Source organism: Muscardinus avellanarius, assembly GCF_963383645.1.
Source record: "Muscardinus avellanarius genome assembly, chromosome: 11".
NCBI classification, from domain to species: Eukaryota; Metazoa; Chordata; class Mammalia; order Rodentia; family Gliridae; genus Muscardinus; species Muscardinus avellanarius.
Window position 1 is genome coordinate 8139437 of NC_137797.1, and position 144179 is coordinate 8283615.

The window sequence follows — 144179 nt, forward strand, 5'->3', positions numbered from 1 at the left end:
CTACACTCCCAGACCTACCTTATACTTATTTGGAAACAGGGTCTCACTAAGTTGCTGAGAGCCTCACTAAGTAGCTGAGGCTGGCTTCGAACCTGTGTGATCCTCCTGTCTCAGCCTCCCAAGCGCAGGGATTACAAATGTGCAGTACCATGCCCGGCTTATCATTTATTTTGAAACTGGGTCTCACTGAGTTACAAAGGGCCTCACTAAGTGGCTGAGTCTGCTGGTGAATTGCAATCCTCCTGTTTTAGCCTCCCAAATGCTGGGATTAAATTAGCAATTTAGTGAGACCCTGTTTCCAAATAAAGTATAAAATAGAGAGTATAGCCTGGAGGTAGAAAAGCCCCTTGGTCCCACCCCCAGTACCACACACAAAAAAGCATGTATTATCACACTCGGCTTACTTTTTAATTAATTAATTAATTTATTTATTTTGTGGTACTGGGGATAGGACCCAGGGGCATTCTACCTCTAAGCTACACCCCCCCAGCCCTATTTTTTTATTCTTTATTTTGAAACAGGGTCTCATTGCGTTGCAAAGAACCTCACTAAGTAGCTGAGGATGGCCGGGAACCCTGATTCTCCTGTTTCAGCTTTCCAAATTACAAGCATGTGCCACTACATTGAACGAACGTAGGGACATTCTACTCCTGAGCTATACCCCCAGACATTTTTATTTCTATATTTCTATATTTATTTATTTATTGAAGTACTGGGGACTGAACCCAGGGGCATTCTACCTCCAAGCTACACCCTCGGCCCTATTTTTTATTCGTGTGTGTGTGTGTGTGTGTGTGTGTGTGTGTGTGTGTGTGATACTGGGCATGAAACCCAGGGGCTTTCTACCTATGGGCTACATTCCCAGACCTATTTTATATTTTATTTGGAAACAGGGTTTCACTAAGTTGCTGAGGCTGGTTTCAAAACTGTTTGATCCTCCTGTCTCAGCCTCCCAAGGACTGGGATTACAAGTGTGCGCCACCACGCCCGGCTTTTTATTCTTATCCGAGAGTCAGGCATGGTGACACTTGCTTGTAAACCCAGTACTTGGGAGGCTGAGACAGGAGGATCACAGGTTCAAAGCCAGCTTCATCTTCTTACTGAGGCCCTCTGCAACTTAGTGAGACTCTATTTTCAAATCAAGAATAAAAAATAGGGCTGGGTCTTAGCTCAGAGGTAGAATGCCCCTAGGTTCCATTTCCAGTACCTAAAAATAAATAAATAAATAAATAAATAAATAAATAAATAAATAAATAAATAAATAAATGTATAAATGTCATCCATATTTTGTTTATCTAAGACTGTGTAGTAACCTTACATGATTGTGTCTCTGCCTCAGCCTTCTTCATAGGTTTTCTCTGTCCTTCAGTTGATTTGAAAGTCATAGGAAATTTAGAGAACACTCAAGAAAGAACAGATTTAATAATAAGATTGAATAATAGAAGCCAGGCGTGGTGGCGCACGCTTGTAATCCCAGCATTCGGGAGGCTGAGACCAGAGTATCGCAGTTCGCGGACAGCCTCAGCTCCTTAGTGAGGCCCTCTGCAACTCAGTGAGACCCAGTTTCAAAATAAAGAATAAAAGGATAGGGGAGGGGGTGAAGCTCAGAGGTCTTATGCTCCTGGGTTCCATCTCCAGACCCAAAGAAAAGGGCGGAGGATGCTGGGCACTGTGGTACACAACTGTAACCCCAGTGCTTGAGAGGCTGGGACAGATAGATTACAAGTTCAAGGCCAGCCTCACCAATTTGGTGAGAGAGTCCCAGTTTCTTTTCTTTTTTCTATTGTTACTGGGGATCAAGTCCAGTATTTAGGAGCCTGAGACAGAAAACTCAGAGGTTCTAGGTCAGCCTAAGACCCCCCGGGGCTCAATCCCCAGTACCATAAATAAGTACACAGGGCTGGGAATGTAGCTCAGGGTAGAGTGTCCCTGGATTTAACAGCAGTACAAAAGTGACCCCCCAAAAAAACAATTTTATTTTATTTATTTTTATTTTTTGCGGGTCTGGGAATGGAACCCAGGGGCATTCTACCTCCAAGCTACAGCCCCTGCCCTATTTTTTATTCTTTTTATTTTGAAACCAGGTCTCACTGAGTTGCAGAGGGCCTCACTAAGTAGCTGAGGCTGTCCGCAAACTGAGATCCTCCGATCTCAGCCTCTCAAATCCTGGGATTACAAGTGTGCGCCAACACGCCAGGCTCCAAAAAAAAAAAAACCAATTAAAAAACCCCAAAGTATACTGGGCGTGGTGGTGCACACTTGTAATCCCTGCGCTTGGGAGGCTGAGACAGGAGGATCGCATAGGTTCGAAGCCAGCCTCAGCTACTTAGTGAGGTTCTCAGCAACTTAGTGAGACCCTGTTTCCAAATAAAGTATAGAATAGGTCTGAGAGTATACCTGGAGGTAGAAAGCCCCTGGGTTCCACCCCCAGTGCCACACACACACACACACACACACACACACACACACACACACACACACTCCCAAGTGCTGATCCCCTTGGATACAAGAATGATTAAGACATGACACTAAGCCGGGTATAGTACACGCCTGAGATCCCAGTACTTGGGAGGCTAAGACAGGAGGATGTAGGTTCAAGGACAGTCTCAGCAATGCAAGGAGACTTTATCAGCAATTTAGTGAGGCCCTCAGCAACTTAGTCAAACTCTGTTTCAAAATAAGTAAATAAAATGGGTTAGGGGTGTAACTCAGAGGTAGGATGCTCCTGGGTTCCTATTAGTAGTAGTAGTAGTTTAATAATAATCTCCCCATGCTTCATACATATGGGGAGATAAGTATTTATAAATCCACGGCATCATCGGGCGTGGTGGGCCACGCTTGTAATCCCCGCGCTTGGGAGGCTGAGACAGGAGGATCGCGCAGGTTCGAAGCCAGCCTCAGCTACTTAGTGAGGCTCTCAGCAACTCGGTGAGACCCTGTTTCCAAATAAAGTATAAAATAGGTCTGGGAATATAGCCCAGAGGTAGAAAGCCCCTGGGTTCCACCTTCAGTAGCGAGCGCGCGCGCACACACACACACACACACACACACCCATGGCATTCTAAGGATTCTCTCCCTAAATAATACTGGGTGCCAAGTGATGTATATTTTTTGTTGTTGTATAGGGGATTCTACCTCTGGTCTACACCTCCTATTTATTTATTTTGGGTTAAGCCCAGGAGTGTTCTGTCTCTGAGCCACTTCCTAGCCTATTTATTCTTTATTTTGAAACAGGGTCTCGCTAAATTGCGGACAGTGTCACCAAGTAGCTGAGACTGTCCTGGAACTGCATATATATATATATATATATATATATATATATATATATATATACATACATACATACATATATATATATTGTGTGTGTGTGTGTGTGTGCGTGTGTGTGGTACTGGGGGTGGAATCCAGGGGCTTTTCTACCTCCGAGCTATACTCCCAAACCTATTTTATATTTTATTTGGAAATGGACTCACTAAGTTGCTGAGAGCCTCACTAAGTAGCTGAGGCTGGCTTCCAACCTATGCGATCCTCCTGTCTCAGCCTCCCAAGAGTGGGGATTAAAGGTGTGTGTCACCACGCCCAGGTTTTTTATATTTTTTGAACTAGGGTCTCACTGAGTTGCAAAGGGCATCCTTAAGTAGCTGAGGCTGTCAGTGAACCGTGATCCTCAGGTCTCCACCTCCCGAATGCTGGGATTACAAACCTGTGCTACTACACCTGGCCTCCAACCCTATTTAATGTAATGAATTAATTAGTTTTGTTTTGGAACTGAGGACTGAACCCATTCTACTTCAGTTACACCCTGAGTTCTTTTTATTTTTTATAATGTTTTTGTGGTACTTGAGATTGAACCCAGAGGCATTCTATCTTTGAGCTACATCCCCAGCCCAATTTTATTTTATTTTATTTTTTTTTGTGGAAATAGGGTTTAAGTTGCTGAGAGCCTAAGTAGCTGAGGCTGGCTTTGAACCTCTGCCGTCCTCCTGTCTCAGCCTCCCAAGCAGGGGGATTACAGGCATGTGCCACCACACCTGGTTTATTTTTCATTTTGATACACGTTGTCCTGGGTTGATGAGAGTCTTGCTTAAAAAAAAAAAATCACTGAAATTGAAATTGAAAAGGTAGGGGGACAAGAGGCCAACTGACCAGAAAGGGTTGCTGTGACTCCAGGGACAAGGTGGTGGTGAGTTTTTGAGTTTTCTTTCTTTTTGGGGGAGGGGGCACTGGGGATTGAACTAAGTATATTCTACCTCCAAGCTACACTCCCAGCCTTATTTATCTATTTATTTTTGTGTTGCTGGGGACTGAATCCAGAGGCATTCTGCCTTTGAGCTACACCCCTAGCCCAATTTTATTTATTTGGAAACAGGGTCTCACTAAGTTTAAGATACTCCTAACTACTTGCTGAGGCTATCCTTGAACCTGTGATCCCCGTCTCAGCCTCCCTAATACTGAGATTACAGGCATGCACCACCACACCTGCCTATATCCTATACGTATTTATTTGTTCATTCATTCACTTGTTTTTGTTCCTAGGCACTGAACCCAGGGGTGGCCCCAGTTTCCTTTTTGCCTCGTGTTTCCCAGATGAGATTTGCAGAAGCCAGGCATCTGGATGCTGGAAAAACCAGCCTGGCACACTGGGGAAAGCTTCAACCTCAGGACCAGCAAAGACAGGGTGAAGAGGAAACAAGACAGCCTCAAACGACACAACACTGGAAACTTGTGGCCAGCAGATTCATACTAAAAGAAGGTGTAAATAAAATGGTCCTAAACAGAAAGGAAATCATAAACCATGGGGTCTTGGAACATCACTAAGGAAGGAACAGCAGGAGCAGAAATGTGGGTGAGTAAATAGACTCCCTTCTCTTTTTGAAATTTCTAAGTTATGTTTGACAATTAAAGGAAAAGTGCAGTGCAGCATTACCTAACATAGTGCAAAGGGCCTAAGTAGCTGAGGCTGTCAGCAAACCACGATCCTCCTGTCTCAGCCTCCGGAATACTGGGATTACAGGCATGGATCACTACACTGGGCTTTATTTTCTGCAGTACTGAGGATGAAACCCAGGGGGCATTCGGCCTCCAAGCTACACCCCCAGCCCTATTTCTTAGTCTCCTCTTTTTAAAAAACAGGGTCTCACTGAGTTGCTAAGGGCCTAAGTAGCCAAGACTGTCTGCAAACTGGGATCCACGATCCTCCGGTCACTGCCTCCCAAATGCTGGGATTACAAACATGTGCCCCACACCTGGCTTTATTCTTTATTTTGAATCAAGGTCTGAGTTGCAAAAGGCCTAAGTAGCTGAGGTTGTTTGAGACTGTGAAATAGTATAAAGAAATGGAAGCCAGGGGTGGTGGCTCATGCCTGTAATCCTAGCATTCACGAGGCTGAGAAAGAAGGGTTGCAATTGGTGGACAGCCTCAGCTACTTAGTGAAGCCCTGTGCAACTTAGTGAGACCTTGTTTCAAAATGAAGAATACAAAATTAGGGCAAAGGGTGTAGCTCGGAGGTCAAATGCTCCTGGGTTCCATCCCCACACGTGGGGGCTGGGGGAAGCCAGGCGCACAACTGTAATCCCGGCATTTGGGAGGCTGAGACAAGAGGATTGTGGTTGGAGGACAGCCTCATCTACTTAGTGAGTCCCGTTGCAACTCAGTGAGACCCTATTTCAAAATAAAGTAGGGCTAGGGGCATAGTTCAGAGGAAGAATGCTCCTGGCCTAATCTCCAGGACCACCACCACAAAAAATCCAAATAACACAAAATTCAGGGGGCGGTGTGTTTGAATCAAGACCTGACACATAAGTCACATATCATGTATTGGTTAAAGTCCTAAAACAAAAACAGGGAAGACCTGCCTACAGATGTAAAGCAGCTCGGCGACAGCACTCTACTGCTGGACTGCACAGCCAGTGGGACGCAGCTTCGCCGCCGCCGCTGCTGCGGGAGCTGGACTCCCTGTGCTCTCGGCCTCTAGGGCTGGCTTTCACCCATTTCCCTTCAACCTGACTCCCCCAACCAACGTCTGGGAAAATTTACAATGTTCTGTAACAGAGGAAAGAAATGTACCGTCATCCCCGCCAAAGCTTTTCAAGAGGCAGGTATGACCTTGTAAGTCATCTCTAGAGGACCACAGAAAGCTGTATCAAGGGAGTAAATGGCTATATCAGTTTGACCTGCATGGAGGTACCCCATTAAGTTCAAGTCATGGACACCTACCTGGGAAGTTACGTAACAGCCGAGGCTGCCAGGCTGGTGGGGGGCTTGTAATCCCAGCATTTGGGAGGCTGAGACAGGAGGATTGCAGTTCCAGGAGAGCCTCAGCTACTCAGACCCTTTGCAACCGTGTCCCTGTTTCAAATAAAAAAAATAATAGGGCTGGAGATGTAGCTGAGGTAGAATGCCCCTGGGTGCCATCCCCAGCACTTCAAAAACAAACAATAGCTGAGGCTATAGGCTAATGGTGCCACATACCCCGCATCCTAGGCATCAGGCATTTAAACTGTGGTGGTACTGGGAACAGAACCCAACGCCATTCTACCACTGAGCTACATTCCCAGCCTGTGTTTTTTTTTTTTTTTTTAATTTGGAAACAGGGTCTAAGTTTCAGAGGGCCTAAGTAGCTGAGGCTGGCCATGATCCTGCGGTCCTCCTGTCTCTGACTCCAAAGTACTAGGATCTAGGATCACAGGCCCATGCCCCCATGCTCAACTTACACTGGTGTTTTCGAAAGAAGTGAATCAAAGCCAGGCCGTCTGTCTCACACAGTTTATTTAACAATAGGTAATAAGAAATCAAATTTAACAGTCTATACAGTGATCCAAAGTCCATATTTATAAGTAATCAACTTTAATTGCATGATTTACAACAGTTGAGGGTTTTTGCTTTCTATTTTCAAGTTTTACAGAAAGTGTGTGTGTGTGTGTGTGTGTGTGTGTGTGTGTGTGTGTGTGTGTGTGTGTGTAGGGCAGGGTAAGGAGGAAGAAAGCAAGCCAAGAAGAAACCCCAGGGACACTTTGCATGTTAAAATCATCCCACCGGAATCGTTTCTTACCCTCTTTTTAATTTTTTTCCTGTTAGATGTAAAAATAACGAAAAAAATTCTTTCAAGAAACAGAAACCACAATATATAATACATCAATTTGGCAGCTGCCCCTGTATATTTTGAAAAAGTCATTTTTCTCTCTACATGTACAAATTATTTTAATACTTGAAGTTTTACGCTCAGACTTACGGAATAGAAAATTTTCTGGAGCACAAAAGTTGACTTGAGGGGAGGAGAGAGGGAATTTTCTTAAACCTTTTTAAAAGAATGAACATCTTTGCACCCAGAGAAAAAAAATTGGTATTTTAATATATATTTATATATATTTATATATATATATATAGAATGTAATTTTAAAGTAACATTAACCCCTTTTGTCCTCTGGTTTTAAGAAATGTTCTTTTTAACTCTTCCATAAAGTGAGGAAAATAGGGAAAAATGTCAACCATCTGCACCAGTAAATAATAACTATTAATATTACATATTTTCATTAATTTAAAAAAAATAATAAAACCTATTGGAGGTGCAAGGCAGGAGCATATGGCTGGCTTCAGGCCTCAGCCTCCTCCCAGTGCACACTGGAACCACACACACAAGGGAACAGGGCCGGGCGGCACCAGCCATAACAAAAATATACTCTTTGTACTCTATCATCCCTCAGGTTCATCCTGCATGTTTGCTTTAAATCACAAACGGCTACTGCACAGTTCTTATGTGTTCCAAGGAAAATTGTCTTTTAGGCTAAGAAAGATTCAAAAAAATTGTTTTCAGTACAAAAAGTCTTGTTAAGAGAAAATAATTTTTTTGCTCCCAAAATACTACAAGGTGTCTCTAGTGTATGTCTAGTGTACTCTGTGAGAGGTTTGCGTTCAAGTCTGAGTTATCGGTGCTGAGTCCCAGGTCTGTGGCGCTTGCACCATGGAGGTTTGCCATGCCTGGGTTGCTAGCGAGCTGAGAAAGCATCGAATTCTGGTCCGGGCTGGCAAAATGCCCTTGTTCCATGGGGTTGGCGGCCTGAGCAGCCACCAGTCCAGGATGTGGGGAACTGGTCTGTGGGGATACGTGGTGTGGAGAAGGCTGAGGCTGCATCCTCGGGGACGGGCTGGAGTGGGGGGGCTGGGACTGTGGCCGTGGAGAAGGGACCGGCTGGGGAGAGCGCACTTGATTGGAGAGAGAATTCGGAATCTGCTGGCCTTGGAGGTGTGGGGACTGGGCCTGATTTGGGAGTATATGTTGCTGGGGGCTCATGGGGTTCGGCTGAGCAGGGGACCCCATCTGTTGCTGAAGGAGTCGCTGCTGATAGGCCTGCAGACTGGCTCCTGCGTCTGCGCCCAAGGCCTGGGGGAGCTGGCCCATCTGTCCCATATTCCCTTGTTGCATCTGTTGCATATGGTGCTGCATCCGCTGCTGTTGCTGCTGTTGTTGCTGCTGCTGCTGCTGCTGCGGGTAACCGACCCCTTGCGGTTGCTGGAACTGGCTGTGGTTGGCCATTCCGGGGCCCATGCCGGGCCCTCCCTGCTGCTGCTGCTGCTGCATCATCTGCTGTCGTCTCAAGATGTCTCGGAACTGTGAAGGCATCGCGTTGTGATTCATGTTCATTTGCTGCGCCTGGGGGCTCACCCCTCCCATGGGCGGCTGCAGTTGCTGCTGGGGCTGTTGCTGGGGCAGGCCAGCCCTCTGGACGCCGGCCTGCATAGGATTCATGTTCTGCATGGCTGGACTGGAATGGACGCCCTGCTGACCTGGCATAGGTGGCTGCAGCCCTGGTTGCCCCTGGGGCATGCCAGGCTGCCCAGGAAGAGGTTGTGGATTCGAACTGGCATACTTGGCAGCACGCTGCTTGATGAACGCAGCCAACAGCTGAGGGTTGGCATGAAGGATACTAAGCACCTGTTGCTGCTGGAGGGGAGAGCTGGGAGACCTGAGAGTCCGCAAGAGGTTTTGTAAGGCTTGTTGAGACACAGTGCCTGGCTTGAGTGGGCTCACACCCACCTGGCCCAGCCCTGGTTGGGGAGCCATGTTCAAGGGCTGACCGTGCTGGGACACTGACATCATGGCTGGCCTTGGCATCCCAGACGGGAGTTGCTGGGGCTGAGGCAGTCCTCCTTGGGCCCAGGGCGGCTGCTGCTGCATTCCTGTGGGTCCCATCCCGGGCTCCAGATGCCCACTGGGCCCTCTGGCCATGGGAGGCGGATTCATTCCCATGGGGGCCATGGGATTCATCTGGGGCATCTGGTGCTGGATGGGCCTTTGAAAAATTTGCACGTGGGCCATCTGCCGCTGCGTCTCGGCTGCCCTCTGGATCTGCATCGCCATTTCTACTGCTGCGGGTGGGGGCCCTGGAAGGGGTGGCTGGGCAGTCTGAGGGGGGGTCGGAGGGGTCACCTGGCCTGCTGCCTTGCCCTGGGACACAGGCCCAGCAGCTTGAGTCCTGGGCAAGTAGGGGGGCATGCTGTTGGGCGGGGTGGGCTGGGGCTGAGAGGTGGGCTGGGGCTGGGGCGTCTGTGGTGTGGTTGGCTGCTGGCCAGTCGGCGTCGTTGGAGTGGCAGGAGTCGGGGACGGCAGGCCCTGCTGCTGCCCCACCACACCAGTCCGCTGCATGCTGGCCATCCTCCTGCGCAGCATCTGTGCCTGCTGGAGCCGGTGCTGCAGCTGCTGCTGCCGGAGCTTCTGCTTGATGTTGAGGCAGAAGGGCACGGGGCACTTGTTCTCCTGGCAGTGCTTGGCGTGGTAACAGCAGAGGGCGATGAGCTGCTTGCAGATGGGGCACCCGCCATTGGTTTTCCGCTTGCAGCCCTTGGTGTGCTGCACGACCCGCTTCATCTTCTGGCAAGAGGGCAGCGAGCAGTTGGCGTTGCGGCACTGGCAGGCGTGGACCAGAGACTGGATGCAGCGCTGGATGCTCAGGCGGCGAGAGTCTCCCGGGCTCTGGGTGGCTGCAGCCTGTTGGTTGTTGCTCTCGTCGTCTAAGCCCAGACCTAGTTTCTCCATTTTGTGGTCATGGTTTTTAGTGTTATAGCAGGTGATGCACAAGTCATAATCCTAAGAGGAAAACATAGACGGTGTAGGTCAACTCTCTGAGGCTTAAGTCATTTTAAAGCATTTTATTTTCTTTATTTTGAAACAGGGTCTCACTAAGTTGCAAAGGGCCTCACTAAGTAGCTGAGGCTGTCTGCGAACCACGATCCTCCAGTCTCAGCCTCCCGAATGCTGGGATTACAATCGTGCACTACCACACACGGCTCATTCTTTATTCTGAAACATGGACTCACTAAATTGCTGGGGCTGGTTGCAAACCCAAGATCCTCTGGTCTCAGAGTCCCTAGTATTGAGATTATAAGGGGTGTGCCACCACCCCTGGCTCAAAAAGCATTTTATCATTATTATTTTTTTGCGGTACTGGTGATGAAACCCAGGGCCATTCTACGTTTGAGCTACACCCCCAGTCTTAATTCTTTATTTTGAAACTGGGTCTCACTGAGTTGCAAAGAGCCGCACTAAGTAACTGAGACTGTCCACGAACCGCGATCCTCCTGTCTCAGCCTCCGAAATGCTGGAATTACAAGCGTGCGCCACCATGCCTGGCTCAAAAGCATTTTTGATACTATGCCCCTATTTATAGACCAAAAGCCAGTGGCTGGCCAGAGCCCTCCCCGCCATGGGCCTCTGCAACATCACGTATGCAGGTAGCAGCACCCTAACCATGTCAGGGACTCACAGCACCCCGAGCCTACCTCGCAGACGGTGCAGTGCCAGCGCGTCTCCACGTGGTGCTTGCACTCGTTGCAGGTATAGACAAAGCGGTCCTGGCTCTGCGTGTGCAGCTCCACCAGCATGCACATGGTGGACCACTGGGCTCGGCGGAGGGAGGAGAACTCCAGGTGCTTGTCCCTCGCGAGGGTGAGGAATGCGTCCCGGCCATCCATCAGATCACAAGGGATGAGAGGATCCGGATCCACGATGGGAGGCAGGGAATTGGCAGCAGGGCCAGCGATGAGGCGGATCACAAAGAAGACCTGCCATACAGAAGATACATGCTGACTCTGGAGCTAGAGCGCCGCCATAGCAGAGGGGAGTCAGGGCACAGCAGAGGGACACGTGGATGCAGGGTCAGCTTTAAGCGAGCCCTCTTCCTCCTGCTTCCCCTATCTCTGATCCCTTTGAGACTCGGCCTCCTCCAAGTGTACGCCACCACGCCTGGCTGGGGTCCTTTTAATTTTTACGACTCCTCTTATTATTTATTATTATTTTTTTTTTTGCGGGTCTGGGAATGGAACCCAGGGGCATTTGACTTCCGAGCTACACCCCCTGCCCTATTTTTTATTCATTATTTTGAAACCGGGTCTCACTGAGTTGCAGAGGGCCTCACTAAGTAGCTGAGGCTGTCTGCGAACCGCGATCCTCCAGGTCTCAGCCTCCCGAATGCTGGGATTACAAGCGTGCGCCACCACGCCCGGCTTCTCTTAGTTACTGAAGTGGACTAATAGGTTATAATACAGAAGGTGAAAAGCCCCCACACAGTTATATTCTCAAACTACCTATAACAATTAACAAAATAAAACATTAATATGTAACAAGTGCATATGTTAATGTTTAACATTTCTACAGTTCTTCCTATTCACTTTTTTCTTTGTGGTACTGGGGATGGAACCCAGGGGCATTCTACCTCCGAGCTACACCCCCAGCCTTATTTATTATTCTTTATTTTGAAACAAGGTCTCACTGAGTTGCAAAGGGCCTAAGTAGTAGATGAGGCTGCTGAGGCTGTCCTTGAACCGCCATCCTCTTGTCTCAGCCTCCCAAATACTGGGATTACAAGAGTGCACCATGCCCACTTATAATTTTTATTTTATTTTTTGCGGTACTGGGGATGGACACCAGAAATATTCTATCTCTGAGCTCCACCCCAGTCCTATTTTTTATTCTTTATTTTGAAACAGGATCTCACTGAGTAGCAAAGAACCTCACTAAGTAGCTGAGGCTGTATGTGCCACCATGCCCGGCTCTTTTTTTTTTTTTTTTCCCATGGTACTGGGAGTAGAACCCAGGGTTATTCTACCCCTGAGCTACACGACCAGCCCTATTTTTTACTTTTATTTTGAAACAGGGTCTCATTGAGATGCAAAGGACCTCACTAAGTAGCTGAGGCTGTCCTCGAACTCCGAACTCCGATCCTCCTGTTTTGGCCTCCCAAATGCTGGGATTACAATAATGCGCCACCACATCCTGCTTTTTTTTGTTTGTTTGTTTGTTTTGAAACAGTCTTACTAGGTTGCTGATACTGGCTTGAAATCTGTGATTCTCTTGTCTCTGCCTCCCAAATACTGTGGTCTTTGGGGGTATTCTACGTCAGGTACATCCTCAGACCCCCTACCCTTCTTGTGGAGTTGCAAAAGGCCTAAGTAGATGAGACTAGCTGCAAAACTGCAATTCTTTTGTCTCGGCCTCACAAATTACAAGCACGCGCCACTACACCTGGCTCACGAGACTTGTAACACACTCCCGTAGCCAGAGAAAAGAGAACACTGGCCCTCTTACAAGCCACTCAAAGCATGTTCTTTTCTCCCGTTACTCTCCCCCCATATCCCGCGGTCTGGGGCGGACCCGGCAGGAGCCCTGGAAGCGCCGCCTACCTCTTTGTGCTTCTCCATGGTGGCATATAGCTTCTGGGAGAGGTCATTGGAAACATTGGGCATGCCGGGCTTCTTCTTGTTGCCCCGGCTCAGGCTGCTCTTGTTTTTGCTGGTTTTCTTATTATTCTTCTTTTTAGCATTTTTGCTGTCTCCCTTTGTCACCTGCGGGACAGCAAAATAAACCAATAAGCTTTTACTGAAAAGGCACTTGGAAACACACTGAAGACACTCCTCTCACTGAAACTAGGCATTATACTCTTGCATTTGTATTTTACTTCACGAGCTGCTCTTCATGTACACTTTCTCTCTCTTCTATTATTTATAGAAAAATAATGTTCACTAATGTGTTTGCCTTCATTTTCCTCCAGAAGAGCCAAACCTGTGTCAAGGTGACACCTGAGTTTCCGCCTACAGCCCAAAGCTGGCAGACACTGCTGATGAAACAGGTCCCGCCTGGGGACATGAGACAAGAAGTGAGTACCAGTGAGGCGCGTGCAGGGGACAGGAAGCCAGCACACCCTGTTTTTGTCTCCTACTTACATTCTGAGCCTACAAGGGGTGGGGGGTGACACATGAGAACAAAACCCACCACCCATTCTGAAAAGCATCCAATGAGTCTGAATGACAAGGCTGTGAAGAGTGCTTTTTGGTGCTGCGGGGGATCTAAGCCTAGAGCTGTGTGCGTGCTAGCTCAACTACCACAACTGAGCTATAACCCAACCTCAGGTTTCTTGTGGTACTGGGGACTGAACCCTGGGGCATTCTACCTCTAAACGACACCTCTAATCCTATTTTTTTTGGTACTTATGTAACAGGGTCTCCCTAAATTGTCGAGCATCACTAAATTGCTGAGACTGGAGGCAAATCTGCAATCGTCTTCCTGTCTCAGCCTAAGTACTGGGATTTTAAGTGTGAGAACCACCTCTGGACACCTTTTTAAGTTATCAAACAGTAGATTGCTAAGTGGCCCATACTGGCCTCAAATTTTCCATACTGTTCCCTCAACCTTCAAAGAAGCTGGGATGACAAATGTGTACCACAACACTGGGCTGCTTTTTTTTTTTTTTTTTTTTTTGGTGGTACTCGGGATTAAACCCAGGGGTATTCAAACCTCCCAGCTATACCCCAATCCCTATTTAATTTTTAAAAATTTATTTTTATTTATTTATTAGTACTGGAGTGGAACCTAGGGGGCATTCTACTTCCCAGCTATACCCCAGTTTTTTTTTCAGGGGGCGGGTCTGGGGATGGAACCCAGGGGCATTCGACCTCCGAGCCACAACCCCTGCTCTAATTTTTTTTTTCTTTATTTTGAAATGATCTCACAAAGTTGTGGAGGGCCTCACTGAGTAGCTGAGGCTGGCCACGAACTGCAATACTCCTGGTCTCAGCCTCCTGAATGCTGGGATTACAAGCATGCGCCACCATGCCTGGCTATACCCCTAGCATTATTTTTTATTCTTTATTTTGAAACAGGATCTCACCAAGTTGCAAAGGGATTAAGTAGCTGAGGATGTTCGTGAATCTGCAATCCTTCTATCTCAGCATCTTAAGTACTGGGATTACAAGTGTGTGCCAACACACTCGGCTAATTTTTATTTTGAAACAGGGTCATACTAAGTTGCCAAGGGACTGGTCATGTTGCTGGGGGGGGGGGGCAGGGAGGGGAGGAAGCCGGGTTGGTGACGCACACTTGTAATCCCAGCATTTGGGAGGCTGAGACAGGAGGATTGCAGTTCCCAGACAGCCTCAGCTACTCAGTGAGGTCCTTTGCAACTCAGTGAGACCCTGTTTCTAAATATACAATAAAAGTAGGGCTGGGAGTGTCACTCGGAGGTAGAATACCCCTGGGGTTCATCCCCAGTATGGGGGGGGGGAAAAAAAAAGAGTATGGTTCTTAGACTTAAAAATGGTTAAGCAGGTTGTGATGGGGGAAAAAAAAAAAAAAGAATTGTTCTTAGATTTAAAACTGGTTGTGGTGGCAGAGGATTGTAATTCCAGCAGTTGGGAGGTTGATATAGGAATATCACAGGTTCAAGGCTAGCCTCAGACACTTTCTGAGGCACTCTGCAATGTAGTAAGACCCTGTTTCAAAACAAAAAGCCAAGCATGATGGCACATGCATGTAATTCTTGTACGTGGGAAGCTGAAACAAGAGGTTCATAGGTTTGTTGTCAGCCTTAGCTCCAACAAACCTAGGTCTTCCACAACTTAGTGACATCCTGTTTCAAAATAAAGAATAAAAAATAGGGCTGGAGGTATAGCTCAGAGGTAGAATGTCCCTGGGTTCAACCCCCAGTACTGAAAGAAAAAAAAAAAAAAAACTGTGAGTATAGCCCAGAGATAGAAAACCCAGTGTACACACACACACACACACACACACACACACACACATACACACACACACACACAAAAAAAAAGCCAGCCTTGCTGGCTTAGGAGACCCCGTTTCCAAATAAAAATATAAAATATATATAAAAAATAGGTCTGGGAGTGTAGCCTGGAGGTAGAAGGGTTTCCAGGAATCCCAGTACCAACAACAACAACAAAAAAATAGGGCTAGGAGTATGGTCTGGAGGTATATGTTCACAAAAGGGGGAGGTGTGCTAGCGATGCCAGACCATGGTTCAGTGTTGCCTAGTATGTGTTAGGCCCTGGATTTGAACCTTCAATACTGGAAGGAAAAGGGGAAAAGAAAATGTCAGAAATGACATATGGCCCACAAACTTTGTAACATACTATTTTATTAGTGTTCCAGAATCAACTACTGTTTCTTTTGTCAGTTCTTATTATATCATATTGTGTGTGTGTGTGTGTGTGTGTGTGTGTGTGTGTGTGTGTGTGTGTGTGTGACCAAAGGCTAAAATGGCTGAAAACTACTGAAACAGAATAACAACTTTTTTTGGGAAAGAATGGGGATTGAGCTCAGGGGTGCTCTACCACTGAGCCACACCCTCAGTCCTTTTCATTTTCAAAGGGCTCATGACCGCTCTCAAGCCTGTGATTCTCCTGTCTCATCTTCCCATTTGGCCAAAGCTATGATCTGTGATGCTAGGATGGCACCAGGGCTTGGTGAATGCTAGGGAGCCACTGGTCCCGCCCCCAATTTAAAGAGCTCCTTCCCACACTTTAGGTTATCCATCAGGTTCAAGGTAGACAATGGAGAGATATCTACACTTACATCAGTGCTTTCGTTACTGGTATTCTCCTCTCGCTTTCTCTCTTCTTCCTCCTGTTCCAGTTCCTTAATGCTCTCTTCTAGAACATTGGGCCAGAAATCACCCTCGAAATATGGCAATTCCTTTGCACTTGTTAATCGATCTTCAGTAGCTTGTTTAAAAATATCCTGTAAAAATATCCAAGTATAAATAGAGGTTTCTATGCAATCTCTTTCTGAAAGCACTGATTATGACAGAAGAAAACGATAAATTAAAATGTTTTCAAGCTGGGTGTGGTGGCACACGCTTATAATCCCAGCAACTGGGAGGCTGAGACCGGAGGAGCATGGTTCATGGACAGCCTCAGCTACTTAGTGAGACCCTGTTTCAAAATAAAGAATTTAAAAAAAAAAAGGGGGGTAAGGGGTGTAGTTCAGAGGTCGAATGCCCGTAGGTTCCATCCCCAGACCCACACACACAAAAAGTTTTCTAAAACCTGGCAGAAAGCCACTTGTGGTGGGACACGTTTGTATCCCAGCATTCAGGAGGTGAAGACCAGAGCATCACAGTTCACAGACAGCCTCAGCTACTTAGCCAGGCACTTTGCAACTCAGTGAGACCCAGTTTCAAAAATAAAAAGACTAAGCCAGGGTTTGTGGCACACTCTTGTAATCCCAGTACCTGGAGGCTGAGACAAGAGGATCCAGGTTTGAAGCCAGCCTCAGCTACTTAGTGAGGCCCTTTGCAACTCAGTGAGACCCTGTTTCAAAATAAATAATATAAAATGGGGCTGGGGCATAGCTAGGAGGTAAGATGCCCCTGGGTCTAAACCCCAGTACTGCAGGAAAAAAAAAAAAAAAAAAAAAAAAAGACTTAAAAAAAAAAAAGGGTTGGGGGTGTATCTCAGAAGTCCAATGCCCTTGGGTTCCACACCCGGTACTGCAAAAATAAGAATATAAAAATAAAGCGTGGCAGAGCTTTTGTACCTAAGCCATATGCCGGGGGAGATTTTTGGCATCATGAACGGAAAGGCTGAAGTCCAAAGTCAGTGTGTGTGTACTGGGATGGAACCCAGGGCATTCTACCTCCAAGCTAAACCCCTGGTCCTATTTTTTATTCTTTGTTTTGGTGGGTCTGGGGATGGAACCCAGGGGCATTCAACCTCTGAGCTACACCCCCTGCCTTATTTTTTATTCTTTATTTTGAAACTAGGTCTCATTGAGTTGCAAAGGGCCTCACTAAGTAGCCGAGGCTGTCTGTGAACCACGATCCTCCTGTCTCAGCCTCCCTAATACTGGAATTACAAGCGTGCGCCACCACGCCCGACAGCCTCTCCCACTCTTCACAGAAGATTGAGAGAAGGCAGCCAGTCCACCTGCCAAACTGCTGCTCCCAAGAACCAACCTACAAGTGTCAAAAACTTGTTTATATAGAATGATTTTTTGGGCTGTTTGAAAAATATCCAGTCAGCCAGGTGTGGTAGTGCACATCTTTAATCCCATTACTCTGGGAGGCTGAGATGGGAAAAAAGAATGTTTAAGGGCAGTCTCAGTTACTTAGTGAGGCCCTCTGCAACTCAGCAAGATCCTGTTTCGAAGACAAAAAAAAAAAAAAAAAAAAAAAAAAAAAAAGCTGGGTGTGGTGACACTCTTGTAATCTCAGCATTCGGAGGCTGAGTCCAAAGGATCACGGTTAATAGCCAGCCTTAGCTACTTAGGCTAGCCAGCAACTTAGTGAGACCCTGTTTCAAAATAAAGAATAAAAATAGGGCAAGGGGTGTATCTCAGAGGTAGAATGCCCCTGGGTTCCATTCGCAAACCCGCCAAAAAAAAAAAAAAAAAAAAACATGGCTAAGAATATATTTTTAATTGGCTATGGCAGATTTATTTACTTATTTTTTTTATGTGTGTGTAATGCGGATAAAACCCAGGGGCATTCTGTCTCCAATCTATAAGCCCAGCCCTATTTTTATCTTTATTTTTGAAACATTGAGTTGCAAAGTGCCTCACTAAGTAGTAACTGAAGCTGTCTTTGAACTGCAATCTTCCTGTCTCAGCTTTGCAAATGCTGGGATTATAGCACACGCCACCACTTCCAGCTTCTTTTTTCTTGATATTACTGGGGGTTATACCTAGGGTCGGTCTACCTCTGAACTACTGAGGGTGTAGCTCAGATGTAGAGTGTCCCTGGTTTCCATTCCCAGTACTGCAAAAAAAGAAAACAAAGAAAAAGAAAAGAAAAAGAAAAAGGGATGTAGTTTGGAGGTAGAATGCCCTGGGCTCAATCTTCACAAAGGGTCTTGCTAAATTACTGTATCCTGGCCTCAAACCTGTGATCCTCCTGGTCTCAGCCTCCCAAGTACAGGGATTACAGAAGTGTGCCATCGTACCTGGCTACAACAGATTTCTTGAACTATAAGTCTTTAACATCTCTTGCGCCCGCGTGTGTGTGTGTTTTGGTATTGGGGATTAAGCCCAAGGGTCTTCTACCACCAAGCTACAGTCTCAGTTCAATTTTATAACTTATTTGGTTGGAAACAGTGTCTCACTAGGTTGCCAAGAGCCTTGCTAAATTGCCAAGGCTGGTATTGAACCTGAGTTCCTCCTGTCTCAGCTTTCAGCTTTCCAAATACTGAGACCACACCCACTTCAACACCTCGTTTTTTTTTTTTTAAATCCTTTGAGAAATGGTCTAATTTGCAGAGGGCCTCACTAAGTAGCTGAGGCTGGACACAGACCTGAATCCTCCTGTCTCAGCTACCCAAGTACTGGGATTTCAAGCTTGTGCCACACCACACCTGGCTCCCGCCCTATTTTTTATTCTTTACTTTGAAACAGGGTCTCACTGAGTTGCAGAGGGCCTCACCAAGTAGCTGAGGCTGTCTGCGAACCGCGATCTTCCTGTCTCAGTCTCCAGAATCCTGGGATTACAAGCGTGTGCCACCATGCCTGGCTAACACCTCGCTTTCGATTGAAAAATTGCCTAATATAACAATGTAAAATGTATATGTAAATATACTATATACATCTGGTGTATATAGTATAGCCCAGAGGTAAAAAGCCACTGGATTCTACCCCCAGTACCACCAAAAAAAAAAAAAAAAGAAGTATAATATAAAAAATACTTTATCAAATAACCACAATTGTGCCGGGAGTGGTGGCACACACTTGTAATCCCCGTGCTTGGAAGGCTGAGACAGGAGGATCTCACGGGTTCGAAGCCAGCCTCAGCTACTTAGTGAGGTTCTCAGCAACTTAGTGAGACCCTGTTTCCAAATAGAATATTTAAAAAAAATAGGTCTGGGAGTACAGCCTGGAGGTAGAACACCTCTGGGTTTCACCCTCAGTACCACCAAAAAACAAACAAAAAAACCCCCACAATTGTGCTAATTATATGGAAGAGGTAGAGCAAACAAAACTTGTAAAATAATAAAATGGAATAGCGAAATGGGCACATTTCCATGCTCCAACTGACCTTGTAGTCATGGACGATGCGCTCGGACACAGCCTTGTCAAGCATCTTTTTGTACCACTCCTGCAATCGCTTGGGTTTCGGGATCTTCTGGTCAGGAGGGTGGCAGTGGAAGATATAGTCATCTCCTTCGCTTGGCGGACATGCCCAAATGTGCCCCGTTGTGTACCTAACAATACAAAGAGAAGGAACGTCAACAGAAAAGATCATCGATTCTAGAAGAGTGCAACTTGATGTGTGTTGAACAAGGGACTGAAACTGAGGGCATTCTTCCCCTGGATGCACCCACGACATCCCTAGGTTGGTGAGTGTCTCACTACTTGCAGAGGCTATCCTCAAACCTGTAATCCTCCTGCCTCCAAAGTACTGGGATTATAGGCATACACCACCAGGCCAAGTGTTTCATTTTATTTACTTGGTACTGGGAATTGAACGCAGGGCATTCTACCTCTTAAGCTACACCCCAGCTTATTTCTTCAAAATAAGAAAAGGAAAGCCAGGCGTGGTGGCACACGCTTGTAATCCCAGCATTTGGGAGGCTGAGACAGGAGGATTGCAGTTCGCAGACAGCCTTAGCTATTAGTGAGACCCGGTTTCAAAATAAAGAACAATAAATAGGGCTGGGGGTGTAGCTCGGATGTCGAATGCCCCCGGTTTCCATCCCCAGATCAGGAAAAAAAAAAAAAAAAAAAAAAATCTGGGCATGGTGGCAGACACCCCTGGGTCCAACCACAGTGCCATACACAAAAAAGGAGTCCTTGCTAGTAAGTTACTGAGGCTGGTCTCAGTGATCCTCCTGTCACAGCTTCCCAAGTACTGAAATTTCAGGTGAGTACCATCGCATATGGCTTATACATGTATTGATCGATGGATTCATTGTAGTACCAGGGAATGAACCCAAGGGTAGTCTACCACTCAACTCTATCAAACTGTATCCCCAGCTTGCTCACTCACTCATTCATCGTGATACTGAAGGTGGAACCCAGGGGCTTTTCTACCTCCGGGCTGTCCTTCCAGACCTATTTTATATTTTATTTAGAAACAGGGTCTCACTAAGTTGCCAAGAGCCTCACTAAGTAGCTGAGGCTGGCTTCAAACGTGTGTGATCCTCCTGTCTCGGCCTCCTGAGTGCTGGAATTACAAGTATGCGTCAACATGCCTGGCTTCTTTTTGAGATAGGGTCTTACTATATTGCTCAGCTGGACTAGAACATGTAATCATTTTGTCTTAGCCTCCCAGATGTGTACCTCACACCTGAGAAAATATCTTATTTTCAGATGGGTATAATTATATTGCCTAGGCTGCACTTGAACCTCTGGCCTCTCCAGTTCCTGGACCACAGGTACCTAGGTAGAATACTATATTTGAAACGACAAAGTGGAGCAAATACAGAAACCAATGATTTCTCTCATGGTAATGGGAAGTGTACATTCCAGTATCAGATCAAAATTCTTAGGCCAGAACTATGAATAGCCAAGAATGCTTAATATGGAACTCACACTGCCTAATTCTTTTCGGGGGCCATAAAGGCATGTTGTGAATTTCATTCATAAAGGCCATGAGTCATTCTGGATCAAAATCCCAAGTTTGCATGTGAAGCATCAATGCAAAGGATTATGGACTCTTTTTTTTTTTTTTTTTTGTGGTGCTGGAATGGAACCTTTGGGCTACACTCTCAGACCTATTTTGCATTTTATTTGGAAACAGGGTCGCACTAAGTTGCTGAGAGCGTCACTGAAGTAGCTGAGGCTGGTTTCGAACCTTCACAATCCTCCTGTCTCAGCCTCCCAAGCACTGGGATTACAAGCGTGTGCCACCACGCCCGGCAATGTGGACTCATTTTAACAAGAGAGGGTAAATGAAAAACAAACTGATAAGAGCAAAAATTTGCGCCAGACATGGTGGCGCACGCTTGTAATCCCAGCATCCGGGAGGCTGAGACAGGAGGATCATGGGTCACAGAGAGCCTCAGCTACTTCGTGAGGCCCTCCGCATCTTAGTGAGACTCTGTTTCTAAATAAAGAATAAAAAACAGGGCTGGGGGTGTCACTCCTAAGTAGATGCCCCTGGATTCTATCCCCCCCCCAAAAAAGGCCAGTTGCCAAATATTCTCCATGATATATACACTTTATTAAAGGTAAGAAATAGCCGGGCGTGGTGGCGCACACTTGTAATCCCTGCGCTTGGGAGGCAGAAACAGGAGGATCGCGCAGGTTCAAAGCCAGCCGCGCGCGCTGGCCTAGGAGACCCTGTTTCCAAATATAAAATGTAAAAATAGGGTCTGGGAGTGTAGCCCAGAGGTAGAAGGGCTTCCAGGAACCCCAGTACCACCAAAAAAAAAAAAAAAAAAAGGTAAGAAATACCTCCTGAATTGTGTTGTCTTGATACCTATATAAAAGGATCAAATGCTTAAGATTTGGTTTAAGACCAGCCTCAGTAACGAAGTGAGACCAGCAACCAAGCAAAACCCTACATTAAGGCCCCAGTACTCCCCCACCCCACACATAGAGAGAGATCTGTCCCTGCCAGGCATTGTGGCCCACACCTGTAAACACATTGCTTAGGGGGCTGAGACAGGAGAATTGTAACTTCAAGGCCAGCCCCTGCAACTTAGTGAGGTTCTCAGCAATTCAGTGAGACACTGTTAAAAGACTTGGGGTGTATCTTGCAGGTACAATGCACTTGGGGTTCAATATCCAGCCCCCCCATTCACAAACACAAAGATTTGCCCCTCGAATAATAAATCAACTATGAATTCAAACCAACCTTCAATTCCAACTGGCTAACTGTAGAAAGGAAAAGAAAATTAAAAGCCGGGCGTGGTGGTGCACGCTGGTAATCCCAGTACTTGGGAGGCTGAGACAGGAGGATCACACAGGTTCAAAGCCAGCCTCAGCTATTTAGTGAGGCTCTCAGCAACTTAGTGAAACCCTGTTTCCAAATAAAATACAAAAAATAGGTCTGGAAGTATAGCCCACAGGTAGAAGACCCCTGGGATCCAACCACAGTAACTAACACACACACACACACACACACCAAAAAGAAAAGTAAACATGCTTACCCTAATTTCTTGACATATTCTAAATATCCAATTAGAATTTCGTGATAGACTGCAGTCCTCAAGCATTTAGGACGGAAGAAATGAACACTATCGAGGTAAGATATATATACTCTCCTGTATCAAATGGTTGGAAGAAAAAGTCATATCACATAATGAGTTATTTTATGTTGAAAAAAGCATTCCTCTCAAGCACTTTACTCATGGTAAATCTGCGACGCTGTTCCCATCAGCCCAAGGGTTAAGACTGTGAAGCTCTTGGCAAAGTTCAAGGAGCCTCGGGCTCCACTGAGTTTTGTTTTGAATACCCAACAGCTTTTGGCATGCACGGTACCAATCAGTGTTGGCTGATCTGAATACATTCTGGTAGTATTTCTATTCTGGCTTTCATACTGTTTTTGTTTCTAAGCCATCTGTATGACATCCTTTCAGGTAACTTCTATTAACAATCTAGACGTTAAGTATATTTTTTGGAAACTTGGTAAATTTGTTTCCCATTTCCAATTTCAGACTGCAGTTCATATCTTTTTTTAACAACAACAAAAAAAAAATAGTAGCGAACAGTTCTTTTCTGTTTTGGGGCTATTCTATTAACAGTTTCATTTTACCACGACTGGTCACTTGAGAATCTCCATTTCCAAACTAAACACATCAAACGTTTCCTGTCTCATAATGCTTTTTCATCTGTCATAACTTGAAACCCCCACAAAAATTAGAAGCGTAAGTCCTACCTCTGGTTGGGTGGTGGGCAGTCAGAGCCATACTCTTGAACATGCATGCCAAAGAAGCATAAGTCAACACCATCAATCTCTTCGAAGGCAAAGAGGGCTTTGGTTCGGTATGGAAAGGATTCTGCCATCTCTCCACTATCCACAAACCTACCCAATTAAGATGGGTGGGTCAAAACACATCATTTAGATTACAGTTATCAATAAGAACTAGGCATGAACAATTGTGGATCTGAAAGAGGAGAAAACCACTACATACCTTGCTTTCATGCCTGGTTTGACTTCCACGGTTTTGTCAGAAGCATGAACCACTCTAACAGTGACCTCTCCTGATTCAGGGTGATTCTGTCGCCTTAGAAAGTCATTCACCCGATTCTCCAGAAAGGTGCCAAGCCTAGTAGATGGCAACCCTAAAAATGTAAAAATTTAAAACGACTAAGTGATGGCTTTCTGGGACAAAGTACAAAGGAAAAATTTTCAAAAATTTAATGAGTTTCTTTCCTTATATATGTAGCACTGAAGATGAGACCTAGGATCTTTCTCCAAGCTATACCTCCAGCCCAATTACATTTTTATTTTGAAATAGAGTCTTATGGCCAGGTGTGGTGGCGCATACTTGTAATCCCTGAGCTTGGGAGGCCGAGACAGGAGGATCGCACAGGTTTGAAGCCAGCCTCAGCTACTTAGTGAGATCCTGTTTCCAAATAAAATATAAAATAGGCCTGGGAGTATAGCCCAGAGGTAGGAAGTCTCTGGGTTACACCCCCAGTAAAACACACACACACACACACACACACACACACACACACACACACACACACACACACACACAGTTTAAATTGCTGACATTGTCCTCAAACCTGTGATCCTTCTGTCTCAGCCTCCCAAATACCAGTATTAGAGGTGTGCACCACAAGGACCAGCATTTCAAATCTCACCTGTGCTTCCTGTACAAGAAATGCAGACAATATGCCAGATTTTTAAAAACAGGCCCATTCTGTGGACTTGAGTCGTGCCATGTGCTCGCCTGTATCACCCAGTTCCCCACGTGCTGCTATAGCAAGCACAGGGTCAACAGCTCCTATATTTTAGACCCAACTATTTGTCTTGAAAAATTCTCAATTTCAGAGTTAAACCATATAGAACATGCTGGGTGTAGAGGCCTATACCTGCAATCACAATACTTGGGAGGCTGAGACAGAAGAATGGCAGGTTTGAGAACAGTTTTCAATAACTTAGTGAAACCCTGTTTCAAAATAAAATAGAAGCCAGGCATGTTGGTGCACACTTATAATCCCAGTGCTTGGGAGGCTGAGACGGGAGGATCTCAGGTTCTCTGCCAGCCTCAGTTATTTACTGAGGCCCATCACAACTTAGTGAGACCCAATTTCAAAATAAAGAATAAAAGACAGGGCTTGGGGTATAGTGTTGCTCAGAGGTAGAATGCCCCTGCGTTCAATCCAAAGTACAAAAAACTGATTTAGAGCAGTCTGTAGTGGCCCATGACTGTAATCTCTGCACCTGGGAGGCTGGAACAAGAATACAGGTTCAGGGACGTCCTATGAAATTAGTACTGAGACTCTCATGAGCCCAGTAAGACCCTGTTTCCAAATCAAAAAGGGTTAAAAGTACTGCTCAGAGGTAGAATGCTCCTGAGTTTCAACCCCATTACCAATACAAAGAAAAAAAAAGAATAATGAAGAGCCATGTCGACTTTGCCTAGATTATAGGGTTTTTTTTCCAGGTCTTGGGATGGAACCCAGGGGCATTCAACCTCTGAGCTACACCCCCTGCCCTCTTTTTTATTCTTTATTTTGAAACTGGGTCTCACTGAGTTGCAGAGGACCTCACTTAAATAGCTGAAGCTGTCTGCGAATTGTGACCCTCCGGTCTCAGCCTCCCGAATGCTGGGATTACAGGCGTGTGCCACCACGCCTGGCTTGTTTATAGGTTGTTTTTGTTTTTGTTTTGCGGTACTGGGATGAAACCCAAAGGTGTTCTACCTTCGAGCCACCTCCACAGCCCTATTTTTTATTCTTTATTTTAAAACGGGGTCTCACTGAGTTGCAAAGGGCCTCACTAAGTAGCTGAGGCTGGCTGTGAATCCAGATCCTCCAGTCTCAGCCTTCCAAATGCTGGGAATACAAGTATGCATCACCACGCCTGGCTTATAGTATTTTAAAATATGGTTTAGCATTCTCAAAGAGTATAGTTGTCAAGCCAGGCATGGCGGTGCAAACTTGTAATCCCAGCATTTGAGAGGCCGAGAAAGGAGAATCTGGGTTTGTGACCAGCCTCAGCTATTTAGTGAGGCCCTCTGTAACTTAGAGAGATCCTGTTTCAAAGTAAAGACTGAAAAATAGGGCTGGGGTGGAGCTTGAGAGTAGAATACCTTTGGGTCTCATCTCCAATACCGCCAAAAAAAAAAGAAAAAAAAAAAAAAAAAAAAAAGAGTTTAGGAGTCAAAGCAATGTGTAGACCAGCAAAATACTACAAAACCATATGTAAAACTAAATCAAATACTACAAAGAGATTGTTGGTGTCAATTACTCGAATAAAATTTTTGACATTCTCTTCCCCTGTGGAAATTATCATGTGAGGCCTAAAGTTAGCCCTGTAAGTGGTAGAGAATAAACATAAAGAATAATGCAGAAGATAAAAAATATATATATAGTGCTGTACTAGGGATTAAATTCAGGACATGTGGCCCATGTTATAAAATGCTCGGAATGAGAAAAAACAGAAAAGCCCATCATTTTAAATTTCATAACTTCCTTCTATTAGGGTACAATCAACTACATATTAAAAAGCCCATTATGAGCCAGGTGTGGAATAAAATAAAGAATAGGGCTGGAGGCTGAAGGTGTAGCTCGGAGGTACAATGCCCCTGGGTTCCAACCCCAAACCCCCCCCCCCCCACACACACCCATTAAGCCAGGCTGAAAAGAGGATCACACATTAGCAAACAGTCTCAGCTACTTAGTGAAACTCTTTCAAAATAAACAATAAAGCCGGGTGTGGTGGCGCATGCTTGTAATCCCAGCATTCGGGAGGCTGAGACCTGGAGGATCATGGTTCGCGGACAGCCTCAGCTACTTAGTGAGGCCCTCTGCAACTCAGTGAGACCCGGTTTCAAAATAAAGAATAAAAACTAGGGCAGGGGGTGTAGCTTAGAGGTCAAATGCCCCTGGGTTCCATCCCCAGACCTGCAAAAAAATAAAAAAAAAAATAAAAAAAAAAATAAAAAAAAATAAAAAAATAAAAAAAATAAAAATTAGGGCTGGGGGTATAGCTTAAAGTTAGACTGCTCAGCCAGCCACCAGTTTCACCAAAAAAAAAAAAAAATAATAATAATAATAATAATAATTAAAAAAAAAAGGTTAAAAATGGAGGAATTCGCTAGGCGTGGTGGCACACATTTGGAAGGCGGAGACAGGAAGATCACACAGGTTCAAAGCCAGCCTCGCTGGCTTAAGAGACACTGTTTCCATATAAAAATATTAAAAGATAGGTCTGGGAATGTAGCCCGGTGGTAGAAGGATTTCCAGGAACCCCAGTACCACCATTAAAAAAAAAAAAAAAAAAAAAAAAGAGTAATTTAGTAAGGTGTGGTGGCGTACATGTGTAATCCCCGAGCCTGGGAGGCTGAGACAGGAGGATCGCACAGGTTCGAAGACAACCTCAGCTACTTAGTGAGACCCTGTTTCTAATAAAATATAAAAGTAAGTCTGAGAGTATAGCCCTGAGGTAGAAAGCGCCAGGGTTCCATCCCAAAAAATAAAAAAATAAAAAGGAGGAATGCATCATTTTGTTTGGTTACCTTTTTCAACTAGGTTTCAGAGAATTCACCAAAATTTATGTAAGAATGAAACTTACTTTTAGCAGAAAACTTGTTTTCTTTCCTAGTTCTTGCAGTTTTCTTTAAACAGCCATCACAGACAAATCTAAAATATAAATCAAGACTTTGCTTACAGAGAACCATTTAACGTTACATAGATAACAAAACCCGTGTTCTGCAACAAATTAAAATTCAAAAGACAGGAAAGAAGCCGGGCATGGTAGCCCTCCTCTGTGTCCCCTGTACTTGGGAGGCTGAGACAGGAGGATCACAGGTTTGTGGCCAGCCTTGACTACTTAGGCCCTCTGCAACTTAGTGAGACCCTGTTTCAAAATAAATAATAAAATAGGGCTTAAAGGTGTAGCTTGGAGGTAGAATGCTCCTGGGTTCCATCATTCCATATGTGTACACACACACACGACAAATTGGCACAAGTATTTCTTCATATACAACAGAGATAAATACAACCAATGCACATTTAGACATCAGTAAGAAAGCCAGCCAGCAAACGGGAAGGAAACACAACTGGGCTACATATGAAAAGATGACCAGAGATGACACAGAACTAGAAGCTGCAGACAAAGGTGGGAATCTGAGAAAGGAGTAAATTAAGGTTTGAGGATAGTCAAACTATCAAAACTATCAAAATAACAAGGGTTGGGAGTGTAGCTAAGGTTAAATGTCCCTACACTCCATCATCCCCAGTCTGTCCTTTTCCCTCCCCCCAAAACTAACAAAACACAGTATTTCCCTGCAGTTATATTGGAAGTGTTGACAATCACTAAATAGTATTGGAGGAATGTACATTTTCAAAGTACAATGTAGTGTGTGTGTGTGTGTGTGTGTGTGTGTGTGTGTGTATACTAGGAATGAATCCCAGGGGCTTCCTACCTCTGATCTACAGCCCCAGCCCTCTTTTATTCTTTATTTTGAAACAGGGTCTCACGGATTTGCAAAAAGTCGCTGAGGTTGTCTGGGATACAAGCATTCACAAACCACATCCGGCTTCAAAGCACAGCGGATTTGAAATGTACATTCTCTTTATTTCTGAAGCTGCCTCTAAGATGTGTATACATGCAAAATTTCCTTTTTTTGTTTGTTCTTTTTGTGGTAGTGGGGATTGAACCCAGAAGTTTTCTACCTTCAAGCAATACCCTATAGCCTTTTGCTTAAAAACAAAACATGGATAGGGATATAGCTCAGTAATAGAATGACCCTGGGTTCACTTCCTAATACCATACCAAAACAAAAGAAAAAACAATAACATCTAGAGACCACATAAGTATACTTATGTGGTCTAGGTACTAGGTATTAAACTCAGGACATTTTACCTCTGAGCTACACCCCAAGCCCAATTTTTTATTGTTTATTTAGAAGGTCTAAGTATTTGAGGCTGGCCACAAACCTACAATTCTCCTGTCTCAGGCTCCCAAGTACACACATGCACCACCACTCTGCCTTGTCAATAATATTTAGATAAGCTGGGCGTGGTGGCGCAGGCTTGTAATCCCAGCATTCGGGAGGCTGAGACCGGAGGATCTCAGTTCGCGGACAGCCTCAGTTACTTACTGAGGTCCTCTGCAACTCAGTGAGACAGGGTTTCAAAATAAAGAATAATAAAAATAAAATTAAATTAAAAAATTAGATGGACAAAAGTGCATTACAGAAAAGTATGTATCTCTTAAAAACACAGATGTGGTGCGCCGTGGTGGCGCACACTCGTAATCCCCGCGTTTGGGAGGCGGAGACAGGAGGATCGTGCAAGTTCGAGGCCAGCCTTGCTGGCTTAAGAGACCCTGTTTCCAAATAAAATATAAAATAGGTCTGGGAGTGTAACCTAGAGGTAGAGGGGGCCCTGGGTTCCATCCCCAGTACCACCCAGAAAACAACAAACAAACCAAATTAAAGCCTTAGAAAAATCAACACTTAGAGCACTAAAAGCATATGTTCTAAAGAATAGGTATGGTATTCTCTTGCCCCACCAATATCTGTATTTTATTTTTCTACTGGGAATAGTAACAATCAAAATTTGCAAATGTAATTACATGTAACATTGTTTTATGACAGCACTTAACATTTTGTATGTTGAAACAGTCTCTGGTCTCTCAAGCTGGCCTCAAACTTGTGATCCTCCTTGTGTCCGCCCTCCAGTGTTAGGTTTACAGATGTGTGACAGCAGACCCATCTAGCATTTACTTTTCACGTAACTACAATTGTTTTTCTTTTCTTTTTTGGGCGGTATTAGGGATAGAAACCATGGATATTCTAATAGCGATCTATAGCCCTACCCTTATTTTTTCTTATTTTGAAATAGGCCCTAAGTTGTGGAGGGCCTTACTAAGTAGTTTAGGTTGGCCTCAAACTGCGATCCTCCTTTTTCAGCCTCCCAAGTACTAGGATTACAAGAGTGTTCCACCATGTCTGGCTTAACTGTAATACATAGCAAAATATACGTATAAAATAAAAAAGAGCTGGGCGTGGTGGCGCACAGTTGTAATCCCTGCGCTTGGGAGGCTGAGAAAGGAGGATTTCACAGGTTCAAAGACAGCCTCAGCTACTTGGTGAGGCTCTCAGCAACTTAGTGAGACCCTGTCTCCAAATAAAAATAGGTCTGGGAGTATAGCCCGGAGGTAGAAAGCCTCTGGGTTCCACCCCCAGTACCACCAAAAAATAAATAAATAAATAAATAAATAAATAAATAAATAAATAAATAAATAAAATAAAATAAATAAAATAAAAAAGAATGCATGCAACCAGAGGGTTTTTTTGTGGGGGTGGGGGTGGGGAGGTGATACTAGGGATTGAACACAGGGCCTTTCTACCTCTGAGCTATGCTAACTTTTTTTTTTTTTTTTTTTTGCGGGCCTGGAGATGGAACCCAGGGGCATTCAACCTCTGAGCTACACCCCCTGCCCTATTTTTTATTCTTTATTTTGAAATAGGGTCTCACTGAGTTGGAAAGGTTCTCACCAAATAACTGAGGCTGTCCTCGAATTGCTACCCTCCTGTCTCAGCTTCCCAAATGCAGAGATTACAAGCGTGCAAGCCACCATACTCAGCAGAAAGATTTATTGTTATTTTTAAGTTTCAAAACTGGATCATACAGGTATCTTCTCAATCCAAAGAAAGCATGTTTTTTGTGTGTGGTACTGGGTTTTGGACTCAGAGGTACTCTGCTGCAAAGCAACACCCACTGCCCATTTTATTTTTTGTTTGTAAACAATCTTGCTAAATCGCTGAGGACAGTCAGCAGACAATACTAAGTTACTGTGTACTAATCTCAAACCTGAAATCTTATCTTGGCCTCCCAAGTACTGGGATTATAGACATACGCAGATTCCAAGAAAAAAATTTATTTTTCTATTTTGGGGGCTTTTCTACCTCCAAGCCACACCCAACCCTATTTTATTGCTGACAGCCTCATTAAGTTGCTGAGGTTTTATCTGAATGTGCTATTTTCCCATCTTGGCCATCCAAGTACTGAGACTACAGGCACGTGCTACCACGTCCAGTTTAAAACAAATAATAACAAGTTTTTTGGGGGGCACCACAGGGGAATGGATCCCACAGGCATTATACCTCTGAGCTACACCTCCAGTCCTATTTTATTTTGAAACAGGGTCTCATTAAGTTGCAGAAGGTCTCACTAAGTAGCCGAGTCTGTCTGTGAACCACGATACTCCTGCCTCTGCCTCCCAAGTACTGGGATTGCAAGCATGCCCACCATGCCCAGCCAAAAAAAACACCTTAAAAGACAGCAACGCTGAATATAATGATATTCATGGCAACAAATACAAGTGCTTATTAATATTTATGAAGAAAAAATTCCAGAGAAAATATTGATATAAGCCTCACCCAGCTGGCCAGATGATCTCATGATGAAGGACACAAATCTGATGCATCTTCCTTCCACACTCTGTGCATTCAACAAACCTGCAAGTGCAAAGCCAGTACCAACATTAATTGCATTGCTTCAATCAAATGAAAACTTCTAGTACTTCCTGTGATTTCTAACAATTCAAAAGATAACCAAGGCCATGCCTCCCCAAATTAAAAAAAATACAAAAAAACAACAACAATGTACATACATACATACACACACACATGTGGTACTAGAAGTTGAACCCAGTCACATTCTAACTCTGACCTATACACTCCCTAGCCTTGTTTCAGGTGGTACTCAAGATTGAACCCAGGGGTTTCCTACCACTAAGTTACACGTCTAGCCTTTCTGTGTTGAAAACGCACACTAAGGAAATGTACGCTGACCTCAAAACTACATCCTACCTCAGCCTCCTGGGTTCTGGGATCGCAGCAATGTGCCATCACACCTGGTTGGGTTCTAATTCCCCCCCCCCCCCCCTGGGACTGGGGGTGGAACCAACGGGCTTTTCTACCTTCAGGCTATACTCCCTGACCTATTTTTATACTTTATTTGGAAACTGAGTCTCACAAAGTTGCTGAGAGCCTCACTCATTAGCTGAGGCTGGCTTCGAACCTATGTGATTCTCCTGTCTCAGCCTCCGGAGTCGGGGATTACAAGTGTGCCGCCACCATGCCCGGTTGTTGGGTCATAATTTTAAATTTGACTACAGAAAGACAATAAGAGAAAGATGTGCTGTTTTGGACTTCAAATGAGTCCAATACAATACCATTCATTTTAGAAACACCTAAAAACCAGGCACGTATCAGTGTTACAGGCTCCAAAAGGGCCTCATTAGTACCTTATTGCGAGCACACACTGAAGGCTCAGGAGCAAATGGTATGTGGAGCACTGAGATATAGCTGGTATTCCTATGCACCTATAAAGCCAGCAGTGCTGGAAGTAGCTCAGAGGTAAGGTTCTTCCATTGTGTGTGCGGGACCCAGGATTCCATTTTTAATACCAGAGGAAATAAGGAAACAACCTCCAAAACATTAAGTTGATTCAGTGAAAATATAAGTGAGCATCAACTGTAATGTTGGTTAACACAACAGGGCTTATAGGGATGCTGTAAGCACACTTCTACTAGTTCCATAGAGATAGGGAGATTTGGAGCCAGGCACGGTGGCATACACTGTAATCCCAGTACTTGGGAGACTAAGGAGAACCACAAATTTTGAGACAGCCTCTGCAAGCATCAACCTAGCAAGACCCTGTTTCAAAATAAAAATTAAGCCAGGCCCACGTGGTGGTGCACGCTTATAATCCCAGCATTTGGGAGGCTGAGAACAGAGGATCGCGGTTCGTGGACAGCCTCAGCTACTTAGTGAGGCCCTCTGCAACTCAGTGAGGCCTGGTTTCAAAATAAAGAATAAAAAATAGTGCAGGGGGTGTAGCTCGGATGTTGAATGCCCCTGGGTTCCATCCCCAGACCCGCAAAAAAAAAAAAAAAAAAAAAAAAAAGGGGGGGGGGTGGGCTAAGGGTGTAAATTGAAGGTAGAATGTCCCTAAATCCCATCCCAGCACATCCCTCCCTGCAGACCACAAGAATCAAAGGATCAGAAAGGTTCAAATGTACTGTGAGAGAAACTACTTACAATTCGGGATCCAGAGTGTCATTTTTTCTCTTCGAAAATTGTTCTTTATTTATTGTACTACGGGGAGAAAATGAATACAATGAGAAAAACAATAGAGAAAGATAATTTGACCTAATAAGAACAAAATATGTTATAAACAGATAATTTATATCTAAGAATATATACATCAACAGGCACTTTCTTAGGTAACATAAAAATGCATGTTTACAAAAAGAAATGTTTTATAGGACTTCCTAGTAAATAGACTTTTCCCTTACAGTAAATGGAGAGCACAAGACGCAGACATTAGCTATTCTTTGTAAATCTGGCCTACTATTCTACCTATCTTTTTTATGGTTTAATGTCTCTAGACTAGGTTATAAGATGATGTATCTGTAGGAAGTAAACCACTATTTAAAAATCTTTTTGTTCCTGGCAAGTCCTGTCAACTTTTTGTATCAAATGACAATTTCAACATTATAAATATGGTCATTTCTTGGTATCTGAGGGTACTGTTCCCAGAATACCTACACATACCAAAATCCCCTTTTTTGTGTGGTACTAGGGATGGAACCCAGGGGCATTCTACCTCTGAGCGACACCCCAGCCCTAATTATTTATTCTTTATTTTGAAACAAGGTCTTACTGAGTTGTAAAGGGTCTAAGTAGTAGCTGAGGCTGTCCTCAAACTGCGATCCTTCTGTCTCCACTTCCCAAATGCTGGGATTACAAGTGTGTGCCACCACACCTGGCTAAAATCCTTTACTTTTGATTCAGGGTAGAAATGGAGGGCTAACTACATATTTTGAGTTCTCACAGTTTCCCACAAAGGATAATTCTGATGAACAAAAATGGAGTATTTTATAGCAACACAGAGTTTTGAAGCTTGTTAGAAATGTAGACTTTCTACAAGGGTCCCGATGATAAGGCTTAGTTCTTTTTCTGCATCAGCAAAAGGAGTACTAGAACAGGAGGACTGGCTTAGAGTCCGACCATTTCCTCAGGGTCAAGGGCCACCAGAATCTACTGTCCTGGACTAGTATCCAGACCCTTCTGTACTATATTTCAGTAGTGACCAAAGAGCAAAGTATAACTTTACAATCAAATCTGGAAAAGTCAATCAAGGTTTTCTTGGTGCCCTGTTTTTACTAATATCACTACAATTTTATTTGTAGAAAGTTCTGAAAAACTTGTTTATTATACATAAGTATGATCCTGCAAGCATATTAAAACTGCACTCAAAAGTTCTTCCTTAATTAAACTATCTAATGTTTGAGATGCAATATCTAAATAAATCTTAAGAGATTAAAACTATTAACATGCAATAGAAGCTATATAAGATAATCTGTTATCTGGACATGTTCTTATCTGTGCTGACCAACATGGCAGCCCTTAGCCACGAACAGCTAATACACTTGAACTGAGCTCTTGAAATGTCAGAGTATAGCTAAGTAGCACTTTCTAATTTTATTTACCTTAAGCTAATTTGTATTTAATCAGCGGCTTGTGTCTAATGGTTATGACATCAGAAAATATACAGCTTCAGAATACTACGTAGCCTAAGCATAACCACTTAAAAACAATATAGCTCTTCTTTAAATAATATAGTTACTTACGTTTGAGGCTGGGAAGGGTCATCCCCCAAAGAAACGCTCTCCCCTTGGATTTCATTGAAACACTTCTCACAGAAATGATACCTGTCGGCAAGAAGGCCATACTGGGGTGAACTGTTCCGTTCACACAACACAGCCCAAGCCAAGCAACGAAGCCACCAATCACAGCAGGCCAAGGAGGGGGACGGGAGCAGAGAGCAGGTCATCAACGGCGACAAGGACATTCAATGATGCAGATTTATGGGCCCCACAGTTTTTTTGTTTTGTTTTTTTTGTTTTTGCAATCAAAGCCAAGTGCAGACAACGACAAGCATGAGGGAGGAAAAAAAAAAAAAAACAAAACAAACGAAGAAATGAGGGATTGCAAGACAACAAAACATAAAAGCAAGACAGGACAACACAAAGCAGAAAGCCAAGGCAAAGCACAGATTAGCATTAAATATCTCAATGGGATCACAAGTAGCAAATGATTACAGCAAATAAAAACAAAAAAGTTTCACTTACACAGACCCATATCCTTTCATTTCATTAATTAATGTTACTTGATGTAAATAATCAGGAGGAAGAATGATAAATATATGCCAGGGAGAGAACTGCTACTCTGTTGACCTGAACATGGCAATAACACACTTCCTCCCACTTACAAAACAAGAATGAAAAAAAACCCACTATGTATAGAGTAGCAGGAAACGATTCATCAAAAGACAACTGAAGATTGAAAACCAAAATCTGATCCTAGCAAAGCCATAGTAAAAAACTTTTCATTCAATAGTCTGCAAAAAGCAGTTAAATAACTGATTATAGTCATCAAGTGACACACCTGAGAAGCCAGAAAGGGCAACAGTGTGCACAGGTACATGACTAAACATGCCTTGGTACAAAGATGCACAAACACTACACATTGTTAAGAATCCAAAAATGACACGATTATGACTTGAGAACAATTTCATACCAGTTATTACTTGAGTTTTGAATAGAAGTTACTTATAACAACTTCAGTCCCCCATTCCCTAAGTTTCAAGAGTAAAAACCTGGATTCTAAGGCCTACAAAGTGTTAGGAGTGCATGTAATTCTTTTGTAAATAAAACCACAAGTTTAAGTCAATTTTCAAAGCTAGAAATGCATCTGTAGCACACAAGTTCAACCTGCATTGCTATTTTTAAACAACTAAAGGGTATTAGTTATCCAGCCTTGCTGTGTCAGAGGCCTCAAATAAATACCCAATACAAACTATATCACAGGCTGACTTTAGAAAACAGGATTAATCATGGTTTAGACAGATTAGTGAACACAATTTATGTGATTACAGCCACTGACTGGGCTGGAGAAAAAGCATTTTCATTAGAACCCTACCAATTTCTGTCACATAACAGGTCTTTATTGGGAAAGTCAGGTCTAGAGCTATTTTGGAGGTTTCCTTTTAACTTGCTTGAGACAAGCAAACACTCTAGAATCCTGTTTCATGTATACTAAAAACATCTTAGAAATAGGCCACACACAAAAACATTTCTAAAAAGCTGTCTAACAAATTTTAAAGCTTCATGGAGAGTTTAAAAACCTTCAATTGTTGTCAATAAAAGCAGATCATAAATCTGGCATAGTGGCGCACGCCTGTAATCCCAGAATTTGGGAGGCTGAGAAAGGAGGATCACAGTTCATGGACAGCCTCAGCTACTTAGTGAGGTCCTTTGCAACTCAGTGAGACCCTGTTTCAAAATAAATAATAAAAATAGGGCTGGGCAAAATGCCCTTGGGTTCTATCCCCAGTAAAAAAAACAAAAAAAACATACAGAGCATAAAGCAAGGTGGCCTAGGTTGCAGTGCCATCTATGCCAGCACAGTAACACACAACTTCTCAAGGCCACAGATTTGTTATAGAATAAGGGCCCAGAGCCAGGCGTGGTGGACACACATTTATAATCCCAGTACTTGGGAGGTTGAGACAGGAGGATCAAAGGTTTGCAGAGAGCCTCAGTTTCAATATAAAGAATAAAAAATAGGGTTGGGGGTGCAGCTCAGAGGTAAAATGCCCCTGGGTTCCATCCCTAGGGCCCAGACCTAGAGGTTTATCTCAGTAGTGAAGTGCCTTTGGGTTAAATCCCAAGCACCATGAAGCAATAAATAAAACAAAATAATGGGCCCAGAAAACTCACACAAGGCTACATTTTGCTAGGAAATTTTGTATTTCTGCAAACAAAAGCAGAAAGCAAAGAAAAGAACTTGTGCCGTACAGGTGTTTTCAAGCAAGTTACACACGAACCGTTAGGTGTGTGTGCTCATCCACCGCATGCACTCCCTAGACACAAGGACACATTGGCCACGGTCCACACGGGATCGAGCTTACCTGTTCTGGTAGCTGTAGTAAGTGGCATCGCGAGGGATTGTACATAACTGTTTGCCATAGCAACACAGTGTCTGTGGAGAAAATTCCAACTGCAAAAGAAACCATTTGTTAAGGAGCTCAAGGGCCTGCAGCACAGGCCAGAACAGTCACAAAGGCAATTCTGAAATAAGAGTCAAGGATGTCTTGTTCTTACTTAGGCTACACTTCCATTTCCAAAAACCACTTAAAGTTTATTACTGCATAATTTCATCATGCTGAGGGAGACTGGGCAGTCCTCATCCCACAGGACAAGCAGAGGTCAACACTGTCAACTAGTATGCATAGACCTGCACGTGCTCGGCAGGGTGCGCCTCCAGGAAACATGGTAAAGTCCCTCTACGTGATAAACTTAGTGTTCGAACTGGTAAAGTTGGCCACGTAATACTCATCTGTACAGAAAATATCTTCACAGAAAACTCTTATATGAAAAGATGCTATTGTGGTACGTAACAAGTAAAAGTAAGCAATGAAGTAAAAAAAAAGACCCTGTTGGGACTGGGGAAATAGTCCAGTGGTAGAGCACTTGCCTACCATACATGAGGTCCTGGGTTTGAACTCCAACATAGGGGAGAGAGGTAGAGGAAGACAGAGGCAATGGAAGAAAAAGAAAACGAGGAAGAGGGGGGATAGCACAAAGAGAAAGGGGAGTGAAAGAGAGGGTGAGGGAGGGAGGAAGGAAAAGCGAAAGAAGGAAAAAGAGAGAACTAGAAGTTAAAGGTAGGTTTGAAGGCCATTTCTTACCTTTCGGCCACAGCAATATCCAAGGCTTTGCATCACGGGGTCAATTTCTTGTTCAAAGACCTCAGACAGCTTTGAGCAGTATTTGTATACCCGTGATGTTTTCCGGTTATATAACCAGGCATTGTTGAACATAAGCCAAATGTCATCCACATATTGCCAGGGCTCTTGATACTGTCCAGTGTCTAGCTTCCTCTTGATGGTAGAAAGATCCATGGGACTCTTCACAATGTCAAAGTAATCCTAGAAGTCAAATGATACCAAGTAACATTCTTGGGCAGTGTACTTGGAGCAAGGAGCTTGCTCCTATCATCATAATTCATTTTCCATGGTATAATGCCTAGGTTTTGACCTGTCTATATCCCAAAAGAGCACTCTGAGGCCATTGCTTCAAATCATTGGTCTACACATACATGAAATTTTAGGACTTGGGAGACTGAGAGGAACAACAGTTTTGAGGACAGCCTCAGCAAGCAGTGAGACTCTCATCAACCTAGTGAAACCAAATTTCAAAAAATAAAAAATGTTGGGTGTGGTGGCACACTCTTGTAATCCCAGTACTTGGGAGGAGACTTAGACAAGAGGATCCCATGTTCTCGGCCAGCCTCAGCTACTTAGTGAGACCTTCTTCAAAATAAAGAACAAAAAAATTGGATTGCGGGTATAGCTTAGAGGTAGAATTCCCCTGGTTTTATCTCCAGGACCACAAAAAAAGGGGAGGAGGATATAATCCAAATGTCTAATGAATGGATAAAGAAAATATGAATAGTACTAAACCATAAAATGAAGTATTTCTTTTGTGCGTGTGTGTGTGTATGTGTGTGGTTTTTTTTTTTTTTTTTGGTTGTTGGATTTGAGCCACGATCTTGCCAAGTTGCCAGGGCTGGCCTCAAACTCACCATCTTCCTGCCTCAACTTCCTCTGAGAAAATGTGATCACAGGCACATGACATTGTGCCTGATTTAATCTTAGAGAGACCCTGTTTCAAAATAAAAGTAAAAAATGAACAGGGTAAAGCCAGGTGTGTTGGTGCACGCTTATAATCCCAGTACTTGTGAGGCTGAGATAGGAGGGTTGCAGGTTTGAAGCCAGCATCAGCAGCATAGTGAGGTTCTCAGCAACTTAATGAGACCCTCTTTCCAAATGAAATATAAAATAGCCCTGGGAGTATAGCTCGGAGATAGAAGGCCCCTGGGTTCCATCCCCAGTACCAAAAAAAAAAAAAAAAAGGCTGGGGTGTAGCTTGAAGGTAATATGCCCTCGGTCAATACTGAGTAACACCTACAAGTAGGTGACTTGTGGCCAGTATGGTAGAGCAGAGTACCAAACAACCAACCAATCAACAAGTGGCTTGTAATGTATGTGCGTTTTATTTCAGTAAAACTGGTACCAAATAAGAAAAACAAGGCACCAGATACTTACAGGGATTCCAAGAAGCTGAGGGTCCACAGGCTGACGAAAGGGAAGGGATTCGGGGTCCTGTCGGTAAAGTGCCTCCAAGGTTGGCATTAGAGCCTGTCGTAATTCTTCTGGTTTGAAAACTTTAAAAGAGTACATTAAAAATCAGTTATCAATGAAATAAAACTTTTTTTTTTGGTGGTAATGGGGATGAAACCCAGCGGCGGGGGTGGGATGGCTGGTGGGTGGGTGCATTCTATCTCTGAGGTGTACTCTGGCCCTATTTTTTTTTTGGCAGTACTGGGGATGAAACCCAGGGTCATTCTGAAACCTATGAGCTACTCCCCCAACCCCAAAGGGCCTAAGTAGTAGCTGAGGCTGTCTGAGAACCACGGTCTTCCTGACTCAGTTTTCCAAATGCTAGGATTATAAGCATGCCACCACGCCCAGCCCTATTTTTTTTTTTTTATTCTTTATTTTGAATCAAAGGAGGTCTCACTAAGTGTTGCAGAGGCATTAACTAAAGGCAGGATGGCACATGCTTATAATCCCAGTTCTTGGAAGGCCGAGACAAGAGGGTTATGGGTTCAGAGCCAACCTCCACAACTTAATGAGGCCCCGTTACAACATAAAAGAATAAAATGGCTGGAAGTGATGGCACACACCTTTAATACTGCGACTTAGGAGACTGAGATAGAAGGACCTCAGGTTCTAGGATGGCCTCAGATAGTAGTGAGACTCTCATCAATTTACCAGACTCTTGTTTCAAAATAAAAATAAAGTAAGGCTAGGGGTTTAAGTGAGAAGTAGAATATCCCTGGGTTCTATCTCCATTAACACACACACATATGCGCGCGCGTACGTAGAATGTTCCAGCATTTAATCCCCAGAACCAAAAAAGAAACAAGATTGATTAAGGGTTCTATTTTGTTGAAACACACAGCAAGAAAAGGCTTTTTGCATTTTTTATTTGCAAACTAATTTTCGTTAAGGAATATCTATTTTAGTACTTGAACTGTTCCTCCACAGTGAAGGATTGCCATGGAGGACAAAGCATACCACTAAGGGTATAGAGGCTTGTTTCTCTGACGTGGTTGTGCTCAAAATAAACAGAATTTGAGCCGGGCGTGGTGGCGCACGCTTGTAATCCCAGCATTCGGGAGGCTGAGACCTGGAGGATCACAGTTCGCGGACAGCCTCAGCTACTTAGTGAGGCCCTCTGCAACTCAGTGAGACCCGGTTTCAAAAAAATAAAGAATAAAAAATAGGGCAGGGGGTGTAGCTCAGAGGTCAAATGCCCCTGGGTTCCATCCCCAGACCCGCAAAAAAAAAAAAAAAAAAAAAAAACAGAATTTGAGTTAACTTTCGAGATCAGATTTTTCTTTGTGTATATGGTGCTGGGGATTGAACCCAGAGGATTCTATATCTGAGTTATAGCCATGGCTCCATTTTATTTTTATTTTGCAACAGTGTCTTGATAAGTTGCTGAGGCTGCCATTAAAAACCTGTGATCCTTCTGTCTTAGCATCCCACGTACTGGGATAACAGGCATGCACCGCCATGCCTGGCTTATATGTTTTAAATAGTAAGACCAGGTTTCTCATAGCCTATATTAAAGTAGCACATCGATATAAAAAAAATCTTATTTTAAATAAAGATAAATTTTAAGCTGGGCGTGGTGGCGCACGCTTTGAATCCCAGCATTGAGGAGGCTGAGACCGGAGGGTCACGAACAGCCTCAGCTACTTAATGAGGCCCTTTGCAACTCAGTGAGACTCTGTTTCAAAATAAAGAATAAAAGCTTTGGCAGGGGGCGTAGCTCGGAGGTCAAATGCCTCTGGGTTCCATCCCCAGACCCACAAAAATAAATAAATTTTAAACCCAACAGTTTATAGCATATTGTATTTATGGGTCCCTCCTACCCCCCTCTACTTCCAAGCAACACCACTAGATTGAATTTATCTCTTACTTGGAAAAAAGGTCTCACTAGCTCACTAAGAGGCATTCTACCTCTGAGCTACGCCCCCGTCTCATTTTTATTCTTTATTTTAAAACAGTGTCTAAGCTGTGAAGGACCTAAGTTTCTGAGGCTGGCTGTGAACTTGTGATCCTCCTGTCTCAGCCTCCCAAGTGTGTGCCACTATGCCCGGTTTGGAGACTGCAGGTTTGTGCCACCATTTAAGACAATGCTACTTTCATATACATCATCCCTAAGAGCTGGGAGATCAGTTCCTGGGTCACTAAGTGCCCGGAGGAGTGCTAGCCCTAAAAACATCACGTTTCTATAGCAATTGTCTAAGTTGAACACAGCCCAGCAGCAATGCTTGCCTAGTTGACCCATTCACTTTCAGACTCTTCATCAGCCTGCCTGAGCTGGCATCCCAGCCCAGACACTGTGCAGCTTAGTAACCAAGGGTAAGTTATCTTACAGAGAGTTGTAGTGCTTGGCATAGATAAGAGAAATCATAAACACTATAGCTATTGGTGCTATTCTTTTTTCCATTTTAGTCAACGATATAATGAATAATTTCTGAGGTGGTGCAAGCTTGTAATTCCATTACTTAAGAGGCTGATACAGGAGGATCACAGATTTGAAGTCTCTGCAATGCAGTAAAATCATATTACAAAATAAAAAACAAAAGTGACTGGATTGTGACTCAGCAGAACACCACTAGGTTCAATTGTTAGTACCGAAATAATAAAAGTTTAACTTTTTCTTTCGTGGTGCCTGGAATCAAACCCTAGAATATTCTGCGGAGTTAGACCCCAGACCTATTTTAGTTTTTATTCGAAAACAGGGTCTCTGTAAGTTGATGGTGCTGGTCTTGAGCCTAGGATCCTCCTATCTCATCCTCTCAAGTACTGAGATTATAGGAATGCCCCATCATGACTGCTTTGTTTTTGAGAGAGAGATGATTTTTTGACAGTACCAACTACCAAACTGTGATGTAATGAGGAGTATGACTAATTCAGCAGTTGTAGAAAAGACATATATCCAAAGAAGAAAACAAATTCCTTTCCAAAGTTAGTAAGAATGACCAGTCTAGGCCCAGGCCTCTAAGCTTAATAAAATCATATTAGAGCAAATTTTGAGGTCCAAATCACATTCTGCCTTGTGTCTTTGGGGTTTTTTTGCGACCTACAGAAATAGCCTAGCCAGGCGCTACAGTACACACCTGTAATCCTAGTACTTGGGAGACTGACATAGGATAATCCTAAGTTTAAAGCTAGCTTGGGCAACTTAGGAAGACCATTTCCATATAAATACTGAAAATTGGCCTAGGGATGTATCTTGGAGGTAGAATTCCCTGAGTTCAATCTCCAGGCATGATCAGAAACAACAACAACAAAATAAAAGAGCGAGAGCGGAAGGAAGGAAGGAAGGAAGAAAGGAAGGAAGGAGGAAAAGAAAAAAGAAAGTGCCTCAAAAACTTACTCTTTTTCTTTGACTGTCCTGGAGCTGGAGAGGACTGAGTTGCTGATGTATTTGGCTGGTCTTCCTCTTCTTTTATTTCAGTTTTTAACTCTGTACCTCTTTCCTCTGTTTCTGTAGGTTCTGCTTTACAGTCTTCTGCTTTGGCCTAAAATACAAGGTAGAGTGTCAGCACTCCAAAGACATTCAACTGACTACTCCACACACAGACACATCTTGATAGCTGTTATCAGTTTAAAGTCAATGTAATAAGAATTATCAGAATACTTCCTTGCAATACAGACTTTAAAAGACAAATGATTTCTTAGACTGAGAAAAGAGAAGGGTGAAGTCCGAGCAGCAACCACCCTCCTCCTACCTCTGGAACGTCCTCTGGTGGAGCACCAGCTGCTTCTGGCGGATCCACTTCCATTTTAGCCTCGGTTTTTACCTCCTGTGAAGGCTGCTTCTCAGGAATGGTCTGAGAATTCGCTTCTGTGCTACTAGTGGATGGAGGGTTTGACACTTGTCCTTCCATGCTGACAGCTGGCTGGGAAAGCTGAGTAGAAAAGGGAACGACACACAAGGTTGCTGATGAAACAACCAGAATTCAACATACACAGGATTATCCACCTAGATTTTGGCTAGTGAACTATACCTACTTACTCTATCCATTTTCAGGAAAGGTTAAAGATTTAAGGATATTGGCCAACTGGTTGGACATAAAACACTCAGCAACTATTTCTTTGGTAACTACCATTCTCTGGTAGTGTAAGAGCAGCAGAGTTTTGAAGATATCTCAGAGGCATGTGTGTTAAGAAATGAATCTAAACATAAGGATAACTGGTGACCTTTTAGATGTAAACTTCTCATTAGAGAAAGTTTCAAAGGTACATAAAAGCAGAGGGAAAAAATGCAATGAACTCACACAGAGAATGGTAGTTTGAAACAATACATTCTGAGTACCTGCCACTCCCAATCTTTTCCCTAAGTCATCCAATAAGAAATCTCACAGGGTCTAGGGATGGAGCTCAGAGTACACTACATGCTTAGCATATATGAGGTCCTGAGTTCTATTTCCAGCAACACTAAAATAAAAATAAAAGTTGTAGTGGGCCTGGTGGCACACTCCTGTAATCTCAGTACTTAGGAGGCTGAGACAGGAGGATCACAAGTTCATGGCCAATCTCATATATTTAGTGATGCCCTTTGCAACTTAGTGAGACTGTTTCAAAGTAAAGAATAAAAAATAGGGATAGGGGTATAACTTAATATCATAGAATGCTCATGGGTTTTTTCCCCAGCAAACACACACACACACACACACAACAAAAGTAACATAAAATGAGAGCTGGATGTGTAGCTCAGAGGTAGAATTATCCTGGGTTCCACCTCTGGTAACAAAAAGGACTTATCTGATTACAATTTGTATTTTTACTACATATATAATCAGCCTGTCACAAAGAAGGTACATGTTTTTCTGGGTCTGTAATTCATTTACTGACTTTCTTAATTTCTTTCTTTCTTTCTTTCTTTTTTTTGCACTACTGGGAATAAACCTGGGAGCTCCGAGCTACACCCTCAGCGCTATTCCCACCACCCAACCTCGACTACTGGAGATGGAGCTGAAGGCATTCTTCCTCCTCCTAACTATACCCTAGACCTTTGTTTTTCTTCCTTCCTTCCTTTCTTTCTTTCTTGTGGTACTGGGGGTGGAACCCGGAGGCTTTCTACCTCCAGACTATATACCCCAGACCTATTTTATATATTTTATTTGGAAACAGGGTCTCACCAAGTTACTGAGAGCCTCAGTAAGTAGCTGAGGCTGGCTTCGAACCTGCGCGATCCTCCTGTCTCAGCCTCCCAAGCGCGGGGATTACAAGTGTGCGCCACCACGCCCGGCTGTATTCTTTGGTTTTTTTTCTTTTTTTTGCGGGCCTGGGGATGGAACCCAGGGGTATTTGACCTCCGAGTACACCCCCTTCCCTATTTTTTATTCTTTATTTTTGAAACCGGGTCTCACTGTGTTGCAGAGGGCCTCACTAAGGAACTGAGGCTGTCCACAAACCGTGATTCTCTGGTCTCAGCCTCCCAAATGCTGGGATTACAAGGGTGCACCACCACGCCTGGCTTGTATTCTTTATTTTGAAACAGAGTTTCACTAAGTTGCAAAGGGCCTAAATAGCTGAGGCTGTCCATGAACCTGGGATCCTCCTGTCTCAGCCTCAAAATGCTGGGATTACAAGCATGTGCCACCATACCTAGTTTATAAATGTTTAATTTAGATCATGATTGTTTTTGGTCTTATACTTAAAAAAAATTTTTTTTTTTTGGTTTCTAAGGTAGGGGTGGAAACCAGGGTCATGTGCATGCTGGGCAAGCACTGTACCAGAGAGTCCTACCTTCATCTTGCTCATGACTTTTTAACTTTCTGGACAGCTACGGACTCTGTTAATATTTTAGTTTAATTTTTCAAAAATCCAGCTCAAACAGGTTGAAAAAAACTCTTTAAATTTATATTAATAAATGACAATATAAGCAGGAAAATCACCATCTCCCCTCATTATGCCCCTTTACAACTTTTTTTTTTTGCAGTGCCAGGGATAGAAGCCAGGAGCTTCTACCTCTGAGCTGCACTCCAGCCCTATTTTTTACTCTTTATTTTGAAACAGGGTCTCACTGAGTTGCAAAGGGCTTCACTAAGCCAGGCCTGATGGCGCATGCTTGCAATCTGAGTATTCGAGAAGCTGAGACCAGAGGTTCGCGGACAGCCTTAGCTACTTAGTAAGGCCCTCCACAACTTAGTGAGACTGTTTCAAAAAAATAAAGAATAAAAAACAGGGCAGGGGTGTATCTCGGAGGTCAAATTCCTCTGGGTTCCATCTCCAAACCCACCAAAAAAAAAAGGGGGGGGGAGGCTCACTAAGTAGTTGAGGCTGGCCACTATGATCCTCCTGTCTCAGCCTCCCAAATGTTGAAATTACAAGCGTGCGCCACCACGCCTGGCCCTTTACAACTTTTAGATCTCAGAATACTACATGACATGATGTTCAAAGTCAGATCTAAACACAATCTTTTTAGGGTAGCTGAATATAAAAAAAGAAAATAAAATAATAACGAAATTCCATTCTATGTGTGGCGAAGGGAGATGATAGAGAGTGCATGGGCAGTGCTAACTGCAGCTGAGTCTGATCTGCCTGAGCCCAGGTATCTGCTTACCGGCGTTGCAGGCTGTGGCGGCAGTAGTGGTGCCGTTGGGGTGGGAACGGAGGCCGCTGCGCTCTGCTGGGAGCGGGGCTGTTGCTGGGGCTGCTCAGCTGATGGAGCAGCAGGCAGGGAAGGCTGCACTTGGGGAGGGAGCTGTGCTGTGGGGGGTGTGGGTGTCTGCCTTGAAGGGGGATGCAGAGCCTGGGGCTGCTGCCCTGGTGGTATGGAAGGAGGTGTAGGAACAGAGGCTGGGATTGCTGTTGCTGCTGGTGGCGGCGCCCCTATGCTTGGGGGAGTATGATGAGGAGTGGGCGTACGACTAGGTACAGGAGAAGGCGAGTTCTGATGCAGAGCCGGCTGAGTCAGAGGGGGACAGTGAATATGACTCCCTTGAGAACCTGGAGGCATTATAGGAGAGTTCACTGGGCAGGAAGAACTGGACATTTGTGCCTGTTAAAAATAAAAAACAAGATAATTACATAGGCAAGTTTATATGCATTTAACACAAAAATGATTAAATAAAAGGCAGCAATCCTTGTATTTTAAAATGTCCTCCAAAATCCTAATAGTGGTGCATATATTTGGACAACTTAACAAAGTACTTAAAGAAACTTGAAAGTACTCAGCAGCATGGACAAGCACTGCAAGGCACGGACACTGTGAGTACACAGTTCTCAGGGGCCTTCCTACCCTCTAAGTCAGATTCTCCCTTCTACACTGCAGTTCTTGCTAATAAGATTTTCAAAATGTTCATTCCTAGAAAAAAGCTAAAATTACCAATTCAAATAATAGCAAAGAGCCAGTACATGGGAGGCTGAGACAGGAATATCACAGGTTCAAGGACAGCATCAGTAAATCAGCCTGGGGATGTAGCTCAATGGTAGAATGCCTTTGGGTCCAGTTCCCAGTAACCCTCCAAAAAAGAATCCTTAGATTGTAACAATACCATTGCTATGGGCACAAAATAATCTCTTCAAGTTCCGAATATTAGCTGTTTTTTGTGGTAATGGGGATGGAACTCAGGGGCATTGTACCCCCAAGCTATACCCTCAGCCTCTTTATATTAATTTAACTTCAATTTTTTTTTTTTTTTTTTGGTGGTACTGGGGTTCCAGGAAGCCCTTCTACTTCCGGGCTATACTCCCACAGGCTACACTCCCAGACCTGTTTTTTAACTTTTTTATTTGGAAACAGGGTCTCTTAAGCCAGCGAGGCTGGCTTCGAATCAGCGCGATCCTCCTGTCTCCGCCTCCCAAGCACAGGGATTACAAGTGTGCGCCACCACGCCTGGCGTTAACTTCAAATTTTTTCCTTTCTTAACACCTCTGATTTTTGAGCTGGGCATGATGCCGCACGCTTATAATTCCAGTACTTGGAAGGGTGAGACAGTAGTATTGCAGGTTCATGGTCAGCCTCAGAAACTTAGTGAGAGTTTCAAAATAAAAGAATAAAAGCTGGGCATGGTGGCGCATGCTTGTAATCCCCGCGCTTGGAGGCGAAGAAAGAAGGATTGCGCAGGTTTGAAGCCAGCTTTGCTGACTTAAGAGACCCTGTTTCCAAAAAAAAAAAAAAAAAAAAAAAAAAAAATAGGTCCCAGAAACCCCAGTACCACCCAAAAAAAAAAAAAAAAAAAAAAAAAAAATTAAAAAAGAGAACTGGAGGTATACCTGAGAAGTACAAGGTCTCTGGGTTCCATCCCTAGTACCAGAAGAAAAAAGAAGAGGAAGCGGAACAACAACAATGGAAGAGGGATGTGGCACAGAAATAGAATAAAAAGAAGAGAAGAGGAGGAGGACAAGGAGGAGGAGAAATAAAGGAAGAGGGATATGGCACAGAAGTAGAATGTCCCTGAGTTCAATACCCAGTATACCATACAACTCTTTGCTTCCACCCTTCCCTGTGAAAACCTAGATCAAGAGAAGTTTAATGAATAACAAATATCAATATCCATATGTGACACATACTTGAGACACTGGTACTTGGCCGCTAGACGAAGCCAAAGGCATATTTGTAACATTCATCCCCTGTGATGGGAATTGAGTCTGTGAGAGGAACTGGTTCTGGCTGGAAGGCTGCTGCATACGAGGCCCATAGCCCATAGGCTGCAAAAAAAAAAAAAAAAAAAAAAAAAAAAGGGGGGGGGGAGGAAAGAAAAAAGCACCAAAATGCTTTATTAAATATATTCTACTACAACCAGCACTACCAACTACCAATGCTGTACTCCTGTAGCAGGCTTTGTGAGCAAAGAATAGCAAACATAAGAGAACAAGTGAAAGAAGGGAGGAGGGGGTATGGCGGAAGTGGTTAAGAACCAACTTTAATGCCACACAGAGCCTGGCATGATTGCGCACACTTGTAATCCCAGTACTTGGGAGGCTGAGAAAGGAGGATTGCAGGTTGAAAGGCGGCCTTAGCAAATAGTGAGACTTTCACTGTTTGGATTCCATCCCCAGTACCGGGAAAAAAAATATGTATAGATAGGTAGATAGATGATAGACAGACAGACAGAAAGACATAAAGTAGGACTTAAGGTGTAGCTGGAAGGAATAATGCCTATGAGTTCAATCCCCAGCACTACAAAAAGAAATGAATTAAGTAATATCATGCCAATGGGAATAGCTTCAGCTTATCTAAGCCTATCAAAAATTAACAAGCCAGGCGTGGTCATGCACACTTATACAGTACTTGGGAGGCTGAAACAGGAGGATCACATTTTGTGGCCAGCCTCAGCTACTAAGTGAGGGCCTCCAAAACTTAGTGAAACCTTGCTTAAAAAAAAAATCGGGGTGGGGGTGTAGCTTGGAGGTGGAATGCCCCTGTGTTCAATCCCCAGTATCCCCCACACACGCAAAGACTAGAACAGAGACAGCTACATTCCCATGAAAAATTAGACTTCTGTATGTACTCTGTTAAGCATGGAGAATAAATTTCAACTGCCAGGAATACTTTGCTGTGTCAGTGATGTTTAAACATCACCACTATCACCATCAACAGTGTATAACGGGTTAAAAACAAGTGAAATGGTCTAAGTATTTGCTGAATCTGGTGTCCTTCATCATCTGCAAATGCTCTAGGATGCGCTAAACCGCTCACCGACAAAAGCACCACTCTCATCTACTCTTGCAGTCATCCCAAATGAGACAATCTGTGGGTGCTACTATAATGTTGCTAATAAAGTCCTTAAGTTGATAGTTTTTCCTTTTTTTTTTTTGGTGGTACTGGGCATAAAACCCAGGGGCATTCTACCTCTGAGCTACACCCCCAGCCCTATTATTTCTTTTGAAACAGGGAGCCGGGGTGGTGGTGAACACTTGTAATTTCAGTATTCAGGAGGCTGAGACTGGAGGATCGCAGTTCGCAGACAGCCTCAGCTACTACTTAATGAGGCCCTCTGCAACTTAGTGAGACCCTGTTTCAAAATAAAGAATAAAAAATAGGACAGGGGGTGTAACTCAGAGGTTGAATGCCCTGGGTTCCATCCCAATCCCCGCAAAAAAATTAAAAAAAAAAAAAAGAAAGAAAGAAACAGGGTTTCACTGAGTTGCAAAGAGCTTCACTAAGTAGCTGAGACTGGAACTGTGATCCTTTCTCAGCCTTGCAAATGCTGGGATTACAAGCATGTGCTACCATGCCCAGCTTTTATATTTCTTTTTTTTTTGGGGGTGTGTGTCTGTGTGTGTGTGTGTGTGTGTGTGTGTGTGTGTGTGTGTGTGTGTGGTGGTACTGGGGTTCCTGGAAGCCCTTCTACCTCTGGGCTACACTCCCAGATCTATTTATACCTTTTTTATTTTTGGAAACAGGGTCTCTTAAGCCAGCGTGGCTGGCTTCAAACCTGGGCGATCCTCCTGTCTCTGCCAACCAAGCGTGGGGATTACAAGCGTGCGCCACCACGCCCGGCCAGCTTTTATATTTCATTTCTAAAACTACCCCAACAAAGGAGGACCACACATTTAAGGACCTTGAGAGCAACTCAACCAGATCGTCTCAAAATAAATATTAAAATGGCATGGTGGTGCATATTTGCAATACCTGAGAGACTGAGACAGAAATACATACATTTCAGGCCAGTGTCAGCAACACAGTGAGGCGCTGTCTCAAAATTTAAAAAGGGATCTTGGGGTAGCTCAGAGACAGAATGACCCTGAGTTCAATACCCAGTACCAATAAATAAACGATGAAAATATAAAAGGCTATAAATATAAGTCAGTGCTTAGGGTGCCTCTGGGTTCCAATTCCCCTTACTACAAAATAAACTACAATTGTCCTACATAAATTCTAGAACAAAATCTAGAATACCGAATACTGAAAACTTCACAAAATGAGAAAGGCAACTGGCTACCAAATGAAAGTGAACAGAACGTGTATGGTTAATACCACATATTTAATTGCTCTACTAGTAATGCTGGAGACTCCACAAAGGCTCAAGAAATTAGAGCACCTGCTCACCCGAAAGAGCACAGAGAACCTCCCAAATGCTGGGATTACAAGCGTGTGCCACCATGCCCAGCTCACATGTATTTTGTTGTTGTTGTTGTTGCGGGTCTAGGGATGGAACCCAGGGGCATTCGACCTCCAAGCTACAGCCCCTGCCCTATTTTTTATTCTTTATTTTGAAACCGGGTCTCACTGAGTTGCAGAGGGCCTCACTAAGTAACTGAGGCTGTCCGCGAACTGCGATCCTCAGGTCTCAGCCTCCCAAATGCTGGGATTACAAGCGTGCGCCACTATGCCTAGCTTAACATGTATGTTTTTAATAAAGATTAGTTATATTGGATGCTGTGATACATATATAGTAATATAATTTTCAATGGTAAAAGTTTATTAGTATATATTACTATAGTTCAAAATTATTGTCTTTGTAGCACATTAATTTAACCAGAATAAATTCTCCAACATACACTCATGAAAGAGCCATTTTTTCCCTAAATAAGGGTACCAAACAATACATCCTTAATATAAATTTTCTTCAAATTATATCCTTGCAATACCACAGGGATTAACTCCCTAGGATACATACATTTATTTATTTATTTATTTATTTACTTACTTACTTACTTACTTACTTACTTACTTACTTACTTACTTACGGTACTGGGGAGGGAAGCCGGGGGCATTCTACTTCCAAGCTACACCCCCTGGTCTTAATTTTTTAGTCTTTTTTATTTTTTTTGAAACAGGGCCTCACTAAGTAGCTGAGGCTTGTCCGCCCTAGGATAAATTTCTAACAACTCTTTCTAGTGTAAAAGAGGTTACTATTTTCTTCTTGTTTCTCATCTCCAAAATACTTGTCATTTAATTATATCTACATTAAAGATGAATAAAACAGAACTGCATTAAGAGAATAGGGTCTTGTAGTTTGTTTCAAACAAGTGAGAGTAGTTTTGTTTATGAAGTAGAAAGAAAAAAGATGGAAACTATATTATGTAAAGCTCAAAGAGATTGCCCAAAGAAGTTAAACTAACCGGGTTGAGCGCTCCAGGCTGAGCCAACTGTCCATGGTGCTGAAGAGGAGAGGTCTGTCGGGGCCCCATGGGAGGCTGCGGGATACTCATCTGGCCAAACTGATTTAAACCTGTGAATACACGCAAACTATTACACCTGAACACCTTCAAGGAAACTGAGAACAAGCTGAAGTTTATCTGATAACAAGTCATCTCAGAATAGTGCAAAGTGCTTAAAAACCTTGTAACTATAAATTAATTTGATTAATTAACAGCAGAACAAGATAACTACTAACGTGGTTTCTGAGCTAAATTATTTTTGCGGTAATAGGGGTGAAACCCAGTGGCATTTTACCTTCAAGCTACACCCCTGACTTATTATTTATTCTTTATTTTGAAACAGGGTCTCACTGCTTTGCAAAGGGCTTAAGTAGCTGAGGCTGTCCACAAACAAGGATCATCCTTTCTCCCCCTTTCAAATCCTGAGATTACAAGTGTGCACCACCGTGCCCAGCTTTAAGATAAATTTTATAATCTGCAAGTCTACAGTAAATCCCATCTCAAGGTTTTTGTTTTTGGTACTGGGGGCTGAACTCAGGAGCATTCTACCACTGAGTATACTTTAAGCCTGGTTTTATTATTTATTTTTGCATTGCTGGGGACTGAAACCAGAGGTAGAACATCTCCAAGATATACCACAGCCCTATTTTTTCTTCTTTATTTTGAGATAGAGTCTCACTAAGTTGCAGAGGGTCTAAGTAATGGAGGCTGGATTTGAACTTGTGATCCTCCTTTCTCAGCATAGCAAGTACTGGGATTACAAACATGAATACCACGCCCAGATCTATTTATTTACTTGTTTATTTACTTACTTACTTACTTAGTGGGTCTGGGGATGAAACCCAAAGGCATCTGACCTCCAAACTACATCCCCTGCCTTAGTTTTTTTATTCTTTATTTTGAAACAGGGTCTCACTAAGTTGCGGAGGGCCTACGTAGCTGAGCCTGTCCTTGAACTGTGATCCTCTGGTCTCAGCCTCGCGAATGCTGGGATTACAACCGTGTGCCACCACGCCCAGCTTCTTATTTTATTTTATTTATTTATTTTATTGGTGGTACTGGGGTTCCTGGAAACCCTTCTACCTCCGGGCTACACTGCCAGACCTATTTTATATTTTTATTTGGAAACAGGGTCTCTTAAGCCAGCGTGGCTGGCTTTGAACCTGCGTGATCCTCCTGTCTCTGTCTCCCAAGCACAGGGATTAGAAGCGTGTGTCACCATGCCCAGCATTCTTATTTTATTTCTACACTCGGCATTCTTATTTTATTTTTGAAGCGGTCTCACTAACATGCTGAAGATGGCCTCGAATGTGATCTTCCTGTCTCAGCCTGGGATACTGGGATTCCAGGTATGTATGATCACATGCCTGGCCAGGCCAGTTGTGGTGATCCTCTAATGGATGCTTCATCATTTATTATCATCTGCCTGCTGACCTGCCAGCCAACCTGTTCTTCACTCTCCCTTACTCACTGGGCATCCACTCCAGAAAGCTTTCTAATTTCCCAAGGAGGTAATTATGATACTTGCTTCTGGCCTAAAGCAGGACTGAAGAGAGTTAAGCATAATTCTGTAGTATGCCACAGACTGGAGAGATGATCAGTTTCTCTCAGGACGTACCAGTTTGTGGAGGTATCCGAGGCATCATTTGGTTTGGCACACTGCCACGGATCATAGCTGGGTCAGGAAGAGGACCATCTGCAGTGGAAAAGAGAAATGTTTCAACAAGTATCTTTGCACCTGCTGCCCTTTACCAAAAACACAAACCCCACAAAACATTCCTAACACTGGCTGGAAGAAACCCACCCACGTTTCAAAATAAAGCTCTGAGCTGGGTGTGACAGCACATGCCCGTAATCTCAGCATCTGAGAGGCTGAAACAGAATTGTAGGTTTGAGGGGATCCAGTACCTCCTCCCCCAAGAAAAGAGCCCATTTAATAATTACTTTCTCCTCATAATAAATATAACAAAAAGCACTTACTAGAAGTCATTCCTTGCTGTGGCTGTCCCATGTTAGTCCCTGGATTCATGGAAACTGATACCATGCCTGTGGGATTTGGTAGCATGTTCTGTTTCTGTAGTCTAGTCCTTCTTTTTTCTTCTAGTTCTTTCTGGATCTTATAGATTTTCTCAGCTAGAAGATGGTAGTATTCCGCCTTTTTGAAGTAAAAGGGAGGAATAAAAAAATAGATCATCGGGTAACAAAAAAAGGACAAATGTAAGTTTCATTTAAAGATTAGGCAGAAAAGGGTGGGAATTATATAACTGTTAATTTTATTATAAACTTGTACAATAAAGTAGGATCTCTAAAAGTAGTTTTTCAAATTATACACTGGCAATTTATACGACACCGAAGAAATATTTTACATTTCAAATTGGTGCCAATTCAGATAAGAGAGTTAGACTAAGAAAGTGAAATACCCCTAGGGATGAAAGTCAAGTTAGTCAATTCACCATATCCTAGAGAAAATAACATAGAGCCCAGCTACTTACGCTGATAGAAGCGCAACCCACGTGCCACATGCCAGTGACTACTGTGTATTGAGAGGGAAACGTACAACTGCTGACGATACACACTTAAGGAATTGAATTATCTTGACTGTGCTAAGGAACAGTAGGCTAGGATGTCAGAGGAGGCGGCCTCCTGATAAGCACAGTATTGCCTGCCACTTTCCAGAAGAGGAGGAAACTACCCAGAACAGGTCAACTTCTGACCATCAAAAGAAAAGAACGATTAGAGGCTCACTCGATTATTTGCGGATTCATACATGTCCCCTTCTACTTTCCGAGCATAGGCAACAAGGTTTTCCATTCGTCTGTCTTTTAAAGCAGCAGGATCCGGAGTAGGAAATATGGCTTGAACACTGAAACAGAAAAATCCTACCATTATAATACCATGTCAGCTTTTCTCTTGTGTCAAGTTAAAATACTACTTTACCAACATTTTTTTTCTTTTTTGTGGTACTATGGATGGAACCCAGGGGTATTCTACTTCTGAACTACACTCCAAGCCCTATTTTTTACTTTGAAACAAGGTCTCACTAAGTTGTGCAGGGCCTAAGTAGCTGAGGCTGTCAAATCATGATCTTCTGGTCTCAGCCTCCCAAATGCTGGGATTACAAGTGTGCAGCACCATGCCTGGCTGACAAACTTTCCCCTAATTACTATTATATCTTTATTTTTATACACTGACCATAATGAGTTAAAAAAGATGTAGTGGTATATAAAACGATACTTAAAGCCAGGCGTGGTGGCACACACTTGTAATCCCCACACTTAGAGGAGGCTGAGACAGAAGGATCGCACAGGTTTGAAGCCAGCCTTAGCTACTTAGTGAGGCTCTCAGCAACTTAGTGAGGCCCTGTTTAGAAATAAAATATAAAATGGGTCTGGGAGTATAGCCCAGAAATAGAAAGCCCCTGGGTTCCAAACCCAGTACCACACAAAAAAAAAAAAAAAAAAAAAAAGATACTTAGGAAAATTAAACTGTCCCTTTGTGATGGACTTTGGGAGACTGAGACAGGAAGTCACAGATTTTAAGGACCTTCTCAGCAAGTAGTGAGTGTCTCATCAACCTAGGGAAACCCCCCTCTTTCCCCCCACCCTGGTACTAGGGGTAGAACTCAGGGGCTTTCTACTTCCAGGCTATACTCCCAGACCTATTTTATATTTTTATTTGGAAACAGGGTCTCACCAAGTTGCTGAGCGCCTCACTAAGTAGCTGAGGCTGGCTTCGAATCTGTGCAATCCTCCTGTCTCAGCCTCCCAAACACTAGGATTACAAGTATGTGCCATCAAGCCCGGCTTTTTATAATTATTTTGAAACAAAATTTGATTAGGTTAATGAGAGTATCACTACTTGCTGAGGCAGTCCTCTAACCTGCATTCCACCTGTCTGAGCCTTCCCAGTGCTGGGATTACTACTAGTTTTTTTTGTTTGTTTGTTTGTTTTTTTTTGTGGCACTGGAGATGGACCTCTCATATTCTACCTCTGAGCTAAAATCCCAGCCCAATTTTATTTGGAAACAGGGTCTCACTAAGTTATGGAGGGATTTGCTAAATTGTTGAGGCTGGCTTCAAAACTGAGATCCTTCTGTCTCAGTCTCCCAAGTATTGGGATTAAATCCTGTTTTTTTTGTTTGTTTGTTTGTTTGTTTTTGGTGGTACTGGAGGTGGAACCAGAGGCTTTCTACCTCCGGGCTATTACACACAGACCTATTTTATATTTTACTTGGAAACAGGGTCTAAGTTGCTGAGAGCCTCACTAAGTAGCTGAGGATGGCTTTGAACCTGTGCGATCCTCCTGTCTCAGCCTCCCAAGCGCAGGGAGTACAAGTGTGTCCCACCACACCCGGCTAAAACCCTGCTTTTTATGTTAATTTATTAATTGCTGACAGGAGGCAGAATAGTTCATACAATATTAAAGCTAAAAGTCTCTGAAAAATGATGATGTGGGGAAAGACTGAGAAGAATGACACAGAAGAGGCAGCAAGAGTGACTCAAGAGCAGAGGTATCAGCCAGCGCTGGGGGCACACGCTTGTTATCAGTACTTGGGAGGCCAAGAAAGGAGGAATTCAGGTTCAAGGCCAGCCTCACTACTTATTAAGGCCCTTAGCAATTTAGTGAGATCCTGACTCAAAATAAAAACTGGAGCTCAGGTTGTAGCTCAGAGATAAGAATGCCCCTGGGTTCAATTCAGGGTTAAGGGTGGAGAGGAGTGGGGCCAGAACAGAGTCATGGACACTGGCATCATCACTATTAGTAATTCTCTATTTCTCTTTTTTCTTCTTGGTGGTACTGGAGATTGAACCTAGGGTGTTCTGAGTTACACTAGTAACTCTATTTCATATTTTATTTTGTTCTTCCTTTTCTTCGTTTTTGGTAGTACCGGGGATGAAACCCAGGGCATTCTACTTCCAAGCTACATCCCCGGCCCTATTTTTAGACTTTATTTTGAAACAGGGTCTCATTGAGTTGTAGAGGGCATCACTAAGTAGCTGAGGCTGTCCGTGAGCTGCCATCCTCCCATCTCAGCCTCCCAAATGCTGGGATTACAAGCATGTGCCACCACGCCAGGCTATATTTTATTTTTAAACAGTATATAAGTCATTGAAGGCCTGGTAAAGTTGCTGATGCTGGCCTCAAACCTGGGACTTCCCTGTCTCAGCTTCCCAAATACAGGGATTACAGGCATGTGTTAACATACACGGCCAGTAATCACTCTTGGTAGTTAACTGACTAGCAGATTAGAAGGTTAACATGACAACACTTGTGACTGAGACATGCTCACGATCTTACTTACAGTTTATGAACAAGATGATTTCGAAGATCCTGAGTAATATCTTCATGCCATTGTTTCCGAATTCCAGTACTGGATGGCTGAGCTGCTGTTGGCATAGGACCCAGGGAGGACACACTGGCGTTTTCATTCATCATTGGGCTTTAAAAAGTCATTATGAAAGTTTTAGTGAAGGGCAGGAGAGAGAAGACCTCATGGAATTCGAGAGGACTGATATGGGTCTAATATCCTATAGCAAGTCTATGTGCATATGAGGGAACAGTGTGTGTGACTACATTCATGTGTACATCTGAACCCTTGTGAAGGAAGAGAGTTACATTTTCTTCAACAGAAGGGAGAATGAAGTGCTGTGTTTGAATTGATAACTAAATTTGAATTGACAACTAAACTGTCCTTAGACTGAACTGTCCTAAGGAATAGCTTATCTTTGGAAAACCCCCAGGGAATGTGACTCAATGCTGTGATATAAGCACTTACTTGTAACATAACTGCAGCACTACAGCTTGCTGGTGTGTTGGGAAAAGTGGAGGTTACCCCCGATAACCAAGGCAATTTAAAACTACAGAAAGAGCATTTTGATTCTCTTCATTCATGAAAGACCTCTTAAAATATTTGAAATAGGATTCAGGGTTGAAACCGAAATAAAACTTACTTTTGATTATTTATGGCTGAATGCAACATTGAGTCAGAAAGCAGATTTGGTGCTTGAACTCCTACACCTCCATTTACTCCCATAGGACTAGCACCTAAGTTAAAGCAAAATAACAAAGAAATAATTTTTAAAAGCCATTATATAGTAAATACCATAAAAAGTCAAGACAAGTGACAAATTAAATAAAAAATTTCAGCCTATAAATTAAATTACCAATTTAATTAGTAACACATAAAGGTTAGTACATGAACTCTTATAAACCAGTGAGGGGGAAAAAGCCAGTGAATCCAACAGAGTAAGCAATGTGCAGCCGTATTTTTTAATTTGTTATTTTAAAGCAGGGTCTCACTAAATTGCAAAGGGCCTCAATAAGTAACTAAAGCTGGCTGAAAACCTGGGTTCCTCCTGTCTCAGCCTCCAAAGTACTGGGATTACAAGCGTGTGCCACAACCTCTGGCTCTGTCATACTTTCTGATCCAGATTTTCAAATGAAACAGTCACTTTATTATCACAGTTATTAGCAATTATCATGAAACACCTCAAAATACAAACAAGCTGGTTTATAGTTAGCAGAAGTTTAATAAAATTTATTTCTGATTTGGCAAAATCAAAAATCCTCTTTGAAAATAGTGATTTAGTGCTTTCTAGCTGAGTCTGGTGACATATGCCTATAATCTAAGTACTTGGAAGGCTAAGACTGGAAGACCGCAGGTTCAAGGTCCACCTGAGAATTTAGCAAGACCATGTTTCAATGGAAAAAAATCAGAAAAACTGCAGAATGGAGCTCAGAGGTAGAATGATTCTGGGTTCAATTCTCAGTACCAAAACAAACAAACAAACAAACAAACAACAAGACCTTATTCTTAATGCAGTTGGTTGTTTTATTCGGCCAGCCTCAGCAAAGTGGCAAGACCCCCGGCAGCTTAGTGAGCCCTTTCTGTTGTTGTACCAGGGATGGAGCCCAGGGGCTTTCTCTCTCTGAGTTACACTCCTAGACCCATTTTTTTCTATTTTTTCATTTGAAAACAGGTTCTCACTAAGTTTCTGAGACCTTAAGTAGCTGAGGCTGGCTTCGAACTGACATGATCTTCTTGTCCCAGCCTCCCAAGTACTGAAATTACAAGCGTGGGCCACCACACCTGGATACAGTGAGAACCTATTTAAAAAAAAAAAAAGCATGGTGGATGCTTGTAATCCTAGTACTTGACAGATTGGAGGATTGCAGGTTTGTAGCCAGCCTCAGCTACTTGGTGAGGCCCTCTGCAACTTAGTGAGACCCTACTTAAACATAAAGATTAAAAATAGGGCTAGGGTATACCTTAGAGAGCAGTACACCCCCAGATTCCACCCCCAGTTTCTCAAACAATAAATGAATGAATGAATGAATGAATGGGCTGAGGGGTACAGCTTGGAGGTTGTTCAATCCCTAGTACCAAAGTGAAAGACAGAAAAAAGAAATGTAGGAAAAAAATAGAGTAAAAAAACTGAGTATGCCGGGTGTGGTGGCGCACGCTTGTAATCCCTGCGCTTGGGAGGCTGAGATAGGAGGATCGCACGGGGTTTGAAGCCAGCCTCAGCTACTTAGTGAGGCTCTCAGCAACGTTGTGAGACCCTGTTTCCAAATAAAATATAAAAAAGGTCTGGGAGTATAGCCCAGAGGTAGAAACCCCTGGGTTCCACCCCCAGTACCACAAAAACAAACAAACAAACAAACAAAAAACCTGAGTAAATTCTGCATTTGTACATTCATTTGCATACACAATCCACATCAACTCTATTTCTAGGAAAACACAAACTTACTCATGTTACCCATGGACCGCATGCCTTGGGGAGATTGTCCCGACTGCTGGTTCTGCTGGGTCTTTGCCTGGACCTGGGGCTGTGGTGGCATCTGGTTTACTTGATAGGGTAGTCCAAGAGCTGCATAGGCTCGTTCTATAGAGCTGGGATCAATCTGACTAACAGTGCTTAGGCTGGGAGTAGATGGTTGACCCACACCTAAAGAGCTAGGGTTTCCAAGCCCAACTGGTGCTCCAGTCAGAATTGCTATAGAAGGTAAGACATGATATTACAACACTGAAGTTGAAAAGGAAAATAAAATACAGTTTGAGTAAATTTCAAATAACACACATAATTATCGTTAGGTGATTTAGAAACATTTCAATAAATGTATCTTATCTCCCATTACTTCCTTAACACATTTCTAGATGAGAGCTAGGCCTGGTGATGCAGGCCTGTATCTCAGTCCCTGGGAGGCCGAGACAAAATATTTCAAGTAATGAGACTCAGCAAGTAGTGAGACTCTCATCAACCCAGCGAGACGCTGTTTCCAACTAAATACAATGGGGCTGGGGGTATAGACTCAAGTAGAATGCTTCTGGGTTTAATCAAAAAATCCAGATGGTTAACTGATGGGATGAAGGGGATCACTGGTAATGAAAAGCTTTTGATCCAAAATACCAAACTTCCCAACTGTTTTAATGTCACACAAAGAGTAGATGTACCCCTTAGAGCTACACAAACACCAAAGTCAGGTAGCATCATCGTTTCTACCCATGTGAGAGAAGAGAACTGGCAACCTCATTACCTAACAGTAAGTTTTGTTGTACTTCCTCCCACTAGTCAATTGTTTCCTATTCTTAACTTTTTTCTTTTCTTTCTTCCTTTCTTTTCTTTCTTTTTTCTGGTACTGGGGATAAAATTCAGCTACCTCTGAGCTTCACCCTCAGCCCTATTTTTTATTCTTTATTTTGAAACAGGGTCTCATGGAGTTGCAAGCTGTAGCTGAGGCTGAACACAAACCAAGATCCTCCTGTTTCAGCCTCCCAAATGCTGGATTTCAAGTGTGTGCCACCACGCCTACCTTATACCCAATTTTCTACTGCAGAATTTATTAGTTTACGGACTTAATCCCACTTTCATGTGCTTTACTTATACTTCCAAATTTGTCTTTCTATAGTAAGTTTCATGTTTTGTTTGGGGATTAGAGAATTAGATTGTAGATGTGCATTTATTTATTTATTGCAGTGCTGGGGATGGAACCCAGGGGATTTATATCGCCCAACACTATTATTATTTTTCACTTAGAAACAGGGCCTTACTAAACTGCTCAGAATATCACTAAGTAGCTGAGGCTGGCTTTGAACTTGTAATCCCCCCATCTTAGCCTCCCGAAAACCAGGAATACAAGTATGAGCGACAATGCCAAGCAGGTTCAAGTAATTTGACTATTTAGATCACAAGAGAACTTATGCAGTGCCAAAGCAATTATTTAAGGTATCATGCATTTCAAATACAGTATAAATACAATGACTGCTAGGGGTTTTTTTTTTGTTTTTTTTTTCTGTTTTTCAGTACTGGGGATTGAAGCCAGAGACATTCTATCACCAAGCTACATTCCGAGGCCTGTTATTTGTTTGTTTATTTATTTATTGCTTGCTGCTGGGATTTGAACCCATAGGATGTTCTACGTCAGAGCTACATCCCCAGTACTTTTTTTTTTTTGCACTGAAGATTGAATACAGAAGCATTCCAATTGCAAGCTACAACCCTAGCCCAATTTATTTTGAAACAGGGTCTAAGTTGTATAAGGCCTCTTTAAGCAGCTGAGGTTGACTGTGAATCTGTGATCCTCCTTTCTCAGATTCCCAAGTACTGGGATTACAAGCACATGCCACCAATCCCAATCCTATTTTTTTCCTTTGGAAAAAGAATCTCATTAAGTTGCTGCAGCTGCCTTGAACTTGTGATATTACTGTGTCAGCCTCTCAAGTAGTGGGATTACAAACATGTGCCACTATGCCCAGCTTTTAAAATTTACGATATATGTACATACATTAATACTTAACATATGTTATATCAGTTACATCTATCTATCTATATATGTATATAGGGAAGGGGAAGGAATGGGGTAGGAATTAGGAAAGGTTAAATGTGTGATGGGCATATGCCTCTACCATTCTGTATCTCATAATGAGATGCCCCAACAAATAAAAAATTAAAAAATAGAGTCAGGCTTGGTGGCGCACACTTGTAATCCCCGCGCTTGGGAGGCAGAGACAGGAGGATCGCGCAGGTTCGAAGCAGCCGTGCTGGCTTAAGAGACCCTGTTTCCAAATTAAAAAAAAAAAAAAAAAACTAAAAGTAGGTCTGGGAGTGTATCCTGGAGGTTTCGGGTTTCCAGGAACCCCAGTACCACAAAAAAAAAAAAAAAAAAAAATTTTTTTTTGGTATATATGTGTGTACACACACACACACACATTTTTCTGTGGTGCTGGGGATTGAACCCAGAGGCATTTTACCACTAAGCTACATTTCAGCACTATTTTATTGTTTATTTTGAAACAGGGTGGCTGTGAAAATGCAATCCTCCAGTGTGAGCCTCTCAAGCACTGGAATCACAGACAGGCATCACTACACCAGGTTCCTTATTTTTTATTTAAAAGAGTCTCGCTAGCTGGGCATGGTGGCGTACACATGTAATCCCAGCATTTGGGAGGATCAGATTGGAGAATCACGGTTCGAGGACAGCCTCAGCTACTTAGTGAGGCCCTCCGCAATTCAGTGAGACCGTTTCAAAATAAAGAATAAATAGGGCAGGGGGGTGTAGCTCGGAGGTCAAATGCCCCTGGGTTCCATCCCCACACCCGCAAAAATAAATGAATAATGAAAGAATGAATGAATAAATAAACAAGTCTCACTAAGTTGCTGACGGTGTTCTCCAACCTGGGAAATCCATCTCAGTCTCCCAAATACTGGGATTACAGGTGTATCCCACCATGCCTGACTTGACTGCTGTTTTTATAAAGGATGAATACTGAGTGCTCCTTCATTCTATTTTAGCTATAAGACAGTTCAATTTTGTCCATTAACATGTGGTTAATATGAGGCAGAAAAACAGTTTTTCAATGCAGTATACAGCATCAGGCAGTTAACAGGACTTGATCATCAAGAAGTATTCTGCATGTGAGATGTAGATCAGTGGTAGTTTCCTAGAGTGTGTGAGGTCATGGGTTCAATTCTCAACATAAAACATACCCTCTAAATCTCTAAATACCATTTGCATGGCACTGGTAAGATAATCAGAATACTTTGGTATAAACCTGATGAGATTTGCCGGGCGTGGTGGCACACGCTTGTGATCCCAGCATTAGGGAGGCTGAGACGGGAGAATTACGGTTCGCGGACAGCCTCAGCTACTTAGTGAGGCCCTCTCAACTCAGTGAGACCCGGTTTCAAAATAAAGAATAAAAAATAGGGCAGGGGGTGTATCTCGGAGGTCAAATGCCCTGGGTTTCATCCCCAGATCCACCCCGCCCCCCAAAATAATAATGAACCTGATGAGATTTCACTTACACTGTTGATTTCTCTTATCTCCAGCATTTTTGAGGGGGAGACACACAGGACAATCATGCCTTGTACAATTTTTCCAGTGTGAAATGATTTGTCGAGAAGATGCACAGTGTGCCACTAACAAGAAAAAAAAAATCTTTTCAAGAGGTTTTTATTACATGAACCAAAGCTAAGTTTAGCAACCAGTTAACAAATGCTGCATACAAATGTATTAACTCATTTGACTTTTATAACAATAAAAGGAGCTCCTGTTAGTACTTTTTAGAGTTGAGGAAACAGGCAAAAACTGGTTAGGCTATTTGCACACAACAAGAGTACCCACTGCTGAACTCAAGAAGTTTGGTCTTAGGGCCCCCATTGCTCACCATGATTTACCTTAACTAAAGACATTATAAACCAATACAAAGGCCTATTAAATTGGATAAAACTGAGTTCTCTGTTCGCAAAATGACAATGACGTTCCATCATTCCATAGTGTAGAGTAAGACACTCAGTAGTCTCAAGAGATATTTTTATAGCAACATTATTCATAATTGATAAACATTGGACAACTAAGATATCTTTCACCAGGTAGATAAAACCATAGTATATCCAGACAGTGAAATATTTCTGTAGTACATCCAAACAGTAAAATATTTATAACGCTTTACTGAGGTATTAGAAATTACAAATAATTACTATCGAAGTGTAAGAAATTGCAGAGATCATGTATGTTTTGTGTGTATATATGTATATATTTACATTATATGTGTGTGTGTTTGTGCACACGTGTGCACAGACAGAAATGCAAGACTGGGAATTGAACCCAGGGGTGTTTTGTCTCTATAGTATACCCCCAGCCTTATTTTATTTTACTTTGAAACACGGTCTAAGTTGCTGAGAGCCTCACTAAGTTGCAATGGCTGGCTAGTATTTTGATGAGTTTGGACATATGCACCTATTGTAATACCAGCAACTACAATTAAGGAACTAAACAACCATCACCTCCCCCTTTGGGTCCACTCACCTTGGCAGGACTTGCCTGACTGGCAGTGTGTCATATGGTTCAGGACGTTCTTCATCGTTCGACAGTGGGGAAGGTTGCACTGCCTCACCTCCCCGTTAGCCTGCTCCCGGCGCTGGCACTTGTGAGCGTGCAAGAGGAGAACAAGCTGCTGCTGGATGAGCTTGCGCTTCTCCGGATCGGCAGTATGTGCTCCAGAACCCATCCCCTGGGCTACCGGTGTCACGAGACTTGGCTGCTGGACCTGGGGGGCAGGCTGTTGGCCCTAAGGCATATAACAGAGACACATTTAAGTGGTACACTGTGCTACCTCTTAATATAATCCAGGCATAATATGTGGAAAACTAATTCAACGGAAGGACAAGATAAACTCCAGAGTGAGAGAAAAATTCTAGGAGTTGGAACCAAGGAACAAGTTCACTGAAAAGAGGTGCTTGGCCAGGCAAGGTGACACACACCTGTAATCCCAGTAACTTTGAAAGGTAAGACAGAGGATCCCAAGTTCAAGGATAGCATTGTCAACTTAGAAAGACACTGTCTCAAAATAAAAGGGCTGGGGATGAAGCACCAATGAATGGTAGAGTGTGTCTGATTCAATACCCAGCATCAAAATAGAAAAGAAGACAGTGGGTGAGTTCATTCGTACCCCCCCATGCCACTCTTGAATGGCATGGGGCTGTAACTGTCTTCTGTATTTCAATCTTTTTAATAAACTTCTTTAAATCTATAGCAAGAAGCCGGGCGTGGTGGCGCACGCTTGTAATCCCAGCATTCGGGAGGCTGAGACCTGGAGGATCGCGGTTCGCGGACAGCCTCAGCTACTTAGTGAGGCCCTCTCCAACTCAGTGAGACCCGGTTTCAAAATAAAGAATAAAAAATAGGGCAGGGGGTGTAGCTCGGAGATCAAATGCCCCTGGGTTCCACCCCCAGACCCGCAAAAAAAAAAAAAAAAAAAAATCTATAGCAAGAGTCTGAGCTAATGTGTTTTTATCCTTAGCTCAGAACAAGAAAAAGTATTGTTCACATGTTTTATCTTTGGTGAATTCGTTCAAACCACCCCCCCATGCCACCCTTGAATTTTTTTTTTGTGGTACTGGGGTTCCTGGAAGCCCTTCTACACTCCCAGAGGCTACACTCCCACAGGCTCCACTCCCAGACCTCTTTTTTAACATTTTCATGTGGAAACAGAGTCTCTTAAGCCAGCGAGGCTGGCTCCGAACCAGCGCGATCCTCCTGTCTCCGCCTCCCAAGCGTGGGGATTACAAGCGTGCGCTACAACGCCCGGCTGTATTTCTATCTTTTTAATAAACTTCTTTAAATCTTAAAAAATATAAAAAATAAGACAGTGAGCATGGTGGCACATACCTGTAATCCCAGTACTTGGGAGGCTGAGACAGGAGAATCGCAGGTTCTCTGCCAGCCTCAGCTATTTAGTGAGCCTCTCAGCAACTTAGTGAGACCCTGATTCCAATTAAACATAAAATAGGCCTAGGAGTATATCCCAGAGGTAGAAAGCACCTGGGTTCCATCCCCAGTACCACCACCCCCCGAAAAAAAAAAAAAAAGAAAAAAGAAAGAAAAAAGGAAATCGGGCTGGGGGTATAGCTTGAAGGTAGAATGTCTCTGGGTTCCATCCCAGTACTACCCACACCCACACATAGCTTCTTGGTTGACTCAGCAAAGGTCTTTGAGGTAGGTAAAAAATTATTTTTATAAACTTTCAAAGAAATTTAGCTTTTCTAATAAAAAAAGCAAGCATTTCTGAGAACAGCGATGCCATGTTTTATTCAGTGTGTTTGAGCGCGTGAGGCACTGCTGAGCCAGCCTATCTCCAAACTACACACCCCAGCCCCCCCCCTTTTTGGTGGTATTGGGGTTCCTGGAAGCCCTTCTACCTCTGGGCTACACTCCCAGACCTATTTTATATTTTTTTATTTGGAAACAGGGTCTCTTAAGCCAGCGTGGCTGGCTTTGAACCTGTGTGATCCTCCTTGTCTCTGCCTCCCAAGCTTGGGGATTACAAGTGTGCACCACCACGCCCGGCTCCCCAGCCCTTTTTATTTATATTTCTTTATTGTTTGGTAGTGCTGGAGATAGAACCCAGGAACATTCTACCTTCTAGCTATAGAACCAGGCCTATTTCTTTTTTTTTTAAATATGGTCTCAAAAAGTTCCTAAGTGACTCATTAAGTTGCTGATGCTGGTCTCAAACCTACAATCTTCCTATCTCTGTCTTCTATGTCCTGGGATTACAGATATAGGCTACCACATCTAGCTTATTTTTATTTTTTGAAACAGCGTTGAGATCCCTAGGTGGATCTCAAAGTCTTGCTATGATGCTGAGGCTATCCTCAAACCTGTGATACTCCTGTCTCATTCTCCCAAGTATTAGGATTATAGGCATGTGCCATCATGCCTGACATTAATTATAACTGCGACACTGAGAATTGAACCCAGGGGTATTCTACTTCTAAGCTATACCCCAAGCCCTATTTTTTCTTTCTTTCTTTTTTTTTTTTTTTGGGTGGTACTGGGGTTCCTGGAAGCCCTTCTACCTCTGGGCTACATCTCCCAGACCTATTTTATATTTTTATTTGGAAACAGGGTCTCTTAAACCAGCGCGGCTGGCTTTGAACCTGCACGATCCTCCTGTCTCTGCCTCCGAAGCGCGTGCGCCACCAGGCCCAGCCCTCCTATTTTTAATTTTTATTTATTTTGTGGTACTGAAGGTGGAACCCTGGGGCCTTTTACCTCTGGGCTATATTCTTAGCCCTATTTTATTTGGAAACAGGCTCTATGTTGCTGAGTCTCAGTAAGTTGCTGGGGCTGACTGAAAACCTGCAATAATCTTGTTTCATCCTAAAAAGTTACTAAGATTACAGACGTGCATCACCACAGCCAGCTTATTGTTTTTATTTTGAAATACAGTCCTGCTAAATTCCTAATGTTGACCCTCAAGCTGAGATCCTCTTCCTCTCTCAGCCTCTTAAATACTGGAATTACAGACACACACCAGAATGCTTGGCTTATTCCGTGTGTGTGTGTGTGTGTGTGTGTGTGTGTGTGTGTGTGTGTGTAAGATACTGGGTATAGAACCCAGGGGGAATCTACCTCTGAGCTACATCCCCAGCCCTATTTTTTATTCTTTATTTTGAAACAGGGTCTCACTTGAGTTGCAAAGGGCCTCACTAAAAGTAGCTGAGGCAGTCCGGGAACCGTGACCCTCCTGTCTCAGCCTCCCAAATGCTGGGGTTACAAGCGTGTGCCACTACACCCGACTTCATCTTTATCTTAAAAGACGGAGATGTAAATCAGTGGTAGAGCACCTGAGATCCTGAGCTCAATCCCCAGAATAAGAAGAAAACCCAGCACTACTATACAGAGTCTAGAGGTATAGCTCAGTGATACCAAACTAGCCTGGCATGTAGAAGAGGCCGCTAGATAAGATCCCAGCACCACAAAAAATTAAAAAAACACTATATAGGGGCTGGGGATATAGTTTAATGGCACACTGTTTAGAATGCACAAGGAAGGCGCTGGATCAAATATCAGCACTACAAACATTAAAAAAAACCTGAAATTTAAACTTTTGAGCGGAAGGTTACTTTGATGTCAAAGTAGCAAATAAAAGACACATGCTTCTAATTCCAGTACTTGGGAGGCTAAGACAGGAGGATCACAGGTTTAAGGACAGCCTTAGCAAGTAGTGTGATTCTCATCAACCTAGCGAGACTGTTTCAAAAATAAAAATAAGGGCCAGAGATGTAGCTCAGTAGCAAAGCAGCTGCTTTGCAGGTGCAGTGCCCTGGGTAAAATCCCCATTTCCAAAACGACAAAAATAATAATAAAAATAAAAAATAACCCCCTAAAAATAATAATAAAAAATAACCTGGCATGGTTGGCACACACTTGTAATTCCAGTACTTGCAAGGCTGAGACCTAAGAATTACAGTTCAAGGTAGCCTCAGCTAGAGGCACTCCACAACTTAGTAAGACCCTGTTTCAAAATAAATAAAAAATAGGGCTCAGAGGTAGAATGTCCATGGGGGAGGGGGGGTGTTCCATTACCAGTACCACAAAAAGAGAAAAAAGAGCTAGGTAGTGTAGCTCAAGGTAAATGCTCCTGGGTTTAATCCCTAGTACAAATTTTTTTCTTAAATAAATAAATAAATAAATAAATAAATAAATAAGCAAGCCTGTCATGGAGGTTGATGCCTATAATTCTAGTTATTGAGAGACCAAGACAGGAGGATCACAAGTTCCAGGACAGCCTCAGCAACTACTGAGACTCCTATGAATCTAGTGAGCCCCTGGTTTAAAATAAAATAAAAATAGTGCTGAGGGTGAAGCTCAAAGGTAGAATGCCCCTGGGTTCAATTTCCAGTACTACACAGAAAAGGTTGCAAAGAGAATTAGCAGATGTGAAGCTGGGAGTGGTGGGGTAGCACACATTTGTTAATACCAGCATTTGGGAAGCTGAGACAGAAGGATCTCAGTTCAAGGGCAGCCCCAGCCACTTACTAAGGCCCTTTGCAACTTAGTGAGAACAAGAATAAAAAATATGGCTAGGGGTGTAGCTCTTAAGTAGAATGCCCTGGGGTTCCATTCCTAGCACCACAAAAGAAAAAGAAAAAGAATTAGTAGATGTTGAGTTGGGAGTGATGGCGCACATTTGTAATCCTAGCACTTGGGAGGCTGAGACCAGAGGATTGCAGCTTCATGGCTACCCTCAGTTACTTAGCGAGGCCTTCTGCAACTGAGACCCTGTTTCAAAATAAAGAATAAAAAATAATTGGGCTGGGGGTGTAGCTCCAAGGTAGAACACCCTTGGGTTCCATTCCCAGCACCACACACACAGAAGACAAGTTTGTTGCATAACCGTTGAGTACTCACCATGTTGGGAATTCCTCCACCAGGCACTGTCTTTTTGTCCATTGCAAATGGAGATAAGTTATTTGGTAATACAGCCTTTGACTGAATCTGCAGACCAAGACCACTGGGCCCAATCTGCTGTCCAGAATTCTGAGTATATGGTGAACTATAAGGATTGGGGTTGCTCATCATTCCCATCTAAGAGGTAAGAAAATAATAAATTTTACTACATTAGGCCATTACTATTTCCTTTCCTTTTCCATTTTCTAACATACAAAGCAATTTTAAAGCAAATCCTGTCATATTAGAAAACATATTGAATAGAAATACACTTTGTACATTTCAAGACAGATTAATGTTAAAATACAGAACTGGGCGTGGTGGCTCATGCTTGTAATCCCTGCACTTGGGAGGCTGAGACAGGATGATTGCTCAGGTTCGAAGCCAGCCTCAGCTACTTATTGAGGCTCTCAACAATTTAGTGAGATCCTGTTTCCAAATAAAATATAAAATAGGTCTGGGAGTCTAGCTCAAAGGTAGAAAGCCTCTGGGTTCAACCTCAGTACCACCACCAAAAAAAAAAAAAAAAAAAAGTTAAAATATGGGGGCATGCTGGTGTTTGCCTATAATCCTGATTACTTGGAGGGGGTAACTATGAGGTCAGTCTCTGCAATTTTGCAATTTTTTTTTTCCCCCCCAGGTTTGGGGATGGAACTCAGAGGCATTTGACCTCCGACCTACACCCCCTGCCCAATTTTTTATTCTTTACTTTGAAACAGGGTCTCACTGAGTTGTGGAGGACCTCACTAAGTAACTGAGGCTGTCAGCGAACCGCGATTCTCCGGTCTCAGCCTCCCAAATGCTGGGATTACAAGCGTGCGCCACCACGCCTGACTCCAGCCCTATTTTTTCTTCTTTATTTTGAAACAGGGTCTCACTGAGTTATGAATGGCCTCATTAAGTAGCTAAGGCTGGCCACAAAACCAGACTATCCTGTCTCAACCTCCCAAGTACTGGGATTACAAGCGTGTGCTACCATACTCGATCAATTTCTGCAATTTAGCCAGATTATCAAAATAAAAAGCAACAAAGGCTAGGAATGTAGCTCAGTGGTAGAAGACTCCTGGATTAAATCCTTAGCACTACAAGAAAAACTAAAAGATACAGTAAGCTAGGTGTGGGGACACATGCTTGTAATCCCAGGACTTGGGTGGCTGAGACAGGAGGATCTCAGTTCTCCGACAACCACAGCTACTTAAAGAGGCCTTTGCAAGTCAAGTGAGACCCTGTTTCAAAATAAAGAAGAAAAAATAGGGGTGGGAGTGTAGCTCGGAGGAAAAATGCCCCTGGGTTCCATCCCCAGACCCACCAAAAAAAGAAAAAAAAATCAGTAAAAGGTGTTTTAGAAATAATTGTCATCTAGCTTCCTATATGTGCTAAACAATTTCTGCCATTTATTTCCCTAAAAAGTCACACATGGCTAAGGATGGTAGAACATGCCTATGCTACCTTGAAGGACGAGAAAGGAAGACAGCAGGTTAGGGGCCAGTGTCGGCAATTGAGACCCCCAGGAATTTAACAATATATACTTTCATTTAATGCACAAAACTCTGGCTAATATAACTCAAGGCCAAAGATTTGAATGTGTACTCCATCATTGTTTTATATACAAGATAGAAGCTGGGCAGGGCGTGGTGACGCATGCTTGTAATCCCAGAGCTAAGGAGGCTGAGACAGAAGGATCGCACAAGTTCGAAGCCAGTCTCAGCTACTTAGTGAGGCTGTCAGCAACTCAGTGAGACCCTGTTCCCAAATAAAGTATAAAATAGGGCTGGGAGTATAGCCCAGAGGTAGAAAGCCCCTGGGTTCCATCCCAAGTACCACAAGAAAAAAATAAAAAGATAGAAGCTATGAGTGGTGGCAAACACCTATAATCCTAGTACTTGAGAGACTGTGACAGGAGGATTGCAGGTTCAAGACCCAACTCATTAATAAGACCCTGTTTCAAAAGAAATGTACAGGGCAGGGGAACTCAGTGGTATTCTACCTCCAAGCTATACCCCCAGCCCTATTTTTATTCTTTATTTTGAAAAAGGGTCTAACTGAATTGCAGAGGGCCTAAGTAGTAGCTGAGGCTGTCCGCGAACCACGATCCTCCTGTCTCAGCCTCCTATACTGGGATTACAAGCGTGTCCCATCATACCCGGCTCATTCTAAATTCTTTTTTTCTCTTTTTGCGGGACTGGGGATGGAATCCAGGTGAATTCTACCTCCGAGCTACACCTCCAGCTCTATTTTTTCCTTTTACTTTGAAACAGGGTCTCACTGAGTTACAAAGAGCCTAAGTAGCTGAGGCTGGCTGTGAACTGCGATCCTCCTGTGTCGGTCTCCAGCATGCAGATTACAAGTGTGTGTCACCAGCCCAGCTAAGTTCTTTAGAGGTTGCAAAACTCGACTCCACAAGATTCCTTGCTGTCCTATAAACCTAGCTACTTTATTTAAAGTTGTCCACTTGACTCTTAAAGTAACTTCATTCTGCAACTCCTATACTTTAAAAAATAGGCCTTTTATATTTAAGTTCACCTGCAGCCTTACTTTTATAATGATTAACTGAAGAGTATTAATATTACAAAAAAGTAAAATGCATTTTCATTCAAACTAAATTTAATTTTTTTTTTTTTTGGCTCTGGGGATGGTACCCTGGGGCATTCGACCTCCGGGCTACACCCCCTGCCACAAGTATTCATGCCAATTATCTGTGTACCTCTATCATTTAGATACCTAAAGACTGTCAACATCATAGCCTACTCATGCAGGAAATAAAAACGATAAAAGCTATAAATTAGTATGATGCTCCACAAATAAAATGTGATTCTTTAAAACATGTGTAGTATCAGGCCGGGGGTGGTGGCACACGCCTGTAATCACTGTGCTTGGGAGGCAGAGACAGGAGGATCGCGCAGGTTCAAAGCCAGCCCTGGCTTAAGAGACCCTGTTTCCAAAATATAAAGTAGGTCTGGGAGTGTAGCCCAGAGGTAGAAGGGCTTCCAGGAACTCCAGTACCACTAAATAAATAAATAAATAAATAAATAAATAAATAATGTGTAGTATCTGAAGCCAGATGTGGTGGTGCATGCTTGTAATCCCAGTGCTTGGGAAGCTGAGACAAGACAATTGCACAGGTTTGAAGCCAGCTTCAACTACTTAGTGAGGCTCTCAGCAACTTAGACCCTGTTTCCAAATAATTATTATATACTCCTACCATAATTAACATAAAGACAAAAATAAAACTACATTCAAACATTTTTCACTACCAACTGGGTCCTAAAAATGCCCATGTTACAAATCCATATTTATGTCATATGGCACATACTCTATCAATGCATTGGGGAATAGATATCTTCTCTTTCCATATGAATCTTCTCTCCCTGCCTCTACCTAATGTACCCTTAACTGGTCCTTCCTACTTGCTGAACTCCCTACCTACCCAAAGCCATTCAAGTTCTAAAATAGATGTGATGCATCATAGCTCTTACTTCAAAACGTTATAGGCTAAGGACTCTTCAACATCATATGGCAAAAGCTGTTATAAACTGATGTTTTGTTTTGTTTTGTTTTTGGGTGGTACTGGGGTTCCTGGAAGCCCTTCTACCTCCGGGCTACACGCCCAGACCTATTTTTACACTTTTTTAAAATTTGGAAACAGGGTCTCCTAAGCCAGCATGCGTGGCTGGCTTCGAACCTGTGAGATCCTCCTGTCTCTGCCTCCCAAGCGTGGGGATTACAAGCGTGCGCCACCACGCCCGGCTAAACTGATGTTTTGTTTTGGCGGCAGTGGGCATGGAACCCAGGGGCATTTTCTCCTGGGTTATACCCCCAACCCTACACACACTTTTTTTTTTTTGGCACAGTTATGGGAATCGAACCCAGGGGCATTCGACCTCAGAGATACATCTCCTGCCCTATTTTTTTATTCTTTATTTTGAAACAGGGTCCCACTAAGTTGCAGAGGGCCTCACTAAGTAGCTGAGGCTGTCTGCGAACCACGATACTCCGGTCTCAGCCTCCCAAATGCTGGGATTACAAGCGTGCGCCATCACCCCCGGCTTTTATTCTTTAACAGAGTCTCACCAAGTTGCAGAGGGCCTCATTAAGTAGCTGAGACTGTCCACGAACCTGGATCCTCTTGTCCAGCCTCCAGAATTCTGGGATTACAAGCACGCACACTGATTTAATCCCCCCCCCCCAGTACTGGAAATGAAACCAAGGGGCAATCTACCTCTGAGCTACACACCCAGCCCAATTTTTTTTTGAAACAGGATCTCACTGAATTGCAACAGGCCTCACTAAATAGCTGAGGCTGTCCTCGAACAGAGATCCTCTTGTCTCAGCCTCCTAAATGCTGGGATTACAAGCATACGCCACATGCACAGCCTGATGTTGATTTTGAAACAAGAACTTAAAAACTGAAGCTGGATGTGGTGGCACAGGCTTGTAATCCCAGCATTAGGGAGGCTAAGACCAAAGGATAGCAGTTCTCAGAAAGCCTCAGCTAGTTAATGAGGCCCTTTGCAACTCAGTGAGACCTGGTTTCAAAATAAAGAATAAAAAATAGGGCTGGGGGTGTAGCTCAGAGGTAGAATCCCCCTGGGTTCTATACCCAGACCCGCAAAAAAAAAAAAAAAAAAAAAAAACCTAACTCTAACATTCTTGTCTTGGGGCAAAGGTTACTCCTAAGCCAGTACTTACTTTCTCAAATAAATGCAGGTCAAGAGACCTTGGGTGGGTATGTGTGTGTGGGCGGGGGAGAGATTCTAGGCATCAAAGCCAGGCCTTGTGCACACACCAACACCAGCTCTAGGATTGTGTGGACAGAAACTATCTGGATCCAGGTAACACAAGCTAATGCTAGAGTCAGAGGAACAACAGGTTGGAATTTCTTTTTCCCCAAATCTTAGACTATAAAGTAAAAGAGTTGGAAATAAAGATGCTGAGGACTATGCTGGTCAAGTGGCTAGAGACCCCTAAGCAGAACTATGGGAAAGATTGCAAAAAGCAGCCATGGCTCTTGCTCTTAGTGTCACTTTTAAGGTTACAAGCAAGTCAGGAGACAAATGCCGCTAGAGCGGATAGTACAAGTTTGTATAGGTTTTATATCAATATATGAATGGCAATAATGAGTGTTAAAGTACAACAATTAACATGAGCTTCTACTTGACAAAGCAATTGCTGTAACCGAGTCTCTTTGTTTCCTCACCTGTTATGATGGGAATTATTTATTCAGTGTTTTTTATAATCGATGGCCCTGACACATATTAAATTTTTATTATATTGAGGTATTTCTTAGCATTTAGACTCAAACACTAATTTAGGTACAATTACACTATCTGATATTATTCTATAACATCTGAACCATGAATCCCAAATTATTCATAACAAGCTGTCACTGAACAGATTATATCTTCTTTTGTGTGTGTATGTGCAGGGGGTAGAACTTCCTGGGGTGCTCTGCCTTGAAAGCTATACCCCCAGCTTTATTTCATTTTTGTTTTGAAATAGGCTCTTGCTAGGTTGTTAAATCTCACCATTGCTGAGGCTTTCCTTGAACCTGCAATCCTCCTGGCTCAGCATCACAAGAAACACACATTCAAAAGAGAATATGGGCCACCTCCAAAGTGAGAGACCTAATGTTCCTATCTAAAGACAGTATAATGCCAACTATCTTAAAATTGCATCTTTATGTACAGAGCTGGTACACACCTACAATCCTAGTGACTACAGAAACTGAATCAGTAGGATCCCAGTTTGAGACCACCCTGGACAACTAGTAAGATGCTGTCTCAATATAAATAAACAAGGAAGTCAGGCATGGTGGTACATGAGTGTAATCCCAGCATTCGGGAGGCTGAAACCCAAGGATCCCAGTTTGCAGACAGCCTCTGCAACTCAGTGAGGCTCTTTTCAACTCAAGTGAGACCCTGTCTCAAAATAAAGAATAAAAAATAAGGCTGGAGCCAGGGGTGGTGGTGCACGCTTGTAATCCCCGTGCTTGGAAGACTGAGACAGGAGGATCACACAGGTTCGAAACCAGCCTCAGCTACTTAGTGAGGCTCTCAGCAACTTAGTGAGACCCTGTTTCTAAATAAAATATAAAATAGGTCTGGGAGTATACCTCGGAGGTAGAAAGCCCCTGGGTTCCACCCCCAGTACCACCAAAAATAAATAAATAAATAAATAAATAAATAAATAAATAAATAAATAAATAAATAAGGCTGGGAGTATAGCTCGGAGGTAGAATGCCCCTGGGTTCCATCCCCAGTACCGCAAAATAAATAAAGGCTAGGGATGCAGCTTAGTGGTAGCCACCAGTTCAATAAATTCTAAAGGAGAAAAAGGTACCTTTATTTTTTGTTTGTTTATTTATTTATTTTGATGGTGCTGGGGATGGAACCCTTCTACCTCCAGCTACACTCCCAGACCTATTTGTATTTTTTATTTGGAAACAGGGTCTCTTAAGCCAGCAAGGGTGGCTTCGAACCTGCGCGATCCTCCTGTCTCAGCCTCCCAAGCGCGGGGATTACAAGCGTGCGCCACCACGCCCAGCAAAAAAGTACCTTTATAAGGAGGCTACAAGGATATTCTGGGTTTGGAAAAGAAACAAATATTCTAAAATATAGCCTATAGAGAAGAGTATTTAACTACTATCATTTGAACAAATTATGAAGATATAGAATACAAATAAATAGTAAAATAAATGCTTTAACTTAAATTTAATATTAAGAGTATGCTGTGGCAACACAACAGATCCTTCACATATAACGTGCAGAAAATGCTCACATATAAGAATGAACACCAACAGTAAAGAATACAGGAATAACTGACTTGAGCTCTCCCTGTCACAGGGAGTTCAATGGAGTACTCGCTGTGTACACAAACTGAAAGGGCACGTACCTTGAGTGGCTGGGGGCCTCTTAATCCTGTTTGTCCTCCCATCTGGGGAGAGCCCTGCTGCAGTGGCTCAGTCAGTAAGTTGCCAGCATTTCCCATGGCTGGATTTGGGTACTGCATATTCGGTCGACCCCGGCCTGCTCCAATTGAACCGTTCATGACTTGATTAGGCATTATTCCCTGTCCATTGCCTGCAGCCAAGATTCCAGGATTCATGCCAGCATTCATCCCTGTGTTCATTCCCATGGCAGGCGGATTTACTGGACTGTTCATCATACCTGTTGTGGCCTGTGTGGGACCCTGACTTGGTCCACTAGTGCCCATTCCCATGTTGGGAGAAGTCAAGCCTGCCTGTGCCATTGGGCTTTTGACCATACTATTTATCAAACCTAATCCAGGACTGTTCTGTTGGGCCTGGCTGGCCATGACTTGGCCTGGACCACCAACCCCCATATTGAGGTTAGGGGAACTACCAGACCGTAGCAACTCTGACAGCTGTTTATGTTTAGAGGCTGCATCTTGTACTATGCCAAGACTTGTCTGAAGCTGACTAATATCACCACCATTGGTTAGTCCCAAGTCCGTAGAGTTGATTAATTCATCTGGTAAGTCGTGCTCCAAATCAAACAAAGAGCCAAAATCTGAAAATAAAGATGAAAGATAAGGTTAAATTTTGACAACATAACAAAAAAATCATTAACTGTTCTGTATTTTGGCTCTTGGTAAGCATTAAGTATCATTTCAAGCTGGGCATGGTGGTTCACACTTGTAATCCCAGAGCTTGGAAGGTTGAGACAGGAGGATCACACAGGTTCGAAGCCAGCCTCAGCTACGTAGTGAGACTCTCAGCAACTTATTGAGACCCTGTTTCCAAATAAAGTAGTGTGTGTGTGCGTGTGTGTGTGTGTGTGTGTGTGTGTGTGTGTGTGTGTGTCTGGGAGTATAGCCCAGAGTTAGAAAAGCCCCTGGGTTCCACCCGCAGTATCACACACAATCAACAACAAAAAAAATTATTCCAAACCTCACCCCATGGAATATTATCACTAGTGTAATAAAAATTTGTCATATATTAAAAGAGGGAAAGATGTTTATATACACAGGTATAAACACTTAAGAAGTGTACCTAAAATAAGACCAAAGGGAAAAAAAGGACTGAATAGTAATACAACACCCATCCCATGAGTTACTATAAGTTTGTACTGATAAAGATAGGCAATTAAATTGAGTTCCACAGAAAAAAATTTAAAATACATCCTAAAATCAAAATGAAAACAAAAGATTTTAAATACTTTAAAAATTAAAAAACAAGAGCCAGGCGTGGTGGCCTACGCTTGTAATCCCTTGTAATCCCCGCGCTTGGGAGGCTGAGACAGGAGGATCGCAAAGGTCTGAAGCCAGCCTCAGCTACTTAGTGAGGCTCTCAGCAACTTAGTGATACTCTGTTTCCAAATAAAGTATAAAACACGCCTGGGAGTGCAGCCTGGGAAGAAAACCCCCGGGTCTTATTCCCAGTACCACAAAAAAAAATATAAAATAAAATAAAATAGACTAAAAAATAGGGCTGGAGGTGTAGGTCAAAGGTAAAATGCCTCTAGGTTCCATCCCCAGTACCACACACACACACACAAAAATTAAATTACAATATAAAAGAAAAGCCATTTGTAGACTAAAACATCTACAAATTCAAGCAAGGTCTCAATGAATTACAGAGGGCCTCATTGAGTTGCCGAGTCTGGCAGAAACCTCTGATCTTCCTGTCTCAGCCTCCCAAGTACTGGGATTATAAGTGTGTTCCACCATGCCCAGTTATATTTCTTTCCTTTTAACTCTCCAAATATTTTTTACATTAAAAAAGCATTTTTTATTTTTCTTTTTGGTGGTACTGGGAATTTAACCCAGGGGTGTTCTATCTTTGGGCTATACTCTCACCCCTTTTTAAATTCTTTTTATTTTGAAACATGGTCTCACTAAGTAGCCAAGACTAGTTAGAAACCTGTGATCCTTTTGTCTCAGCCTCCCAAGAACTGGGATTACAAGCATGCACCACCACACCTGGCTAATAATTTAATAGACTTGAATCTACAACTAATTATCCTATGAAAATTTAGTCTGACCCTCAAAGACAAGTCACTGCTTTAATTATCGGTAAGTCACTATTTTAATTATCTACTTGATTCAATTAGTCTTAGTTCTTCAGCAAAATTCTTCCTCTGCGTCCTTTCTATTCTGATAGCACTCTGTCCTGACACTGAAGTTAAACGTGTCTGCTTACATCACCTCCCTCTACGGCTTCCCACCACCCCTCCTCACCCAGCAGACTGTAAATCTCCCTCCTCACCCAGCAGATAGTAAATCTTTGCAAGGTCACGTTCGATCACTACAGAGCAACTCCTTGCCTAATGCCCATCATAGAATGCATCTCAACTACATTATATCCCAGGATCTTAGGACATGAATTAGGTAAGAATCCAATATCTTATTTATTTATTTATTTATTTATTTATTTATTTATTTATTTATTTTTGGGTCTGGGGATGGAACCTCCGAGCTACACTCTCTGCCCTATTTTTTACTCTTTATTTTGAAACGGTCTCACTGAGTTGCAAAGAGCCTAAGTAGCTGAGGTGGTCTTGGTACCGTGATCCTCCTGTCAGCCTCCCAAATGCTGGGATTACAAGCATGTGCCACCACGCCCAGCTTAAGAGTCCAATATTTTACAAAAAAAAAAAATTTCCCGTTCTTTTCAAACTCTTATCGTAAAAAGAACACATAGACGAATGTGTGGCACGTGCCTGTAATCCCAAATAATTGGGAGGCTGAGAAAGGAGACTGCAGGTTCAAAGCCAGCCTCCACAATTTAGTGAGACAGTTTCCAAATAAGATAGGTCTGGTGATAAAAGACTATAAATTAACAATATAATATAAGCCGGGCGTGGTGGCACACGCTTGTAATCCCAGCATTCGAGAGGCTGAGACTGAAGGATCGCGGTTTGCAGACAGCCTCAGCTACTTAGTGAGGCCCTCTGCAACTCAGTGAGACCCGGTTTCAAAATAAAGAATAAAAAATAGGGCAGGGGGTGTGGCTCGGAGGTTGAATGCCCCTGGGTTCTATCCCCAAACCTGCAAAAAAAAAAAAAAAAGAAAAAAAAAAGAAAAAATATAATATAGATACAATGAATAAGATAGCAACAAAACTAGACATTGGTTCTTTCAAGTAAAAATAAAAGATAAACTTCCAACGTTCCAAGGGTACAGTAGTACATGACTGTAATAACAATACTTGAGAGACTGCGAGAGAAGGATTAGAGGTTGGAGGACAGTCTCAGCAATTTAGCAAAAGTCTGTTTCAAAATAAAATAATAAACAGGGCTGGAGGTGTAGCACAGAGGTCGACCACTCCTGAGTTCAATGCCCAGTACCACACAAGAAAACAAAACACATAATCTTTTGATAAGGTTTAAGAAAATTGAAATACAAAGCAATAGTACTAATTTTATGCAAAACTATAAAAACACAAAAATGGACAAATATCTAAGAAAATATCCAAATCTTAATGAGAAATAAATTATTTAGGATAGCATATATCTCAATTTCTAGAACAAACTCTTGGATAAAAGGGGAGAGAAAGGAAAATAAGCGAAAATATTTTTTAAAAAGAGAGCGATTCGAGCCAGGTGTGGTGATAATCCCAGTGTTTGTAATCCCAGTACCAGGAAGGCAGAGACAGGAAGATCACAAATTCAAAGCCAGCTCCAGCAATTTAGTGAGGTTCTCAGCAACTTGGCAAGACCTCAGTTCCAAATAAAAAATAAAGTAGGTCTGTGGATATAGTTCAGAGGTAGAATGTTCATGAGTTAAATCCCCAGCACGCACGCACACATGCACACATGCATGCATGCATACATACATACATACATACATCTAAAGGGCTGGGAGTATAGCTCAGTGGTAGAATAGCCCTGAGTTAAATCCCAAGTACAACAAATAAAAAGAGAGCAACGTGTGGTGGCAGCACACACCTACAATCTCAGTACTTGAGAGGCTGAGAGGAGAGAATGGCAGCCAGCCTCAGCTCCTTAGTGAGACCTTCTGGAACTTATGAGACCTTATTTCAAAATAAAAATAATAAAAAATAGGGCTGGGGGTATAGAGCACCCCTAGATTCAACCTCCAGTACCGAGGGGGGGGGTGGGAGAGCTGGCATAGTGGTGTATTCTAGTAATTCTTGTACTTAGGAGGCTGAGACAGAAGGGTTGCAGGTTCAAGACCATCCTCAGCAACTTAGGGAGACCTTGTTTCAAATTAAAAAATAAAAAGGGATATGGTGGAGAGTAGTGGCATGCATTTGTAATCTCAGTACTTAGGAGGCCTCAGCTACTTATAGTGAGGACACTCTGCTACTTAGCGAGACTCTGGTTCAAAATTAAGAATAAAAATAGGGGTCGGAGTGTAGTTAGGAGGTACAATGTCCCTGGGTTCCATCTGCAATGCCGCAAAATAAAATAAATAAATAAATAAATAAGGAATGGAAGAAGCGGGAATGGTGCTACACATCTGTAATCCTAGTACTTGGGAGACAGAGACAGGAAAATGGCAGGTTCAAAGCCAGCCTCAGAAACTTAGTGAGGCTCTCAGCAACCTAGTGAGACCCTGTTTCCAAACAAGAAATAAAATGAAGCCGGACATGGTGGTGCACACTTATAATCCTAGCATTTGGGAGAGGCTGAGACAGGAGAATCTGGGTTGGCGGACAGCCTCAGCTACCTAGTGAGGCCCTCTGCAACTTAGTGAGACCCTGTTTCAAAATAAAGAATAAAAAATAGGGTTTCCAGAAACCCCAGTACCACAAAAAAACAAAAAACAACAACAAAAAAAAAAACAAAAAACACAAACCACATGGCCAATACAGTAAAATCACAAACAATTGAACTTTTAAGCAAGAGTACTTAACAGAACAAACATATCCATAGTGTCTTTAAAGATGCAATATTATGCTGGGCATGGTGGCCCACACTTGTAATCCCAGCCCTTGGGAGGCTGAGACAGGAGGATTGTGCAGGTTCGAATCCAGCCTCAGCTACTTAGTAAGGCTCTCAGCAACTTAGTGAGACCCTGTTTCCAAATAAAACTTAAAAAATAGGTCTGGGAGTATAGCCAGGAGGTAGAAAAAAGCCCCTGAGTTCAACCCCCAGTACCACAAAAAAAAAAAAAAAAGATGTAATACTTATGATCGAATTGGGATAACACCAGGACTCCAAGGGACATTAGAACCAATGTACACCCAAAATGCCATGTACTATAACATAAGGTAAAGAAAATATAAGATTCATTTCAATGACTACAAGAAAACCACTAGATAAAATTCAATACCGAAGCACTTAAGAAAAAACAAATCACTATGGTAATGCAGAAACTGAAGAAAGCTTGATTATACTGATAGCTTTTTTTCTAGAACCTAAAAACTGACAGCAAAAACACATAACAAATCAACACTCAATAACAGCACAAGATGAAGACATAATCCTTTCCATTCAATGTTTTCTGCTAGAGTACCAAGCTAGAGCAATAATAAAAAAAAAATAAGTTAAATATAAACGATGACATAAAACCTATCTGCAGGTAACAGAAAATAAAAAAAATCAAGACATCAAATTCCATAAATAAAGCTGGGCATGGTGGTTCACCTTTATAATCCCAGCATTTGGGAGGCCGAGACAGGAGGGTCACGATTCGAGGACAGCCTCAGCTACTTACTGAGGACCTTTGCAACTCAGTGAGACCCTGTTTCAAAATAAAGAATAAAAAAGTAGGGCAGAGGGTGTAGCCCAGAGGTAGAATGCCCTTGGGTTCCTCCCCAGTATGGAAAAAAAAATTCTGTAAATATATGCAATTATTTATCAGTTAAAATATCCTAATAGTTTTTCAGGGAATTAGACAAGAAAATCCTAAATACACAGATAACCTAGTTTTTACCTGCATACATTAGGGAAAGTTCCAATTTCGTCTCTTCTCAACCCTTTGGCTAAGATCTGGTGTAGCAAAGTACCACTTCATTTGCTATGTTTGTAGGGCTGAGTGACTTAAAAATATATTAAGTGCTTAGAACAGCGCCAGGTACATGTTACACATAATAAACACATTGCCTATTATTACTGTTCAATGAACTCATTATTAGGAGTAATAGGCTGGGTTACAAGAACAGAACAAAAGCAGGGTATGGGGTGCGCGCTTGTAATCCCAGCATTTGGGAGGCTGAGATAGGAAGACTGCAGTTCGTGGAGAGCCTCAGCTATTTAATGAGGCCCTTGCAATTCAATAAGACCCTGCTTCAAAAAAAAAAAAATAGAACTGGGTAGGCGGTAGAGTGCCCCTGGAGTGAGCACTGTCAGGCACCTTCAATGACAGGCACCCTACGGCACTCCATAGATACCGTTCTCACGAATCCTCTCGACAACCTCAGAACTAAAGATCAGCAAGATGGAAGCGCTCAGAGAGCAATATGCTTCAGTAATGTTACTCTGGCAGGGGCGGTGGGGCAGTGGTGCTACTGGGGACTGAATCCAGAGGCATTCTACTTCTGAGCTATACTACCTGCCCTTTTTATTCTGATAGGGGGTCTCCCTGAATTACTACATGATGGCCTCAAACCTGTAATCCTCCAGTCTCAGCCTCCCAATTACTGGGATTACAAGCATGTACTACTATACTTGGCTACAAGAACCTTGTTCTTTCTGCCAATTCTCTCTTCGTAGTGCTATGGACTGAACTGAGGGGCATTCTACATCTTAGCGACACCCCCAGAGCGATTTTATTCACTTGGAAACAGGGTCTCACTAAATTGCTGAAGCTGGCTTTGAACTTGCAGTTCTCCTGTCTCGGCCTCTCAAGTACTGGAATTATACTCATTGTCCTCCATGCCCTACTAGCAACTTGTCTTCACCCCCTCCATTCTCCACAAAAAGAGCAGCCACAGGAAAAAATTTTGGAAGTGGTACTGGAGATTGAGTTCAGTGATGCTCTACCAGAGCTACATTCCCAGACATTATTTTTTATTCTGAGATGAGGTCTTACTAAGGTATTTAGGCTGGTCTTGAACCTGAGCTCGTTCCTCGGCCTCCTGAGTAGCTGGGATTACAGGCACCGACCACAGGGCCCAGCTTTAATTCATGGGTATTTTTTTTCTCCACACCACATTACACATACTAACAAAGATGAAGTGGAATATACTAACTGATATCAGTTAATTATAATAAAATAACATTACATACTATATTCATATCTAATTCAGTATTTAAAAATCATTTTTATTTTTTTTTGGGGGGTGGTACTGGGGTTCCTGGAAACCCTTCTACCTCCGGGTTACACTCCCAGACCTATTTTTATACTTTTTTATTTAGAAACAAGGTCTCTTAAACCAGCAAGGCTGGCTTTGAACCTGCGCAATCCTCCTATCTCCACCTCCCAAGCATGGGGATTACAAGTGTGCGCCACCACGCCCAGCTTAAAATTTGTTTTAAAACAGGGTCTCACTAGGTTGCTAAGAGTCTTGCTACATTCCTGAAGCTACTCTTGAACTTGTGATCCTTCTAACTCAGCCTCCCAAGTTCTGGGATTACAGGCATATGCCACTGTACTCGACATATAACAGTCTCTTCATTGTAATTAAAAACCTTTTATTTTCAGCTATGCAGATTAAATATAGAAAACTATGTGAGAAGCAATATATACTTTGACCCCGGACCAAACAGACCCCCCCCCATGCTGGAGGTATTCGCCATTATTTTATCTGATATGACTGCCCATTAGAGCACTACTTTCATCACTATTAAACTTTTTTTTTTTTTTGAGGGTCTGGGGATGGAACCCAGGGGCATTTGACCTCCGAGCTACACCCCCTGCCCTATTTTTTATTCTTTATTTTGAAACTGGGTCTGAGTGGCAGAGGGCCTAAGTAGCTGAGGCTGTCCTCCAACCACGATCCTCCAGGTCTCAGCCTCCTGAATGCTGGGATCACAAGCGTGCGCCACCACACCTGGCTACTATTAAACTATTTTGATTGTGCCCCAAAGTTCTGAAAATTTGTAAGTCCCAAATGCCATCAGCCATCTGTGCTCATGGAGTCTAAGGATCCGAAATGCAAATCTAATGGTACACACTACCTTGACCAGATCTGACTGTAGATGTCAATTTCCAACTGTGAGGTCACATCTATAAAAAGGCATTAAAACTTACTTTCCTAAGGGATTTGTGTGTGTGTGTGTGTGTGTGTTACTGGGGGTGGAACCCAGGGGGGCTTTCTACCTCGGGGATACACCTTCAGACCTATTTTATATTTCATTTGGAAACCTGGTCTCACTAAGTTGCTGAGAGCCTCACTAAGTAGCTGAGGCTGGCTTTGAACCTGTGCGATCTTCCTCTCTCAGCCTCCCAAGCCAAGGGATTACAAACGTGTGCCACCATGCCTGGCTCTCAGGGTGTTATTTTAATAAACAATTAGATAGTTCTTAAAGATTTTATTATTTATTTATTTATTGGTGGTACTGGGGTTTGTGGAAACCCTTCTACCTCTGGGCTACACTCTCAGACACCTATTTTTTATATTTTTATTTAGAAACAGGGTCTCTTAAGCCAGCAAGGCTGGCTTCAAACCTGCATGATCCTCCTGTCTCCACCTCCCAAGCACGGGGATTACAAGTGTGCGCCACCACACCCGGCATTCTTAAAGATTTTAAAGCACTACACAAATAATGTAAATTTATTAACCTTTTAATTTGAGAAGTGGGTCTTACTACATTGCCCAGGCTGGTCTCTTAATTCCTGGGATCAAGTGATATTTCTGCCTCCACCTCCAGAGTGCTGACACTATGGCATAATAAGTCAGGAAAAGTAAGATTCTCACTCATTTGGTGCAACCTGTTTCCATGTCTACTTTAAAATGTTAAAGATAAAGCTGGGCGTGGTGACACATACTTGTAATCCCAGCATTTGGGAGACTGAGACAGGAGGATCACAGTTTGCGGATAGGCTCTGTTACTTAGTGAGGCCCTTTGCAATTCAGTGAGACTCCATTTCAAAAATAAAGACTATTGGGAGACTGAGAAAGGAGGATCGTTATTTGTGGCCAGCCTCTACTACTTAGGGAGGCCCTTTGCAACTCAATGAGACCCTGTTTCCAAATAAAGAATGAAAAACTGTGCTGGGGGTGTAGCTCAGAGGTAGAATGCCCTTGGGTTCCATCACCAGTACAGCAATATAAATAAATAAATAAATGAATGAATAAATGAATGAATGAATGAATGAATGAATAAATAAATAATGAAAAGCGGGGCTGGGGTGTAGCTCAGAGGTAAACGCCCCTGGGTTTTATCTTCAGTACTGGAAAAAAAAAGTTAAAGAGAACATCATTGGCTTACTTCCTAGAGAGCACCTATCAGCTGAAAATTACTAATTACTTTTTTTTTGTGTGTGTGTGTAGTACTGGGGATTGAACCCAGGGACATTCTACCTACAAGCTACACCCCCAACTCTACTTCTTATTCTTTATTTTGAAACCAGGTCTGAGCTGCAGAGGGCTTCACTAAGTAGCTGACTGGGGCTGTCCGCGAACCACGTTCTTCTGGTCTCAGCCTCCCGAATGTGGGATTACAAGCATGTGCCACCACACCCAGCTAATTTTATATTTCTTTCTTTCTTTCTTTCTTTTTTTTTTTGTGTGTGTGGTACTAGGGGTGGAACCCAGAGGCTTTCTATCTCCAGGCTATACTCCCAGACCTATTTTTGGAAACAGGGTCTCACTAAGTTACTGAGAGCCTCACTAAGTAGCTGAGGCTGGCTTTGAAACTGTGTGATTCTCCTGTCTCAGCCTCCCAAGTGCAGGGATTACAAGCGTGCGCCACCACACCCGGTTCTAATTTTATATTTCTTACTAAACTCCTCAGGCTGCTCCTTTTCCTTTAAGCAAAGAGGTGAAGAATGAGATGGACAGAAAAATCTAGAGTCAGGGAGACTGGTTAGGAGGATGCTTTTAGAGAAATAGTAAAAGTTAGTACTTATACCTGGAGAACAAGTACTAACACAATAAAGGAATCAGGGATATTACAAGAAAAAGTTGAGATACAGGAATCAAAGATAGCACAAGAAGATAAAGATGACTCCTAATGTTTCTGGCATAGTGGTATAGTTATCCAGAAGATAACATGTATCCAGAAAAATACATGGTTGAGGAGTAGAAGTACTGTTTAGGAGGTTCTGCTTATTAGAACATGCAAGACTCTGGGTTCAATATCTAGCAGCAGCAGCAGCAACAGGAGCAGCAGCAGCTGCACCACCACCACCACCACCACCACCCTTAAAAAAAGAACAAACCACAATGTTGGGGTGAGAAAAATGGAGCTTATGTCACTGTTGGAAAACATGAAGTTGTCCAATAGTCACCTAATAGAGAAGGCCCTAAAAATAAAACATAGAGCAGGAAGGGGGAGCAGCTCCGAGGTAGAACACCCCTAGGTTCCATCCTTAGTATCACATACAAAAAAAATAAAAATGCCAGAGCCGGGTATGGTGCCCCACACTTGTAATCCCAATACTTGGGAGGCTGAGACAGGAAAATCACAGGTTTGCAGTCAGCCTCAGCTACTTAGTGAAGCCTTCTGTAACTTAGTGAAACCCCGTTTCAAAATAGAAAATAAATAGCTGGGCATGGTGGCGCAAACTTGTAATCCCCATGTTTGGGAGGTGGAGACAGGAGGATCCCCAGGTTCGAAGCCAGCCTCAGCTGGCTCAAGAGACCCTGTTTCCAAATAAAATGTAAAAAAAATAGGTCTGAGAGTGTAGCCTGGAGGTAGAAGGGTTCCATCCCCAGTACATACATACATACATAAATAAATAAATAAATAAATAAATAAATAAAAACTGGGGATATAGCTCAAAGATAGAATGCTCCTGGGTTCATTCCTAAATACCACACCAAAAAAGTCCTTTCATTATTACTTTCTTTTTTGTGTGAGTGGTACTGGGGTTGAAACCCAGGGACATTCTATCTCTAAGCTACAACCCCAACCCTATTTTTTATTCTTTATTTTGAAACAGGGACTCACTGAGCTGCAAAGGGCCTAGGTAGCTGAGGCTGTCCGTGAGCCCCAATTCTCCTGTCTCCGCCTCCTGAATGCTAGGACTACAAGCATGTGCCACCATACCCCACTAGGCCCGGATTCTTTTTTTTTTTTTTTTTTTTTTGGCAACCCTTTTCAAGTATTTTCCTCTATGAAATTTTTCCAGCAATATACAACACCCACATCAGAAATGATCCCTATCCTCTGCCTTTGAAACTCATCATAGCATCACTCATGGGGAACTTGTGTATATATGCATAGCAACCTGATCCCTAAGACTTCAAGACAAGAAACCACCTTAACATAGCTTCACATCCCTAGTGTCTAATACTGGATGATGGTATTCAATGTCTGTTAGCTGAAAGGAGACACAAATGAAAAGAGTGACCACTCAATTCAGAAGAACCACACAACTTGATGTCTAAAATTTTAACACATAGCTGAGCGTGGTGGCGCACACTTGTAATCCCAGTAATTGGGAGGCTGAGACAGGAGGATCGCACAGGTTAGAAGTCGGCCTCAGCTATTTAGTGAGGCTCTCAGCAACTTACTGAGACCCTGTTTCCAAACAAATATAAAATAGGTTTGGGAGTATAGCCCGGAGGTAGAAGGCCCCTGAGTTCCATCCCCAGTACCACCCCACCCAAAAAAAAAATTTAACTCATCACCAGTTACCCTGCCACACACATGCACACCCCCAACCAATAACTACTCTTCCTATATTCTCTAACAATAAATCAATCACCTGTCCAGCTACCTGAATTTGAACTTTGAGAATTACCCTTAATTACTCCATCTAGCTTACCTAACATGGAACCAGTCACCAAGTTCAGCTGGCCATCAATCTCTCAAATCTTTCCACTCTGCACATGTTCTGTGATAAGCCCATCCTTATCAACAATGGAATCCTAAAACAATCATCTCACTGTCCTATTTTTTCTCTTTCCCAAACCACTCCCCCCCCCACCCACACACACACACATACTACTGGGGATGGAACCCAGGGGCACAATACCTCTGAGCTACACCCCCAGCCCTATTTTTTATTCTTTATTTTGAAAGAGGGTCTAAGTTGCAGAGGTCCCCACTAAGTAACTGAGGCTGGCCATGAACCTGTGATACCCTGTCTCAGGCTCCCAAGTACTGGGATTACAAATGTGTGCCACCTGCTTCCAAACCATGTCTCATTTTAGTCATCTAAGTTACAATTTTGCTCCATCCATTTAAGTTAGCAGAAACGGAAACTCTAAATTCCTATAAACATCATGAGCGCTGCATGATTGACCTCTTGCTTGCTCCTGGTAGTCATAATTCTTGCTATCCCTCCAGCCAGGTGTGGTGTTTTTTTGTTTGTTTGTTTCTTTCTTTCTTTGCAGTACTGGGGATGGAACCCAGGGGCATTCTACTTCCGAACTACACCCCCTGCCCTATTTTTTATTCTTTATTTTGAAACAGGGTCTCACTGACTTGCAAAGGGCCTCACTAAGTAGCTGGGGCTGCCTGCGAACTGCGATCCTTCTGTCTCAGCCTCCTGAATGCTGGGATTACAAGTGTGCTCCACCATGCTCGGCTACAAGTGCTATTCTTAATATTGAGTATATGTCAATGAGAACAATTTGGTTTCCAGTTTGTCTTTAGTGTGTGTGTGTGTGTGTGTGTGTGTGTGTGTGTGTGTGCACGCACGCTGAGGACTGTAACAGGGGAATTCTACCTCCAGACTACTTGCCCAGCCCTATTTTTTTTTTTTTTTTTTTTTGGTGGTACTGGGGTTCCTGGAAGCCCTTCTACTTCCGGGCTACACTCCCAGACCTATTTTTACATTTTTTTTAATTTGGAAACAGGGTCTCCTAAACCAGCACGCGCGGCTGGCTTCGAACCTGCGCGATCCTCCTGTCTCCGCCTCCCAAGCGCGGGGGATTACAAGCGTGCACCACCACGCCCGGCCCTATTTCATTTTTTATTTGGAAACAGTCTCACTAAATTGATGAAAGCCTCCCTAAGTAGCTGAATGTTGCCTATAATCCCAGTAATTGGGAGGCTGAGACAGGAGGATCACAGATTCAAAGCCAGCCTGACCAAGTTAGTGATACTTTCTGTAACTTAGTGAGACCCTGTTTCAAATAAAGAACAAAATAGGCCTGGGGTATAGCTAAGAGGGAGAATGCCCTGGGTTCAATCCCTTGTACCACAAAAATAAATACCCGTTAATTTTTGTCTTAATTATGTATAAAAGAAAATCTCTGCTCCATATTTTTTTGGGATCTGGGATTGAACTGGGGGCATTCTATCTCTTAGCTACACCCCCAGGCATTTCCTAATTTTTTTTTTTTTTTTGGTGGTACTGGGGGTGGAGCCCAGGGGCTTTCTACCTCCGGGCTATACTCCCAGACCTATTTTACATTTTATTTAGAAACAGGGTCTAAGTTGCTAAGAGCCTCACTAGGTAGCTGAAGCTGGCTTCCAACCTGTGCAATCCTCCCGTCTCAGCCTCCCAAGCGCAGGGATTACAAGCATAAACCACCATGCCCGGCTTCCTAATTTTTATTTTGAAACTGGGCCTTGCTACTTGCTGAGGCTGTCCTCCAACTTGCAATCCTGTTAGCATCCCAAATACTATTACAGGCATGTGCTCCCCTACCCAGTTTCCATATTCTTGTACTTCTTAAAAAAAAAAAAATCAATACTTGGTGGGTGACTTAAAAGTGCACCACGAACCCGGGCGTGGTGGCGCACCCGGGCGTGGTGGCGCATGCTTGTAAATCCCACCACTTGGGAGGCTGAGACTGGAGGGTTGCAGTTCCTGGACAGCTTCAGCTACTTAGTGAGGCCCTTTGCAACTCAGTGAAACCCGGTTTCAAAGTAAAAAATAGGAAATAGGGCTGGGGGTGTAGCTCAGAGGTAGAATGCCCCGGATTCCATCCCCAGTATCACAAAAAATAAAAATAATTTTAAAAAAAAGTACACCACCACGATGAGCAGGCCTTGGTGGCACATACTTGCAATTCCAGTACTTGAAAGGCTGGGACAGGAGGATTCCAGGTTCGAGGACAGCCTCAGAAAGAAAACTCTCAGCAACCTAGCAAGACTCTGTATCCAAGTAAAAATAAAGTAGGGCTAGGGGTGTAGTTCAGAAGCAGAATGTCCCTGAGTTCAGTCCTGAGTATCAAAAAGAAAAAAAAAAGAAAAAAAACCCACAAAAGCTGATGTGGTGGCACATGTCTGTAATTTAAATGCTTGGGAGGCTGAAATAGGAGTAGTGTAGGTTTGAGGTCCAAGGCCAGCCTCACCAACAAGAGAGACTCTGTTTCAAAATAAACAACAAAGCCAGAAGCGGTGGTGAAGGCTTGTAATTCCAGTACTGGGAGGCTGAGACAGGACGATCGCACGGGTTCGAAGCCAGCCTCAGCTACTTAGTGAGGCTCTCAGCAACTTAGTCAGACTCTGTTTCCAAATATAATATAAAATAGTTCTAGGAGTATAGCCCGGAGGTAGAAGGCCCCTGGGTTCCACCCCTGGTACTACCAAAAAAAATAAAATAAAATAAACAATAAAAAGGGATAGGGGTGTAGCTCGAAGTGGAATACCCTTGAATTCAATCCCTAGTACCAAAACCAAAGGAAACCAAAAAATACCACACTGTAATGCTACTCTGTGAACACCATGTACTTGCCTTTCTATTTATTTTATTCATCCATTCAAAAAATAATTCCACATCACTATTTTCCTTACAGTGTATTTAGCAGTAAAGAACAATTAACACTTAATGAGCACCTACTCTGCAGCAGTGCTGTCCTAAGCATTTTATGAAGAGTTCTCACTTATTCCGTACCACAAGTTTATAAGATAGGTATTAAAGGTAAAGAAATTGAGACATAGGTCAGGTACATGGCCCAAGATTCACAATTAATAAATGCAGATATGAGATCTAAACTGTGGCCGTCGGACTCCAAAACCCATTCTCTTAACCACTCACTTTTTTACTTAAGCAGTTTTAATTTCACTCTCTCTCAACAAAATTACTCCCTAATTACCCTTTTGGGCATTTGTAAAAAGGATCTCCTACATCTAAAAACAAATTATATCCAAATTGCTCAAAAGAGGCTTAATATCTCAATATTTACTCTCAACTCCTCTTTGAGAACATAGCAATAATAATATAAAAAATGGCATTTAAGGTTGGGTGTGGTGGCACATGCTTGTAATCCCCGCACTTGGGAGGCTGAGACAAGAGGATCACACAGGTTCGAAGCCAGCCTCAGCTACTTAGTGAGGCTCTCTGCAACTTAGTGAGACCCTGTTTCCAAATAAAGTATAAAAGTCTGGGAATATAGCCCAAAGGTAGAAAAGCCCCTGGGTTCCACTCTCAGTACCACGAAAAAAAAAAAAGGTATTTAAATTTCAGAAGGAGCAAGGCTGCTGTGCTGGTACACACTTGTAATCCCAGCATTTGGGAGGCTGAGACAGGAGGATGGCGGTTCGCAGACAGCCTCAGCTACTTAATCCATTTGCCGGTATAAAAAAAAAAATTTATGTTTGGTTTATTTCGCTTCACCATTAATTTCAGGGTTGTGTGTGTGTGTGTGTGTGTGTGTGTGTGTGTATGTATGTAATATTGGGGATTGAACACAGGGGCATTCTACTTCTGAGCTAAACCTTCATCTCTATTTTATTTTTTGTTTAACAGGGTCCCACTAAATTGCAGAAAGCCTAAGTTGCTGAGGCTGGCAGCCAACCTGTGATCCTCCTGTCTCAGTCTCCCAAGTACTGGGATTGCAACTGTAAGCCACCACGCCTGGCTCTTAATTTCACTGTTTGCCACTCTCAAAAATCAGCTTCATGCTGGGCATGGTGGCACACGCTTGTAATCCCTGAGCTTGGGAGGCGGAGGCAGGAGGATTGCGCAGGTTCAAAGCCAGCTGCACTGGCTTAAGAGACCCTGTTTCCAAAAATAAAAAAGTATAAAATAGGTCTGGGAGTGTAGCCCAGAGGTAGAAGGGCTTCCAGGAACCCCAGTACCACCAAAAAAAAAAAAAAAAAAAAATCAACTTCACACTGGACATGGTGGTACATACTTGTGATCACAGCTCTAGAGACTGAACCTAGGGCTTTCTACCTGAGCTGCAATTCCAGTCCTTTTTATTGTGAAATAGGGTTTTGCTAAATTCCATGTCTCAATCTTTCTATCCTCCTGTCTCAGCCTCCACAGTACTGGGATTACAGGCATATGCCATCATGAGCAGCTCAAAATTATTATTTGTGTGTAGGTGGTACTAGGGATGGAACCCAGGGCATTCTACCTCTGAGATACACTTCCAGCCATATTTTATTATTTTGAAACAGGGGGTCACTATGTTGCGGAGAGCCTGACTAAATTGCTGAGGCTGTCCTTGAACCTGTGATCCTCCTGTCTCAGTCTTCCAAGTACTGGGATTACAAGCATGCACCACCATACCCAGGCAAAATAAAACTTTTAAGAAAGTGCTGAAGCCGGGCATGGTAGCGCACGCTTGTAATCCCTGCTTGGGAGGCGGAGACAGGAGGATTGTGCAGGTTCAAAGCCAGCCTCAGCTACTTAGTGAGGCTTTCAGCAATTTAGTGAGACCCTGTTTCCAAATAAAATATAAAATAGGTCTGGGAGTATAGCCCGGAGGTAGAAAAGCCTCTGGGTTCCACCCCCAATACCACACACACACAAAAAAAGAGACCCTGTTTCCAAATAAAAATATAAAATAGGTCTGGGAGTGTAGCCCTGAGGTAGAAGGGTTTCCAGGAACCTCAGTACCACCAAAAAAAAAAAAAAAAAGTGCTGAGAAAGTAGTTCAGTGGCAGAGTACTTGTCTAGCATGTACATAACCCTGAGCTCCATCGCCAGTACCTCAGAATGCCCTTGGGTTCAATTCCTAGCGCCAAACAATAGACAAGTAAAGAAGCAGCACGTCTTATTTTTCCATTAATTTTTGGGTGTATGAATTGGCAAAATAACTCTTGAATTGTTTTTGTAAATATACCAGGAAGATTTTACACTCCCACTTGTATCTGCAACATTCTTCCTACTCTTTTCCTCTTTCCTATTTAACCACTTAACATTTTTACAAGCATCGTTATGAACTCATTTTCAACTGCTTCTATTTTGTTCCTTTTTATGGAATAGAATAGAGGAGGTAGACAATCAAAATAACAAAAAATGCCAAAACGCAAACAAGGCAGAAAGCCTTTCTACCCTTCCTGTCATCAATGCTGGACAATCCCAACATTTTCCTAACTCTGTAATAGAATATGAACTCCTGCTGGATGCAGGTGTCCACACTGTAACACATACAGGACTTACAGCTTAACAAAGTCACTTTATCTCATAACCAACCAGACAACCTTCTTAAAGTCCTATCAATGAACTTACCAGGCCTTGAGAATAAGTAACTGCCAGAGAAATCTATGACACTTGGTAAAATGTTCTGCTAACTTGCACCGAGGTCAGCAAGACCTCACTAGATCAAGAGGCTTTTTTATCTTAGGACTTAAGAAGCACAACTCTAATGTTAAAGTATTCATTCCTGCCAGGCATGGTGGCACACACTTGTTAATTCCAGTACTTGGGAGGCTGAGACATGAGGATCGCAGGTTTGAAGCCAGCCTCAGAAGCTTAGTGAGACCCTGTTTCCAAATTTAAAAAAATGTAAAATAGGTCTGGAGGTATGGCTCAGACATAGAAGACCCATGGGTTCCATCCCCAGTATCACAGGGAAAAAAAAGCATTCAAGCCGGGCATGGTGGCGCACACTTGTATTTCCAGCATTCAGGAGGCTGAGACCAGAGGATCGTGGTTCATGGCCAGCCTCAGCTACTTAGTGAGGCCCTCTGCAACTCCATGAAATCTGGTTTCAAAATAAAGAATAAAAAATAGGGCAGGGGGTGTAGTTCAGAGGTCAAATGCCCCTGGGTTCCATCCCCAGACCCGCAAAAAAAAAAAAAAAAAAAAAAAAAAAGCATTAATTCCTAAAGAAATAAAATTAAAATCAAAACATAACATCATAGGTCAAAGAGCTGAAAAATGGCTTCCATCAAAATGATCTGAGCAGCCGGGCGTGGTGGCGCACGCTTGTAATCCCTGCGCTTGGGAGGCTGAGACAGGAGGATCGCGCAGGTTCGAAGCCAGCCACGCGCGCTGGCTTAGGAGACCCTGTTTCCAAATAAAAATGTAAAAATAGTTCTGGGAGTGTAGCCCGGAGATAGAAGGGCTTCCAGGAACCCCACTACCACCAAAAGAAAAAAAAAAAAATGTTCTGAGCGGCCGGTTGTGGTGGCACACTCTTGTAATCCCAGCATTTGGGAGGCTAAAACAGGAGGACCACAGTTCCCGGACAGCCTCAGCTACTACTTAGGGAGGCCCTCTGCAACTCAGTGAAACCGTTTCAAAATAAAGAATAAAAACTAGGGCTGGGAGTGTCACTCAGAGGTAGAATGACCCTGGGTTCCATCCCCAGCACTGCAAAAATATTCTGAGCAGCTGCGCTTGGTGGCACATGCTTGTAATCCCAGCATTTGGGAGGCAAAGACAGGAGGATCGTGGTTCCCAGCCAGCCACAGCTAGGTAGTGAGGCTCTCTGCAATTTAGTGAGACCCTATTTCAAAATAAAGCCAGGTGTGGTGGCGCACGCTTGTAATCCCAGGATTTGGGAAGCTGAGAGAGGAGGATCCAGGTTCTGGAAAGCCTATTTTGAAATAAAGAGTTTAAAAAAATAGGGCTGGGGTATAGCTCAGAGGTAGAATTGCCCCTGGGTTTCATCCCTAGTACAAAAAAAAAAAAAAAAAAAAGAATAAAAAATAGAGCCAGACACGGTGGCACATGCTTGTAATCCCACCAGGTTTGCGGCTAGCCCCAGCTACTACTTAGTGATGCCCTCTGCAATTCAGCAAGACCTTGTTTCAAAATAAAGAATAAAATATAGGACTGCAGGTGTAACTTGGAGGTAGAATCCCCTGGATCCCATTTCCAATACCAAAAAAAAAAAAAAAAAATAAGGCTGAGAGTGTAACTCGGAGGTAGAATGCCCCTAGGCTCCAACCCCAGTCTGTCTAAGCAGGCATGGTGGTGCATACTTGTAATCCCAGTATTTGGGAGGCTGTTCACTGCCAACCTCAGCTACTTAGTGAGACCCCTTGCAACTCGTGGAGGCCCTGTTTCAAAATAAAAAATAAAAACCAGAGCTGAGGTCGTACCTCAGAGGTAGAATACTCCAGTACCGGGGAAAAAAAAAATTTTTTTTTTCCTGGTTAAACTGGGCATGGGGTGCACCTGGAATCCCAGCATTTGGGAGGCTGAGACTGGAGAATCATGGTTTGCGGACAACCTCAGCTACTTAGTGAGGCCCTCCACAACTTAGTGAGACTGAAAATAAAGAATAAAAATATAGGGCTGGGGGTGTCGTTTGAAGGTATAGAATGCCCGTGTTCAATCCCCACAGAAAAAAAAAATTTAAGTTCTATATATAAGTGAAATGCCTGCTTGACAAACATGGCGTCACACACCCATGATCCCAGTACTCAGGAGGCTGAGGCAGGAGAATAGCAAATAGCAGGCCAGCCTAAACATATTAAAATAAACTGCCTCAAATCTTTTTTTGTGTGTGTGTGTGGTACTGGGGGTGGAACCCAAAGGCTTTTCTACCTCCGGGCTACACTCCCAGACCTATTTTATATTTTATTTGGAAACAGGGTCTAAGTTGCTGAGAGCCTCACTAAGTAGCTGAGGCTGGCTTCGAAACCTGCTAGATCCTCCTGTCTCGGCCTCCCAAGTGTGGGGATTACAAATGTGCACGCCACCACGCCCGGCACCACGCCCGGCATCGGCTCAAATCTAAAAATAAAAAAGGGCTAGAGAAGTAGCTCAGTGATAGAATACTCCTGATTTGGATCCCTAATACCACACACATTTAAAAAGTTGCCTACAAACTTACATTACACAGTATTGGATGAGAATAAAAAAAATGAGCCTCGGCTACTAAACGAGGCCCTTCAAAACTGAGACCCTGTTTCGAAAATAAAAAGAATTAAAAAAAAAAAAAAAGGTCTGGAGGTGTCATTCCAAGGTAGAATGCCCCTGGGTTCCATTCTCCATACTACACACACACACACACACACAAAAAGTAGCCAGGCATGCTGGCACACACTCATAATCCCAGTATTCAGGCTGAGACAGGAGGGTTGCAGTTCACAGACAGCCTCAGCTACTACTTAGTGAGGCCCTTTGCAACTCAGTGAGATCCTGTTTCAAAATAAAGAATAAAACATAGGGCTGGGGGTGTAGCTCAGAGGTAGAATGCCAGTGGGTTCTATCCCCAGGACACCCCCACAAAAGAAACTTAAAAAAAAGAAATGGTGTCTAGCATGAAGTTCACAGAAGGACAGTATTTTCTTTATACTACTCCTCCTCCTCCTTCTAAACACTCAAACTGGTTACAATTAAAAACTGTACACCTGCAGGGCAAGCTTGTAATCCCAATGTTTGGGAGGCTGAGACAAGGTTCAAGGACAGCCCCAACTACTTAGTGAGGCCCTTTGCAACTCAGTTGAGACCCTGTTTCAAAATAAAGAATAAACAATAGGGCTGAGGGTATAGCTTAGGGGTAAAATGTCCCTGGGTTCCATCCCCAGTACCGGAAAAAAAAAAACAAAAAAACTGTACACCGGTAATCCCAATACTTGGGAGGCTGAGACTGGAGGATCACAGGTTTGTGGCCAGCCTCATTAATATTGAGACCCTCCACAACTTAGTGAGATCCCATTTCAAAATAAAAAATAATACTTAGTGAGACCCTCCACTACTTGGCGAGACCCTGTTTCAAAATAAAGAATAAAAAATAGGGCTGGGGGTGTAGCTTGAAGGTAGAATGCCCCTGGGTTCAATTCCGAGTACTGCAAAAGAGAGAGAGAGAGAGAGAGAGAGAGAGAGAGAGAGAGAGAGGTGCTGAAGTTTAAGTTCAGTGATAGAATGCCCCTGGGTCAATCTCCAACACACACACACACACACACACACACACACACACACACTTACTTCTGGGAATAAGCCAGGCATGGTGGCACATACCTGTGATTCCAGTACCTGGGAGGCTCAGACAGGAGGATCACAGGTTCTAGACCAGCCTTGGCAACTTTTAGTGAGACCCTGTTTCAAAAAATAAATAAGCCAGGCATGGTGGCACACACTTGTAATTCCAGTAAGTACTTGGGAGGCTGAGACAGGAAGATCACAGGTTCTATCTGAGCCTCCAAAAGTGAGATCCTATTTCTAAATAAAATAGGCTAGTGTACTGTTGCATGCCTGTAATCCCAGTACTTGGGAGGCTGAGACAGGAGGATCTCAGGTTCAAGGATAGCCTAAGCAAGTAGTGAGACTCTTCTCAACCTAAGAAGACCCTGTTTCCAACGAAGACAATTGGGCTGTGTGTGTAACTCAAAGGTAGAATGCCCTTGGGTTCAATCCCCAGTACCAATGAATGAATGAATGAATGAATAAAATAGGGCTCAGAGATAGAATGGCCCAGGCTCTATATCCAGTACAACATAAATACTGAAGGTAAAATGTTCCTGGGTCCAATCTCTTGTACCATAAAAAAAAAAAAAAGAAAGAAAGAAAAAACCTGGGAGTAGAAACTTGATGAAAAGAAGGGAAGTAAATCTACACTACAAAATTTGGAGAAAAGTTTACTAACACTAAAATAAACTCAGTACTGAATGAATTAGCCTCAATGTTGAATTTTTTTTCTTTCACATTTAGGACTATCAATGATGTTCAAAAATATCTGAAGTAGCAAAACAGTTTTTGCTTATTAGAGGAGACTCTACAAAGTGAGTTAGCCAATGCTGATACAAGTTAACCAAGTACACAGATCAGATACCATAACACAGAATTACACCTGAACAGAGTATTCAAAATTCCGCTGGCTCAATTCAAGACTCATCAAAATAAAGCATATGAAAGTTTCCCCTACAATATTCGAAGTTACTAACTCAAATATAAAATCCATTACATGACAGAAAAAGTAAAGAATAAAAATTACCAAACTGCACAAAAAGTAGAGCAAAACTACATTACACGAAAACTAATGACACAAAAATCTACAAGGGAAAACATGTCTAAAGATGTTAAAAGTTTTAATTAAACTGTAGTTAAGTACCAAGAAATAAAACAGTATGTGCATGAATTTTTAAGAAAAAGACAGCTAAATAAGTCATAGGTACAGATCAAGGTTCATGCAGAGCCAATGTTAGATTCTCAGGTAGAGGAACACTAAGATTCCTGTTTCTCAATTTTTGTAGATTAACTTAATGCATGACTCATAATATCTATCCTATAAAAAAAAAAACAGGATTCAAAACATTTGCTGTATCTTCCTATTTTCATCCTTTTAAATAAATAGCGTGCTTAGAAACATGCTCTAGAAGTTTTTACAAACTTAAAGGGTACATTTAACTCTATTATGCACTCTCACTGGCAGATGGAGGGATGACGTTGAGCCTGTTCTCAGGGAGTTAAAGAGATGCTCATAGTAAGGGGGAACATCTTGGGGACTGTCAGATGGCCAGCCATTCTTCCTCTTCATTATCCTGGCATCTCAAACAACTACACCCGCAAAAGAGAAGGTCCGTGGCCATCAGGATAATACCATTAAACAGCAAGAAGGGAATGATGGAAGGGAAGTCCCTGAATTTCTAACAAAGGGGCTGAGAGCAAATGAGTAAAGAAAAGAATCTGCAGGGCTTTTAAAACTGAAACCTCGATCTCCAAATAAAAAGACAACGCTAGAAAGGAAAAAAAAAAAAAAAAAAAAAAAAAAACCTAATGCACACTTTAAACTTTCGTACAATCAGTTCATGACTGGGACTCTCTGAACTTCTAATCTTGATTAGAATTAGTACCTAATTCCAGAAGACTGCCTATCTCTTTTCTTTCCTCTCAAAATACGAAAGTGACTACAAACTGGTGGTGGTAGGGAGATGCCACTGCTCTCCCAACGTAAAAATCAAAGAGTTTCAGACATTTTGGTGTCACAATCAATAACTGGGAGATGGTAAAATGAACTGCGCTCCATATTGATTCTTAAAACAAATAAGAAAAAAAAAAAACTCAGAATGGCAGATAACAAAATCATTTTGTTAAACTTCACATCAAACTTGAAGTCTTGGACCTCACATACAACAAAACCCACAATTTTTTTTACATACTCTTACTCAATAGAAAATCTGGTGAAAGGAGTGAAAATCTTGAAAAGTGGGAAAGTAGAGGAGACAGAGTGAAATGCAACGGAGGGGAAGAGATTCAAAATTGTCCATTTACCAACAACCACAATCAACACTAAAATGGCATAAAAGCCCTTACACACAATTGCACTGGCATTTCCCAAATTAAACTGCATGGGAGCGACAATAAAGGCCATTTCCATACAGCAGCCACTTAAGAGCTCTAATTCCAGGACACACATCGATGTGACAGTGTTGCAACCCCACGTAGAGGGAGGCCAAGAAAATGGTCGGGCCACTCACTGGACGTCTTCGACCAGCTCATTCAAACATCTTTAAAATTAATTACGGGGCAGCAAACTAGGAAGTGAGGAGGAGGGAGGGAAGAAAATACATGAATAAAGGTAGAGTGAGCAGAAAAGATCAAGGGGAATGTGCAAGGCCCGGGCTCCCGAGACTAACCTGTGCCGTCGCTGGCCGACGCCGAAAGGGCCGGTGATGAGAGTTTAGGCCGCTTGGCTGAAGGCGGCCCCGGTTCCACCACATTCTCGGCCATTTTTAATTCTTTCGGAGATACAGGCGAAGAAAACCAGAATCCTCGGGCAATCTCCTCTTCGGCCCGGGGTCCCCGCCCCGCTCCCGGGGACGGGCTGGGGGCTCCGCCGGCACCCGAGCGGGTGGGGGAAGTTCCTTTTTCTCTTCGCCGGTTCGCGGCGGCTGGAGGGATGCGGACGCGAGAGGGAAGGTAGGGCGAGTCGAGGGGCCGGGCCCGAAGCAGGCCCGGAGGAGTGCACAGATCACGATCCGCCGCGCACGGCCGCCGCGGCGAACGCCCGAGAAGTCGCGGCCCTAGCGGCGCAGTCCCCGGCCCGCCGCGGCCGGCCCCTGCCCAGCCGAGGTCCCTCGGAGCTCCGCCGCCGCCATCTGCCTCTTCCTCCTCGGCGCTGTCCTCCTCCTTCTCATCGCCACAAGGAGGCGGGGGCGAAAAGGGGGGAGAGGAGGAGGCGACGAGAGACACTCACCTCCCCCGGCCCCCGCCCGGCCCGCGCCCCCACCCTCCGCGCCCTCCTCCTCCTCCTGCCGCCGCGCTCCGCGCCGCCGCCGCCGCCGCCGCCGCCGCGCCGGCCCTAATGGCCGCGCACAGCTCCGCCGAGCCGAGCCAGGCCGGCGCCGCCGCCTCACATCGCGCGGGGGCCGGCGCCGCGGACGCCGAGGCCGAGGGGGCCGGGCCCGCCGCGCCGCCGCCGAGCCCACCGGCGAGGCCCTGGGGGCGCGGGCGGCCTCCCTCCGCGGAGCAGAAAGCGGGCGGCCGCTCGGCCCGGCCCCGCCGCCAGGTGCGAGCCCCGCGCCCGCCCGGCCCCGGCCGCAGCTTATGTAATGTCCCCCGGCGTCGACGCCGGCCCGGCTCCGGCCGCCGCGGGGGTGTGTGCGGGCGGAGGGGGCTGGGGGCGCCGCAGCCCGGCCGCCGCGGGCCGCCCGCACTGTCTCGGCCCGGCCGCCGCCCCGGCCCGCCGGCCTCCGCTCTCCGCGCTCCGCACTCCGCCCGGCGTCCCGCCTGCCCACTCTCGCCCGCTCCCTCTCGCCCTCGCTCCCCCCCAGCCTAGCACACAAACAAGATGGCGGCTGTTGTTTCTTCCCTCTGCCGAACCCTCCTTACAGGCTAGCGGTAGCGGCGGCGGCCGGAAATGAGCCAAGGGGGGGTGAGAAGGGGAGGGGCCGGCGCGGGAGGGCGGCGCGGGGGCGGGGCCTCGCCCAGCCGCTCACACAATGGGGGAAGCGGCCCGGGGGCGGGGCCGGCCCAATCACGGGACCCGCCCCAGGCCCGACGCGCTCCGCGCTTCCGCAAACTCCCCCGGCGTCACCCGGTGGCTCCCTTTAAAGGGGAGGGCGGGGGGGCCGGGGGCGGGCTCCGCGCCGATTTTCTGTCGGTGGACGGTTACGGGGAAGGTGCCTGGGCTGGGGCTGGGCGTAGGAGACCGGCGCGGACCGGGTGTCGGAACCCCAGAGCCGCGCCGGGGACGGCGCCAAGCCGCGGCGCAGGTGAACGAGTAGGAGCGCGGTAGGGACGGCCCTGGGCCCCCGGCCCTTGAGCGGCCGGGCGTCCGAAGCCGGGATGCCCACCGCCCGGTGTTTGAGGACACGACCCAGTGTGTCTCTCCTCCATCCCTTCCCTCTAGGGACCGCTTCCCGTCCCAAAATCACCCTGCTCACGAGTTGTGCCCATTTTCTCTGAATTTTCCAAATTTTTGCAAACGAGCGTTTTATTACTTTTTTTGTACTTATTGCTTCTTTTGCGTGTATGGTACTGAGGACTGAACCCAGGGGCATTCTACCTCTGCTCTACACCCCTTTCCCTATTTTATTTTTGAAACAGGATATCGCTAATTTGCTGAGTCTTCCTACGTTGCTGAGGCTGGCCTCAAACCTGCAATCCATGCCGGGCGTGGTGGCGCACGCTTGTAATCCCCGCGCTTGGGAGGCTGAGACAGGAGGATCACACGGGTTCGAAGCCAGCCTCAGCTACTTAGTGAGGCTCTCAGCAACTTAGTGAGACCCTGTTTCCAAATAAAATATAAAAAAGGTCTGGGAGTATAGCCCGGAGGTAGAAATCCTCTGGGTTCCACCCCCAGTACCACACACACACACAAAAAAAAACCTGCAATCCTCCTGTCTCAGCCTCCTAAATACTGGAATTACAGGTGTGCACCACCATGCTGGGCTAATACTTTATTACAAAAGTCACAGCAGTGTGACAATGTTTTACAGCAAGATGCAAATTAGTTTCTTGCCCACCACGTGTGCACACATCCCTACCAGGTAGTGTCTCATCAAAGACACCTTGAAATATTTCTCAAGACATTTCAGGGGATTTATTTTCACCTATCCCCAGTAGACCAGTATAATAAAAGACCAAGTTAGGTAGAGGCTAAAATGTAACTATGGAAAAAAGCAAAATTTTTATCACACAGAAGAAATGCTTAGAGATTGACATGGGGGACAACATGGCTCTGCAACCAGCAGCAAAGAACAGCTTTTACATTCCTTTGCATTCTGGGAGTCCCATGTGTTTGGCCGCAGGTAAACTTTCTGGAGAAGGTGGCAAGGTTTTAAGTGGTCCCCAAGGAAGCCCTAACTACTATCTATCAAGGCAGCTAAAAGCTTTTTCTCATATTTCAGTTTGATGCTCCTTAGCTGGTGTTTGCAGGTTGCCGGACCTACTTTGGTTTTTGTTTTTTCCTTTTTGGTACTAGGGATTGAACCAGGGCTAGTCTACCTCCAAGCTACACCCCCAGCCTACTGACCTTTTACTTTGAAACAGGGTCTTGCTCCATTGCTGGGGCTGGCCTTGAAACTGCAATCCTCCTGTCTCAGCGCCCTGTCCTGGGATTACAGGCATATACCACCACCAAGCCTGGCTTGCTCTTTGTTTTCTAGATGAATGATGAAGAGAATAACTGACTTACGAACCTAGGAGTAAAGATCTTGCGTTGCCCAGAAAGGCAAATTCTGTCATATGATGTTCAAACCTAGTTCACCCAAACTGCAGTAGAAAAGCAGGGCCAATTGAAAAGGACACTAGTTCAGCTGGGCGTGGTGGCCCACCCTTGCCAGTGCTTGGGAGGCTGAGACAGGAGGGTAGCTCAGGTTTGAAGCCAGCCTCAGCTACTTAGTGAGGCTCTCAGCAACTTAGCAAGACCCTGTTTCCAAATAAAATATAAAATAAGTTTGGGAGTGTAACCCGGAGGTAGAAGGCCCCTGGGTTCCATCCCCAGTACCACCAAAAAAAAAGAATGAAAAGGACAGTAGTTCTTTATTTTAAAGCTCTTTTGGGATGCATTCACATGGAGCGAGAAAGACAAGATGCACCTTCAGTAATGAATTATTCAGTTATTTTTAATAGTTCATTCACAGTGAGGTGGACAAAGGAAGAAATGTGAACGACACCTAGAACCCTGGCCTTTTTTTTCTTTTTTTGGGGGGCCACCAGGGATGGAACCCAGGGGCATTCTACCTCCAAGCTACCCCCCATCCCTAATGTTTTTGTTCTTTATTTTGAAACAGGTTCTCACTAAATTGCAAAGGGCCTCACTAAGTAGCTGAGGCTGGCCAAGAACCTGTGATCCTTCTGTCTCAGTCTCCCAAGTACTGGGAATAAAAGTATGTTCCACCACACCCACTTTTTCCTATATTTTCTTTATGAGTGGTTACTTGCCCAATTTTTGACAAGTTTCTGACTCCGGGGAAAAGAATAGCTTAGACTAGGTTTAAGAAGTAGCTGTAGCCAGGTGTAGTGGCGCACCCTTGTAATCCCAGCATTCAGGAGGCTGAGACTGGAGGATCATAATTCCCAGACAGCCTCAGCTATTAAAATGGATATACCTGAGTGATATCTGTACAGTGGTCCCTGAGGCTGTGGCCTTGGAGAGTATATAAAGGGTTCCTCTTCCTGCTCACTCTTGAGTGTATGTGTATGCACCAAACCATATGTACTTTGTTATAAGGATTAAACATGATGCTGGGCATGGTGGCGCATGCTTGTAATCCCAGCATTCCGGAGGCTGAGACAGGAGGATGGCAATTCCCAGACAGCCTCAGCTACTTCGTGAAGCCCTCCACAACTTAGTGAGACCCTGTTTCAAAATAAATAGTAAGCCAGGCGTGGTGGCTCACACTTGTAATCCCCGCGCTTGGGAGGTAGAGACAGGAGGATCGCGCAGGTTCGAAGCCAGCCGCGTGCGCAGGCTTAGGAGACCCTGTTTTCAAATAAAAATGTAAAAATAAGTCTGGGAGTGTAGCCCGGAGGTAGAAGGGCTTTCAGGAACCCCAGAACCACCAAAAATAAATAAATAAATAAATAAATAAATAAATAATAAAATATAGGGCAGGGGTGTAGCTCGGAGGTTGATGCCCTTGGGTTCCATCCCCAGACCTGCAAAAATAAACAAATAAATAAATATGACAATTTACAAATACCCCCTTTCTCTCTCATTTCATCCTCCATGATGTAAAGAGCACAGCCCATGTGCTCTCCCTCTGCCTCCAACCGCCATGCCCTGAGATCCTGGGTCCCCGGCCTCACATGGACTGAGCCTAAAACCATAAGAAAATAAATCTTTAAGTTATGTGGTCAGAGCTTTAGCTTATGACTGCGAGAAAGATGACAAATACACCAGTCCTTTTCCTTCACACAGATTCTACTTCCTAAGGTTATCTTCCTAGTCAAATGGATTTTGAGCCAGGTAGGAATATTACCAACTTGCTCACAAAAATTAAGGACAGCCAGGCATGTATCACGCTTGTAATCCCAGCATTCAGGAGGCTGAGACTGGAGGATCATGGTTCACGGACAGCCTCAGCTACTTAGTGAGGCCCTTTGCAACTCAGTGACACCCTGTCTCAAAAGAAAAAATTAAAAATAGAGCAAAGGGTGTGGCTCGGAGGTCAAATGCCTCTGGGTTCCATCTTCACACCCATTTAAAAAAAAAAGGACTTCTATAGCACTTCCAGGGACACTGGTTTGTGCCCTAGCACTGCTCCTACAAAAGCGAACATGGACAAAGTTGTAAAAGTGGCTGCACTTCCCTGATAATAAATTATTGATTTATACTTGCAAAATGTTGTGTTTTCAGGGACATGTTTTTATGTATGTCACACGTAATAAAATATGTTCTTGGATCCAGGCATGATCACACACACACACACACACACACACACACACACACACACACCTGTAATCTCAGTTCTTAGAGGCTGAAAAAGGAGGATTACAGGCTCAAGGCCAGCCTCAGTAACTTGGCCAAACCCTTAATGACTTAGCAATACTTGTAATCCCAGCATTTAGGAGGCTGAGACAGGAGGATCTGGGTTGCCAGCCAGCCTCAGCTACTTAGTGAGGCTCTGTGCAACTCAGTGAGACCGTGTTTCAATATAATAAAAACTAGGGCTGTGGGTGTATCTTGGAGGTAGCATGCACCTGAGTTCCATCCCCAGTACCAGCCTGATTTTCCCAGCCTGACTTTCTTTCTTTCCTTCTTTCTTTTTTTGTTCTGGTGTTGGGCATTGAACCCAAGAACATTCTACCTCCACTCTACACCTGCAACCCAATTTTGTATTCTTTATTTGGAAACGGGGTCTCACTAAGTTTGGAGGGCCTCACTAATAGCTGAGGCTGGCAGCAAACCCAGATCCTCCTATTTCAGCCTCCCAAGTACTGGGATTACAAGCATGCACCACCATACCTGGCTTAGCAATACCCTGATTCAAGATAAAAAAAAAAGGTTGGGGATGTAGCTCACAGGTAGAATGCCAGCCGGGCATGGTGGTACATACCTATAATCCAATTACAGAAAGATAGCAGTTCAAAGCTGGCTTCAGCAATTTAGTGAAGCAATCAGAAAATTATTGAGGCCCTGTTTCAATATAAAAGATAAAATAAGGTAAACCAGGCATAGTGGCGCACGCTTGTAATCCCAGCATTCGGGAGGCTGAGACCAGAGGATCACGGCTAGCAGACATCATCAACTACTTAGTGAGGCCCTCTGCAACTCAGTGAGACCCGGTTTCAAAATAAAGAATAAAAAAATAGGGCAGGGGGTGTAGCTCGGAGGTCAAATGCCCCTGGGTATCATCCCCAGACTCGAAAAAAAAAAATGCATTGCCAATGTTGACAGGATATGGAGAATCAGATCTTGCACACACAATACACTCTTAGTGGAAATAGGGCATGGTACAAACTTTTAGATTCATACCAAATGTTTACAGTCTTTGAAAATCCCAGGATCCAGAGCCATGTGTGGTGGCATACACTTGTAATCCCAGCATTCGAGAGGCTGAGACTATAGGATCGCTGTTCACAGAGAGCTTCAGCTACTTAGTGAGGCCCTCAACAACTTAGTGAGACCCTGTCTCAAAATAAAGAATAAAAAATAGGGCAGGGGGTGTAGCTTGGAGGTCGAATGCCTCTGGGTTCCATCCCCAACCCCCCTCACAAAAAAATCTCAGGATCCAAAGCCCGGCATGGTGGCGCGTACCTGTAATCCCTGTTCTTGGGAGGCTGAGACAGGAGGATCACACAGGTTCGAAGCCAGCCTCAGCTACTTAGTGAGGCTCTCAGCAACTTAGTGAGACCCTGTTTCCAAATAAAGTATAAAATAGGTCTAGGAGTATAGCCCGGAGGTAGATCCATGGGAGACATCCTACATGGGCACAAAGATGTTTATGAGAATGTTTTCTACAGCATCATGAGAATATTTCCTAGAGCGCTGCTGTGGCCTCCCTCCCAACCAAGGAAACAAGCTAACAGATGGATGATTAAAAACAAACAGAACGTGATAGATATGAGTCTGCACAGAGGAGGTTGGAGATTAGTCCATGTCCTAGAGACACAAAGTAGAACGGTGTTACCAGGGGACAGAGGGAAGGAGAATGGGGACTTATTATTTAATAGGAACAGTTTCCCTTTCTGAAGCTGAGAAAGTTCTAGAGATATGTAGTGACCATGGTGTGAATATACTTAATGCCACTGAACTTTGCACTTAAAAATGGTTGAGATGGTAGCCAAGCATGGAATCCAGAGTTTGGGAGGCTGAGACAGGAGGATTACAGGTTTGTGGCCAACCTTAGCAATTTAGTGAGGCCCTCTGCAATTTAGTGAGAACCTGTTTCAAAAGAAAAGAATAAAATAGGGCTGGGGGTATAGTTCAGAGGTAGAATGCTCCTGGGTTCCATCCCTGATACCACAAACACACATAAATAGTTGAGATGGTAATTATTATATGTATTTTACCAAATTCCATTAAAATATTTTGAGGGCTGGGGCTGTAACTCAGTGGCAAAGCCCTTGCTTAGTGTGTCTAAAGCCCTTTTTAATTTATTTTTTATTTTTTATTTTTTGTTACTGGGGATTGAATCCAGAGCCATACCTTCCAGCTACACCCCTAACCAGATTTTATTTCTTTGTGTGTGTGTGTGTGTGGTACTGGGGATGGAACTCAGGGAAATTCTATCTCTGAGTTCCACCCTCAGGCCTATTTTTTTTTTCTTTTTTTTTTTTTTTTTTTTTGGTGATACTGGGGGTGGAACCCAGGGGCTTTTCTACCTCTGGGCTACACTCCAGACCTATTTTATACTTTATTTGGAAACAGGGTCTCACTAAGTTGCTGAGAGCCTCACTTAGTAGCTGAGGCTGGCTTCGAACCTTTGCGACCCTCCTGTCTCAGCCTCCCAAACATGGGGATTACAAGCGTGCGCCACCACGCTCGACTCTCAGGCCTATTTTTTATCCTTTATTTTGATACAGGGTCTCACTAAGTTGCAGAGGGCCTCACTAAGTAGCTGAGGCCGGCCATAAACCTGTGATCCTCCTGTCTCAGGCTCCCAAGTACTGGGATTATAAGCATGTACCAGCACACTTGTCTAGGACTCAACTTTTTAAACAAATGAAGAGATGCCATTGATTTTTTAATGTACTCTAGGGCAGTGGATCCCCCTGGCCAGCTTCATTTATTCTATTACAGCAACAAGGACTTTGAGGCCCTGGAAAGGACATGGTCTATCTCACCTGTCCTTCCAGGTACCAATCAACCGCACTCTTCCCTAGAATCTCACATATTTTGACCCGGATTCATTATAGGTATACCAAATAAGTGTTTCTACTCTGTAATGATTTGGAAACCGGAACTCTAAAGCAAGTAAGATGTACTTCATGAGACCACAAACAACCGAGGCATAGGAAGGAATTGAGCTCAGGTCATCTGAATCACTAGACCCCTGTGTGTGTGTGTGTGTGTGTGTGTGTGTGTGTGTGTGTGTGTGTGTGTGTAGGGGGTAACCCAGGGCCATTCTACTTCTTAGCTACACTCCCAGCCCAATTTATTTATTTATTTATTTATTTATTTATTTATTTATTTATTTATTTTTGCGGTACTGGGGATGGAACCCAGGGGCACTCTACCTCCAAGTTATACCTCCAGCCTTTTTTTTTTTTGCGAGTCTGTGGACAGAACCCAGGGGCATTCGACCTCCGAGCTACACCCCTGCCCTATTTTTTTTATTCTTTATTTTGAAACAGGGTCTCACTGAGTTGCAAAGGGCCTCACTAAGTAGCTGAGGCTGTCCTCGAACCTGTATCCTCCTGTCATAGCCTCCTAAATTCTGGTATTACAAGTGTGGACCACCATGCCCAGCTTGTTTGTTTGTTTGTTTGTTTGTTTGTTGTACTGGGGGTAGAACCCAGGGGCTTTTCTACCTCCTGGCTATACTCCCAGACCTATTTTTTACTTTATTTGGAAAAAGGGTCTCACTAAGTCACTGAGAGCCTCACCAAGTAGCTGAGGCTGGTTTCGAACCTGTGCAATCCTACTGTCTCAGCCTCCCAAGGGCTGGAATTACAAGCATGCGCCACCACGCCCAGCCAGTGTGTGTGTGTGTGTGTGTGTGTGTGTGTGTGTGTGTGTGTGTGTGTGTGTTACTGGGGATGGAAACAAAGGGCATTCTACCTCTGAGCTACAACCCCAGCCCTATTTTTTATTCTTTATTTTGAAGCAGGGTCTCACTGAGTTGCAAAGGGCCTCACTAAGTAGTAGCTGAGGCTGTCCTTTAACTAAGATCCTCCTGTCTCAGCCTCCCAAATGTGCCACCATGCCAGGCCCCAGCTTACTTTTATTTTTGAAACAAAGTCTCACTTAGTCTTTCACTAAATTGATGAGAGTCTCACTGCTTGCTGAGGATATCCTCTTGTCTCAGCTTAATTTCTAGACGCTTGAGGAATCTTCATACAGGCAATATCTTTACTATAAATTAGAACACAGAGTTTCAAACCTGCAAAAGCAACTGAAGAACTCATCACCTTGCATGCAGGGCTTGGTAGCACAGTACTTGGGAGGCTGAGACAGGAGATTGGAGGTCTAAGGCCAGCTCAGCAACTTCCTGATACTCAGCAATCAGGAAGACACTTTCAAAATTTTTTAAAATTGCCATAGCTGGGAGTTGTGGGGCATCCATGCAATCCCAGTACTTGGGAAGCTGAGACAGGAAGATCACAGGCTCACAGTAAGCTACTTAGTGAGGCTCTTTGCAACTCAGTGAGACCCTGTTTCAAAATAAAGAATAAAAGCCGGGCGTGGTGGCGCACGCTTGTAATCCCCATGCTTGGGAGGCTGAGACAGGAGGATCGCGCAGGTTTGAAGCCAGCTGCACTGACTTAAAGGACCCTGTTTCCAAATACAAATATAAAATAGGTCTGGGAGTGTAGCCCGGAGGTAGAAGGCCCCTGGGTTCCATCCCCAGTACCACCAAAAAATAAAAAAATAAAAATAAAATAAAAAATAAAGCTGGGCATGGTGGCACATGCTTGTAATCCCAGCATTTGGGAGGCTGAGACAGGAGGATCGTGATTCGAGTATAGCCTCAGCTACTTCTTAGTGAGGTCCTTTGCAACTCTGTGAGAACCTGCTTCAAAATAAAGAATAAGCCGGGCATGGTGGCGCACGCTTGTAATCCCTGTGCTTGGGAGGCTGAGACAGGAGGATCGTACAGGTTTGAAGCCGGCCTCAGCTACTTAGTGAGGCTCTCAGCAACTTAGTGAGACCCTGTTTCCAAATAAAATATAAAAAAATAGTTCTGGGAGTATAGCCCAGAGGTAGAAAACCTCTGGGTTCCACCCCAAGTACCACCAATAAATAAATAAATAAAATAAAGAATAAAAGCTAGGGCTGCTGGTGTAGCTTGGAGGTAGAATGCCCCTGGGTTCCATCCCCAGTACCACCAAAAAAAAAAAAAAAAAAAAAAAGAATAAAAACTAGCACTAGGGGTGTATCTCAGAGATAGAATGACACTGGGTTCCATCCCCAGTACTACAAAAGAAAAAAAAAAAGGAAGGAAGGAAAGGAGGGAGGGAGGAACGAAGGAGGGAATAAAGAAAGGAACAAACAAACAAACAAACAAACTAGAGCTAGGGTTCTAGCTCAGAGGTAGAATGCCCCTGGGTTCCATCCCCATTACCGAAAAAAAAAAAAAAATTCCAGGTGACAGATGCCTGTAATCTCAGTACTTGGCAGTCTGAGACAGGAGGATTGCAGGTTTGAGGACAGCCTCAGCAACTTCACAAGACTTTCAGCAACTTAGCAAGAGCCTGTTTCAAATAAAAAATAAAATAGGGCTAGGGGTATAGCCCAGAGACAGAATACTGCTGGGTTTTATCTCCAGTACCACAATTAATTTATTAAAAAAAAAAAAAAAAAACTAAGAGCTGCTGGGGATGAAGCTCAGAGGTACTATGGCTCTGGGTTCAATTCCCAGCAGTGGCCTCAAAGAAAAATAACTCATCTTCCATCTTGTTAGGCGTGAAGTCCCACCATCAGGACCGAAGTGGGCGAGCAGAACCTGAGGTCAACAAGGAACTGGCACTCTGCATACTTCGTTAAGCATCTTCTCTGTGCCCAACACTTGCTGGGCGCTATGGACTCATATGTCCTGAGCATTTCCAGGTACCCTACAGTACCTTGCCCTGAGTATGCCAGGCGAGGGAGGGCACCGACCTTGGGCATAACCAGGCCACACAGGACCATGGGTGCCATGCTGAGAAGATTGGGCTGTGACCTAGGTCTTTTATTTTGTTTGGAACATCTTATCTATAAATTAATACATGTGTATGTGATCTTGGTAGAATAATGAAATATGCAAACTATTGCAAATACAAATCTGAGTTGAAAATAAGAAACTCATGACCTAAACTTGCTCCTTTATACTCAAAAAGGCTGCTCGAAAGGATGGTAAAAGAGGCAGATACACAAATAAGATGTTTTTCCATGCCTTGTAGCCCCTAAGCGGAAGCCGTGCGTGGTAACTATAGCCACGATGTGCGGACCTATCAGACTGTGACTCTACCTAAAGAATCTCAAAATAGCTCAGCGCTGCTCTCCACGGCAGGCGAGCGTCTGCTTTCTTCGGCAGCAGCTCATTCTTTACTATTGTTGCTATGTGACAAACCATTACCTCCCAGTCCTCCTCCAAGACTGCCAGAGAAGGAGAGCGGACGGAGGGCTCTGGGAGAAGCATCTTTCCTAGGATCTCAGGAACCAGTGTATCCAGAGCCTGTTACAGGTATCCCTGCAGCACCTGAAGATACAAAAAGACCATTCCGTTCAGGGGACATTTATGAACTTTAGGCAGGGAGTACTTTGCTGAGCTCTAGGGAAACAATCATAATAAAGTGCACCTGGAAGCCAGGCTGGTGGCCCATCCTTGTAATCCCAGTACTTGGGAGGCTGAGACAGGAGGATTGGAGGTTTGTGGACAGCCTCAGCTACTTAGTGAGGCTCTCTACAACTTAGTGAGACCCTGTTTCAAGAAATAAAAGGACAAACCTGTTGTGGTGGCGCACGCTTGTAATCCTAGCACATGGGAGCTGAGACAGGAGGATCACACAGGTTCGAAGCCAGCCTCAGCTACTTAGTGAGGCTCTCAGCAACTTAGTGAGAGCCTGTTTCCAAATAAAGTATAAAATAGGTCTGAGAGTGTAGCCTGTAGGTAGAAAAAGGCCCTGGGTTCCACCCCCAGCACCACCAAAAAAATTAAAAGGATTAAAAATAAGGCTGGGAGGTATAGCTCAGAAGTAGAATGTTTCTGTGTTCTAGGTTTCATCCCCAGTACAAAAATAAATAAATAAATAAATATAATAATAATAATAATAATAATAATAATAAAGTACACACGGGAGCTGGGCGTAATGGTGCACACACCTGTAACCCTAGTATTTGGAAGGCTGAGACAGGAGCATCACAGTTTCAAGACCAGCAGCAGCAACTTAATGAGGTCCATAGTCATTTTTTTTATTTTTTTATTTGTTGGTGTGTGGATGTGGTACTGGGGATGGAACCCAGAAGCATTCTACATATAAGTTACACTGCCAGCCCTATTTTCTTCTTCTTCTTCTTTTTCTGTTCTGGGGATTGAACCCAGGGGCATTCTACCTCCGAGCTATACTGCCAACCCTATTTCTTTATTCTTTATTTTTTGTGTGCATGTGGGTCTGAGGATGGAACCCAGGGACATTTGACCTTCGAGCTACACCCCCTAACCTATTTTTTATTCTTTAATTTGGAACAGAGTCTCACTAAATTGAGGAGGGCCACACTAAGTAGCTGAGGTTGTCCACGAACCATGATCCTCAGCCTCCCGAATGCTGGGATTACCGAAGGCTTGGGCCACCACACCCGGTTAGTTGTTTTTTGTGTGTGTGTGGGGGGGGGGGGGTCTGGGGATGGAACCCAGGGGCATTCGACCTTTGAGCTACAACCCTGCCCTATTTTTTATTCTTTATTTTTTGAAACAGGGTCTCACTGAGTTGCAAAGGGCCTCACTAAGTAGCTGAGGATCCCAGTGAACTGTGATCTCCTGTCTCAACCTCCCAAATGCAGGGATTACAAACTTGCACCACCACGCCCGACTCACGCCCAGTTCTTTATTCTTTATCTTGAAACTAGTTCTCTCTAAGTTGCAAGCTTCACTAAGTAGTTGATGCTGTCAGCAAACCACGATCCTCTATCTCAGCCTTGTAAGTACTGGGATTACAAGCATGCACCACCACACCCAGCTATTTTATTATTTTATTTTCAAACATAGTTTTACCAAGTTGAAGAGGGTCTCACCAAATGGCTAAGGCTGGCCAGAAATCCTACAATCCTCCCATCTCTCTCAGCCTTTCAAGTACTAGTATTACAAGAGTGCACCTCCACACCTGGCTGGCTCTCAGCAATTTTGTGAAATCCTATTTCAAAATAAAGAATAAAAAATAGGGCAGGAGGTGTAGTTTGGAGGATGAATGCCCCTGGGTTCCATCCCCAGACCTACAAAAAAAAAAAATAGGGTTGGGGTGTAGCTAGGACATAGAATGCCCATGGGTTTAACCCCCAGTTCTACAAAATAAAAAAGAAAGGGAAGAAGGAAGAAAGGGAGGGAGGAAGAAAGAGGGAAAAAAAGGGCTAAGGGTGTAGCTCAGAGGGAGAAAGTCCCTGGGTTGCCTGGAGCAGTGGTGCACACCTATAATCCCACACCTATAATCCCAGTACTTGGGAGGCTGAGAAGGAAGATCAGAGAGATCAAAGAACTAAGACTAGAGCTGTGCTGATGGCTTAAGCGTGTAATCTCAGCGTTTAGGAGGGAGGCTGAGACAGGATCTTGGTTCTCAGATGGCCTCACTTAGTGAGGCCCTTTGCAACTCAGTGAGACCGTTTCAAAATAAAGAATAAGCTGGGCATGGTGGCGCACGGGGGAGGCTGAGACTGGAGGATCATGGTTCACAGACAGCCTCAGCTACTTAGTGAGGCTCTCTGCAACTTGGTGAGACCCTGTTTCAAAATAAAGAATAAAAAAATAGGGCAGGGGATGTAGCTCGAAGGTCAAATGCCTCTGGGTTCCATCCCCACACCCGCAAAAATAAAATAAAATAAAGAATTAAAAAATAAAGCTGAAGCTGGGCATGGTGGCACACACTTGTAATCCCAGCATTCGGGAGGCTGAGAACGAAAGATCGCGGTTCGCGTCCAGCCTCAGCTTCTTAGTGAGACCCTCTGCAACTCAGTGAGACCTGGTTTCAGAATAAAGGATAAAAAATAGGGCAGGAGATTTGGCTCGGAGGTTGAATGCCTCTGGGTTCCACCCCCAGACACACTAAATAAATAAATAAATAAATAAATAAATAAGTAAAGCTGGGCATGGTGGTGCACGCTTGTAATCCCAGCATTTGGTAGGCTGAGACAGGAGGATCACGCAGGTTTGAAGCCAGCCTTAGCTACTTAGTGAAGCCCTTTGCAAAACAGTGAGACCCTGTTTCAAAAAATAAGGAATAAAAAATTGGGCTGGGGGTATAGCGCAGAGGTAGAATGTCTCTAGGTTCCATCCCCAGTACCACCAAAAACAAACAACAACAAAAAACTAAGACTAGTAAGCCAGGCATGGTGGTGCATGCTTGTAATCCCAGCATTTGGGAGGTTTGCAGTTTGCAGACTGATTCAGCTACTTAGTGAGGCCCTTTGCCACTCAGTGAGACCCTGTTTCAAAGTAAAAGAATAAAAAATTGGGCTGGGGGTGTAGCTCAGAGGTAGAATGCCCCTGGGTTCTATCCTTAGTACCAAAAAAAAAAAAAAAAAAAAAGTACAGTAGCCTCAGCAACTTTGTGAGACCTTGTTTCAAAATTACAAATAAAGCCAGGCGTGGTGGCGCACTCTTGTAATCCCTGCCCTTGGGAGGCGGAGACAGGAGGATTGCACAGGTTCGAAGCCAGCCTCTCTGGCTTAAGAGACCCTGTTTCTAAATAAAAATATAAGCCGGGCATGGTGGCTGTTAAGTTGGGTCCTGCACTCATGTGACTTTGTGTCACATGACCTCTGCAGGGCAAGGGAGGGGCTGAAACCCCCGCGAGAATTGGGCGTTCCCGCGAGTAAACCCTCATCTCGCGAGATGCATACCTTGAAAAGGAGAGCCCGCGTCCTCAAGCTTCGGACAGGCGCGCGGGCCCCACGGTGCCTCGCCCTGATCCCCGGGAGAGCCGTGCCATTAAAACTTTACATGCCACGTGTACCGGACCTCTCTCGTGTTTTTCACACTCCGCCGTACTCACTTATTTTTATTTTACTCGCATTTAATTTTTTATTTTACTTATCATTTGGTGCCGAACCGGGAGAACTCTTGGGTCCCTCCCCATTTTTTTTCCTTTTTTTTTTCTGTTTTCTCTTTTTATTTTTACTCTCTTTTTGAGCCCCGGACTCTCCGACCCGCCAGCAGCTCGACTGTGAGGTCCCACACCAGCGCTCCGCTTGCAGGCGTTGCTCCCGCCACTGCCGCCACTGCTGCCCCGTGCCTGCCCGGACCGTAAGCCATCTTTTCAGCCCCGCGCTCTCCGGGAGAGCCGGCGGCCTTCTTCCTGCCCCGGGCTCTGCTGAGAGTCCGCGGCCATCTTTCCAGCCCCGAGCTCTGCTGAGAGCTCACGGCCATCTTTTCGGCCCCGCGCTCTGCTGAGAGCTCAAGGCCGTCTTTCCGGCCCCGCGCTCTCCGGGAGAGCCGGCGGCCTTCTTCCCGCCCCGGGCTCTGCTGAGAGCTCACGGCCATCTTTCCAGCCACGAGCTCTGCTGAGAGCTCACGGCCATCTTTCCAGCCCCGAGCTCTGCTGAGAGCTCGCGGCCATCTTTTCAGCCCCGCGCTCTGCTGAGAGCCCGCAGCCATCTTTTCGGCCCCGCGCTCTGCTGAGAGCCAGTGGCCATCTTTTCCCGCCCATGTGCTCTCTTCCGGAGCGCCGGCGGCCATCTTCCGCGGCCACCACCGCTGGGGCGTGCAGGCTCCACCGGCCGCCAGGCTGCTAGTTCCACCCGCCCAGAGCCAGGCTCCTTGGGTGATGCTGGCACCCGTTCTACTTGCTGGCCTCCTGCACGGGCCAGGACCTCTGCCTGCCGCTTGGACCTCCTAAAACCGCCGTTCCCGCCTGCCCACGCCGCCCGCCGCTGGAATGGGAACGCGCCGCCCGCGGACTGCGCCACGCCGTGCACCTATGTCTTCTCCACGCCTGGCGTTGCTTAGACCCGCCTGCCGGGGCCGCCTGCCTCCTCCATCTAGGCGGCCGCCACTCTGCTAAACAGCCCCCAGCCCGCCAAGTCCAGCCCGCGCTCCAGCTGGTTCCTCCACTCGGACTCGCGCCCTGGCGCCCTTCACCCTGTGCCTGCCCACCCCTGCTGCCTGGGCCTGGCCATTCCGGTAAGCAGCCACATGGGATTACTGGGGGGGGGGGTCGCCAGCTTTGGCCCGCCATCTTGCACACGTGGAATCACTGGGGGGCCGCCATCTTGGCCCCACCATCTTTAACCCCTCCCACCTCATGGCCTCACTGGAGGCCTCGCCATCCTTAACCCCTCCCACCTCATGGCCTCACTGGAGGCCTCTCCATCCTTAACCCCTCCCACCTCATGGCCTCACTGGAGGCCTCGCCATCCTTAACCCCTCCCACCTCATGGCCTCACTGGAGGCCTCGCCATCCTTAACCCCTCCCCTCATGGCCTCACTGGAGGCCTCGCCATCCTTAACCCCTCCCACCTCATGGCCTCACTGGAGGCCTCGCCATCTTTAACCCTTCCCACCTCATGGCCTCACTGGAGGCCTCACAATCTTTAATCCCTCCCACTTTCCACTCCTAACCAATCCTAGGAGTCGGCGGCCATCTTTCCGGCCCGAGCCAGGCAGCTTGGCACTTGCTCTGCCTGCCAACTGCCTGCGCGGGCCAGGACCTCTGCCTGCCGCTTGGACCTCCTAAAGCACCGTTCCAGCTTGGTTCTCCGGTCACCGCCGGGACCTCTGGCCGGTTTGCCCCACCCGCCCCGAGCCAGGCTCACTGGCGGTGCTCCTCGGGGCCCAGCCTCAGCGTCTGGTGCGTGCCTGGAAGCCATTTTGTCTCCACGCCGCCTGCCCGGCAAGCCATGCCGCCTGCGCACCCCCACTGATCCTACCTGCGCCAGCCGCCAGTGCCGTCCACACCAGCCACCGGCATCCACGAGCCCCAGCTCCACCACGCTCCCAGCAGCTTCTCAGTGCTTCTGTCGCAGCCAGCGCTGGCTGGCAACACTTCATTCCGGTAAACTGCCTCCTTCCCTTGGTTAGCGGGTTCCGGACTTGGGTCTTCCGGTCCACTGGGACCCAAAAATCCAAGCGCTTGGTGACCCATTGTCCCCCGGTCCACTGGGACCACGCTGCGGATGACCAGGTCATCCTCCGGTTTTGAGAAGGAATGAAGACGTTCTTCCCTATCTCTTAACCTCTGTTTCCGAACGATTGAGCAGGGAAATCGGGGACGCCCATTTCCTGTTCTTCGTTTCCGCCCGCGAAACAATTATGGGGAGTCGAACCTTTATACTAGCAGATGCCCTGAGAGCCTGTCTGCCTTGATACGAGTTGGGAAATAGGTTGCGGTGGCCCAGGAATAGTTAGGAACTTTTATAAGCGGTCTGGTATCCCTCCAAATGCTCTCCCCCATCAGCTTCCATTTATTTTCCTGCCAGCTGCCATTTTGTGATGGCGCATAGTCACTGCCTGGTGATGTCACAGTCACCATCTTGGCCTGCGCCAGACTGCAATTTTGCTGGGTGGCCCGCTCGGGCGCGCCCTAGGTGCTGCGGGAAACGACAGGCCGGGGCTGGGGCGACACTCTCTGTCTGCCCGTGCGGAGTCCGCGTTGCCATTCTTGCTGGACACCCGTCTCGGGACTTGCTCTTTGTGAGTATAGGTCCGTCGCAGCTGACAGAACCTTAACATAGCATCTAAGTTTTAATTCCAGAGAGAAACAGGCGGAAATGGAGCATACTCTCCGACTTTGCCAAAAAGCAGATCCCTGGTAGCTGCCCTTCGGCTGGCGGTGGCGGCTCAGCCCCCTGGAGCGCCACCTAGGTGTGGAGGACTGCAACAACAACTACCTCCAGGAGCCTGCCTCAAGTGGGGCAAAGCCACGCCTAACTGCTCGGCATGTGGCCAGGAGGGCCACTGGAACAATGCCCTTGGAAAAGGGTGAGCCCCAGGTGCCTCAACACAGGGGGAGCACCTTTCCAGACCAGGCCCCGCCGCTGGCCCTACTCAGCCTGGCTGAAGACTGATGGCTCCTGGATCCCTCAACCTCCATCCTCTTTGCCAGCTCAGGGTAGCTCTCCATGTACTGAGTAAACCAGTCTCCTTTTTGGTCGCCTGCTCAATCTCATGATTTGTTTTTTTCTTTAATAGCCCTTGCCTGTTCAAGCCTCCTCAAGCGCACATCACTAAGCTGTCCAGGGTAACCTCCAATTCGCACTGCAGCTATGCACCCACCTGCATCCCCTTCTGGGGGACTGGACTCCCGACTCCTCCCGGCCTGGGGCCCCTGACGACGCCCCTTTACAGCAGGAAGAAGCTAGAGGGTCCAATCGTCATCCATTATCCCTACCATCAAAAGGCCGGAATGTTAAGTTGGGTCCTGCACTCATGTGACTTTGTGTCACATGACCTCTGCAGGGCAAGGGAGGGGCTGAAACCCCCGCGAGAATTGGGCGTTCCCGCGAGTAAACCCTCATCTCGCGAGATGCATACCTTGAAAAGGAGAGCCCGCGTCCTCAAGCTTCGGACAGGCGCGCGGGCCCCACGGTGCCTCGCCCTGATCCCCGGGAGAGCCGTGCCATTAAAACTTTACATGCCACGTGTACCGGACCTCTCTCGTGTTTTTCACACTCCGCCGTACTCACTTATTTTTATTTTACTCGCATTTAATTTTTTATTTTACTTATCAGTGGCGCACGCTTGTAATCCCAGCATTCAGGAGGCTGAGACCTGGAGGATCGCGGTTCGCGGACAGCTTCAGCTACTCAGTGAGGCCCTCTGCAACTCAGTGAAACCCAGTTTCAAAATAAAGAATAAAAACTAGGGTAGGGGGTGTAGCTTGGAGGTCAAATGCCCCTGGGTTCCATCCCCAGACCCGCAAAAAAAAAAAAAAAAAAAAAAAAAAAAAAAAAAAAAATATATATATATATATATATATATATATGTCTGGGAGTGTAGCCCGGAGGTAGAAGGGTTTCCAGGAACCCCAGTACCACCAAAAAAATAAATAAATAAATATCAAAAATAAAATGGGGCGCCGGGCGTGGTGGCGCACCCTTGTAATCCCCATGCTTGGGAGGCTGAGACAGGAGGATCACACAGGTTCGAAGCCAGCCTCAACTACTTAGTGAGGCTCTCAGCAACTTAGTGAGACCCTGTTTCCAAATAAAATATAACAAAAGGTCTGGAGCCCGGAGGTAGAAAGCCTCTGGGTTCCACCCCTAGTACCACCAAAACAAAAATAAAATAAAATGGGGCTAGGGAATCTTGCAATGTTCCTGGATTCCATCCCTAGTACCAAAAGTAAAAAATAAAAACAAAAAAGTAAATAAAATTAAAAAGTGTTGGGGGTATAGCTCAGAGGTATAGGGCCCCCAAAGAAAAGAAGAACGGAAGGGAGGAAGGAAAAATTGCAAGCCCTTGCCTTCAGAGGTTCCTGGTCTTGGGTCGGGAGATACTGGGTCCTGTGTTGCAGGAACCTGTAATGAGCACTAAGACAGAGGCGCTCCGGAGGAAAGGAGCAGGAGAAGTGACATCCAGCAGGCTTGGAAGGGACAGCCAGCCTGAGGTTTACTTGGGGAGCAGAGAGGAGGAGCCCATCCACGCAGTGGCCTAAGGTATGGGGACCTGGCAGAGGAAATAGCACTGTGGATAAGCAGAGCTCTGTCCCTTTGAGGAATTGAAACAAGTTCCTCTCACCAGAAGCTGAGGTGATTCGACTTAGTTTTCAGAAAAAGCCATGCTCGAGGTTATAAACCCGGCTACTCAGGAGGTTAGGGCAGGAGAAAAGCTAGTTCGAGGCCAGCCTGGGCAATTCAGTGAGACCCCGTCTCAAAATGAAAAATAAAAAGGGCTGGGAGCTGGGCGTGGTGGCGCACACTTGTAATCCCAGCATTCAGGAGGCTGAGACCAAAGGATCATGGTTCGTGGACAGCCTCAGCTTAGTGAGGCCCTGTTTAAAAAAAAAAAAAAAAAGGGCAAGAGGTGTAGCTCGGAGGTATATGCCCCTGGGTTCCATCCCCAGACCTGCAAAAAAAAAAAAAAAAAAAAAAAAAGGCTGAGGATGTAGCTTCGTGGCAGAGTGTTCCTAGCTTCCATTACCGGTAGAAGAAAGAAAGAAAGAAAGAAAGAAAGAAAGAAAGAAAGAAAGAAAGGAAGGAAGGAAGGAAGGAAGAAAGAAAGAAAGAAAGAAAGAAAGAAAGAAAGAAAGAAAGAAGGGAGGGAGGGAGGGAGGGAGGGAAGGAAGGAAGAAAGGAGGGAGGGAAGGGAAGGGAAGGGAAGGAAGGAAGGAAGAAAGAAAGAAGGAAAGAAAGAAAGAAGAAACTTCAATATAAGCTCTTCTTTAGTCATTTCCCAAGTATTTCCAAATATTCTGTGCCATGGACCACCATGCCCAGGGAACAGAGAGAAACAAGATCCTATCCTTGTCTCTGTGGAATTTTGGGGCCAGGAATGGAGTGAGATTAGTGAATCTTGAGCTCTGAGAAAGGCAGGTGGGCCCTGGTGCTGAGGGAGAGGAAATCTAATCCAACATGGTGGGCGGGGAGCTCCATAATAGAGGAAGAACCGCAGTGACGTGTGATGGAGGGGCGCCTGGAGCAGAGGGGCAGGAGGGGCGCCTGGAGCAGAGGGGCAGGAGGGGCGCCCTGAAATGCCAGCTCAGGGAAGGGGTCGGCGATCTGAGGCAGTGTTTGTGTGGGGAGGGAAGAGGAAGCTGAGGCTGTGAATAAGAACCTGAAATGCTTCCTGTGCCAAAATAGGGACTCTGATTTTATCCTGAAAATAGTGAGGAGACTTAAGAGGTAAGCAGAGAGAGAACAGGACCTGTTGTACCCTTCACAAAGATCCCTTTGGCTGCATGGTGGAGGGTGGGCAGGAGAGGGCCGGGTCAAGGAGGACAGCTGCGGGGAGGGTGCGACCATTTCGGCTCGAAGAAGGACCTGGACCAAGTGCCTAAACTGCTCAGCGTCCTGCCTTTGTCCTTGTCCTCCTCCTCCTCATCACCACGGAGCTATGTTTCCAGCCTGATTTTATTTTTTTATTTTTTATTTTTCTTTTATGGCGGTACTGGGGGTGGAACCCAGGAGCGTTTTCTACCTCCAGGCTATACTCTCAGACCTATTTTATACTTTATTTGGAAAGAGGGTCTCACTAAGTAGCTGAGGCTGTCCGTGAACCGCAATCCTCCGGTCTCTGCCTCCCAAATGCTGGGATTACAAGCGTGGGCCACCACGCCTGGCTCTGAGGCTGATTTTGAACCTGTATGATCCTCCTGTCTTGGCCTCCCAAATGCTGGGATTATAAACTTGCATCATCACGCCCAGCTCTTATTCTTTATTTGAAACAAGGTCTCACTGAGTTGCCAAGGGCCTCTCTAAGTAACTGAGGCTGTCCTGGAACTGAGATCCTCCTGTCTCAGCCTCCCAAATGCTAGGATTATAAGTGTGTGCCTCCACACCCGGCATGATTTTATTTATTTAGAAACAGGGTCTCACTAAGTTAAGGAGGGCCTTGCTAACTTGCTGAGTTTAGCTGTGAACCAGTGATCCTCCTGTTTTAGCCTCCCAAGTGCTGGGATTACAGACCTGTGCCACCTCGCCTCCCTTCAGCTTTTAAATTATGTAGTACAGAGCGGCCGTGGTGGTGCACACTGTAATTCCAGAAATTTTTTTTTTTTGGTGGTACTGGGGGTGGAACCCAGAGACTTTCTACCTCTGGGCTATACTCCCAGACCTTTTTTATATTTTATTTGGAAACAGGGTCTCACTAAGTTGCTGAGAGCCTCACTAAGTAGCTGAGGCTGGCTTCGAACCCGTACGATCCTCCTGTCTCAGCCTCCCAAGCGTGGGGATTACAAGCGTGCGCCACCATGCCCAGCTAATTCCAGCATTTGGGAAGCTGAGACAGGAAGGTCTGGGTTCGTGAACAGCCTCAGCAATTTAGCAAGACCCTTTGCAACTTACTGAGACCCTGTCTCAAAAATAAATAGAGCTGGGCGTGGTGGCGCATGCTTGTAATCTCAGCATTCTGGAGGCTGAGACCAGAGGATAGGGGTTCCTGAACAGCCTCAGCTACTGAGTAAAAAGGCCTTGACAACTCAGTGAGCTTGGAGGTAGAATGCCTCTCAGTTCTATCCCTTCCCAGTTCAATACCCAGTACCACCACCAAAAAAAAAAAAAAAACAAAGCCAAACAGATAACAAGGAAACACACACCTAGAAGGAAGCTTCCCTTTTGGGCTCCTGCCTCCTTGTGGCCCCCAGCTGCTTTCAAACTGCACTTGTGAGCCGGACGTGGTGGCGCACGCTTGTAAACCCCGCGCTTGGGAGGCTGAGACAGGAGGATCGCACAGGTTCGAAGCCAGCCTCAGCTACTCAGTGAGGCTCTCAGCAACTTAGTGAGACCCTGTTTCCAAATAAAATATAAAAAAGGTCTGGGAGTATAGCCCGGAAGTAGAAAGCCTCTGGGCTCCTCCCCCAGTACTACCCAAAAAAGCAAAACAAAACAACAACAACAACAAAAAACTGCACTTGTGACTCTTTAGTGTGTTGGGAAGTCCAAAAGGTCACAACCAACCTATTTATTTGTTTGTTTATTTATTTGTCCTAGGGATGGAACTCAGAGGCATTCTACCTCCAAACCACACCCCAGCCCTATTTTATTTTTATTTGAAAACAAGGTCTCAAGCCGGGCGTGGTGGCACATGCTTGTAATCCCAGCATTCTGGAGGCAAAGACCAGAGGATCACGGTTTGTGGACAGTCTCAGCTACTTAGTGAGGTTCTCTGCAACTCAGTGAGACCCGTTTCAAAATAAAGAATAAGGGCCGGGCATGGTGGCTCACGCTTATAATCCCAGAGCTTGGGAGGCTAAGACAGGAGGATCATGCAGGTTCGAAGCCAGCCTCAGCTACTTAGTGAGGCTCTCAGCAACTTAGTGAGACCCTGTTTCCAAATAAAATATAAAATGGGTCTGGGAGTATAGCCCAGAGGTAGAAAGCCTCTGGGTTCCACCCCTAGTACCACCCAAAATAAATAAATAAATAAATAAATAAAATAAAAATAAAGAATAAAAAAATATAAAAAATAGGTCAGGGGGTGTAGCTCGGAGGTCGAATGCCCCTGGGTTCCATCCCCAGACCCGCAAAATGAAAAAAAAAAAAAAAAAAAGAAAAGAAAACAAGGTCTCACAAGGTTGATGAGAGTCTTACTAATTGCTGGTGTTGTTCTCAAACCTGATATCCTCCTGTCTCAGCCTCCCAAGTACTGGGATTACGATTGTGCCCCACCATGCCCAGTTTACCACCATTATTTTGTTTGTTTGTTTGTTTGTTTGTTTTTGAGATACTGGGGTTTAAACCCAGGGGCATTCTACCTCTGAGCTATATCCCCAGCCCTATTTTTTATTCTTTCTTTTCTTTTTTCTTTTTTGCGGGTCTGGGGAGGGAACCCAGGAACATTCTACCTCTGAGCTACACACCCTGCCCTATTTTTTATTCTTTATTTTGAAACAGGGTCTCATTGAGTTGCAAAGAGCCTCACTAAGTAGCTGAGGCTGGCCTCAAACTGCAATCCTCCTGTCTCAGCTTCACAAATGCTGGGATTACAAGCATGTGCCACCACGCCCGGCTCACCAGCATTATTTTGAACTAGGTAGAATAGAACAGAACCTATCAGATTGTGCAGGCCAGAAATATAAACTGTCCTCCAGTAAGGCGGAGGCTCTGGCTGCCTCCAGCTCCCCAGTCCTCCACTCTTTGGTAATAAGAAGCTTTTCATCCCCAAGCCCCAGGTGGCAGCTGCAGAAGTTTGGGGTAAGAGGCAAAGAAGAAGCAGGTAATGTGTACAAGAACAGTCTCTATTTGCCGTTCCTGGAAGCTGTCATAAGGCACATCTACTCAGATCCTGTCAGCAACTGCAGAGACACGGGACCACATCTAGCGTAAGAGAGGATGGGAGAGGCTGTTTTCATCCTGGGTAAACGTGTGCCCATCTATAGTTATGTAAGAGTAAAAGAAAAGGAGAGAGGATGCTAATTCCACGGGAACGAGGGGATACTGCCTCACGAGGTGGCTGTGTCATTATGTGACCCTAGAGTCTATCTACACAGACCTAGATGGTTCCGCGGACTGCACATCGAGATGACAGTCTGTGGCTCCCAGGCTACAGAAGAGTAGAGCATGCTACTGTACCGAATACTGTAGGTCATTAGAATACAACAGCGTTTGTATATCTGTATATAGAAAAGGAATGGTAAAAAAAAATACATTAAGTCGGGCATGTTGCTTCAAGCTTGTAATCTCCGTACTTGGAAGGCTGATACAGGAGGATCACGCAGGTTTGAAGCCAGCCTCAGCTACTTAGTGAGGCTCTCAGCGACTTGGTGAGACCCTGTTCAAATGAAACATAATAAAAGCTGGGCATGGTGGCGCACAATAATCCCAGCATTGGGAGGCTGAGACTGGAGGATCACGGTTCGCGGACAGCCTTAGCTACTTAGTGAGGCCCTCTGCAATTTAGTGAGACCCTGTTTCAAAATAAAGAATAAAAAATAGGGCTGAGCTGGGGGTGGTGATGCATACTCGTAATTCCAGCGTTTTGGAGGCTGAGACAGGAGGATCGCGGTTTGTAGACATTCTCAGTTACTTAGTGAGGCCCTTTGCAACTCAGTGAGACCCTGTTTCAGAATAAAGAGTAAAAAGCCGGGCGTCCCACGCTTATAATCCCTGCGCTTGGGAGGCTGAGACGGGAGGATCACGCAGGTTCAAAGCCAGCCTCAGCTACTTAGTGAGGCTCTCTGCAACTTAGTGAGACCCTGTTTCCAAATAAAGTATAAAATAGGTCTGGGAGTATAGCCTGGAGGTAGAAAGCCTCTGGGTTCCACCCCAGTACCACAAAAATAAAATAAAATAAATAATAAAAATTGGGCAAGGGGTGTAGTTCGGAGGTCAAATGACTTTGGGTTCCATCCCCAGACCCCCCCACACACACACACAAAAATAGGGCTGAGGGTAGTCGGGCATGGTGGTACATGCTTATAATCCCAGCATTCGGGATACAGTTTGGAGGTAAAATGCCCCTCGGTTCAATCCCCAGTACTACACACACGCACACACACACACACGCACGCACGCACACAAACTGGGCTGGGGGTGGGGATGTAACTGAGAAGTAGAACATCCTTGGGTTCCATCCACAGTACCGTGTACACTAAGGAAAAAAAGGAAAAAGTACAAACTGAGTCTTACAAGGATAAAACCAGCAAGGAGGGTCTTGCTACCTTTCTGAGGCTGGCCTCAACCTGTGATCCTCCTCTCTCAGCCTCCCAGCTAACTAGGATTCAGGTGTGTGCCACCGTGCCTATCGTTTGTAATGCCTGCTTCTGAGCTTGACCCTTAGCTGGCATCTGGAGACACGATTTCAGAACTGATAACAGCAATTCACCATGACCAAACTGTTCCTACAAACAACATGGTTTAGGCCAAATACCTGCTTTCCTTCTGGGGGCCTGAAGTTTTGGAACATGCTAGGCAGAGGGCCACGGACCAGCTCCACTCGAAGCCCGACCCTGGAGTTTCAGGTGGCTTCTCCGCCACACTTCATACTCCGGCCTGAGAGCTGGCGGGGCGCTGATGCGTCTCCTGTTGACTCCGCAGGAAGCGCACTCTGGAAAATCCTGCCGGTTTCTCCTGGACTTCGCCCTGGGTTGCGTTTCTCTTTGCTGATTTTTCTTTGTATCCTTTCATGACAATAATCCTTAGCTGTGAATGTGATTGCAAGCTGAGTTCTCCTAGTGAATCATTAATCTTGAGGGTGGTCCCCTATCTGAAAATCAATTAATGTAATATAGCACATTAATAGAGTAAGACAATAGCCATATATATATACACATACATATATAGACATATTTTTTGTGTTACTGGGGATGGGATGAGGGGCATTTATTCTATTTCCAAGCTACACCCCCAGTCCTATTTTTTTTTTTTTTTGCGGGTCTCAGGATGGAACCCAGGAGCATTCGACCTCCGACCTACACCCCCTGCCCTATTTTTGATTATTTTGAAACCGGCTCTCACTTGAGTTGCAGAGGGCCTCACTAAGTAGCTGAAGCTGTCAGCGAACCGTGATCCTCCAGGTCAGCCTCCCGAATGCTGGGATTACAAGCGTGCGCCACCATGCCCGGCTACCCCCAGTCCTATTTTTATTCTTTATTTTGAAACAGGGTCTCACTAAGTTGCAGAGGGCCTCACTAAGTAGCTGAGGCTGTCTGTGAACCCATGATCCTCCTATATCAGCTTCCCAAGTACTGGGATTACAAGAGTGCGCCACCAAGCCTTGCCTAACAATACCTATATGATCATTTGAAAAGCTGAAAAAAAAAAAAAGCAAAGATTTTTATACGTTTCACCAGTTAAAATCATGGTGAGCCAGGCGTGGTGGCGCACGCTTGTAATCCCAGCATTTGGGAGGCTGAGACAGGAGGATCACGGTTCACGGACAGCCTCAGCTACTTAGTGAGGCCCTCTGCAAATCAGTGAGACCCGGTTTCAAAATAAAGAATAAAAAATAGGGCAGGGGCTCGAAGGTCGAATGCCCCTGGGTTCCATCCCCAGACCCGCAAAAAGAAAATTAAAAAAATTCATGACACCGGGCGGGCGTGGTGGCGTACCCTGTAATCCCCGCCCTTGGGAGGCGGAGATAGGAGGATCGGGCAGGTTCAAAGCCAGCCTTGCTGGCTTAAGCCAACCTGTTTCCAAATAAAAATATAAAATAGGTCTGGGAGTGTAACCTGGAGGTAGAAGGGCTTCCAGGAACCCCAGAACCACACACACACACACACACACACAAAAAAAATCATGACGAAAGACTGGATGATGTCCTCTAAGAACATGAATAAGAAGACAAGGCCAGACATGGTGGCACACATCTGTAATCCCAGTACTTGGGAGGCCGAGACAAAAACATTTCAGGGTTGAGGCCAACCTAGTATTGAGGTGGTTTTTTTTTTTTTTTTTTTTTTTTTTTTTGGTGGGATTGGGAGTGGAACCCAGAGGCTTTCTACCTCCGGGCTATACTCCCAGCCCTATTTTATATTTTATTTGAAGACAGGGTCTCACTAAATTGCTGAGCGCCTCACTAAGTAGCTGAGGCTGGCTTTGAACCTGTGCAATCCTCCTGTCTCAGCCTCCCAAGGGCGGGGATTACAAGCAAAATAAAAAATAAAGCCAAGCCGGGCATGGTGGCGCAAGCTTGTAATCCTAGCATCCAGGAGACTGAGACTCAGCTACTTAGTAACAAACACCCCCCACAATTTAGTGAGACCCTGTTTCAAAATAAAGAATAAAAAATAAGGCAGGGGTGTATCTTGGAGGTTGAATGCCCCTGTGTCCCATCACCAGACCTGCAAGAAAAAAAATTTTTTTTTAATAAATAAAGCTGGGCATGGTAATGCACGCTTATAATCCTAGCATTTAGGAGGGTGGGGCAAGAGAATTGTAGTTCACAGACAGCCTCAGCTACTTATGCCCTGTGCAACTCAGTGAGACCCTGTTTCAAAAATAAAAAGGCTAGTGCTGGGTGTGGTGGCGCATGTTTATAATTCCAGCATTTGGGAGGCTGAGACAGGAGGATCCGAGTTTGCAGACAGCCTCAGTGACTCAGTGAAGCCCTTTGCAACTCAGTGAGACCCTATTTCAAAATAAAGAACAAAAAATCAGGCTGGGGTGTCGCTCAGAGGTAGAATGCCTCTGAGTTCCATTCCCAATACTGCAAAAAATAAAAAAAAAATAATAAAATGGCTAAGAAATAGGGCTGGGGGTATAGCTCGGACATAGAATGCCCCTGGTTCCACCTCCAATACTGCAAAAAAAAAAAAAAAAAGAAAAAGAAAAAGAATAAAGAATAAAAAGAGGGCTGGTGGTGTAGCTCTGAGGTAGAATGACCCTGGTTTTCATCCGCAGTACCTCAGAAAAACAAAAAAAGTGTCACGGGGCCAGCTGAGTATTTCCTGATCTTATCAGACCACAAGAATGAGTAAAATCTCACTGCAAAAGACACGCAGGCAGGGAGGGAGGTTCAGGACCAGGTCCTGGAGCCCTTCCATGTTGGAGGGAGAGGAGGGGCTCAGGAATTAAGGCCCAACAGTGAAGGGGGTAAGAGGAACCCAGAAAAGAGATAGCCAAGCTAAGGCCAAGAGAGAATGTTCTGAGAAGTAGAAAGGCTCAAATGTCTTAAAAAGAGTCAAGTGCATTAGAAGCAGCTGAGTGGCCAGGCAAGTGACGCGCACCTGTAATCCCAGCACTTGGAAGGCTGAGACGGGAGGATCGCAGGTTTGAAGTCAGCCTTGGCAACTTAAGGAGACCCTCAGGGACTTAATGAGATCCTATTGAACCCAGGAAAATTCTACCATCAAGTTATAACCCTCAGCCCACTTTTTATATTTATTTTAAAAAAATAGGTTCTTATAGGCTGGGCGTGGTGGTGCATGTTTGTAAGACAGGAGGATTGAAGGTTTATGGCCCTTGGCAACTTAGTGAGACCCTGTTTCAAAACAGAGAATTAAAACCGTGCAGGCTTGTAATCCCTGCATTTGGGAGGCTGAGACAGGAGGATCCGAGTTCATGAACAGCCTCAGCTACTTATTGGGGCCCTTTGCAACTCAGTGAGATCCTGTTTTCAAATAAAGAATAAAAGAAATAGGGCTGGGGGTGTAGCTCAGAGGTAGAATGCCCCTGGGTTCTTTCCTCAGTACCACAAAAAAGAAAAAAAATGGAGCCGGGTGTAGTGGCACATGCTTGTAATCCCAGTACTTGGGAGGCTGAGACAGAAGAATAACAAGTTCACGGCCAGCCTCAGCTACTTAGTGAGGCCCTCTGCAATTTAGTGAGAGCCTGTTTCAAAATAAAAAATAAAAAATAGGGTGGGGTGGAGCTCAGAGGTAGAATGACCCTGGGTTCAATTCCCAGTGCCACCAAAAAAAAAAAAAAAAAATTAAAAAAAGAAAGAAAAGCCGGGCGTGGTGGTGCACACTTGTAATTCCCACGCTTGGGAGGCTGAGACAGGAGGATTGCACGGGTTCGAAGCCAGCCTCAGCTACTTAGTGAGGCTCTCAGCAACTTAGTGAGACCCGGTTTCCAAATAAAATATAAAAAAGGTCTGGGAGTATAGCCTGGAGGTAGAAAGCCTCTGGGTTCCACCCCCAGTATCACCCAAAAAAAAAAAAAAAAAAAAGAAAATTAAAAAACAGGATCTCACTAGGTTGATAAGAGTCTCACTACTTGCTGAGGATGTCCTTGAACCTGTGATCCTCCTGTCTCAGCCTCCCAAGTACTGGGATTACAGGCCTGCACTACCAGGCCTGGCAAGCAGACATTAATTGTTGAAAGTTCTGGCTCCAGAGACATGTAGTTAAGCTGTGTGACCTTTCTCAGTTTTCTTAACCTTTCTGAACTTCCATTTTCAAAAGGCTTAAAAGGGAATGTTAGTTAAATTGACTTCATTGGCTTGTTGCAGGGGTTAAACGAGAAAATGCAAGTAAAGCTTTTGGACAGGCTTAGGGTCCCGTAAAGAACTGGTTATCCCTTCCTCTCGCACCCCTTGGTCTGATGCTTGTCCTTTGGGTGACAGCACAGGGCAGTGGGGGAGCAGTTTTGACCGGTCTACAAGTTCCTGCAGAGCTGGGCCAGGCCTCCTAGACAACCCTCCACTCAGCCAGCCAGGCACCAGCGCGCCTCCCGAGGGAATCAGCTGTGAGCACTTCTGGGACTCAGCTGGAGGGGAACGTGTGTGTGTTAGGGTGGAGACCCTCCAAACCTTCCTTAGCATACTCTGGCTCCCAGAACTGTCAACATGGTCATCCCCTTGGCCCTGAGAGAGTAACTGTCCTGGGGCCATCAAGGACGAGTCCCGCGTCAGCCTGCCTAACCTTGAGCGCTGCCAGATCCCCGCCAACAGCTGGGCTCTGTGGGGCCATAAATCACTGATGACACTGGACCGGTCAGTGTGGCCAGCGACTGCTCCTCGAGGTGGGGGTGGGGTGGGGAGAAGGCAGGGGCTCCGCAGTAAACCTCTCCTTCAAGCCAGTGCTTGAACTTTGAATCCTTGCTAGGCGCACACTTTGTCCAATAACTGCAACAGAAACTATGGATGGGCAAGGAGGGCTAAACGCATAAGCCCAGCTGGACACTGGGACCGAGCCTGAAAAGAAGCCATTGGCCACACACTCCCAGGGTGGAGGGGACCAGCCAGCCCTCAGCTCCTCTCTTTACCCATCTTCACGGTGTCCTTCCCTGGGAAAACGGGGTGAACAGGAAGCAATTAATTCCAGATTCCACTAATGCTCAGACGCAGGCCAGGAGCCCAGGCTGCAGCACCCAGGTGGCAGCCAGGGACACCCAGCGGCGGCGGGAAGCCTAGGACCCTCCCTGCTGCTGCAGGATGAAGGAAGGCGGGATTTTTTTCCTCTTATCTGATGCGGCGAAATTCCAGGCCTTTTGTCCACGTGTTTGCTCTGCTCCTGTGGGATTTGTCCACACTGCCGGTTTCCCTTTACTGTCGGCACAGGCACAGAGAGAACGGCACCAATTTTAGCATTAAATTCTCCAGGGCAAAAAAATCAGCAGGAGCAGAAACAAATACAGGTGTCATCTAGATCATCTAAGATCCCAACTGCTAGCATGAGATTTGATTTTAATTAATTATTTATTTTGCAGTACTGGGGATGGAACTCAGGGGCATTCTACCTCCAAACTACATCCCCAGTCCTATTTCTTATTCTTTATTTTGCAGAAGACCTCACTAAGTAGCTGAGGCTGGCCTTGAACCTGAGATCCTCCTGTCTCAGCTTCTCAAGTATTCAGATTACAAGCCTGTGCCACCATGCCCAGTTAAGCTCCTGATTAACTTTCAGGAGGCTACCCAATCTGCTCTTGTTTTGTTTTTTAATTTTTATTATTTATTTATTGCAGTACAGGGGATGAAACCGAGGGGCATTCTACCTCCGAGTTACATCCCAGCCCTATTTTTTATTCTTTATTTTGAAACAGGGTCTCACTAAATTGCAGAGGGCCTCCCTAAGTAGCTGAAGCTGTCCGCAAACTGCAATCCTCCTGTCTCAGCCTCTCAAATGCTGGGATTACAAGTGTGTGCCACCACGCCCAGCTTGTGTGTGTGTGTGTGTGTGTGTGTGTGTGTGTGTGTGTGTGTGTTACTAAGGATGAAACCCAGTGGCCTTCTACCTCCAAGCTACATTCCCAGCCCTACTTTTTATCCTGTGTGTGTGTGTGTGTGTGTGTGTGTGTGTGTGTGTGTGTGTTATTAGGGATGAAACCCAGGGGCATCTACTTCCAAGCTACACCCCCATCTCTATTGTTTTTCATTATTATTATGATTATGATTATTATTATTGTGTCTGTGGTACTGGCGGTGGAACCAAGGGGGTTTTCTACCTCTGGGCTATATACTCCCAGAGCTATTTTTTTTATATTTTATTTTGAAACAGGGTCTCACTGAGTTATAAAGGGCCTCACTAAGTGGCTGAGGCTGGCTGCGAACCTCTGATCCTCCTAAGCCTCCCAAGTACTGAGATTAAGCATATGCCACCACACCTATACTCCCAGACCTATTTTGTACTTTATTTGGAAACAGAGTCTAAGTAGCTGAGGCTGGCTTCAAACCTGTGTGATCCTCCTGTCTCAGCCATCCAAATGCTGGGATTACAAGTGTGTGCCACCATGCCTGGCACTATTTTTTATTTTTATTTTTTTATTTTTTATTTTTTATTTATTTATTTATTTATTTTGGTGGTACTGGGGTTCCTGGAAGCCCTTCTACCTTAGGGCTACACTCCCAGACCTATTTTATACTTTTATATTTGGAAACAGGGTCTCTTAGGCCAGCGCGGCTGGCTTCGAACCTGCGTGATCCTCCTGTCTCCACCTCCCAAGCGCAGGGATTACAAGTGTGCGCCACCACGCCCAGCTATTTTTTTTTTTTTAAACAGGGTCTTACTAAGTTGCAGAGGGCCTCACTAAGTAGCTGAGGGTGGCCTTGAACCTGCGATCCTCTGTCTCAGCCTCCGAAGCGCTGGGATGATGAGCATGTGCTATTCCACCAGCTCAGTTGAAGCATATTTCATCCAACACTTTTTCCAGTGCTGGGGACTAAACTCAGGGCTCTGTGCACTCTGGGAAAACTGCTTCACCATGAACTATGTCCCCAGCTGGCAAGTCTAGTTTATTTTTATATTCTTTTAAATTTTTATTTATTTACTTTTTTTGTGTGTGGTACTAGGGGTGGAACCCAGAGGCTTTCTACCTCCGGGCTATACTCCCAGACCTATTTTTGGAAACAGGGTCTCACTAAGTTGCTGAGAGCCTCACTAAGTAGCTGAGGCTGGCTTCGAACCTGTGTGATCCTCCTGTCTCAGCCTCCCAAGGGCGGGGATTACAAGCGTGCGCCACCATGTCCGACTTTATTTATTTACTTTTTTTGGTGGTGGTACTGAGGGTGGAACCCAGGGGTTTTCTATGTCCGGGCTATACTCCCAGACCTATTTTATATTTTTATTTGGAAACAGGGTCTCATTAAGTTCCTGAGAGGCTCACTAAGTAGCTGAGGCTGGCTTCGAACCCGTGTGATTCTCCTGTCTCAGCCTCCCAAGCGCGGGGATTACAAGAGTGAGCCACCACGCCCAGCCTTATTTTTATTTTTTTGTTTTGGTTTATTTTTTATTTTTATTTAATTAATTTATTTTTTGTGGTACTGGGGATGGAACCCAAGGTCATTGTATCTCCAAGCTATACCCCCAGCCCTAGTTTTCAGTCTTTTTATTTTTTTATCTTTTTTTTTTTTTTTTTTTTTTTTTGGTGGTACTGGGCTTTCTGAAAACCCTTCTACCTCCAGGCTACACTCCCAGACCTCCTAATATATATATATATATATATATATATATATATATATATATATATATATATATATATATATATATCCCCCAGGTCTGGGGATGGAACCCAGAGGCATTTGACCTTCGAGCTACACCCCCTGCCCATTTTTTTTTTTTTTAGTGGTACTGGGGGTGGAACCCAGAGGCTTTCTACCTCCGGGCTATACTCTCAGACCCATTTTATATTTTTTATTTGGAAACAGGGTCTCACTAAGTTGCTGAGAGCCTCACTAAGTAGCTGAGGCTGGCTTCGAACTTGTGCAATCCTCCTGTCTCAGCCTCCCAAGCGCAGGGATTACAAGCATGCGCCACCACGCCCGGCTCTGCCCAATTTTTTTATTCTGTATTTTGAAACAGGGTCTCACTGAGTTGTGGAAGGCCTCACTAAGTAGCTGAGGCTGTCAGGAACTGCAATTCTCTGGAATCAGCCCCCCAAATGCTGGGATTACATGCATGCACCACCACGCCCGGCTCTATTTTATTTTATTTTATTTTATTTTATTTTATTTTATTTTTTGCGGGTCTGGGGATGAACCCAGAGGCATTTGACCTCCAAGCTATACCTCCTGCCAAAATTTTTATTCTTTATTTTGAAACAGGGTCTCACTGAGTTGCAGAGGGTCTCACTAGCTGAGGCTGTCCACGAACTGTGATCCTCCAGTCTAAGCCTCCCAAATGCTGGGATTACAAGCATGCGACACCATGCCTGGCTCTATTTTATATTTTTTATTTGGAAACAGTGAGCCAGTGAGGCTGGCTTCGAACCTGCACGCTCCTCCTTTCTCCGCCTCCCAAGCATGGGGATTACAAGTGTGTGCCACCACGTCCGGCTAGTCGTTTTATTTTTTATTTTTATTTTTTAGTGGTACTGGGGTTCCTGGAAGCCCTTCTACCTCCAGGCTATGCTCCCAGACCTATTTTTTTATTTTTATTTGGAAACAGGGTCTCTTAAGCCAGCGCCGCTGGCTTCGAACCTGCGTGATCCTCCTGTCTCCGCCTCCCAAACTCGGGGATTACAAGCGTGCGCCACCACGCCTGGCTTAGTCATTTTATTTTTGAAACAGGGTCTCACTAAGTAGCTGAGTCTGTCCGTGAACTGTGATTCTCTGGTCTCAGCCTCCTGAATGCTAGGATTACAAGCATGCACCACCACTCCAAGCTTCTTGGCATGTCTATTTTATTTTACTTGTTTATTTTTGTGGCACTGGGAGTGGAATCCAGGGGCCTTTCTACTTCTGGGATATACTCCCAGACCTATTTTATACTTTATTTGGAAACAGGGTCTCACTAAGTTGCTGAGAGCCTCACTCAGTAGCTGAGGCTGGCTTCGAACCTGTGTGATCCTCCTGTCTCAGCCTCCCAAGTGTGGGGATTACAAGCGTGCGCCACCACGCCCGAGTTGGCATGTCTATTTTAAATTTTGCTAATACTGCCAGGTGGCTGCTACACTTTGGGGCCTCATAAGCACGGGATGAGAACACCTGTAACCCTGCCCTAGGCAGCACAGTGTTGTCAAACTTTTCGGACGTTGCCAGTGTGATAAATTTACAATGATATGTCAAGCAGAACTTGGTGGTGCATACCTGTAAATCCAGTACTTGGAGCCAGGCGTGGGGGCGCACGGTTGTAATCCCAGCATTCGGGAGGCTGAGACCTGAGGATCACGGTTCACGGACAGCCTCAGCTACTTAGTGAGGCCCTCCGCAACTCAGAGAGACCTGGTTTCAAAATAAAGAATAAAAAAATAGGGCAGGGGGTGTAGCTCAGAGGTAGAATGCTCCTGGGTTCCATCCCCAGACCCGCAAAAAAAAAAAAAAAAAAAAAAAATCCAGTACTTGGGAGGCTGAGCCAGGAGGATCAAAAGTTTGAGGCCAGTCAGGTGTGGCATGACTGTAATCCCAACACTTGGACGGCTGAGACAGGAGAACAGCAGGTTCCATGCTAGCATCAGCAATTTAAAGAGACCCTCAGCAATTTGTTGAGACCTTGCTTTAAAATAAAAAGTAAAAAAGGAAGCCAGGCATGGTGGTACATGCTTATAATTCCAGCATTTTGGGAGGCTGAGACAGGACAATCATGGTTTTGCAGCCAGCCATAGCTACTTAGTGAGGCCCTCTGCAACTTAGTGAGAACCTGTTTCAAAATAAGGAATATAAAATAGAATGGGTATGGTGGCACATACTTGTAATTCTAGCATTAGGGAGGCTGAGACTGGAGAATGGCAGTTCGCAGCCAACCTCAGCTACTTAGTGCGGCCCTCCGCAACTTAGTGAGACCCTGTTTCAAGTTAAAGAATTAAAAAATAGGGCAGGGGGTATAGATCGGAGGTCGAATGCCTCTGTGTTCCATCCTCAGACCCCCCCAAAAAAGAGAGAATATTAAAATAGGGTTGGGGGTGCAGCTCAGAGGTTGAATGTCCCTGGTTTTAATCTGTAGCACCACAAAATTAATTAATTAATTTAAAAAATTGAAACAGGGCCTTGATAAGTTGCTAAGAGTCTTTCTAAGTAGTAGGGGCTGGTCTTGAACCTGCCGTCTTCTGTCTCAGCCTTCCTGGGATGACAGGTGAGAACTCTAAGCACTCAGGGATTGGATTTGCTAGAGAAGCCCCTGAGCAGGTTGTAGGTTTCAGCTTGCTTTCCTTTTATCAGTAACAGAATTCGTTGTCAAGGCAACTGTGTAGCAATTTAGTCTCCTGAACCCATCCACCTAAGCTGGCTTCAGTGGCAGGAGTTTGAGACCATATCTGGTGTTTCTTAAATTTTTCTCATAGAAATGGCCTTTGTGGGGCTGTGGAGAGCGCTTTCCCCTGTGGACACAATTCTTTCCCTCTCGTTCCTTGTCTATCAGACAAATGCTGGCCATCAGAGAAAGGCCGGGAGAAGAAGAAAGCTCTGAGTGCAGCAGAGCCTGGGGGTGACCTCACTTGCTTGTGTGCAGACCCCGGCCATCTCTGCTGATGCTCTGGACCCCAAGCCCACAGCCCAGGGTAAAGAGGACAGGCAGACCCTGCAGCACAAACCCACCCAACCAACTGCCCTCCTGTCTGCAAATCCCTTCTCTTCAGTTACCTGGAAGGATGGAAAACTCATTCCCTCCCTTAGACCACCTATCTCCTTGTTAAACAGGCCTGCTACCAAATCAGCTGAGCTCTGACTGTAGTATTAGGCCCTAGCTCTGCTCTCTATAACCCCCCCAGCCTGTTTGCCAAATCCAGAAGTGTGACTTCTTTTGGGGGATGTGGGTCCTGGGGATGAATCCAGGGATGTTCTACCACTGACCTACTCTCTCAACCTTTTGTTTTGTTTTTTTCTTGGTACTGGGGATTGAACCCAAGGGCATTCTACCTCCAAGTTATACCCCAGCTTTTTGTGTTTTTGCTTTGTTTTGAAACAGTCTTACTAGTCCCTGAGAGTCTCACTAAATTGTTGAGGCTGGTCTCGAAGCTGAAGCTGTCATTCTCCTGTCTCAGCCTCTCAAGTACTAGGGTTACGGGCATGAGCTGACTGCACCCATCTTACAGGAGACAGTCTTTCACTTTCCTGAGGCCTGTGGTCCCCCAGAGGCCTCCGGGAGAATTAAGGGCCAAATGTGGGAGAAAAAAGGATCACAGTTTACTGCCCTTGTGATGTGTTAATTTTAAGCATCAACTCTGTCACACAAGTGAAGACCAGGGGAAGGATAAGCAGGATTTCTGGGTTTGTCTGGAGGAGATGGGTGAGTCTGAGTGGGAAGATCTGTCCTCCAGGAGTCTAGGCGGCATCCAATCATCTGAGAACAGAAAAGGCAAATGAAAAGCACAGCTTTTTGTCTTGGAGCTTGAACAGGCTTCCCTTCTGGTCTTGACATCAGAGCCCCAGCTCTGGCCTCGGGACTCCAGGACTCACCCAAGCGTCTCTGTCCTCCGGGTTTTCTGGGCCTGACCTGGAACTGAGCCGCACAGGTGCCTTCCAAGGGTCTCAGCTCACAAGCAGCTAGTGATGGGACATCCGGGCCTCTGTAATCTTTCTTCCTCTCCCTCCCTCTCTCTGTCTCTCTCTCTTTGGTACTGGGGTTTGAACCTAGGGGTCTTCTACCTCTGAGCTATAACCCCGGACCTTTTTTATTTTGTTTTGAGACAGGATCTTGCTAGGTCGCCAAGAGCTTTGCTGAGTTGCTGAGCCTGGTCTTGAATTTGGGATTCTCCTGTCTCAGTCTCACAAAAACTGGAATTACAGGCCTGCTCCACCACTCCTGGCTTCTGTAATTTCTTGTGACAATATTTCATTGGGGGTGGGTACTGGGGATGGAACCCAGGGGCCTTCTACCTCTGGGCTATACTCCCAGACCTATTTTATATTTTATTTGGAAACAGGGTCTCTTAAGCCAGCTGAGGCTGGCTTCGAACCTGCACAATCCTCCTGTCTCAGTCTCCCAATTGCGGGGATTACAAGCGTGCACCACCACACCCAGTTTATGCCAATATTTCTATGTGTGTGTGTGTGTGTGGTACTGGGGTTCCTGGAAACCCTTCTACGGCCGGGCTACACTCCCAAACCAATTTTTTATATATATATATATTTTTTATTTGGAAACAGGGTCTCTTAAGCCAGCATGGCTGGCTTCAAACCTGCGTGATCCTCCTTTCTCTGCCTCCCAAACGCGGGGATTATAAGCGTGTACCACCACACCTGGCCCAATATTTCTAATACATGCCATCTTCAGCTAGGCATAGTGACTCATACCTGTAATCCTAGCACTTGAGAGGCTAAGACAGGATAATCTCAGGTTCAAGGCTAGGGTCAGCAAGTTACTGAGATCCTGTTTCCAAATAAAGAGATGAAAAAGGGCTGGAGAGTGTAGCTTAGAGGGAGAATGCCTTTGCACTCAATCCTCAATAAAAAAATCCCTCTTCAAGCTGGGTATGGTGGTGCATGCCTGTAATCCCAGTACTTGTGAGGCTGAGACAGGAGGATTTCAGGTTCATGACAACCTCAATGACTTAGCCAAGCCTTCTGTAATTTAGTGAGACCCTGTTTCACAATAAAAAATAAAATAGGAGCCGGAAGTGGTGGTTCATGTTTGTAATCTCAGCATTTGGGAAGCTGAGACAGGAGGATCATGGTTCCTGGATAACCTCAGCTACTACTTAGTGAGGCCCTTTGCAACTCAGTGAGACCCTGTTTCAAAATAAAGACTAAAAAATAGGGCTGGATACTGGGCGTGGTGGCGCACACTTGTAATCCCAGAATTTGGGAGGCTGAGGCCAGAGGAGGATCCTGGTTCAAGGACAGCCTCAGCTACTTAGTGAGGTACTTTGCAACTCAGTGAGACCTGGTTTCAAAATAAAGAATAAATAATAGAGCTGGGGGTATAGCTCAGAGGTAGAATGCTCTTGGGTTCCATCCCCAGTGCTACAAAATTTAAAAGGGAAAGCTGGGCATGGTGGCACATACCTGTAATACTAGTACTTGGGAAGATGAGACAGGAGGATCATAGGTTCAAGACTAGCCTTGGCAATTTAGTGATATTTCAGCAGCCTTGTGAGACTGTTACTATTTTTTTAATGTGGTACTAGAGATGGAATCCAGAGGTTTTCTACCTCTGAGCTACAGCCCCAGACCTATCTTATTTTTTATTTTGAAACAGAATCTGGCCAAGTTGCAAAGAGGCTGAGGCTAAGTTCCTCCTAAATTCCCGAGGCTGGCTTTGAACCTGTGACTCTCCTGTCTCAGCCTCCCAAGTACTAAGATTGCCAGCATGTGCCATGACTCCCAGCAAGATCCTGTTTCAAACTTAAAAAATGAAGCCAGGCATGGTGGCTTATAATCCCCGCGCTTGGGAGGCTGAGACAGGAGGATCACACAGGTTCGAAGCCAACCTCAGCTACTTAGTGAGGCTCTTAGCAATTTAGTGAGACCCTGTTTCCAAATAAAGTATAAAATAGGTCTGGGAGTGTAGCCCAGAGGTAGAAAAGCTCTGGGTTCCATCCCCAGTACAAAAAAAAAAAAAAAAAACTTAAAAAATAGCTGGGGAGTGTAGGTCAGAGATAGAATGCCACTGGGTTCAATCCCCAGTAACACACACACACACACACACACACACACACACACACTAATCTGAATGGGTTTATGAGAAGGTGAAAACTGTAGCTAGGACATGTCTGGACGTAGGTCAGTCACTGGGCCACGGTCTTGGGGACTATACCTTTCCTGACCACTTCCTATTTGTCCGTCTGTCTGTCTGTCTGTCTGTGCTTCCCAGCTGCCAGGAGCTGAGCGGCTTCCCTTGGCCACACCTTTCTGCCCTGCTGCTTCTCACTGGGACCATGGGCCTCTGGAACTGGGAGCCAGAGGAACCTCTGCTCCTCTGTGTTGGCCTTGTCAGGTATTTTGGAAATGAAATGAAAAGCTGACTAACATACCTGGACTCGTGACTTCTACTGAAAGACTGGAAGCTCTTGCAACCCTGGGGCCACAGTCCCTCCAGGTGGTCTGTCTTTATGCCGAGGAGCAACAGTGAGTGCCAGCCGTCAGTCATATTCTTCTCCAAAGAGCGTCTCTCACATCTAAGTAGCCGATGTTGACCTCCACCCAATCTTCTCATTACTCTATTTTTTCTTTCCAGTACTGGGGATGGAACCCAGGAGCATTCTACCTCTGAGCTACACTCCCAGCTCTATTTTTTTTTTTTTTTGGTACTGGGGTTCCTAGAAACCCTTCTACATCCAGGCTACATCCCAGACCTATTTTATATTTTATTTGGAAACAGGGTCTCTTAAACCAGCGCGGCTGGCTTCGAACCTGTGCGATCCTCCTGTCTCTGCCTCCCAAGCACGGGGATTACAAGCGTGCACCACCACGCCTGGCTCAGCTCTATTTTTTATTCTTTATTTTGAAACAGGGTCTCACCAAGTTGCAAAGGGCCAAACTAAGTAGTGAGGCTGTCCTTAAACCCTGATCCTCCTGTCTCAGCCTCCCAAATGCTGGGATTACAAGCCTGCACCACCACGCCCGGCTTCTCATTCCTCTTATTTACTAAATGGTACTGGAGTTTGAACTTAGGAGCATTCTACCTCCAAGCTACACCCTCAGCCCTATTTTATTTATTTATTTATTTATTTATTTATTTATTTATTTATCTATCTATTTATTTTTTTATTTTTTGATGCTGGGGATGGAACCCAGAGGCTTTCTACTTTTGGGCTATACTCCCAGACCTATTTTCTATTTTTTTTTTTTTTTGGAAACAGGGTCTTACTAAGTTGCTGAGAGCCTTACTAAATAGCTGAGGTTGGCTTCGAACCTGTGCGATCCTCCTGTCTCAGCCTCCCAAGTACTGGGAATACAAGCGTGCACCACCACACCCAGCTAGCTCGCTTGCTTGCTTGCTTGTTTGTTTATTTTATTATTTATTTATTTAGCAGAATTAAGGATGGAACCCAAGGCATTCTACCTCCAAGCTACACTCCCAGCCCTATTTTTTTCTTTCTTTTTTTTTTGTAGTACTGGTATTGAACCCAAGAGGATTCTTCTACCTCCGAGCCATCCCACAGCCCTATTTTTTAATTCTTTATTTTGAAACAGGATCTGAGTTGCAAAAGGCCTCACTAAGTAGCTGAGGCTGTCTGCAAACCATGATCCTCCTGTCTCAGCCTCCCAAGTACTGGGATTACAAGCCACCATGCCCTGCCTGTTTTATTTTTTTATTTTGAAACAGGCTCTCACTAAATTGCTGAGGCTGCCAGGCATGGTGGTGCATGCTTGTACTCACAGTTCTTGGGAGGCTGGGACCAAAGGATCGCACAGGTTTGAAACCAGCCTCAGCTACTTAGTGAGGCTCTCAGCAACTTAGAGAGATCCTGTTTCCAAACAAAGTATCCCCAGTACTACCCAAAAAAAAAAAAAAAAGAATTTAAAAAATGGGGCTGGGGATATAGCTTGGTGGTACAATGCCCCTGGGTTCAATCCCCAGTACCACATACACTAATAATAATAATAATAATAATAATAATAATAAAATTGCTGAGGCTGGCCTTAAACCTCTGATCTTCCTGTCTCAGCCTTTCCAGTACTGGGATTACAGGTGCGCACCACCCCACTCAGCTTCATTACTCTCATTTAGAAAGCTCTTCATTCAGTGATTCTGAAGAATAAAGAAGATATTGGGCATCTTTCAGCTTGTCCATTGAGGTTGGGGGAAGCTCTGGCAGATACTTGCCTAGGAAGCTCAAGGATTCTACCACAACTCTTTCCTCGGGCCTCCATTCCCACCTACATGCACAGTGAAAATCCTTGTGAGAAGCCCAAACCTCACTTGCCGTGTTGTCAGTACTGAAGTGTGGAGCCTCCACCCCCAAAGTTTCCCTAATCCTGCAGGAAAAAAAAAAAAAAGTGCTAACTTGAATATCACACGACAGCAGTCACACCCTCTCTTCTTTAATCATCACTAGAGTTCGTAGCCTAGCAACTCAGCATCCCTGGGATAGCAACCTCTCACCAATTCATTCATCCCTCAAACAGACATTGACTGAGCTGCTCCCACGCAGGACAGGAAGGCACTCCAAAAAGATCTGCTGAGTGAATGAGTGAATGAAGATACAGGGATGAATGAGGTCCCAAAGGAGGGTAGGGGAGAACTAGACCAAAAAAAAAAAAAAATTATAGCTGGGTGCAGTAATTCATGACTGTAATCCCAGTGCTTGAGAGGCTGAGAAAGGATTGCAGGGTTGAGGCCAGCCTCAGCAACTTATGGAAATCCTGTTTCAACATAAAAAATTTAAAATGCTGGGGGCATGGCTCAGAGTAAAATGCTGTAGGTTCAATCCACAGTACTTAAAAAAAAGTTTCCAAAATTGTTTGAGGCCATATTTTGGCTAACTCCATCAAAAGCAACTGTGTATGAGATAAAATGGTAGAGAATAGTACTCAGTCCAATTCACTGGACGGACAAAATCCTCGCAAAAGAGCTGGGCCTGGTGGCGCACGCTTATAATCCCAGGGTTTGCGAGGCTGAGACAGGAGGATCCCACAGGTTTGAAGCCAGCCTCAGCTACTGAGTGAGACTCTTAGCAACTTGGTGAGACCCTGTTTCCAAATAAAGTATAAAATAGGTCTGAGAGTATAGCTCAGAGGTAGAAAAGCCCCTTTGTTCCATCGTCAGGAGGATTGATTCAGCAATTTATCGAGGCTCTCAGTAACTTTTTTTTTTTTTTTTTTTTTTTTTGCAGGTCTGGGGATGGAACCCAGAGGCATTTGACCTCCGAGCTACACCCCCTGCCCTATTTTTTATTCTTTATTTTGAAACCGGGTCTCACTGAGTTGCAGGAGGCCTCACTAAGTAGCTGAGGCTGTCTGCAAACCGCGATCCTCCAGGTCTCAGCCTCCCGAATGCTGGGATTACAAGCATGCGCCACCGTGCCCGGCTAGAGGCTCTCAGTAACTTAGACTCTGTTTCCAAATAAAAATTTAAAGTGGGGCATGGGATGTGCACGCTTGTAATCCCAGTATTTAGAAGGCTGAGACAGGAGAATTGCAGGTTTGCAGGTAGCATTAACTACATAGTGAAGCCTTCTGTAACTCAGTGAGAGCCTGTTTCAAAATAAAAAACAAAAACATGGGGCTAGGGGGTGTAGCTTGGAGGTAGAAAGTCACTGGGTTCCATCCCCGGTACTGAAAAAACAAAGAAAGAAAAAAAAAGAAAAAAGAAAAAGCTGCATTAGATTGCAGTACACGGACAGCCTCAGCTACTTAGTGAGGTTCTTCGCAATTCAGTGAGACTCTGTTTCAAGAACAAAAAATAGCCAGGCGTGGTGGCGCACGGTTGTAATCCCTGTGCTTGGGAGGCAGAGACAGGAGGATCGTGCAGGCTCAAAGCCAGCCTCACTAGTTTAAGAGACCCTGTTTTTAAGTAAAAATATAAAATAGGTCTGGGAGTGTAGCCCAGAGGTAGAAGGATTCCATCCGGAGGTGGAATGCCCTTGTTCCATCTCCAGTACCTAAAAAAAAAAAAAAAAAAGAAAGAAAAGAAAAGAAAAAGAAAAAGGCCAGCATGGTGGTGAATACTTGTAATCTTAATACTTGGGAGGCTAAGACTGGAGAATCATAGGTTCTTACCTTGGCAGTTTAGCATAACCCTGTTTCAAAATAAGAAATAAAATAAAAGCCAGGCATGGTGGAACACGCTTGTAATCCCAGCATTTGGGAGGCTGAGACAAGAGGATCATAGTTCATGGACAGCCTCAGCTACTTAGTGAGGCCCTTTGCAACTCAGTGAGACCCTGTTTCAAAATAAAGAATAAACCGGGCGTGGTGGCGCACGCTTGTAATCTCAGCATTCCCGAAGCTGAGACCGGAGGATTGCGGTTCGCGGACAGCCTCAACTATTTAGTGAGGCCCTCTGCAACTTAGTGAGACCCTGTTTCAAAATAAAAGAATAAAAAAATAGGGCAGGGAGTGTAGCTTGGAGGTCAAATGCCTCTGAGTTCCATCCCCAAACCCTCAAAAAAAAAAAAAAAAAAAAAAAAAGCCGGGTGTGGTGGCGCATGCTTGTAATCCCGCGCTTGGGAGGCAGAGACAGGAGGATCACGCAGGTTCGAAGTCAGCCGCGCGCGTTGGCTTAGGAGACCCTGTTTCCAAATAAAAATGTAAAAATAGGTCTGGGAGTGTAGCCCGGAGGTAGAAGGGCTTCCAGAAACCTCAGTACCACCAAAAAAAAAAAAAAAAAAAAAAAAAAAAAATATATATATATATATATATATATATATATATATATAAAATAGGGCTGGAGGTGTAGCTTGGAGGTATAATGCCCCTGGGTTTCATCCCCATGAGCACACACACACAAAAAAAAATTAGAAATAAAAAGGGCTGGGAGTGTAGTTCAAAGGTGGAATACCCCTGGGTTCTATGCCCAGTACTACCAAAAAGAAGAGAAAAAGAAAAACCAGGCATGGTGGCACGGGCCTGTAATCTCAGCACTTGGGAGGTGAGACAGGAGGATAGGTTGGAGGCAAGCCTCAGCAATTTAGTGAACCCTTGTTTCCAAATTAACAAATAAAACAAAATAAGATAAAATAAAATAAGCTGGGGGTATAGCTCAGATGTAGAATGCCCCTTTGTTCAAACCCCAGAACTAAAACCCAAACCAAAACGTCAGCTTGACGCTGACTCTGACAGAAAGCACATCACCTTGGAGCTGCGGTCCGGCAGACGGAATATTGGGATTCTGTCTAAAAGGCAGAGTGAGGAGCCTCAGATCTATACCTACCGAAGGGCAGTGGTGAGTATTTACACACCCCAGCTGCTCTCCTGCTGTGCCTTTTGCCCTCTGCCAGGCCCTCAGCAGGTCAGGGCTCTTCATCTGACTGAGTCACTCAAAACTTCACTCCCAGGGGTCTGAGTTCCAGAGATCCTGGTGTGTTAGAGTTGCGTGACTTTCCATCCACCTTTTCCCCACCACTAACTACTGGTGGACGTGGACATACTAAGAGGTGTCACGTAGATTCCTCCTGGCTCCAGATGGAGTTTTGCTGCCTCTGTTAAACAGCAACAAGTCCATAACTGGGGGGAATCATCTCAGCCAATAGAGTAACTTCTCTCTTCACCACCTTAAGAAGCGCAAAATGTCCAGATTTCCAATAAATGGAACCACAACTATGCCCCCGAATACCAGAAAACACTCCTCCCTGGAAATTAAGAGAGTAAAGCATTCCTCAGAGCTTAAAGTTGTGGAGCAGAAATTAAAATTAGGGGTAGTAAGTACTTAGCCGGGCATAGTGGCGCACGCTTGTAATCCAGTATTTGGGAGGCTGAGACAGGACTGTGGTTCGCGGACAGCCTCAGCTACTTAGTGAGGCCCTTTGCACCTCAGTGAGACCCTGTTTCAAAATAAAGAATAAAGCTTGGCATGGTGCTGGATGCTTGTAATCAGCGCTTGGAGGCTGGGACACAAGGCTTGCTCAGGTTCAAAGCCAGCATCAGCTATTGAATGAGGCTCTCAGCAACTTAGTGACACCCTGTTTCCAAATAAGATATAAAATAGGTCTGGTAGTATAGCCCGGAGGTAGGAAGCCTCTGGGTTCCACCCCCAGGACCACAAAATGAATGAATAAATAAATAAATAAATAAATAAATACACAAAAAAAGAATAAAGCCGGGCATTGTGGCACACCCTTGTAATCCCAGCATTTGGGAGGCTGAGACTGGTTTGTGGACAGCCTCAGCAACTTAGTGAGGCCCTTTGCAACTCAGTGAGACCCGGTTTCAAAATAAAGAATAAAAAATAGGGCTGGGGTGTAGCTCAGAGGTAGAATGCCCCTGGGTTCCAACCCCAGTAATGGGAAAAAAAAAAAAAAAGGTATAGTAGATACTTGGGAGGCTGAGACAGAAGGATCACAGATTTGAGACAACCTCAGCAATTTAGCAGGACCCTGTTTCTAATCTAAAAAATATAGGACTGGGTGTAGCTCCAAGGTAGAACCCCCCCACTGGGGTTCAATCCTCA

At 44.6% G+C, this 144179-nt stretch overlaps 1 protein-coding gene across 2 annotated transcripts; it reads right to left on the reverse strand.

Annotated features, from left to right (window-relative positions):
• Nucleotides 1–7874: 7874 nt before the first annotated feature.
• Nucleotides 7875–98738, reverse strand: EP300 (EP300 lysine acetyltransferase; the record flags this gene model as incomplete). 2 transcript variants are annotated; one of them, XM_080705285.1, is made up of 31 exons in its annotated part: nucleotides 7875–10085; nucleotides 10778–11059; nucleotides 12677–12838; nucleotides 15858–16022; nucleotides 19309–19474; nucleotides 22367–22480; nucleotides 23095–23241; nucleotides 23351–23501; nucleotides 26968–27035; nucleotides 30785–30862; nucleotides 32450–32506; nucleotides 34045–34125; nucleotides 36387–36475; nucleotides 37167–37406; nucleotides 38586–38704; nucleotides 41998–42142; nucleotides 42353–42532; nucleotides 45193–45630; nucleotides 47145–47282; nucleotides 50643–50752; nucleotides 52300–52377; nucleotides 52662–52836; nucleotides 53427–53544; nucleotides 55984–56121; nucleotides 56633–56726; nucleotides 58433–58678; nucleotides 61988–62101; nucleotides 62991–63252; nucleotides 67881–68057; nucleotides 74811–75448; nucleotides 98618–98738. In XM_080705285.1, 31 exons carry the CDS (start codon nucleotides 98709–98711, stop codon nucleotides 7875–7877), a joined length of 7275 nt encoding a protein of 2424 aa, XP_080561411.1. The 2 variants fall into 2 exon arrangements, with proteins under 2 accessions (XP_080561411.1, XP_080561410.1); XM_080705284.1 differs by lacking the exon at nucleotides 52300–52377 and having other exon boundaries at nucleotides 98618–98711.
• Nucleotides 98739–144179: the final 45441 nt, after the last annotated feature.